A 144,179-nucleotide genomic window follows, 5' to 3' on the forward strand; every position below is an offset into this window, starting at 1 on the left:
CTTTATGGATACAGATCTCCCAGTAAATAAAATGTAGATAGAAGTACAGTTCTCTTGTAAAAACAAAAAAAGAAACCAGATTTACTACCATGGATTTCTATCAGGAGTCAGAAAATGGCACATGCAGCCTGACTAATGTGTTGGGTGTGGGTTTTGTGGTGGGTTTTTTTCTTTTTTTCCTTCAATATTAGACTAGGACCTAGCTGATCCAAGTATTTCAGGCCCATTCTCAGTTCTGATCCTTTGCTTCATCCGTAACTGTAAAATAACTTTCTTTAGACAAAACCAAAGCATCGTTTATTTTGCATCTGCTTCTTTATTCTACAACACAAGCAACATAAATAGTTTATAATTTTGTTTTAAAATATTTCCATTTCAGAATTCAGTCAGAATAAAATATACACAAAATACAATTTGCAAGCCAGCTGACAGTGACTGCCTGACCACTGGACACCCAAGGACCAAACAAAGCTAGCAGCACAACAGGACGCGGCGGACACAGGGAGGTGTTTTTCTAAAGAAGAGCAGAATAGTAGGGGGAGGAAACGTGTATGAGACCGGGGAATTGCAGCTAGGTATGAACTCAGTAGAAGCTAAACCCAATGTAAGCACTTGCTTGACAAGGCAATTTACAGTCTCTTTTAAAAAGTGTTAGTGGCTCCTCCTGAATATACAGCTAGAGAGATGAAGTCCTGGGAATAATGTTTTGTGGTAAAATGCTTCCTATGGCGGCCATCATAACGGAAATAAAATTTGATTTTTTAAAATTGTTGAACAGGAAAGTCTTAGATCTTTGGCAAAATGGAGTGTCCACTCCCTTTGGCTTGCTTTCAGTTTTAAGTTCTGGTTGAAGGGCCCATGGAAATATGTTTTCAGTCTCACAAATCATGATAAAAAGAGGGGCGGTGGGGAAGAAGAGAAAGAGGGGGGAACTGAAAGAAGGTGCTCACTGCTGTCATTGTATGTTTTTCAATCTCTTGCTCCCATCTGCTCCAGCGAACAGCACACTGTACATGGCTCCGTCAGCATCACGCTCTGCCCTTCCTGGCTGTTCTCCCTTGGGTATTGAATCCTGCTTTCCTCTGCAGAGCCCGGGCTCAAGAGCCATAGCCTGCTTGTGGAGGTGATATTTGTCCCTTGCTTGAACCTGTGTGCCTGTGCCTCTCCGCTAGCTCAGCTCTCTCATTTCAGCTTGCTTCTTGTGGAAGCATAGCACTTCACTGCAGCCCAGATGAACTGAATGCAATAGGAAATAGGGCCCTGGTGCTCCACAGAGTTTAGATGAACTTTATGGAAGTACATAACTACCTTTTCAAAAGTGGGATGTTGGGGTAAAAGGATTGAAATAGAACTTGTTGCCATGTTTCTTAGCAAAAACCGCCTTCCATAAACTCAGTTCCCTGATTCAATGTGGTAGTGGAGACTACGCAGATCTGAACTTGTGAATTCGCCAAAAACAATTTGAGGGATCTGGTCCCACAGGCAAGCTCGGTATTGCATTAATCTGTGATCATACAGTGTAGCTCCACTGATATCCACAGAATTAGGGCATTTCTTCTTCCCTCTGCTTTTAGTTTTTAGCTTGGAGACCTCTGAGCACTAACTGAAAAGACTGATGCATACTTGTGACGTGCTTTTTTAATTTTTTCTTCTTAAATAGCCAGCACTCCATGTTTGGCCAAAGCTGTTTGTTTAGTATGGTATCATACAGTTAAGTGTCACATAAAGTTTATGTTCCGAGGGGGATCAGTGGAAACAACAGAAAGAGGAGCTATGACTTCTTCCGTGCAGCCACACAACTTCCTGGAGTCCCAGGCACATTGCTGGTGAGGGCTGCCAAGAGACCCTTAGGTCGTGTCCCTATAGAAGCTCTACTCAAAATAGGGAGGTTCTGTGAAGCGGGATCTCTAGCTGCCAGATGCTGTTATCTACATTGCATAAAATCCAACATTTGTGCTTCTGTGCTATGCTAACTTGGTCCTTTTATACTAAAAAAGAAGATAAACTTTTTTTCTTTAATTGATGGTATTGTATTGTTTCTTCAAACGATTGTGGAATGATCCAAAATTGAAAAAACCTAACTGTATTTTGTGTCATATGCCACAATTAGCAGTGTACCTAGATCTTCCCAGAAATTACTGTAACTGGAGTAATGACTAAATAACTTGCTTAAGCATAATCTTAGCACAGCCCCACCAAAGCAAGGGCAAGGAAAGAAAGCACTTCACTGTTTGTTTGGGGGTTTTTTGTGAATTAAAAGCAATTTATCACTGAGAAATGGCATTTCTAGAATGGATTGCTCAAGGTGAAAATAGCCAAGCCACATACTCAATTTCTGAATAAGCTTCTATACGAATGAGCTAGGTAGAAATAGATTACTTTGGCTTGCTATGGTCAGACTCCTACATGTTAAAACTAGATCTGTGCAACGAGTTTTGGGGTACTGGGATGCATGGGAATCTGTGCTGGTTCTTGTGGATTTTTCAAGCAGGAGGTCTATACAAGACAGCAGCAGAGGGTGGCATCAGGAACTGTCCAGGACTTTCCCTTTCCTGAGAACTTGTGAACCTGTATATAGAGACTGAAGGATTCAAGGACCGAGTCCTGAGTGTTAAAGATTCCAAGTACAATACTTGCATTGATTTCAACAGCTTAGGCACTCAGAGGGTGGGCCTAAGCTGTGAAGAGAGGTACAAAGTGCAGGCAGCACGCAGAGCTGGACCTCTCTACTTGCTAACTTGTTTGCCACTCCATTTCATACGGGTGCTGCGCTGAGCTCTGCAGCGGAGATAACAACACTGAGATGGTGTTTGTATCTTTGGCAGGTGAGGATTTGTCAGTGAATTTTACAGTACGGTGTAGGTTTTAAACAAAACTTGAAGTTCAAATTGAAAGGTAAAGTACCTTACAAGTATGGGTGTAAACTCTGCTTGGCCTTGGCATGAGCCAGCGGTAGTCCAGAGGACATGAATTTTTTATTGGTGATGAGGCACAAGCTGTACTGCCTCTGCTTGGAGTTTTAGAAGGAATGTTTTGCCCAGCTCTATCTAAATCTTTCCCTAATGATTCTTTCTAAATGCTAAATTAAGTCAGTTATTCTCACATGAGTGTTTATCCCTAGGAGAGTATTATCTGTATATTAACATCTTAAGGACATGAAAGCATGTTAAATGAGTTAGCGGTGGTAATTCTATGGCTGCTGAACGGTCAGAAAAGACTGCTGTGGGGAAGTTAGCAGAGCAAGTGTGTTGAGCACTGATGTGACACAAATATTCAGAGAGCATGACAAACATACTACTAATGTGGACAGCGCTCTGTAAATATACAGAAGCTCAGAGTATGACAGTGACTGGAGCTACAGGTACCTATACATAAACACATCCATCAGCCCATATATCTGCATATACTCACACTACAGAATGAAGTGCAAACATGCAATGGCCTGAGACCATATCAGCTGGGGGTCAAGCCCTGCTCCAGCTATACGAGAAAAATGGCGCTCTCCTGGGGGAGTACACTGCTTTTTCCAGCTTTAAATATTTGCATGGTGATGAGCTATTCCATGTGATATAGGTAGCTGATGCTGGCTGACAGCAACTTTCTCCGTTAGTGGCTGCCTACAAGATTTTAGAATGTGATGTCATTGCCTATGATTGCTATGGTGGCCCTGAGGAGGGTGGTATGAGCTAGGCAAAGGCAGCAGAGGTGCAGCTCTGGTACCTGAGAAGAATGTCAAATCACCCCACTTTTTGTATTTATTTCTTTTCTTTTAAAGTAGTTCACTTAAATAAAAACTACTTACCAGTCATTTTTATAAATAACTGGCCAGTTCAATAAAAATCAAACCCAACTCCTACAGAAATATAGGTAACAAAAAAGTAAGTGCAAGAAAAAAGAATAATGTGGGCATTAGCTAGAACCAAGAGAAAGAGCAAGCTCAAGCTATAATACACAGACTCTGTTTTTTCAAGGCTCAAATGTTCTGATGCAACAGTAAAGCTGGTAACGTGCTGCTGTTAGCTCATGCATTACGTTATTGGGCTGTAAGTGAGGATTTGAATGGATTATGTGAGAAAGCCTTACACGTGTGGATACAACAGCTACTTTGTGCTACTGCTGAGGTGCTTCCTCACTCACAAGTGGAAAGCAGAAAAGCTGCTGTAGGATGGTACAGCTGGACATGACTGGGGTGTTCAGTGTTGGGGAGTCCTCTCCTGAAGCTTAGGACAGGCTGGTGCCAGTACCTTTTCCTGGGACTGTTCTGGCAGACACTTCCTTTAGGCTAGAACCTTGCTTTGTGAGGCCTGGAGGCAGCACGCTGGCAGCCTTAAGCCCAAAGTATGCATGAAGCAGGCTGCACAGGTCTACGAAATGGTGACTTTGTATGTTTCGTGTTGTATTTCTTTGGGGTTTGCTGCTGTCTGTGGCTAAACTAGCAACAAAATAGTTGAGAATCTGACGAACAACTCCTTTTTTTTAATTTATTTCTTTATGTTTTGGAGGGGCATCAGAAAGCTTCTGCATCTTAGATTAACGGTTCATGAAGTGGCCATGGGTTGCTCTCCTCAGCTGCTTACCGTTTCACATATAAAGAAAAGGAATAGCAGCCAATGCTAAACTTTGCTTATATAAAGCCTGCTGCTTCAAAGGTTCCTTAACCCTCACCCCCTATCCTTTTCAATTACATTTCTGGTATTATTCAAACTTAACTTGTGCCCTCTTATGGAGGCGTGTTAATGAGCAGAGGCACCGAGATTGACAATGGGCACTTAATTTGGAGGGCAAACGTTAAAACAGGGCAACAGCAATACAGCAAGTTTACTTCTCTCATTTCTAGTATGGCATTTGTACTGTAAAAAGTTTAAATGAAATTACATTTTGGGTCATGATGGTGGCTAATCAAATAACACTACGCAATGCTGTGTTCATGGGCTTGAGGGGTATTAGCGGTAGTATTGTCACTCCTAGAGCTTTTCTTTCTGTTTTACAGAAGGGTTTTTTATTGCAACCACAACATATAACCATGGTGTTCCCTAGATACTAGGTCCTCTTCTTGAGTCCCAAGTGGTTCCATTGGTACTGCTATCAATTTTAGTCCTCCAGTGCAATTTAGAGATTTGCTTTAGTTTTAGCTTAGTGCAGCAAGGATCTGCATCCATTCAGTGCATGTATAATGAAAAACAGCAGGGTTGGGTGTTTTGCATACAGTTTATTATTCTGATTTCTGTTGTTGCCTAATTAATGTACTCTTTAAAAGCAGTTCTGTACAGATGCCCGATAAAAACTTCAACAAAAAATATAACCACCCTTTTACTCTATCTAAAGAGGTGTAAGAAAGACATGGCAACAGCAATTAAACCGTGTCACTACCCTCAGAAATAGCAAAGGATAATCTCACCTGTCCTCAAGGAAATATGAAAACTGCTGGGGGAAAACTGAAAATTGTTAGTTGATAAAATTGTTAAATTACTCGTTTATAAAGTCAATGTAGGTGGTAAGAAAAAAAGAGTTGTTTTTACAGAATTTGTATGCCCTTGAAACAGTTTAGCAGAGGGAAGCTTTGAAAGAAAGGGAAATGGTGTCACTGACACTATAGAAAGTTAAGGGACAAATATTCCCTGCACAAATCTAGCAGGTGACAAATGGGAAGTGGGCAATAGAGGAAAAAGGCAGGAGCATAGTGGCAGACTGTCTGTAAACACATCGGCTCGGGTGACGGCTGTTCAGTAGAGCCTCTTGGCTCCCTCTGTTTTTCTGGGTTTAAGATGCTAAAAGCAGTTATTTGTACAAAATCCAGGCCTGATATGAAGAGAGGACATTTTAAGGATGCTTTGGAGCTGGGACTGAAGCTGTATATTTAGTTGGTGTGCATATGTAAAAAGCCTTGGGAGAACATCATTAAGGGGTCACCCAAGATTAAAATAATCCTATTTTCAACAAAGTATTTCAACTTCTAATCAACAAATTATGTAGTATGGGAGTACTGAGATGGAATGTCCCAGGGGCTGTGACATGACTTGTGCAGCAAGGTAACCCTTTGCTGTGTCTAGTGTGAAAAGCATCACATGTGTTTGACAATACAATAGTCAATCCTTCCCCTTCTCTGCCCCCTTAATATCAGCAAATTGGAGTAGTGCCTATAGGAGTGCTGCACAGAGGGGGATGTACCTCCACGGGGATCTGTCCCCTTCTATTTACCAGCAGCAGACAAGAAATGGGAGAGAAAGAGGAAAGATACCTTCCTTTCAGACTATTTTCCATCTTGATTCAGCTCAATGGGGAGCGATAGGCTAAGTTTAAGGTGACAAGGGAGTTCCTGGCTGTAGCAGCTCTATATAAGCAAACATAAATTTCCAGTAGAAGCATAAGCTAACTTAGCTGCAGTGTTGCTTAAAGTGTTCCAGTTTATCTCTACTCTGTTTAGTTAATGCTGGATATTGGCACATGCTGGTATTTGCTCTGTGGTGTGTCTTCTTCCCAGCTTCACAGGAAAGAGCAAAACAAACTTCCCTGTTGCCCTTTGAGGGAATTAAGACACACAGAAAAATGATCAGCTGTAGGCATAGGTGAGGAGGCAGTCAGGGTAGCGTTTTAGAGAGGGCAGCTCAACAGTGCCATTTCTCTTCAAGCAATGCTCCACAAGAGCAATGAAAGGATGAATAGTCTGTGCTTGGCTCACCAGTTCTACATCTGGGACACTTTAATAGTCACTTATTAGCTACCTCAAATGTGACCAAACTTCAAAGGCTCTTGCCAGAGCAAAATACATTCCCACTTTCTCTAGTGAGTGAGGCATATGGTTACTACAGTAATCTTTATGCGGCTCTCCTCTCTCATGCTCATTTCAGAAGGGAAAAAAGCTACCCTAAACAAGTGTCACCTTGTAACTTGTCCTATAGCCCATCTTTTTCCTGACTTTTTTTTTTTTAAAGTTACATAGGCTTACTGGCCTGGTTTGACGTCCAGATGACAACTGTGTTCACAGCTAATTGCGAGTGTGGAAGTTCTGCTGCAGTTCATTGTGGCTCCCACTGCTGCAAATGTGAATTAAAATGAAGGCTACTGAAATGTTCACCCCTTTAGGTACCCCCGATTTACTGGCAGTTTCTGGGTTCTGGGGCCACCCCAGACTCCCTGGACACACTCATGCTTTGCCTCCTTTGGTAGTGTGAGTGAGGGACACACAGTCTCAAGTGGATAGAGGATATACATCAACAAGCTCATTGTTTCTTAATTTATCACCAACAAACAGGCAATTAATGAACCCCAAATACTTCTTTGCTGTATACCTTGGATGTCTTCTGCCCTTTGCAGCAGAGCACAGCTAGGTCTAAATGATGATATCGTAAACTCGGCCCACTCTTCCCAGCCATTCCCGCACTGCCTGGCGGACACGGATATCTGTCACATGGCAGGTCAGCTGGCTGATACAGGGGAACACTGCTGGCTGCAGGGCTGTGAAAGTTTGGTCTGGCAGGGCCTGAATCTGGCTGAGAACTGTCAGCACCATGTTGGTCCATGCCTACAAACAAATTGGATACAAAAAACCTCTTTAGAAGACTTTTCTAAATAGATGAGCCCATAGGCTGAGGCAGAAAAGAAGATACCTATCTGGTGGTTGCAGCCTCACAGAGAGGACTGAGTAACGCCAGCGTATTCATTTAACATTCACTGTGTCTTTCTAATTCACATTTAGCACTGTAAATCATTGTTGGACTTTGTATTGCCGGTATCATGCTCACCCTTCATCACCTTTTATTTCATCCCACAGTGAACAAGGACTTTCAAGTTTGATGCTTTCACTGATTCATTCACTTCGACATGCAAGTAGCAGGTTTCTGTTTAGCAACAGAGCCCGCTATTTCTGCTGTGGAATTAAAAAAACCTTCCTAAGCACGGAAGCATTGTGACAAGCAGCATGGCGTTTTCAAAGGCCTTAAGTGAGCTCGAGCCCTTAGCCGTAAGCAATGAGCTCACTGTAGGCTGTTAGCTGTTAAGACTAAGCGCAGCTTTGGCCCCGGTCACAGAAGCACTCTTGAAAGCTGTACTCAGATGCCTGATAACACTTCCCTGAAGACTGATTTTCTTGTGATAGGGCAGAGTCAGGCTTTTATCAGTGCCAGCTGCAGAAATAGTCAGTCCTCATCATGATGACTTCTTTATGAAACAAAGACATTTAATGAAGATATTATAATCCCTGTAATAAAAGCAGTAAAAAAATATTTATCTTTTTAATTATTACTATTATTATTAGCACTCTGAAAGTATGTCCTACCTGTATCTGGGCCTCAGCATCCCTAACAGATATATTCAGGGAACTGACTGTGGATCCTGAGCGTGGTCTTTTCTCTTGTCTCAGGATCTCTGGACCAGCACTGAATGAATGCCTCATTTGACCTTGATCTATAAGATGTTGTGGCCGCTGGAGTACGGGCGAGTCTGGCCCTCTTGAACCCAGGAGCTCCCCTTTCTTTTCTGCTTTGACCTCTTTGGTGAAGGATGTCATGGCCTGTTGCTGCTTTCTTTTCTTGTATTCTGTCATGAGCTTGGAGATAGTTTTGTCAGTGGCTATGGTGTAGATCTTGTTGCCAGCACTCTCCCACCATTCTTTTTTCCTGGTTTGCTCTTTTTTCTCTGGTTTAGGACTTAGGGGTGGGGGTAGCAGCACCATTTCTCCACTCCCTCCTCGGGGTGTCAGGCTGTCTCCCAGTTGGTCCCTGATTTGACTCCGGTCATCTTCCGATGGCGTTTCCTTCCCAGATTGCCCTCCGGTCGATGGGGTGGAGGTTTCTGAGTGAAAGGATGGTAAAATGAAGAAGGGGTCACCTTTGAACACTGGAGGCTCCTCTACATTATTCTCCAGGTCCAGATGCATCTGGATATAGTTGTTGCACAGCTCCATACAGAGCTTATGAAGCCGCTTGATTAGCCACCCCCAGTCCGCGTTGCTGACAGGCTGTACACTCAGAGATGGTATTCGAGCCCTCCACTGTCTCTTCTCCTTCCCTCGGGGAGGACTGACCTGAGCAGTTTCTTCAAAAATGTCTTCATCTTCTGAAGAACACTGCTGTGATGAGTCTGTGCTTCTCTCATCATCTTCAAAGAGGATCTTTTTCACTTGCTCTGCTGTGACGTTCTCCTGGTTTGTCAGGATTGCACAAACCAAAGCATGGAAGTAGATGTTGAAGCTCATTGCGGATTGGCGATACAAGTTGGCAGCTCCACTAATGCCAGACACTTTTTTCAGCAAACATTTCAACCCAGGTCTGGTGTCAAACTCTCTGGCTGTTCTATAGGAGTCCAGCAGTAAGTCAAAAATGACAGCCAGGTTTTGCATGGAGATGTACCTGAGAAAACCAGCCAACTTGTTTTCTGGTACTTGTATTGTCATTTTCTCCTCCAAGTTAGAAGGGCCTTTCACAAATTCTTCCAGTAAGATGTCATATAAATTCTGTAACAGTACTTGGTGGGACAGCAAGCTCACCACTATCGTCCTGAAAGGAATACTTGGTAAACCAAGCATGGTAAGGAAAAAAATAAGATAAAATCAAAATGGTGCATTGTGCTTTTACTAGAAGTACAGGAAAACTTTGCATTTTAGAATCTAACATGAAAGATGCAAATGAAAGGCCGAATTTTCACAGCCTTATTATAAAACAGTGGAGGAAGATAAAGTTGTCTAGAATGGTCTTTCAGCAACTCTTTCAAATACTTGCCTAGAAATGAAGACACTTACATTGGTTAAGAAAAATAACTGTCCACAGCAAGCACCCTAATGGGACTTGTGCGGAGGTGGTATTAAAACAAAGCTCTTATATTTTTTGTTCTTTTCTCCTGAGGTGTCTAACACTGAAGGATTAAATATTCTGTTTTTCAATTTCACGACAGCTGCCAGTACTCTCAATATTTCAACCTGCTATAATTAAGGAATTAGTTAACACACAAGTTATTCCTCTAACAGCATTTCAGCCAACCTTAACTTTACCATGACAAATTGAGGCCAAAGCTAGTTTACTACTTGGCTTCCGTTTTCACTAATGCCAGGAATACTTCTTAAAAATAAACACAAAGAGCCAACCAGCCAATCAATAAAAAAACATCTATAGAAACGTCAGCAGTGCAATGGAGCATGCAAAGAAGCTTAAGTCTTGCTGAAGGCACATCATTGTTTGCTCTTAAGACTTCAACTTGAACACTGAGAGCCTAGCATGAAAATACCTATTCCTGACCCTGTTTCTCATGTACACTACTGGGCGATTCTTAGCTGTGCTCCTGTTAGAGAAATGCTGCAAGTTGTTCTAGATCTTACTGATACTTGATTTGCACAGGGACAGGAATGGCAAATTCGTCCCACCAAAGTTTTCAGGTCATTCACCAGTAACACTGAGAAGCTTACAGACAAGGGAGGCTAGGAAGAAAGGGGGGACAGGATTGTTGTTCGGTACCTCAAGGATTTAAAATTACAGACTATGAAACCTATCTTAAGGCATTTAAAAAAATATTTTTGCGTAAGATTACACTGGTTATGTTTTAAATGGAGTTGACGCTCTGTTATACGTACTAATACTTGTGTATTAAATACTTTGATTTAGGGAGCTATGATGGGTCACATTCTAATTAGCATTGCTATCAAGTGAGGAAGAGATTTTTCAGTTTGCTTACAATACTGAAGTCTTAGGTCTAAGTCAATCTTCATGTGACATGAGATGTTTAGTTGCAGACCTTTAATATTTTTGTTGCAAATAATATCCTACTTTCATCAAACAATTTTTGAAAGTGTTTTCAAAATACCAAACAAAAACTTTTTTTTTGAGAAATCACATCAAAACACAGTTTTTTGAATGCAACATTGAAAAAAAAAAAAAAAAAGGTCAGACAAAACTGCTTCTTGGATTAATTTAATTTATCTATGTCAGTTCGCTTACCATGACACAGCTGTCAGTGCTGATACACCAGTAAAATTTAGTAGCCTTATTATCTGACAGTGCTAAAATCTTGATGAATAATACATTGGAGCTCTTTATTGGGAAGCAGTTTACTGCTGTAAAAATAATTAGAGGCTCTGACTCAGGAAAGCTCTTAAGAGCGTGTATAAAGTTTAAATGAGTGCTTGCATTGATTTCAAGAGACTAATCCTGTTCCAAAAGCAGGATCAGACTGAGGGAGATCTGCTTTCCTTGTAATAGCCAAAAAGGCAATTTACAAGGAGAGCTTAAAGTACTGCTCCATTCCAAAAGAAACTAGTACAGAACTACAGGTGGAAACACACGGTGCCAAAGCTGGTTAAGGATAGTTTTTTCTTATTCTGCTCAAACTGAAATATATTACTACTTTTTAGGAAGAAGAAAAGCTCCCTTACCCCAGCTTCCTGCGAAACGATGCAGCATTAAGGAAACAAAAGCAAAAAGGGAGAAGAGAAACCCCACTAAGGTTAAAGTAAAATTTTTGAAAGGCCACAGTTACTAACATGCAAAATTGGCATATTACTGCATTGCTGTAGCAAATAATATGAAAAACAGTGGCACAGTCAACTTTTGAGCCCTGTTTTGGTGAAAAATGAGCATTGCTGGGGTAACATTTGCCTATCAGCATATACGCTTTTTGCAGTTGTTTAGACAAAGCGCAGTGTGAAAGCATTCAGAGTTTGTATTAATTGCAAGCTTTAATTATTTGTTTAAAGACAAGCAAAATCCATGCTACCTTTATGAACGCAGCCTGTTAGATTGCACGGCCTTAGGAGCCACAAGAGGGGAGTGAGTACTCCGGTCTTTTGCTTTGCATTCATTATAACAAGAAGAATGATCTGCAAACCTTTGAATAAAGCAGGTATTTTCCCACCACAAAGGAAGGGTTTAGACTGTGATCTCAACTTTTCTTCATCTCTGCACAGGGCCCTATTCTCTGAAGGCGAGGCAACAGAGCACCTGCTCTTGGGGGAAACTTCTGTACAGCTGTGTAAGAATAGAGACATCTGGCATGGTCTTCCTGTCCATCCAAAGAAGGACCATCACATTCTGGCTCCTTGTTGCAAGCAATAGTTTAGTTTTGTATAGGAATGCCTGAAGTGATACAGAAGCAGGTTTGGTATCTAGTAAAAGACAATTTCATGCCATCTATTAAATATCTTGCAATACAAACACAAACCCTGAATGCAGAATTCTAATTCTTGGCCCTATTGATGTTATGGCAGTTGTTTAAACAACCAAATGCAAGCAAAAAGAAATATTTTTTGACAGGATCAGATTGTCATGCAAAGGCATGAGTTTCTAAGTTGGTAACATATAGAAGGACTTCCACGAAAATAAAGTGCCAAGCAGAAACATTATTCCCTAGATCAGTATGTTGGCAGTTTTGCAGCTTTAGGTGTGGTCTCTTCACTTTAAACTGCTCCAGTTTATCTATTAGCTTTTTCTACCTTCTTAATCCAGTAATACTGATTTAAAAGACCATTAGCAAAGCAGACATTTCATTTGTTAGGTATCATTACAAACATAACAGTACTTCCAAAGCTTTCTTCAAACTGCTATTTTTAACTCTACTTTTTAAAGAAAAGAATCTCAATATTGGAAAGGTTTTCCTACTATTTCCTATGAGATTCTTTTCTTAATTTAATCTGAGTTTCCTCTACTTGAAGGCTTTGTGTGACCTTTTGTATCCTTCAGGTTTTTGTAACCTACCAATTTTTACTATTAGAAGAGTTTTCCTTATTTAGGTTGCTAAGGGCCATATTACAGACCCTGACACAGGCTTGTCTTTAACTGTAACAGCTGTTGCACATGCCTGCTCACCAGTGTATGATCATGGGATCATCTGGAGAGCAGACAGTACTAGCCTATAGTCTCCTGTGTCACAAAACCTGATTTTTATTTGATTGGTGTATATCGTTTTTTTATGAGACCTGGCACAGTTTGCCAGGCTTGGTTCTCATCTCTGCCAGCCTGACAATATTTTTATCTTGCTTTTAATGACAGGGTTTTCCTGAGAAGGTACTTTACCTTCTCTGGGTATGTCCATTTGGTTTCTTATCTGGTGGCAGGTCAATGATGAGCACGCATGACTGGGCATGTTCAAACCCTTCCTTGTTGCTAGGGGTCTTTGGGGAGCACTGTGTCTCCAGCATGAAGACCTAGAAAACAACAAGTTACATAAAACAATCAGTTTCACACTTGCACTGGGTCCTTGGGGGGGTCTGGAAATGGGACCTCCTGTATTGCAAAAGATCTCTTATGATGACTGCCTTTACAGTGATAGAGAGAATGCAAGGTATTCCCTCAGGAGCATGGTGCTTTGCTAAAACAGCCTCAGAGCCATGGGCTACCTCTACACACCCAGAAGAGCGCAGGGGCAAAGGACAGACATCTTTTTCTTTGAACTTGTGTAAGGCATAATACCAAGTGCCAAAACAAGCTTTCTGCTGTCTGTATACTACTATCAGAAAATATCAGGTATAGTGGAGACAAAGACCTGGGGACAAGGAGTTGCATAGTTGCCTGTTGTACCTAGAAGGGTTGGCTGTTGGAAAGATTATTTCCAGCCATGAAGATACAACAGACACCTAACTTGCAATTCTTTGGGTGGGAAATGGGGAAACAACTCTCAGTTGCTGTAGCTTTGTTTTGTAGCTTAGTAGTTGTGTCAAATCCCCACTGAGGAGGACGTAGGGCATGCTACTGACGGTGTCTACAAGAAAAGAAAGCAGGGAATGGGGCATTAATGCTTGAGTTCTTAATCTTTAAAACTTAATTTAAAACATTTTTTTCTATTCAAAGTCTGCCTCTGCCACTGCCACGTTATTAGTGATCACAAATCCTGGTCTGCGTGTCTCAGATTTTCAATTTTCACACGGCATCAGGGTATGATTAATCAAGTCAGAAATTGACACCAAACATCTATTGGCTCTTTTAATCCAGCTGCTTTCCGATGCTGAAACTGTCATACAGTATTTACAGTTTCATGGTACCCTGCAGGTCATTAAATTCAGTCTGCTGTATTTCAAGGAACCCATTTCATACAACCACTTCCATAAAGTGAACAATGTCCATTGTAGTCAAAAAGACCCTGAGAAGGTTGTCTCCAAGCTTGCCCTGCTGATTAGGATTTAGTGGTGAGTTTTAAATTATTTGTTAAATGTCAGCATTATCCTCTAGTTCTCAAGAACTGTTTTTCTTCTCTGCAATCTATACCCAAGTATTTCTAGAAAAAAAATTTGCATTCCTCTTCAAACTCTGTTTTGATAGGTTGAATAAATCTTGTTTTCCAGTTTCATATCACAGTCTCTGTTGCAGTGCATTTTTTGTCCTTTGAATGTATTGTTCTTTAACAGAGTCATCAGAAATATGTATGATATTCTAGATGAGGATTCATAGTGACACTACTAGTTCCCTTTCTCCATCAGAAACATTTCCACTGATGTAATGGCAACTAGGGTTGCCGTTTTCAAAGCTACATTACACAATAGGCTCATCGTCAGTCCTCCTCAGGTACCTATGCATCTTCCCCCCACCTTATGCATTCCCAAGTCCTGCTTACGGGGGGGACAGTTTTAAGGTGTGTGTGGGGGGTTTCCTATTTTTTATTACTTTGTCTCAATACTACTGTTAGACACATAAATGTTAGTCTGGTGACGAGGAAGTCTTTGCCCATATAATTTGTGAGGAAGGTGGTGGTAAAGATATACTTTTGTAAAGAAAAGCCCCAAGTTTAAAAAGTTCTCTGGCTTCCCCAGAAATGTCAGTCCGTACCTGTTGTGCCATGGCTCTGATTCTCCAGTATTCAGCTTCAGCGCTTGGTGAGAGGGAGGGGGCTGCCACCTTTACTTCACAGGCATCTCCACTAAAGCTTTCAGAACCACTGTGGAAATAGCCCAACAGGTTCTATAGAGAGACACAACATCAGACTTTCACTGTGCGTTACATGAAGCCAGTGACTAGTGCTGCACAGCCTGTTTGTGTGTGATACAAGATTCAGAGGGATCTGTCCCGTTACCATCAGCTGGGCACTTGCTGTTTAGCAGTAATTGTGTATTGTAATGCAAAGGCATTACAAATTTTTATGTACTCTGGCCTGTGAATGACTTAACAGGATTTTTTGTTACAAGAAAGACAGTGAGTTGAGAAATAATCTATATGGAGCATAGAGCTACAGCATCAAGTAAGCAGCTTTGTCTTCTGTCTAGTTTTAGCCAATCCAGAGGAAGAAATTGATCAAAAGGTAAGTTTTCACCTACTTAACTCTTCTGATTTCATACTGGCAAGGCAATTTAAAGCCTGGATGGTAAGCAACTAGTGTTGTTCATACATGTTTAGAAAAACTGATTTCAACCTCCATTGTTGTTCAACACCTTTCATGGTGAATTGACAAAATAACAAAAGCTGCCACATAACCTTTATGCTTCTCTTCTGGGCCCTTTACCCCAAAAGTTTTCTGAAAAATGAAAACCAACCTGTCAAAAGTGAGTCTATAACTAGTGTGATTACATTTTGACTGTCAGCAAAAAGGCAGTTTACCTTTACTGGCTCCAGAGTGGCAGAGAAGGCATCCTGCAAGGCACAACATGCAAGCCTCCACATCTCTTCAGTAAATACAGGCCCTGCTGTCACTAACACGTACCTGCAAGGACACAGGAGAGCGTTACCATGTTCAGAAGGAACTAGACAATTCTTACTTGTAACAGGAGAAGGTTGAAAATGGAACAAAAGGCCTACTCCGTAGCTAGCTAATGATATCCAATCTCCTCAGCTGTTACCCTGACCTATTTTTGTAATTACGCTGTAGCATTGACGGGTTTTTTGTCTCCTTTGCCTTTCCTCTTTCAAGTAGTCATCTTGCCATGACAAGAACCATATATTGTGTAACTATGTAATGCAGTGCTTATTTTGATTATGATTGTAATAACCTGAAGACTGGGAAAGGTACTAATTACCTCTAAAGACCTGTGAATTCCAACAGAAGGACCCTTGATTATTTTCCTAAGGATTAACTATTGACTGACTGCATATAAGTAATGTATGAGTGCTTTTTATGGGAATCATACACATAGTAATGCCTAAAATTACTGGTTCTGAAGCAGACTGAAAACAGCAGGAAAAGGTTGGTAAAGTCTAAAATTCATTATTTCAATAACAAGAGATAGATATATTGTAGACTTCTTTTGAGATATTGACCGACGTAAGCAGTCCACAAGTTCTTCAAAGATATAGACTTTTTTTTTTTTTTTAATATCCTAACAGAGTGAACAAACTGTGTTACCTGATACAAGAGCAGCCAACTCTGGAAATAATTTCTGTTGGTTCTGCTACACAGGCTACCAGCAACTTGAAAAGATCTTTCAGCATAGTATTGATCATATTTTCATAACCAATATCTATAAGGAAAAGACAGACTGGTTTTAACATAATTGCCTTTTCATTATAATTAAACAGTCTTATTAAACTTACTGTTATTCAGACTTTTGAAAACCAAATTCCTTTTATGCAGTTATCACTGGAGTTCAATTTTGAAACGTGTCATATCAAACTGGAATAAGAACAATCTTTTTGATGTTAACAATATAAAATGTCTGGACTAAAGTGGTACTGTAGAAATCCTGTTAGATCCTGTTTCTGCTAGTCTAGTTCTTTATGATCAAAGTCTCAGTATCTTCTTTTAGAAAGTATAATGTAGACTGTGATGACTTAATTTTGAAGACAGCCCTGCTCTGAGCAGGAGGCTGGACTCAGTAGCTTCCATAGGTACCTTACAATTTATTTTCTTTTTCCATAATTCTAAACCCTATAAAGAAAGAAAAAAAACCCTCAAATGGACAGAAATTTTCAGCCCTCCTATTATATTTGAGCAACCAAAAGCAATGAAACCATCTCCCCAAGTAACTGTTCAGTAACATGCCCCTGACGACTGTCAGTAGACATGTATGTACATACAGTACAATGACATACCTGAGTGTATGAAATTTTGAATGTGCTCCACTACAAGTTCACAGGAAAGGCCAATGGCATGCTTGAAATTAGCAGATGCCACATCCCAGTAAGAATGGTCACCATGGCTGCGATGGAGCCAAAGAGACATCGTGGGAAGAAGAAGATGTACAACTGCATAAATGCCAAATCCTGGTCCTTAAAATAAACACAATTATGGTTGTATATTTTTGCTTACAAAGCCTACATGCACAGCAAATTCGCTAAGCTGTTCCAAGCTTGAGGCCAGGGATGATGCTAAAGAAAGCAGGTTCTGAAACATTTTTTGTGGGATGAGAGAGGTAAGCAGTTTGGGATTTAGTTGTGAGGTAATATTACACGAACATTTAGCCAACTGTTTACCTGCTGTCTTTCCCAGCAGGTCTACAGGATTACATGATTTTCTTTTTCCATTTCCTGGACACCAGGCAAACGTTTTCTGTGGCTAGGACATCAATAGAGTACCGCACCTCTTTATTTGTGCAGTAAATCTAAGAGTATGTTCAACAATACTTTTACAAGACGCCTTTTGTCAACATAGAACAATTCACTAACTGGAACAACAAATCATACTCTAAGAAAATCCCTTTCTATTTGAGAATGTCTCTGTGTAGCTCTAGTGTCAGTAACACACTTTACAGAAGTGGTTTTGGATTCTAAGAGGTTCGGGTTAGGGCTCTGCTAGCTCATGTTTTATCAAGCCCTTTCATTACCAGGTGTCTTGGCAACATCCCTCAGCAATTCAAAGAGCAGATCCAAAGTAGGAGGCTGGTGCTGACGGGGACAGTTGGATATGGCAGTTGTTAATTCTTCCAGCAGAATAATCCAGACATTGATAAGGCCTACAAGTAGGGAAACAATGATTAAAAATCATGAGTGAGATACTGCACTGACCACAGGTGGAACTTGTCCTCAGAAAGTGACAGAGGCTAAGAAATTAACTAACTTAAAGATCATGGTTTCTTGCGTGTTCACTGTTGCTGCGTAATGGTTGTGGGCAACAGCAATTTTTTAAATTGCCTCCTTTTCCTTCTCTTTGTATTAAGTTTGTATTTTTTCCCATCCTTCCTCCTCCACATACACCTTGTTCTGGTCTTCTTTCTTAGTTCACTACTTCCACTAGTTCAGTCTTTTTATCTTCAGTTTTGTTTGTTGTTTTTTTTTCCATGGGACATTTTACATATCTCACTACCGTTGCACATGCTGCCCAGAATGGATTGTACTCATTTAGATTATGCTTTTAGGTAAGGAACCTAAGGTGATTAGCTAGGATTTAACTGGCTCTATTTGGTACCCAGAACTGAACAGCAATAATACCTCAGGCTGCCTCACAAGTCATCTTTAGATGTTAAGAGGTCACAGATAGAAGAATATTAAATGTGGATAGGGCAGAACTGGACAACTACAGAACAGCAGTTCGGATACAGGTAGTACTGTGAGTTCATATCTACATTACCAAACATGTATCTCCTAAAATATTATGGGATATAAATAGTTTTTAATAGAATTAAATACCATCTTAATAGAAGATGGTTAGGAACTGCTGCCCTTTAATTTTGCACAGATCACTTAAGTACTTGCTAGTTCCCCATGATATTCTGAAAGACTAGAAGCATCTTGTGTATTACACTCATAATGCTCCTGCAATATATAGTGTTATTCTTGAGCTAAGTCTCCTTAAAAGGCTGTGGGTTTATCAGGCTAAAATGGATTTTATTTTGGTCCGTTTTCTCTGCCACTGGTAGCCATGCTGCTGTAGTCTGTGTCTGCATGATGCTTGTTGGCTAATTATGTTCCAAAAGCAATAAAAAAGGCTGTAAGGGAACTTTGTTTAAGACGCGCTAAATTCACTGACTGCAAGAGTCTTCCTGAGAATCAAGGAAAAAACAGCGAAATCATTACTTAGTAACTGGGTCATCATTTATTTATTCACACCATTTCCACAGGCCAGTATGTATGGTGGCATTGTTTGAAGTCATACAGACTTTAATGATATTTCTAGATAAGGGAACAGCACCAATCACTCAGCATGAAATCTGGGTATCTTCAAATCTGGAAGAACTGAGTATCTTTTAGAAATACCCTCTTTAAGAGTATGGCATGGAATCAAACAAACTATGAAAATACACTGCACCACCATATGGCAAAGCGGGCTAAAACATTTTGCCCCATCTTGGTACTGACTTTCAGCGCTAGAATGCCAGGTGAAGCACTGTCTTCTGTCTTGATAAAGTCAGTTTGCCTAGCAATGTTCTAACACCATTACCAGCTAAATAAAGATAAGGTGAAAGTTTCAGTGCTTAGCTCTGACAAGAGCCAAATCAGAAGGTTTCTTTGCTGCAGGGTGGCATTTTTATTTAGAGCAAGCAAGACATTAATAGGCAGAGCCACTTCAGAACAGCAGGCAGCGGTGCTCACCTCAGATGGGGAGACCCTTGGTCAAGTCCCAAGCCTGACTCAAAGCAGAGACTTCAGTGACTTGGGTCTCCCACATCCCAGGTGACCATCCTAAAATTTCCAGACAGAAGAAAACCGAAAACAGAAAGAAGAAAGTAAGAGTTGGTTGTTTTTTTTAAAAAAGCCCAACACTAGGACTTGCGGTTTGCTTTTTTCAGAAAGCAGCTTTTCTCTCCTTTATCCAGGGTAGCAGTGGAACAGGACAACCCATGTGATGGAACAGCCTATATAAAATCAGGTACCACAAGTCATTCTGTTGAGGCATGTGAATGAAAGGCACTGGAGTCAGCCTGCTTTCTGCCTGGTTGGAGCTGGCTCTTCACAGAGGCGGCCAGGTCAGAACAGCTCAGTAGTTCAGATATTCAAAAGCATCTATACTGCTTTGAAGGGCCATCACTAGTCCAGAAGCAGTAAGGCTGCATTCCTGTACCGCTTGGCTCTGCACAGATCTAGTTCATCAAGCACCTGATTAATCCACAACCCACATAGCCACACAAATAATCAAGAGACAAATGCTGCTGGTTTTTCTGGAGGTCATAGTGCTTTCTATGGACTATAGAAATACACCATTTAGTTCAACAGACCACAGAACATAAGTTTGGAACCGTATTTAAACAATTATTCTTTATCTTTCTAAACTCCTACTCAACAGTGGTATTTTTTCTGTTAAAGGAAAACCTGCCAATATAAACCTTAAAAGGTTTTCACTACTTTACTTCAGCTGTAGTCCAGAAAGTATTTTTGTGTTAGCTTTCAGAGATACAAACTCGTTGTATTATGCATATCAGGATAATGAACATATTATCTATTAAAATAATATAATTTTGTCTCAAGAGAGGGGCAGTATTTTTCTTCTATCGAACTGTATCTTTTAACGTAAAGAAAGTGACATGACCTGAACTTTCAAGTTCTGTGTGCATGCGAGTGTGGGTAGACAGCAGGGATATGATAAACTATGAAGTTTTTACCTTCCTTTTTGCTTTCAGCAGTGACAATTTAATTTACAGTCACAAGTGGAAGAAGCAATTGATTGATTCCACATTTACTGTTTTTAATGCACTTACCAGTGTCGTCATCAAAATCAGAAAGGATGCACTCAATGCCATCCTCACTGCTGGCTGACTGCTCCTGCACTCTTCGGGGCAAGTTAACCAGCCGGCCACTGAGGAAGATGGGTTTCAAGGGCATTTTATAGATTTTGGCTAACAACTTGAGAAGGCAGGGGGAGGGGGGGTGGGGAGGAGGGCAGGGAGGGAAGAAAGAGAAGAAAAGATAAATATATATGGGAAAGTTTGTAAAAGCTATCACATACAACATAGGTAAGTAAAATAAAATAAAAGCTACAAAAGCAGCATAATCTCAGCAACTGTTCTGTTCATTCCGCAACAGTGTAAGTGAAGAACAACTAGAGGCATAAGTCTTCTGTTCATTTACAAGTAAGGGGTGTCAGGGGGAGAAAGAGAGGGAGAAAAGCAATTTAAATAACACAGTCTTGGGAAGTGAGTGTGGTCCCTCCTCATTTCTGAAGACAAATGTTACTACTTACTGATTGCACCTATGACCTAAAAAGCTCCACTGGCTGTACACAGAAAATTTTGGAGCTCTGAAGGAGTAAGTAAACACTGACAAAAGGACCTGTACAGGTTTACTTCAGAGCTTCATTGCCTGGGTTGTCCATTACATAACAAATGCAAGTTTTGCAGAATTGTGCTATAGCTGGGACGCTACCAGTATTTTACCAGACCTTTCTAAACCATGTATTTGCAATATACAGACAGGATTTATTTTTAACATCCTTCTTCTTCTACTGGCTAGTTAAAAGGTGTAACCAGATAAAAATGGCTGCTTCTTTAAAAGAGGAGAAAATATTTCTTCCTCACTGTGGACTGGGGTTTGTAAGAATGAGGAAGAGTGATGTGATACACATAGCACATACATAGAACATACATTAGATATACACACAGATATCCAACTATATTTTTTTAGGTGAACAAGATCACAAGTACAGTTTGATATGTCTGCTGTTTATTATTCTGAGCTGCCTTATTCTTTCCTTCTCCTCTCAGCCTGTGTACTGAATCCACCCATTACTCTGAATTTAGATATTAAGTCCTTTCAGCTACAGTGATATCTTTTGTTATACGTTTGTATTGTACCCAGAAAAAACATGGCCTGGGTCCAAAAAAAAGACCTCCAGGTACTACAGAAATACAAACATTATAAAATCAGACAAAAACTATCCTAATAACCCTGGATAATAATCCGTAATGTGTGCAAGGAGATTACAGGAAACATGCCAGCATTCCAGCATTCTAATTGTTAGAGATTTGCCCTGAGCTTCAGATAAGTTTTCATGGTACAGATAAGCTGCTGCTGCGTTTTAGAGGGTGTAACCTGTTGCTGTTCTTCAGATCTGAGAATTCTCGGGGGTTTTTGTTCTCCATTCCCAACACTGTTTATGGTAACTATTTAAATAAGAATGAATGTAGCTTTGAATATGTCACTACTAGGTTTTGAACATTCACACTTTCCACATGCTCCTTGGGTCTGAGTGTTTTTACCTCCTCAAGTTTTCCACCATTACCTGCCCTAGAAGGTGTAAGATTCCTTCAGATCACACTTTCCTTCTGGCAGTGCAGGTTATTACCATCAGGCTTACCACAAATCCTGTGGTATTCATGCAAACCAGCTAACCATTGATGCATAGCCCAGAGTTTGGAACAGTTTCCTAGGCCAGCTTAGTACCTGTGTAAGATTGTCCACTATACCTGAGAACATCTCCTGAGGTAATCAAGCGCGGGAAGGCACAAGTCTGTAGATGCAGATCCTAATCCTGGCACACAGTCACCCATCTCCTTACAATCTACTTCCCCTGCGGACAGGAAAGGCAGCATTGGGAAGGACAGAAGACAAACAAACATAGCATTAGTTTTCCTTTTTCATTCAGTTGTGCCCTAATGTCTGAACAGAACCCAGAAAACATCTTTTGTTTGATCTTATTAGATGACAACCAGATGACCCTCATACAAACAACAGAGTAATATTGGTCACAGTTTATACATGGACTTTTATATGAATAAATGCTTTAATAGATACATGCCTATTTAGTAACTCTTTAGTAGAGCCTTTGGGAGTTCTTATAATCATACCTTATAGTCATCTGTCATATTGACTCCCACTTTTTTCCACAAGTGTATGAATTACTTGCTCAAATTCACCCTTCACTCAATTAATGTACTCATTTTTTTCTATTCATTTGCACCCCAGTGCCCTGGCAAATGCTTCTACCACAAGTTTTTCCTTCTAGTTTATTTACTTCTTAAATACAACATTTTATGTTTTGTGCCACAATATTTCCTTCTACTAATTCAGATGTCAAGGTCTCATAGTTTCAGCTGTAAGATGTCCTCAGGCTCTAGTGTCTCAGTGTGACAGGTATTACTAACTCTGTGGCATGAGCAGTCTCCTACTTTTAGGTCAGCTTCACTAAGAGTATTAAATAAGCAGGTCAGTTCCAAGGCATCCTGTTGCAGAGCTCCTCCCTGGATAACTCCACTCACTCCACTATCTTCCCTGTCTGCACAGCCTGTTCTCCTCCCCTCTCAGGCAACGTTCTGCCCATTCTAGAATATCTGGCTCAAAACCATTTTTCCTTTTTAGCCAAATCTGAAGCTTTACTCAATACCTATATACATTAACATTTTATTGTCTTAAAAGCTATTCCTCTCATAAACCCCACAAGATTATATTAATACCTTTTATTAAATCCTACTTTATCTCCTTTGACTGCATTTATTTGCTTTTTCTATGCCCTTAACTGTTCCCTCCATAATGCACTTTAAAGTCTTGTCTACTATTGAGATCAGCTAAGTCAGACAGTGAAGTCTGAATCCTTTAGTTTTATGTTAAAATGCACATAAATGCACATAAATATTTGTTATTGCCTAGTACTGAAGTATCTATATGTATAGTAGACTATACAGAAGTCCTACTGCCTTTAATACAAAAAAAAAAGATCTTGCTTTTTGACATGTGACCATAAAGCAGATAAGTTTATCTCATGAAAGCAAGAAACCTAAAGAAATATGACAGGCTTTTAAGTTCTCCAGAAGGAACACGAGTTCCCTCTACTGGTACTGGCCATGCAAGTTTTTTTTCTCTTTTGTAGTAATAACTATAATTCTGGTCTGTCACCACAAGCTGAATTCTGCACCCATTGAAATCAATGGTGAAACAGCTTAATAAGATGAGCTAACGTTAAAGACTAGGTCTGCTGCAGTTAGGTGCTTCAATTAAACCCGTCACTTACAGACCTAGATACCTCTGTGCATTAATACACATATAAAACACAAAAGCCCCATTCTACCACTCATTAGAAGTTTTGCAATTTACGTAAGGGGAAAAAAAAAAGAAGTCATTGCTACAGTTCAGTGAAAAGGGTCAAATTCTAATGATCAAGGCAAGCCAGGGAACACATGGGGGCAGAATGACCCAACATCATTTACTTTTGTTCTGAAGTCTGGTGAAGCACCACAACTACTCTGCAGGGTTACCTTGACTTGACATGCCTAGTCTCCGCTGCCCTCAGTAACACAACAAAGAACACCTAACCACGGGAACAGAGTGTTGTTAGTTGCAAAGCTCATGATCTCACTGAAGGTTCAGCAGGTTTTCAGCACTGCATATGCCAAACTACTGCTGCTGCGGTGGGCAAGGCTAGAAAGGAGCCATATGGCTTTGACCACCGAATGCAAAACGTACCGTGTTCTGTTGCAGACAATCCATGCTGTCACTGCACAGTGCCAGCCCATTTCTGCAATATTCTGGGTTTTGGTGTTGGGTTTTTTATTATTATTTATTTCATTATTTAAATTAATATAAGCAAGTCCTGATGAAAATTAAGATCAAACGAAGCAGACATTTAATAGTGAGATGCATCTCTGCTGCTACAATAACTTGAAGAATTGATACCATTAAAAATGTTCCTGAAATAATCCCTTGGTCTTGATTTTATTTTGTTAAAGTATTCTGGACTCAATTTCTTGACTGCCTTTCTCTTCATTACCATACTATGTATTACATGACTGAATTCTCCTATTCTGCAGGGTCAAGTTTGACACACCGTGACTTAATAGCATAATAAGAAAATGAAAATATTTACCCAGTCCTTTGACAAACTTCATAAGGCACATAATATAACTGGTGGCAGCGTTGGCAAAGACCTGGATGCTGTCTGTGTTTAGAAATGCTTCAAAGACATCAAACACCGGAGCCTGGCGTTTCCCTGTGGAAATAACAAGATGAGAACTCTTCCCCATCCGCCATAAAGGTAATTTTCCAACAGTTTTTCAGCAATTTAACTGAATCTGTAGAATCTCGTCTGTTCTGGGCAGAGACAGAAATTAGCTTAGAAGTAAAACCTCCTCTTGCTCCAGAGGCAACTCTGGTAGCCCTTCACAGGAAGAAATACGGACTCCCTCCTCTGCCTTACATCTATGAAGAGTGTCAGCTGATGCCTGCCCAAATGGTAAGAGCAGGTTTGAGCTTTTCAGCTCAGGAGGTTTCTGGTTTAGTTTTTGATAACTGCCAAGATGACAGCAGTCACGTGGGAAAACTATTCAGACTGTACAGTAACAGAATAGCCTTGCTTTTCCTAAGCAGATTATCAGTCTTCAAAAGCTGTATACACTTGCATTTAGCCATTGACCATAACAGATCTGAAAGACAAAATTTAGGAGGAAACCATATCCCTTACATGTGACCTGTAACATTTCAAAATACCTTCTAGTGTGGCAAAAGCACAGCTTTAAGTGACTTTCTCATACTACTCAGTTTCCATACAAGCAAACACCTCTAGGAGGGATGCAGAATTATTCTTACAGCAAACGTGCCTTGTAAAAGTGCTAGAAATTTACTGCCTTCTGATTAAGTGCCTGGACAAGCACTTGCCTAGAGTATCACACTAAGTTACCCTGATCTATAAGAGTGATAGGTTTCACATAGTTAAGAAAGACAGTCCACATGAGATGCGGTGGTTGTACACAGTATGCTTTTCTTTCTCTAGCAGGACAGTAACAAGTGCCCAGCCAAGCTCAGCACTCCTGCACTCCTGTTTTGCTCAAAAGTATTTCAGTAGGTTTGAGGCATTTCTTTCTCATTCTACTCATCTGCCAGAATCTAGAGGATAAAAAGTCAGAACAATACCTCTGCTTTCCCTCCCACCCCAACTAATAAACCAGATACTTCAGTACAGTCCTGAAGTATCGCAGTGCCGCTGCTAAGTGCCACTGTTCAGGTAGGGCGTTTAAATGGAGTTATAGTTAGTTATTATGTCCCCAAGGAATAAGACAGGGAAACAAAAGCACACATGAGACAGTCAGTACATAAGTCCTTACCCACAGAGTATTCTCCTACAAGGTACTCTTTAACCTCTGACTTGCTGCTGCTGTGCACTGTTTCCAGAGCACTGAACAGGGGTCTCCATCCTGACTGGATCTGGGTAGAACACATTTCCACCAACTCTCCTATAGAGGTGACCACCTGCAGACAGTGTAGGAGAGGTTAAAAAATAAAACCAAACCCCAGAACTGGTATATAGATGGACCTTCAGAAGGAATGAAGATGGCTTTAAACACATTCTCATATGTCAATACGTCAGTCTAGACTAATTCAGGATTTTATCTTTTAGATAATAGAGAGGTTCTATTTAATTGTTCTAAAGCCAGTTGTACTGTCTTTGTGCTTTGCCACAATGCTGGCTTAGGTAGGCAGAGCCTTCCCGACTCCTTGAAGATGATTAAGAGGCACCATTTGAAGGGAACTTGGGAGACACTCTTGAGTGGACCAAGTGCACTCTGGAAAGCATCCACCTTTTGGGCATGGGAGGCCAGATACAGACACCGTGATCAGGGCCAACTTGCCTGGTCTTGGACATCCTCATCACACAGCTCTAGCTGCATGATACGCTCAAAGGGGCGGAAAAGCGCTTCATTAAAGTGAAAATGAGAAGGCTCATTCCAGTCTGTCAGCATTTCAGTAAGGATGTCATGGATGAAGGAGACAGCCTTCCGAGACACGTGCCTCTCCTTATGACAGGCAGCCTGCAGAGAAAGGAGGAGTATTAAAGTTTGTCCAAGCAAAAAGTTTGCTTTTAGTGAGACACTTTTAAAGGAGATAAGCACTTTATGTTGCTGAAGCCTAAAAACGGCTTCATGACTAATGTGACTAGGGACCCCACTAATGAAAATGGGAGAGTACTGCCATGGAAACGGATGACTGAGACTCTGAGTTGCTTGGAGTCCAAAGATGCATGAAGGTTTGCTGACAATTCAAAAACTGCAGAGCTAAAAACAAATAAATAATAAACCCCCCAGAGCAGAAATTGTGTGAAATGTTGTCTTTTGTTTCTACCATGTGACCGTTTTTCCCTTTAAAAAGGTAGTTTCTGCATATATTCACCATACCTATCTATGCATGACCAAATGTCAGTTTTTATTTGGCTATTTATGGAACTTAAAAGTGAGAAGGATCTCATCACTTTTGGAAGAGCTATTAAAAAAATTAAACCATCGGTGAATCTGGATATAAATTTACTGTTTTGAACAACCATGCAGGTTTTGCTAAATTCTGTCCTTTCCCTGATGCTGCTTCTTCCCAGTAATGCCTTCATCTGCACTGAAGTCAACCAAATAGACTGACCAGCCCCGCATTCTAAAAAAATGGAAGGTACTTGAGTTTAAACTGGCTTGGGATCTTAAGAGAGTTGGAAATTTTCAGTATGTGAAAAGCATTTGAAGCGGTCTCAGGCATCTAAAGGCAAGCGAGACACTAGTTTTCAAGATAAAGGGCTGTTAAAGCATACAATAAAATAATTCTCTGCTATTTCTACTTCACTTAGAGGGATTCCACTGAGACTCCAATGTCTAAACTCTGTTGTAATATAGTCCACCCATTTCTTGAGTCAGTGAAATTAAGTGCTATGGCAATTTACTGAACAGCTCATCTCAAAACTCCAAAGCAGCATGCTGCCAGTAGACTTGGGCAGATGACCTCACCAACAGAAAGAAAGCAAGTACTGCACGTTTATTCATACAAACGATACAAATCAAAACACTCCGAAAAGTTAAGACACCAGCATTTCAGCAGGTAAGACTGAATGTTTGGCTGAGGAAAGGTCATTTGTTAGGACTGAAATTCATTACGTGCTGCTACTGACATGCCACTGCCCAGGGGTAACAAGGAAGGAGAAGGAAAGGAAAAAATGTCACCATCCTCTCAGTTGAGCTGGCTTTATGTGGGAAAAGAGAGCCTGTATCCTTTTATAGGAAAACTTGCAAGGACACAGACCTTGACTGGGAAAATAGGTAGATGGAGAAGTTACTTGTACCCTCTTAGGATGGTTTCCATCACATCCATCACATCCACAGAAGAAATACATTGCAAAAATTCAACACGCTGTCACTGGACCTGCCCATTTCAGTTATTTAAAAGTGCACTCCTCAGTGGCAGTATCACAATAATTGAGACAGTGTATACAATAACCCAACAGGAGTGTAACCAGATTTGACAATGTTGAGGGTTGATACGCATTTTAGGAGCTCTCTTCTCCAGCTTTTGCAGCCTTGCTATCTCCTGCACATATTCCCATTTTCTCCCCAACTCCTACCTCTACAAGGTGCGGTGCCACCAGGCTCCAGCAGCGCATGAGATGGAGCAACGGGCGAGATTTACTCCTTACAATTCTGAGCATGGCATCACCAAGTCGGAACAAGTGAAGTGCGCTTCTCCTGTCCTGGGTAGATTTTACTTCACCTACAAGAAAGTATAAGAAAATAAATGCAAGCTAACAACAGCTGCTCCTCCATCTCTAGATGTCTAAATTGGAATATAAATCAGGTTAGAAATTATTAGTATTGTCTGGGCGAAGGCAAGGAGGGTGATGGAGAAAAAAAAAAGAAAAAAAATAAATCAAACTAAAATACAGCCTATGCCTCTACAGGTAGAAGACCAGGAGATGGACCCAAATTTTAAGAACGATGTGTTAAACACATTTTATTTTTCTTAAGCGATCTTATTTTGGCAAACTTTTTAAAGGGATGGGCTTGGAGAAGTAAAGCAAAAAAATTAAGCAAGGAGTTAAATAATTAAGACCCACAATAGCAGCTGCAAAACCCTTTGGTGACATCTACAGGAAAGAATATAAACTGCAAATTATTTAGTTTTGGTTTGTCCTTTTGTATTTCTTATCAAGCAAAGGATATGAAGCAGAGAATGTCAGAAAATACTTTATTGTTCCCCAGCCAGTAATACTTGTTATCTCCTATTGAAAGGGATTCATCTTCCATTGCTCTTACAACATCTGGAAAGACACTTCATTCTCTCATTTAAAATATGCTGGTGCCTTTATCTCTAATGAAAGACGCAATCAGGGGGTATACCACTTTTAATATATATTACAAAAATTCAATTAATTGCTGTACCCTAATTTTAATTTCGTTATAACTAACTACTGTTGATTGAACACTATGCACCTGATAAGAAGTTCACTATATATTAAAAATAAAGTATGAATGTTGAGGCCTGGAGACAAGCAAGAGCAAAAACTGAACAACTTGGAGTGTTACATGGAGAAAATGACAAGTAGTGCTTCAAGCAGAGGCGAAACTGATTGAACTGGAGACATACACCAGATAAAATCCATGTCTGCTACAGGACAGAACAAAACCCGTATGATTAATGTAACTTCTACAGCCACAGTCGAATATATTCCTCTGGGTCCAATCCTGCTCTATTTGAGACAGTGATGGAAACGACAATTTGGAGGCTCTGCACTGTAAGGTATATGCTCCACTTGGCTGGGGAAGAGCAAGACAAACCCCACTGCTTCATTTAATGTTCTTCACTTGTGTGCTTTGTTTGCTATCACCCATTTCCTGAACACTTCTGAGGTTATCCCACTGTCAAATGCCTAACCTAAATCCACCGTCTTACGTCTACATTCACCCGAGTTCCCTAACTGGATCAGGCTCTAAAATGGAGCTGTGAGTAAATACCTGTGGATAACTAACACACCCCAAAGTCAAGAACCAAATTAATGTCCTCTGAAGTGTTTCATAGCAGGTGTGGATGCAGTCCCTGTCCAAAAAAAGCACTCAACATTTTCTAAAGACTTTGAATCACTCCTACAGAAAAAGATCTTACTAGACTACGTGCTGTGTTTTATTTACCCCTTGAAATTTCAATTGGAAAAATTAAAATTGTAGGAATACAAAGCAATTTCTGTAAGCAATACAGTTGTATATGAAACACAGAATTCTGTAAGGGATCTTCAGGCAATTTACCTGGCATTGCTAGGGAGTAATCAACTGTATCTGTGACTGAATGGAAAAGCTGGGCCTGAGAAGCCTTCTTGAGCTGGTAAAGGAAGCCTGCCAATGCCATCAGGTTTAACTTGTCAGCAGCATCTTCAAAGAGCCTGTGAGTGAAAGAACAGGATCTAATTGAAAAATTCATGAGATGCAGACTTAAAAGCTTATGTAGGAGAAACCCCCTTATCTGTACATGGCTACTATGTGTTGCCTTTGGTGACACATTGAGCTAATGAGGACTTCTTCATTTATACATGCTACAGAAAGACTTTGATCCAGAAGCTTTATTAATTGGAGGGTAGAAAGCAGGGTGCTGTAGGACCAGCCAGAACCCTTCCAAGGTTCAACTGCAGTATTACAACCAAAAATTCACTTTTTCAAGGAAACTTCCTCATTTACTGTATCTTAATTGCTATAAGCAGTTCGTGAAACAGTAATCAAAAAACAGTGAGAATATGCCCAGTCCGCAACACTGATCATGATAGCTTCATTGACTTCAGAGTTACACCAGTTTGCGCCATCTGAAGTTACAGCCCCTTGCATAAAAAACAAATTACTTCAAGTCTTAGACCTAGAGTTACTGTACCTGAATTGCTATTTTGGAATATAAACAAGAGTTGTTATTTTCAGCTGCAATAAGCTCTTAATAGTTAAAATCTGCACCCTTAAACCAGTAAACATGCTTACACAGGAGGTGGCTTCCGCAGAGATTAGTGAAATTTCACATGGTGCAGCCATAAGTTGACACAAAGACGATTTTCTGACACTGTTTTCCATGAAAAACTTCCTATAGTCCTAGAAGACTGGGGATCAAGTCCTACTAATGCCTGCACTGAACTGAAAGTGCAGAAATCAGACCCGCATCATTAAAATTACGGTACTGCTATTCTCCAATCCTCAGAACCAAGTTGTATTGTGATGTTTCTGAATAAAAGGTACTTTCCACGCACAGTCAAATTCCTACAGGCAGTGTCAGTATGCGTTACTTTTTCCTCTGAACTTACCACCCTCTTATGAGCAGAGATTAAGAACGTAAAATGTCAGCTGGAGAAAAAAGGTTATTAGAAGCATGCAAACGCAGGAAATTTTCAATTCTAGCCTGGGCTGCCAAAAGAGTAACAGAAATAGTGAGAAAGTCTGCAACATAGTCTGCAGACTGGACTGTTATAGGGACATTTAACCTAGCCATTCTGTGATCATGCTTGGTAGCCCTTCCTCCTCCGGACATGCTGGGGCAGGCTGACAAGCTGTCCACACAGTCCTGACAGAAGCAGCTGCTTTCTAATTGACACTGTTCTTGTCACTCAGTACCTCACGAGAAGACACCCACTTATTTTGTCAACAGATTAATTTATATGCAAGCAACAAATCCACCCCTCTCAGGATACATTTGATTTACTTGGCATATTCACTGTTGTGCACAGACATACTCAGCCAGTACCAGCAGGACAAGTACTGCAGAGATGCAGAAACTCAGGTCTTTTAGGAACTGCTGGTTGTGATGCACACACAGCTCTTGTGAAACTCAACTGAAACAAGCAGCTGCAATGGACAAAGATCAGGTGACACTGTACCACAAAAGGTCCATTTTGGTCATGTTTTGGGAACAAGGATTCCGGTTCCTGACTACAATGCTTTTACCTGTCAGCTTGCGTGGAGAGCGTGAGAACAGCCTTGGCAGCACTGGTCCCACACAGCAGGCTGCCCCCACGGAAGTCAAAAGCTCTGCCCTTACTGCTCTCCTTGATGAGTTCCTGGATAGAAACCGGCTGAATGACAGGATTGCTGCTGAGGCTGGTCTCCTGCTCAGAGGTCAGCGCCTGGGGGGATTCCCCAGGCTCAGAGTCTGGGTGCAGCCCTCCAGATGCCTGCTGTGACTTGGTGATGGTAAGGGAGGGCTGGGGAGCACCATCACTGAAGTGGGTGTGCTCCAGCGTGCTGATGTACTCGCACACCCTGAGAACAGGAGAAGCAAAAGATTAATAAAACCCCCAAAACAACAACTCCTCCCCCCACTAATCACCAGAGTCACTGAAAAAATGCTTGGGTCTGCACTTCGGAAGCGAGTCAGAAGGATAGTGCAAGTACAGCTCTCAGCCGCCTCACAGCCCCATCACTGTGAGAAGCCAGCTTGCACGGAAACCCACTGCCAATTCACGGGCATCGATTTCTACGTCTGAACCAGATACAATGCATGTAGAGGGATTTTTAAAGGCCCGAGGTCATATGTTACCATTGTCTGGGTTGGACAACCCAGGCCTGTTAGTTGAAGTTGCAGAGCAGTTTTAAATAGTCCTGGGAACAAGCAGTGGGAGAAGGAAAACAAGCTATGCACAAACAAGAAGCCAGGTGCAGCGCAAGCCCTGGGAACCGCAAAATCAGCACACTCTGATCAGGCACCTGCAGCATGCCCACCAGTCAGCGACACGGACCCCCACGTGGCCCAGAGACTTTTATCCAATCACCCGTGTGTAAAGTCAGGTGAGCGGTCGGTTTAAGTTATAAATATGACCTGTTTGTTTAATAAAGTGAGCACGGCACGTAGCCATATTGGTGTGATTGTCGTGACTTGGCCGACTCTCCACAGGGAACCCTCTTTGAATGCACAGAACATTTTCCTCAAACTGTAAACAGACAATCTCTAAGCTCTCAGACTACCCATAGATAACCTGTCTTCTTACACCCTTTGGTCTCCCATGTGCCTAGATAGCAAATAGTTTAGTGGTGGTGCCTGAAAAACCCATTTTAGGTTCCTGGGTCTGACACAGTCTTCTGGTAACTTTGAAGTTTCTAAGCATTAATTTTGCCTCTGAATAGCAGTCGAAAACAGCACTGTCTCTTCTCCTACAGATACTGGCAGTGAACTCACCCTGACACTGTTTATACAGAACACTCCCAGAATAAGTAAGGTTCTTTTTCTCAGTCCCCGACTTCCAGACAACATGGCGTAAATTCTGTTTCTTTTGGGAAAGCTGGTGAGTACCTGAACACATGAGGCCAACAGTCCTGATTGTGGCTTCCCATCTCCAGGCCGACATTAAGAACTGCATCCATACACAGAACATGAGCAGTGTGCAGGCAGACTCCCTGCACCTTCCCCATCTGCTCCAGTTTCTGCTCCACTTTCTGTTTCACTGCAGCATGAAAAATAAATAAAAAACAGCATTAGCTTCTCCAGCTTTTTAAACAAACGTTGGTTTGTATATAGGGCAATGACAAACGTATAGTCTAAAAGTTATAAGCATGTGGATTTTAGACAAAAAACTAATCACACAAACCCATTTATTCCTAATAAACATAAGGCAGTTTTAAAACTAAAATCCCTTTTGATTGATCTGATATGCATGAAAAAAAATCAATGCCAGATTGACAGCCTCCACCCCCAAATTCAAATCTTGTTGCCCACAGAACAGATGCAGATTGCCAGTGATAGTACATCTCTCTCTTTGGAGCTGGCTGCTGGATATTTATTTATTTTTAGCAAAATCTCTTTCACTACAGAAAGAAAAAAAAAGAGTTTGTGGATTTCACATCTATGTCCATACAAGAGTTTCACCAAAGAGCTTTTGTTAATGGATACTCTTGTCAAAGCAAAACTAATCCTGATCTGAACTTCAAGCATTTGGACCTCATTCTTTTTCCTGAGAATCTCTGAAAAGCTTAGGTTTTAAGTGGAAACAAATGTTGAAGCTTTGCAAGCTTTCACAGAACAGATCTGTTGGCCTTTAGCCACCGCTACCACCTCCTCTTTGCTTCAGTGTGGCCTGGCCAACTAGCTTCAGTCTCATCTAGCAGAGCGGTCAAAAGCTAGTTTGTGCTCAGGCCTGTTCCGTTTTGTTTTGTCTACTGAGACACCAAATTTAAGTGCCAAGCAGGGTCATTTCTGCAACACGGTGTTTTATTATGGGCTTCTTGCCATTAGAAATCAGATGTCATCAGAGGAATTTTATGTGCTTCTCCAAACAGTCATTGGAGACAGCAGCTGACTTCACTGATTTCCACTGGGTTTGAAGTAGTGGTATAGAGATGCAAACTTTTTATGTTGTATCATTTTTTTTTATTCCAACTTCATCTAATGTGATTTAGAAATAGTTTTAAATATCTGATGATGAAAAAAGACAACCAAAGATGTACACAAAAGACAGGGAGAGGGACACAAACTCAGTTTATATTACCAACCAACACCACCCAAAAAAATGATTCCCTCATGCCATCTAGTTCTAGTATCACAAGACTTAAAAAAAGCATATTTCAAAAATGCTGTTGGCTTATTTGTTATTCCACTGATTATATTTGATATGGAACTGAAATTAGTATGACATAACGTTAAGAACCTAGGACAGCAGGACACGTACTGAAGTCTCTAGACATACATCCCATATGCCTAGAAGTGACCGGGGCACAGTAGTGGCATTCCTCTCCGTCCTTCTATGTGTAGCAAGGTACTTTCCAGTTGCATCTTTGCAGGCAACGTGAAATAAGGTAGGTAATATAATCACATAGTTACCTTGAGCTATAGTATCACTAGGCTCTTGGATTTCTTTTTCCTCTTTCTCTTCTTGGACACAGGAGGCAGCAGCCATTTGGGCAAGAGCTGATGCACAGTTAGCAGCAACTCCTGTAAAACACCACTACAATTACTGTTCAACCAGCATTCCCTCCCCAATCCCATGCAATCTCAGCAACAGGTTGTGTCAAGGAAAGTTGGCTGGATATGTCTGTGCTGTAGGGGAGGTGCATTCTATGGGGAGTCCTGCATTCCAGGTTCCTGTTCAAGACTGGAACAGGATACTGCTTTTCTCTCTCCCCAGTTCCTTCAAGGAAAGTTACCATCCTATTTGATAAGTCTGCCATGACATCCTACATAGCAGTACCTAGAGCACAGCTCAGTCTGGCTGCCCTCCTCAGTCCATCCAGGCTCACGCAGATGGAATCCTTCTCCTTTTGGTTCTGCTCCTTGGCTCCTTCTGCTCCCAAGATGAAGGCCAGTCCCTTGGAGCTGCCTGCCATGCGGCCAGTCAGTGGCGTGGACAAGGTATCAATCAAGTTCTTCCAACAGCCGATTAAAAGGTATCGGGCAAAAGCAACTCCTGGAGTGAGAAATGTATTACTACTACTACTACTGAAAAACGACACAACAACAGTTCTATCATCAGTGGTAAAAAACCAAGTCATATTTTGTCCTCTGCACGGCGAACTACCAACTCACATGTAGGATGTACTGATATACTTCCCTCAATGCTTAAACTGTTGTTCTAAACCACAACTTATCTGAATATGCTTACAGTATATAGCAACCCACTGCTGGTAGATACAGTTACGCTTGTAGTACAGTCGTAGTACCTGCAACAACAGAATCATCTGTCTTCCGGTTTTGGGAAAGAGGAGATTGAGCTGAAGCAGATGCCATCAATTGGCCACCAATTGCGCTGCTTCCCAAGCCATCGATATCTGCCAGAACATTAAAACCCAACAGATTACTTACTATTTGACACACGGATGATACAAGGAAAGCATCTTCCACAGGCTTGTTGTTCAAGTAAGTAGTAGCACTCCTGACTTCTCAGGTATGCTTTTCAGCTGCTCTTTTCTGGCAGCCTTCTGAAACCTTGGCATAAACATGAGCTGTGGCATCTTATGCTTTGCCCAGTATAACCAATGTTTTCTTGAAGAGGGGGAATATCCCACTCTCAAAAGTCCCCCACCCCTCCCTGCCCCAAAGCTGTATGGTCAACAGAACTCTCAGCAAAGATTTCATGGTATTTCTTAAGAGTTCAGAACTTCCCACACCCTTAAACTTCCATATTTCTTAGTATAACCTTTCAAATCTTGCTAAATCCTGTATCTAGATGTTTCCAGACCTCAGTCTTAGTCCTCAAGATGCACTGGGATCCTATGTCCTAGAGGTGGTATTTAGTAGACCTATATAGGTTCAATCTCAAGAAAAGAAATACAAGCCTTTCTCCAACACAACAAATGACCAGCTTCTCATAGAGTTTAATGTTAGGGACATCAGGTTGATTTCCCTTCTAGCAGCCCCTGTCTGCCTGCCTCTTCTCCGCCTACTTTATGGCTACTATTTTCCCAAAGTGTTTCTTTCAGCTTCCCAGCTCAATAGCTAAAAGCAACACCGAGCTCAATATAATTAGCAAAAAACTTTCAGAGCAGTGCCTTTTGATTACCAGTTAATAGCTCAGCTGAAGCCAGTGTTCTCCCCGCATGCACTTTTTTAATTACCTCTTTGTAGTCATACAGTATACACGTTCAAGCAGATAGTGCGTTTTATATCAATACAATATCAAGACCTCCTGCTGCCTTTCAGCTGATACAGTTTGATTTTTTTCCCCTCAAATGAAGCCAAGGATTGTTTTTAAGCATTTGTTAGAGGTGCCTCAGTGTTCAGCTTCTCTCTGGTGCCATTTGGCATATACCTGGCACAGCACAAATCTGAGCTAAGGGGAGCCCCATCTGTGGAATGCTTCCAGGATCAGACACCACTACTTATATTTGTATAGCACCACAGGCACACTGAAATAGCTTTGCTGTGACATCAAGGAAACAGCAGCCTTACTGCTTATCATAAACAGGTACCAAGTCTACCAGAACTGAAGCTAACAGTGAACAAACTTATTCTCCCTGTATTCCAGGGACAGTCTGTTGTTAAACCCACGCTTCTAAAGCTTTCTGCCTGACCCAAAACAAACACTTAAGTACCTGCCAACTACATTTCATTAAGTCCTCCTCTACTGGTAATTTCGTGAAACACCGTGTGTTGCATAATGCACTGAAGCAGTGTATTATTGTAGCTTGGTTTAGACACCTTTGGAAGTTAGCCTAGCCTGTACTGACCTGTCAGCATGGTGATAAGTGGAAGGCTGTGCTCTTCAGGGCTCCCCCAGTATCCAGATTCCCCCAGCATGTTCCTTTCTAGTACCTGGTGGTACAGTTCTTCAACCCAGGCCTGGGAAAATACCATCAACACTCCACTGGACTGCACCTGCTTCATGAACTCCTTCTGCAGAGAACCATCAAAGCCAGATGTAAGACAAAAGTAAGCCCCATAGCATGAGTTTCAGCCCCTAGATCTACTCCTGAGCGTACGGGGCTGCAGGAGTAGAAATGAAGTTATGCAAAAATAAGAATTAACTAAGGATCACAATGTGTATCTATAGTAGAGAATGACACGAATAAGGAGCTTTCCCTTCTCTTACTGCAGCTCATGCAAGATGCAAATCATGACAGTTCTTGTACAGTGACAAAGGTACATGCTGATCTCTCACTATTTCCTCAAGGTAGGGGTGGGATTCTCAATTCACAGTATCACAGAATGGTCAGGCCTGGAAGGCACCCCTGGAGATCATCTAGTCCAACCCCCTGCCAAAGCAGGTTCACCTAGAGAGGTTGCACAGAGTCGCATCCAGGTGGGTTTTGAATGTCTCCAGAGAAGGAGACTCCACAGCCTCTCTGCGCAGCCTGTTCCAGTGCTCTGTCACCCTCAAGGAAAAGTTCTTCCTCATATTCAGGTGGAACTTCTTGTGTTTCAGTTTGTGCCTGCTGCCCCTTGTCCTGTCACCGGACAGCACTGAAAAGAGTCTGGTCCCATCCTCATGATGCTCGGCGTTAAGATACTTCTGTGCATTGATAAGGTCCCCTCTCAGTCTTCTCCAGGCTCAACAGGCCCAGCTCCCTCAGCCTTTCCTCAAAAGGGAGATGCTCCAGTCCCCTCATCATCTGTGCAGCTCTCCGCTGGACCCTCTCCAGTAGTTCCCTGTTTCTTTTGGACTGGGGAGCCCAGAACTGGACACAGCACTCCAGATGTGGCCTCACCAGGGCAGAGTAGAGGGGGAGGCCAACCTCCCTCGACTTGCTGGCCATGCTTCTCCTAATGCACCCCAGGATCCCAGTGGCTTTCTTGGCCACCAGGACACACTGATGGCTCATGGGCAACTTGCTGTGTCCACCAGGACTCCCAGGTCCTTCTCCACAGAGCTGCCTTCCAGCAGGTCAGCCCCCAGCCAGTACTGGTGTAGGGGGTTGTTCCTCCCCAGGTGCAGGACCCTCCACTTGCCTTCACTGAACTTCATTGGGTTCCTCTCCACCCAACTCTCCAGCCTGCCCAGGTCTCGCTGGATGGCAGCACAGCCTGCTGGTGTATCAGCCACTCCTGCCAGTTCTGTATCACCAGCAAACCTGCTGAGGGTACCCTGTGTCCCTTCATCCAGGGCTCTGATGAGTAAGTTGGACATGACTGGACCCAGCACTGACCCCTGGGGAACACCACTGGCTACAGGCCTCCAGCCTGACTCTGTGCCATGGATCACAACCCTCTGAGCTCTGCCATTCAGCCAGTTCTCAGTCCACATCACTGTCCACCCATCTAACCCACACTGCCTGAGCTTAACTATGAGGACACTGGGAGACAGTGTCAAAAGCCTTGCTGAGGTCAAGGTAGAGAACGTCCACTACTGTCAATCCATCACAGAAGGCTATCAGGTCGGTCAGGCATGACTTCCCCTTGGCGAACCCATGCTTACTGCTCCTGATAACCGCCTTTTCCTCCACATGCTTTGAGATGACCTCCAGGATGAGCTGTTCCATCGAGGTGAGGCTGACCAGCCTGGAGTTTCCTGGGTCCTCCTTCTTGCCCTTCTTGAAGACTGGAGTGATGTTGGCTTTCCTCCAGTCCTCGGGCACCTCTCCTGTCCTCCATGACCTTTCAGAGATGACGGAGAGTGGCTTGGCAATAGCATCTGCCAGCTCCCTCAGCACTCGGGGGTACGTGCTGTCGGGGCCCGTGGATTTGTGGGTGTGAAGTTTAAGTGATTTCTAACATGATCCTCCTCAACCAAGGGAAAGTCTTCCTTTCTCCAGTCTTCGTCTCTTGCTTCCAGGGTCTGGGACGCTTTGAGGACTGGCCTTGGCAATAAAGACTGAAGCAAAGGCAGCATCCAGTAACTCCCCCTTCTCTGTATCCTTCATTTGTGCGCAATAAAAAGAAGTTGTGGCACCTAATGCTGGCTGTCCAGCAATCGTGCCTTTCTGCAACGAGCAGTCACCACAGATGAACTGGCGTGCAGTTAGATATCTGAACTATTTTCAACAATACTTAGGTCATGCTCAGCACTGCTGCACACAGTGCTGCCCCTAGAGAAGTTTCTGAGTCACAGATTTGCTCTTGCAGCTGCTGAAGAACATACCAGAACTGCCGATGATGTTAAAAGCCACTTGTTTTGAGGTCTTCTAGAATATATGTTCTCTTACATGGGAAACTCAGCAATAATGGTACATCTTGACAAACTTGTTTTTCATTTTTTTGTTCTGTATATCATTGAGGGATTTTATTTTTAGGAAAACTCTGAAGCAACTTCTCTTGGACAACTTAGTTGAAAAACATAGATCTATGTTTCGTAACTCCTACAGCCTTCAAAACAATTTTTTAAAAGCCCAAGAAGCTGAGAAATCCCAGGTGCTACAGAAATCATCAGTTCATATTACTAAAACCTAATTATTTTTCACTCTAACATCTCATGTCTTCATCTGCGTAAATACAAATCAAGTATTAAGCAAGAAATTTGTCACTATGCTCAAAAGTAGTTGCAAGATGAAGGTATGTCCCTTGATAACATGCACAAACAATACTTGCTATATCACATCATGCTAATGAAGATCTGTTCTGAAGATAGAGTATCCATCTAAAGACCGCTACTTCAGTGATAATCAGCAAGCAGCATTCATCCCCCTCCAAAATTACAGAGAAGCTGTGTAATTCAGATGCATGACATTCAGCATGCAAGATTCAGAAGCAGCTTGGAGAACGCTTCATTTGCAATTATTATTTCACTACTTAGCAAGCAGCCTGAAGGCTTTATGTGTGGACCGGTTTATGTGAAAGGAAGTAAAATTTCTTTTCTAAATAGTTTTCCCATATTCCCCAACTCACCAGCAACACAGGAGCTTGGGCAGGCTTCTTCCTGTAGTAATCCGAGTTGGCCAATTTTAGGTTGAGCAGCAGAGTATAATGTGAGACCATGTAGAGACTGTCTGCATTCATCAGAGTCTGGAAGCTGAAATTTAGGTTTCCCTCAAATCCTGGTGAGTACATCATACCTAACAAAAACACCATGTGAGCTCTCACATTTTACACAGATTTTGCCTGGAAAAAAAAACATATCAGAAACTAACCCTAGCATTTCAGCAGGAACAGATTGCTAGAATAGTTAATGAGTCATCAGTAAAAATTACTCTACTAAATGCGCTAGAATAGGAAACAGAAAAATAAGTAGTCCATCTAGAATGCAGTGCTGCAAGGCAAACTGAACACTCCAGTCACAGTCCAGCAAAGCAACATGCTCAATGTGAAATACACAAGGAGCACCAGCACTCGTTGGGACGACTGCCAGTACAAAGCACAGGGCAGGATACACGTGCAATGCTAACTGGAAAGGTGAGGTGGGAAGCAGCGGAGGCAAAGCCTGTGTACTTAACTGAGCATATATTGCACCAAATGGTGCTAATGAGGGTGACAGCTCTTTTAACCCCCAGTAAATCTGTCCTGTCTGAGTTGTTGGATGGGGACTGGAGTGCTCAGCACCTTGTTGGATCAGGCTGTAATCATCATTCTCTCCATGGCCTAGAGGTATGTGGACAAATATTTGGGGCCAAGCTGGCTGGAATTCGTTACAACTCCAAGCCCCACTTAATTCATACAAGACCTGCTTTCTGAATAGCTGAGCACCTGCAGCTCTATCAGCCCCACAAGCCACCTGTAAGTGCTCAGTACTCCTGAAAACACTATTTGTATGAAATGACAGCCTGCAACCATGCCCAGTGGCACAATCCCTTCTTCCCAGGTAGGATGGATGGCACATACATTTTCCTTTGAGTTAGCTGACCTACTGGTAGAAAAACATAAATCAAGCATGAGCAATACCTAATTGAATCCCCATGACCTGTAGTTTGAGCCATGAAAAAACCGGAAATATTAGATACCCCCCCACATGACCCACAATATTTCATGGTTTTCACATCAACTGTGAAATCCATTCATGTAACGTCAATTAGAGAAGATTAAGGAGTAAGCTTTATCCTAGAGGAACATTTGAAATGAAACAAAAAACAGCTTCCAAGGTTAGTTACATGATGAAGCAAAGCTGTGTAATTCGTTAACCGCTGCAGTGGTTTACTGTGAATACATTCCTCCCACCATAAAGCTCATACCTCTTCTTAGACAAAATACAACAAACCATTAACATTAAAAAAAAAAAAAATAATCCACACACAGAAAAGAAGCAAATGTTTTTCTTGCCTCGTGAGAGTTTGAAAGCTCTGTGCTGCTGCCTTCTCGGACTTTCCACTGTCGTCACTTTGGGGGCGTGGATAAGGTGAGTAACTGTTTGAGGGCGGATTTAGAAAGACAGTAACTGTTCCAGGGTGGGTCTAAAAAATGAATAGCTGTTCAAGGGAGCAACCTTTGTGGAAGAGGGGTGATAGGGCTGGCCACAAACCATACCCACATGGGTTGGCATGTGCTTGGGGTAGAGAATCTCTACCTAGTACCAAAACTGCAACCCTGTGCTTGGAAGTAGCCTGTGAGTAGCTCCAGTGACTCCGTCATCACTGAAGGCAAAGATGCATCTTAACACTTTGCTGGATGGAGGATCATGATATTGATGTAGCTAGAATATATTGATTTGATGTCTTATCTCTCTTAAATATGTACCTCAGGGACTAGAATCTTCTGGAGTAACAAAAACCTCAGGGAAGAGAGGTAGTAAAAGAAAAAAAAAAGCCCACTTTATTTTGCATTAGAATATTTTAAAAATTGTGCAACCTCCTACACAAGACTGCAATTAAAAAGGAAGGTGTCTAACTGCACATAAAGTGGCTACTACATAGTGGGTATGTATCTGAGCACCAGAAAGTGTTTGGGAAAAATGGTCCCTAATTTCCTCTAAAATACAGGAAAATAAACAAGTGCATTTAAGAGATGCAGAGTTCTCAAAAGCAGCCGATTAGCTTATGAGTAAACTTGCAATGATGCTTCCCAACATAAAAACCTTGCCAATAAAAGCTACGGAATCAAAACTGAAAAGAGCTGCTAAAAATGTTTCCTACAATTATTCACACAATGGCACACCATTTTTAGAACTAATGCCTTGACACTGAAGTTGACCAGAATAAGTTATGTCTGAATTAAGAGAATACTGATCATCAATTTTAATTACAAAGACCTGCCAGCTATAATAAACAATGAGGTCAGAAGACTCTTAACAGAGACTGCAGTACATTCAAATCGCCCAGGTAAAAGTTGGTTCTGAAAAAATGCAGACAATGTTTTCTGCAAGCCAAGATAATGTGGAGAATTTTTAGATAATCCAGTATTTTTTAAGATAGACACCACACTTCAGTGTCCCTAAGGAATTTTTTGGCATTGCTTTTATTTAGCAACAAGGAGGAACCTTCTGTGGAAAGATGAAAACTGTAGATTATGAAGGCTTTTAACCAATTGACTTCCAAATCTTAATTTCACGACTTCATTTTTTCTATGCTTATACTCCCCTACCAGTGCCTCAGATTCCTACCTCCTTTCATTGCTTTTCAATCCTATGAGAACATAATAATAGTACAGTATTATTTAGCCTGTAGGAAAGACTACTAAACTGTAGCAAATGTATTTTTCCCCCAAAATGTAAGAAAAATTGAAAAATGAAACAAATCAGTTAAATAGGGTCTCTCAAACACAAAAATACTGTTTTGTACTGGCTGGTCTCAGAACTGCACCTGTCTCTTTCCTCAACATCTTAACTAATACTCAAATTTCCTAATGTATTCTTCAGGAATTATAAATGACTAGCTGTTGTACATACAACGAATAGGACCGGTTCCTCTAACTTCATCACCTAATTTGAGCCCTGAATTGCTGCTGTTAGCGAAGGAGTCCTGAAGTAAGAACTCAAACACTGACGATAGAGGCAGACCAGACTGGAGTGTCAGCAGCTCCTCAGGGGGAGTGCCTACTCACAGACATGTGGTTCAACTTTAGTAAATCTCCCTCTACAGGTCTTCAGACTCACCCATCTCTCACAGTAACACAAGCCCTCACCTCAGGACTGATGGACTTTTGCTTAAGATCCAAGGTACAAGTTAAGGGACTGTTTCAGCTGGACTGAGTCTCATTCCAGGTGCCCAAATGAAACGTGAACTGCACAGATCTTGTGAGAGCGTAAAATTACAACTCTGTAACAGCCACAGCTCTATGAAAACACCAGGATACCTCTTCTGAGCAAATTTAATACAGTAACCTGCTACTATATTTTCCCATGATTCCTGAGTGGCATCTTCTAAGAATACTTCACCAAATCAGACTGGAAACATGGTGCACATTTTCATGCACAGGTTTAACCATGGAGGTGGCTTCCTTAGCAAAATGAAGGGTCTGTCTCAACAGCCTAAGTCCAAGACTAGGTATCTGTTTAAGAGGGAAGTACAAACCATAAATTATGGACTTAATGCAGAAATGGAGTGTATTATTCCATCTTTCTCACTGCATTAGTCATACTGAAAGACAACAAAAGCTGCTTTTATCCTTAAAATCTAGAGGCCTGCTAAGTCTACCCTTTCCAATGCTTTAAAATGTTTTAAAGGGATTTGACAGAAAAAAGAGAAAACAAGTGGTATACCCATTCATGCACAACGGAACAGGTGCACAGAAGTTTGAGCTAGAGTTCCAGTCTTGGTCTTTTAGCATAACCTCAAGATCACTCTGTTTCAGGAAAAATAAATCCTTGTGACAGAAAGGATGCTTTTGAGCACCTCAATTAGGAATGAAATTAATGTTAATGTCCCCTTTAAGTACACCCTTCCTGTGATATAACATGGACAACGTATCTTAAGAATGTCATCTACCATGAATTAGGGCTTATTTGGACAGCATTTAAACGAGGGTATCACAAAGATCAGCTAAGTTACCCAGCTTTATATCTAAATTATGCTCTGTGATGATGGGAGGCATCCCTTCTGACTCTGTATGAGTTTAATGTGTGTGTGACAGCACAAATGAATGAAGCAATGATTAGGAGAGGAGCAACAGGAAAGGCAATTATGGTGAATTAAGTTAAAGACACAAAGAAATATATTTTAACAAACATTTCCACTTCGGCCACTGTCAGAAAAAAAGACACGCTTCTAATATATATATATATATATATAAACATTTAAAATATACTGTCAACAGGACAAACTAGCCTTTGCACAGTGTTTTCTTGTTTGATTGACCAAGTCAGGATCCCAAAGGTTCTAAGCCTGAAAGAACTGCAGGTATTTAATCTCTTAAAAGGTAAGATCTTTATTTTTCACTTGGCCTGGGCTTTGAGCTTGGCATTTCCTGTCATGATAGATGGCAGTATTAAGAGAAACAGAAGAGTGAAGAAGGGAGATGCTCCTCTTTTCTTAATCCTTCCAAGAGCTTTCTGCCATGGAATTTTTACCATTTTCCTTGTGAGGCTGGCATTACTAATAGTAATGCAGTATTGTACTAAGCTACTACTTAAATCTCTTTCAAAACAGGTGATGGTCCGCCCCACACCCCTTTCATGCTAAGGGGCAACCCAGCCTCCCTTTAAGGACAGCACGTGCAAATCTTTTCAACGGATCTTCACAAACCTGTGAAGAGGTATCGTACTACAGAAAATTTAGTTTTCTCTATTGACTGAGGATGTAATCCAGAGCCTGTTAAGAGTCAATGGATTGACCTTCCTTTGAATCAGTGCCTGCATACTCAATTTGCTTTGCACTGGATGAAGTGTGCTGCTGTGGAGGAATGTGCTTTGTAAAGCACAAACCTCCTTATTCTGGGTATGTTCTCTGAAGATGAAATCCTACAAGACAAATCACATGCAGTGCTGTCACAGTATGCATGCTGGTTCGACAGTAAATATTTGCTTGCAAACCTGAGCAGAATGTTGAAGAGAAGCTCTGCAGTGCTCCATCCACCTCCTCTACGCTGGAAAGAGCTATAAGCCGAGGAAGAAGAGCTTCAAGTGACTGGATAAACAGCCGTGCACTGTGCTGGTCTGCTTCTTGGTTTTTCAGCAATTTTAGAGAGAGCGCAGCAGTACGTAAGGACCTGTGACCTGGACAATCCCGTGGTGTCTGCTCCTCATCAGCCAAGGAGCAGTTGTCAGACCCTATGTCTGAGACATCTGACCTGCCCGAGTCCTTCTCTGCTGCCATGGAATACTGATCGCAAGAATCAAACTCAGTCCTAGAAAGGTCCTGGTCATCTACGCTGAAGTTACTTTCACTATATCTGGATCCATAGGACCGGGTCTTGCAATCAACTGATAAGAAGTTAGTTATATCTGGATAGACTATGGTGTGGCTTCTCTGAACAACATCTGGCTGGTCAATGGTTTCTGATTCTGGTTCTCTATAACGAATTCCTTTGCTTTCGTGACCAGCTGGAGATGGCAGTGAGTTTTTTTGACTTTCTGGGTTATCCTCTGGAGTTGTCTGTCCCATGTCCCCTTCCAAAGTGGTCTGACCAGTGTCTGTGGTAACGCTAATGCTAATATCAGGACTCTTCTCATTTCCTGATTCCCAGGCAGGATTTTCTGAGGACAGGATGCGCCTCTGCCACCTAAAGTCAGCATCATTGATCTCCATGGAGTCCCTGCTCGTCTCAGTTCCATCCTTCAATTCTTCTAAGCGTCGCAGCAGTAGCTGGACCTGCTCTTCACTAAGACCCCTCCCTTGGCTCAGCTCATCTAATGCTCCAAGCAGGGCAAAGACGCAGGACACTGAAGCATAACATGCTTCAATACCACCTTTGATGCATGCTTCCGTCATCCCGTCCATGATACTACAATTAAAACAGAGTTTATTTAAGTGATGCAGCACATATAGGGAGCATGTCACTATCATCCAACACCATCCCCCCATAAACAACAAAAAAAAGAAGTTAAATTATCCTGTAAGACTACTGCTGAGAAAGACAACTAGTATTGTGAGAACAAATTATTAAGTCTCCCACATGGACACAGCCATGCCGTAAAGGAAATGTCAAGCAGGGAAACAGTTACCATGCATTTGTACCAGCATGCACAGCATGTTTTTCCTTACAGACAAACATTTACACTAGAAAAAACCCTCAACACTCAACTGAAGCTAAATTTAAAGCCATTTGCGTCCTGAAAATTATCTTATCTACAAGATGTGATCTTTATAGGAACTGAGAATCCTTCTTGCTCAATCCGACAATGTTTAAATTTTCCGATTACCTCCTTTGATTTCATCTTGGAAATGTACATCTAAATAAGCACAGTTATTTCATTGCAAGGTTAGGGACCCAAACCCAAGAATTTCCAGCTGTAAACCAACACATCTGAGTATTTTGGCAAATTCCACAAGGTAGTTATCTATGCTCTTACAAACAGGCCCAGACTGATGACAAACCAGTAAGAGCTTTTACCCGTCTTCCATTTTCACAGCTTATTTAACCAGGGAGATACCCTGGCTCATATTTGGGTATGTTTCTGAAGGTACAGCTATTTAAGTGTCCTGTGTACGCAGGTTTAAGAGACAAGAGGCTAAAGGAGGAAACAGAGCATACAGCTTGAGAAGATCCAGATGGGACTTCCTTTTAGAAATAGACCTCTTCCTGGATTCTGACTCAGAAGAGCAGGGCCCTGCCAAATCACAAAGCTGCTGAGGACTGCCAAGTATCTGAAAGGAAAGGAAACAGAAGTTACTAGAGGGTTATCTAAGCATTATTTAAATACAATAAATGAGTCATAGTTCTATCAAGCCTGGAACTTGAAGTAGCAGTACTGTAATTTCTCACAGCAAAAGAAAACAGCACCCTGATGTTCTACTTATTAAAGCTACTTTCCTCTTTTTAAAAGGCAGAAAAACAGATAGAGAAGAGCAGAATATTCAACAAGAATGACATATAGAATGTTGTCCAGTGCTTTACATTTTTGACTGAATATGTTTTAATAGATACTGCACGCAAGACAATCTCTATGCTTATAGGTAGAATAAGTATCTTACATTGTATTATATACCAAAGGGAGCCTTTCTCTTCAGTCATCCAGTTACAAAATGATAGTCATGCAAAGACAGACAAAGTGATTCCTTCTGGCTCAACCTGCTGGGTGGCGTCCTGTTAATACCCACCAAGAAATACAAGAAGGCAGCTTTACAAACAAGCCGATATTAATAAGCAGAAAGAGGCAACAGACATGTCCTGCAGGAAACATTAGACTGAGCTTTTCCTAAAGGTTCAGTTGTCATCTTGCTATTCTTTAAAATTAGAGGAAGACAAGTGTCACGGTGACTGCCAGTTCAGACAACAACCCAGCAGGTGTCTGTGTGGTGTTAGAAGAGATCTTCAAGACACAGAACAGCCCAGGTATACAACAAGCTAGAACAAAAATCCTCTAAGACAAGACCACTGTTCCTACAAATTACTAAGTTGCCTTGTGTTCCACAACATAAGAGAGCTGCACACGTGAAATGGAAGAGCCCATCTAGACAGGGCCACTTAAGGTATTGGCAGCTTACTTGTGGCTATTCTAATATAGTTCCAGGAAACCAGGTTTAAAAAACCTGGCATGTAATCAAAACATATTCACCTCAGTGCCTGGAATACTATGCTGTGAGGATGAATGTCTCCTTCAAGCAAGAGCAGAGAGTGGGGCAAGATGCCAAAGAAGTTGAAAACCGGATCACTACACTGCATCTCACTCAAAAGAGCAGTCATGACTCAGCTTAAGATCTCCATGCAGTACCACAGCATGAACGCTGATGAAAGTGCCACAGCAGCTTGTGTTATGGAGACAAATAAAGCCATTACAACTTTCTAAAACTAAAAATATTTGTCAGATTTACTTTGATGTAACAGCTATGCTCAGAAAGGGCAATTTCAGCATCCCTACTGCTAACATATGGAATGGACTGTCATGCACGTATCACCGATTTTTACTGTTAAATAAACATTTTGCTTTACATGCCTGGATGTGCACATGTGATTATCTCACCTCTTTCATAATTTTGATGGCTTCTACTCGGTGCTGAGGTGGTGGGTAAAGCAATATCCGGTGATAGAGAGACTGCAGCACAGGCTTCATGGATTCCACTGACCCCACCAACCGAACCAGTTCTGCTGCAATATAATAAATGGTCCGTGCAACGGGCCCACTGAGGGCAGGTGCTGTGGATGAACAACCTGAACCCCGGCCATGATCAGAGATTCCTGAGGAAGGTGAATCAGCTTCAAGGCAGATGCTGCTGTGGGCAGAGGTGATAGTTTTGTCATGGATTGGATTTCCCAGGATTACTACCAGGGCTGGACACAGTTGCTTCCTGAGAAAGAGAAAAGCAGCAGATGGTAACTGGAAAAAAATAATCTCACAGGAACAGATTGAAAATAGCCCACAGTTTAATGAGATACACACGCTAGTTTTAATGATCAGTCAACAGCAGATAGAATGGTTAGACAGAATAAAAAATTACAACAGGCTTTTTTCACCTCCCAAGTATCAGCATGCTAGGACATATGGAAATACTTTTGGGTGCTTTATAAATGGTACTGATTCTGCAAGTTCATGTTGCTGCCCAGAGCTGTCCTTTACAAGACAGCACGCCTGCCTCTATCGTCAGCTGTAACCTATTGCAAGGTAGAAATTCTAGGTTTCTACTGCTCTGTTTCTTCTTCAGTCCAACCTGGGAGCTTTAAAAAAACCTGACCAAACAAAAACTAATCTATGTTAACTAGAAGGCCTGACGTTCTACCACTGAACTGCACATGCACCCTCAGTTGTGAGTCTCTGTTTTGCTGGCTTTTGACAATATAATTAAAGCCCTCTACAGTAACTCAAAGTGTGCATTGTAACATCTCATATGCCACTATACACTAAAAACAACATCCTTCCTTCAAGTGATTCCACAGCAGCAGATCACTCTTCTGTGCAGCCAGAGCCAAAACTAACTCAGCACTTTGCTCAGTTAGCTGATATTTCAGCTTTGCACTCACGCACTTAACATTTCACTGCAGTCTGCATGACCCTGATTTAAAAAAACAAGTGAATGCAGTCCCAAACCTGATTTTCACCCACATGCCTCACAGGTTCAAGCTGCCGCCTGGAGCAAGCACCCAATGACAAGTAATGTTTCAGCATAAAATGTAACACATCCTCATAAATCTCTTATTTTCTCAAGATTTTTATGCAGTCCAGAAATGTCATTGCTTCTCTTAATATGCTTGCTAAAACAGTTCTGCTTACTGAAGTCACAGAAAGAAAAAAAAAGCTTTTAACCAGGCATCAGATAATGACTTTGAGTCTGCTTATTCCACTTCTTTCTCCAATCAGGTACACTTAAAAAATGTATCAGTTCACTCCTTAAGAAACACACCTGCCTCAAAGCAGATGTAATCACAGGTTTCAACAGCAACAGCTACTGCATCAGATCAGTAAGAAGCTATTCAGCACCCTCTAACAGTAAGCAGAATATTTTGTGTGCTCAATGCCACACATGATTCTGCTGAGCTATTACAGAAAGTGTAAGAGTTTTTCTGTTCTAGCTAAATATGTTAGACTTCATTACAGTGATAATCCACTACAGGGATTTAATGTGTTAGCTGAGCATGAAATCCTAACCAACCTTATATGAAGCACAGAATGAACTGACAGCAGGTTAACAGCAAGCTCTGCTCACATCTGGAGATTTATTGCAGGTTTGTTTGCATGGCTGGGGGGGAGAAGGTCCTTTTATACTTATAAACTGAATATTTGCATCAGATGTACTCACCATATTAAATCAGTGAATCCTTTGTGCTGGTGCATGCAGGGAGAGGAGCTGTTTAACATGGAGAGGATGCACTCCAAGTAAAGAAGCTGAAGATGCCGATTGTCACTGGCAAAGAGAAAAGATACCATTCATGTTACATTTAAACAAAGATTATTTAATTTTCTAAAAGAATTACATTAGTTCACTTGAAAATTATACCGCAATTTACAGCAGTGACTTCTTTTTGCTTCTTCCTATGGATTTACAATGGTGTGATCACCTTTACCATCCTATTTATTTTATGCTGACTACATGCAGTGATCTGCTACTGAAAAAAGAACCACAAACAGCTATGTGAAAAAAAAGTAAGAAAAAACCAGAAATAATTATTACAATTCAATCTAAAAACCTGAGGAGGAGGGAACTCTCAAAACAGAGGAAAAGGAGACACCCAGATATCCCAGATTGGATGGTTTCTTCAGGCATTCTGAAGGGCATTGAGGCTGCTCTCTTCTGGTTACTTTTTCTCTTTTCTTGGTGACAGCCACAGTGGTCAAAAGTCAATGTCTACAGGCAGTAAGTCACATGACAACACGGCTACCTTCCAGGGCCTTACCAGTTACTCTGTCAAAACCATAAACACCAAGTGAGCTTCATGAGAAAGAACGTGAAAGATCCTGTGGACATCTGGGATTGATACACTTGTAACGTACAATGTGCTTGTACCTACTCTCAGAATTAGCTCTGGGATTCAGGAGCAGCTGAATAGCTGATAGCAGGTGAATGAGAGCTGGAGGAATGTATTTTCTGATATATGATGGTGGGTAAAGAAAGCTGTAAAGAATGGACTTAACTGAAATTAAAGAATGAGAAATGCCTGCTCTTCTGTCACTGCCTGAATTCCTTTTGTTCCCATAGATGAATTTTCATTTGAGTAGAACAGTACCTGTTTCACATGCCATGCAGAAAATAGTGAATCCTGAGGCTTGAAGCTAGATTTCTAACCCTGTGCTACAGAGGGTTTAAAACTGCTGGCTGGTTATACATTTTAGAGGCGATAGCATTTTCCTCACAACAGTCGACACCTATCTGGAGAGATGCACACAATCCAGGTACAATTGCCTGCCTTCCTGACAGCTTATCTTACAACGTATCTTAAAGTAGATCATCAACAACTTACAGCCAACACTTGCATGGGCAGGCACAGGGCATCCCTGCACTTGCGATTGCTCTAATGCTTCTTACTACCATATTCTTTTCCTGCTGTTTAAGAAAATAATATTGCACTCCTGCATGCCTCAGCATAGGCAGTGTGTTCATTTCACTGCTGCCACAAATTCCAGTACCACCAAAGTCACCAATGGTCCCAAGAAAAAAATTCACCTCCCTGAACTCTTCCTCGTTGCTCATAGGTGCCTCCCTCAAAACCAAATTCTAATAAACTTGAAATTTAGAAGGAGGAATTCCTTTGGACTATGAAATTAGAACAGGCAGTATATCATACTAAAATCTCACTTCACTGACCAGGAGGTTAGAAAGTTAAGTTGCTGCCAATTAAGTGATTTGAAGGAGATACTAAAATTTGCCTTGAAAGAAGAAATAAAGGCTTTTCATTCATGGAGCTCTTTAATAAGCCATTCTAACTGTATTATTTTTCCTCAGAAAATAAACAGATCTCATAAATAGAGATCCTAACAGTCTAGGTACATAATTACAAGCATGAATTAAGCCCTTTAAATTTCTTATTGTACTTTATCTAAAGCATGCCTCAATCTGTTCTGATTCAGGACAGTTTTATGGAAAGCTGGGATTGCAGGTAATTTTTTTAAAGACTTTCAGTGATTCTGAGCGATCCGGTCAGGTGGTTTAATTTTGATGTTTCATAACCAGTAATAAAAGTGATTACTTGGAGGACAATACCTAAAAGGTGATAGCTGTTTATAGCTTCATATATGGGCAAAAATTGATACAAAGAATTAACCTTTCAGCTGGTTTTGCCACTTGATATTGTTAGATACACACTTTTGAAGATCTCTCCTTATCCTGTAACTAGACACACAACTGGGAAAAAAGGTTCCTTTAGAAGATTCAGAAACAGGCTTTTATTTTCCCAAATTGTGACACTGATTATATAATGCTAAGTAAGGTAATCTTCCCTTCCAAATCTTGCTGTAATTAGAAACAGTCATCAGAGAAAAGTCTATAGAATTGCACACAAAGATGTCTGCGCTGTCTTCGGCTCTGGCAGTTCCTAAGCCATAGGTTTCCTGAAAATGGTACAGCACATGAAAGGAAGGACCGATGCATGCTTGTTTTGTGTATCTCCCATTTCCCCCAAGTTCATCACAGGCTACTTTCACGGACATACAGGCCAACCAAAGAGACCATGTTATGCTACATTTTCAATACGTTCAAGATTGGCTTTTTTTGCTACCACTCAGAGGACTTGCAACTCGGAGTAGTAGCAAGTTAAATCTTACCTTACTAATACAGAAACAGTGTTACCAAGTGAAAACTTGTTTTTCCCCTTAAAAATTTTGAACTATTTCCAGCTTGCTATACTTCTGTTTTTCAAATAACTGCTGTATAATGTTTGCATTGCTTTTGGTTGCTTTGTCATCTCTTTAAGACTTCAGGCTTTTTTTGGCTCATTTCTCAATAGCCCATTAGTCCAGCTATGCTAGAATGGCACAGGAAGTAATTTTTAACTCATGAGTAATTATTACTCTTACCATACTGGCCAACAAGAGACTCTTAATGCAGTGTAACATGCTATTACTGCCCATAATAACTGCATTTTAAAAGTCAGGCTAGTGCATTTCCAAGTGTACAATATTCCTAAATTTAAGGAATGCTTTGGTACTGTAAATTATTTTAGTTGGATAAATGCCACCTTTCTAAGGACATATTAATTCCTTCTGCATATTGTCTCTGTTACATTTTTCCATGTCTCTTGTAATTGTTCTCTCTACAATGATTACTTTCAAGCCAGAAAAGACAACTCCTTTGACAAGTATTTTGCTGCTGTATGGAAGTTACTTACAGATTAGATTTACTGGAAGCTCTTTAAAGCTGAACACTGCACAAAGAAGGCAAATTAGCTTCTTATTTCAAGTGAGGATTAAATTAATGCATCATGAACAACTCTAATAAACACTTCATTTAGGCACAATTTTGTTCCATAATTCCAGGACTACAATAGTAAAATCACATGTATCAGTGAAACTCTCAATCTCTAGGTAGTAAATTCAAATTATAAACTGAAATAACTCACTTTATGACAGCCTGGAGCTTCTCACAGAGCACAGTGAGGACAGATACAACATCATCACAAAGAGACTCAGTTGAAGTACCTCCAAAAAGAACAAAGATCAGAGGCATTACATACGTGCAGCTGGATTACAACCTCAATTCATTGCATGTACTTTCAGAGCTGGTCCAAGCTTCTAAACAACAAGCAGTGCTGCCAAAATTTACAGAGAAGATGCAGTAGGAAAAGTCCAAGATCGGAAAGTGATCTCCATACAATGAAAAAGCAGTAGTATTAGATCCGGAGAGAGCATTGATTGCTTACGTGCAATCACAGAAGGTTAGCTGAAGTCTAATCCAGATAATAAAATAAGTATACTAATAAATAATAAAAAAGGACTGGCTCCAGTACTTCTACATGGCAGCTAGAATGTCTGTATCTCTCCCCGCAGTTAGTCTCTGCTACACAGCTTCTGATGTCTGATCAGGTCCTGATCTTAAAAGAGGATGCTTGTGCACTCCAAAGATTTTAGCCTCCATCCATACAAGTTCTCCTGCAGAAATCCAGTGAGAACGTCAAAAGCAGGGATTACTTTTACCTATCAGGGAAGATGTTGGAAGCTAAGCCAGAATGGGAACAGAAAAAAATCCTCTTGTAAATTAATCATTTGGCAAGCCTGAACAGACCTTTGCTAGTGGTGCACTTTCAAAAGCTGCCATTATAGACTGCGTCTCTAGCCTGAAAGACAACACAATCATTTCCAGATTCCATGTCCTACCCCATGAATCTGTTTCAATTTAGGAAGTAAAGCCACTTACTAAAACATTTTCCAGAGCACTGAAACTCACCTTGAAACAATCCTTTTATTACTATGTTGAGTGCAATGATGTTACCATGGTCCAAATGAACACACGACTGAAAATATCAGGAGCTAACAGGGCTGTCTCAGTTATTACCACAGGTAACACAGCATCAAGCTATGGAGAAGGGAAGAAACCCTGAAGATGCAATTCCTGTGACATTAAACAGCACTGTGCTGATGAAAGGAAAGTGAAAAATAAAAAAGCTGGATTGGAAGAAGTCACTAAAAAAGTGTTACAAATACCTTGACTCTTGAATTTCTGCAAGGCATCATGGTTTTCAATTGTCTGTTAAGGAAAGACAAAGGTGGTGTAACTGGTACAAGGGGCAGAAAAACACTGCGGAAGCAACATTTAACAGCAGAGCTTTCTTAACAAACCCATGTCACCTATGTGTTCTGGGGTGGGGTGGGTTTTTTTGTTAGTTTTGTTTTTAAGCAAGCTTTTGCAAAACATTTTCAAAAATTCCTTAAGATCTGTTTTAACAGTCATTTACATTTAAGGAACTCACATCTCATTGAGTAGAACTAGGATTTATAAGTTCTTTAGGGATTTATTTCCTACACCTAAAACAACTTAATAATAACTAGGCACGTAAGTTGCATTAACTGAGAGGAAAGCATAGTCTAGATTTCACAAAGTACCAAAATCAATTGAGTATAAAAGAGTTTATCACATTGTCACTGTTAATGTTACAGTGCCAACAGCATTAATGGCAGTCAGGAAATGGAAACAATCTCTTACATCATTTGGTTCAGCAGCAGTATAGGATTTTTTCCTATCAGTGCAGAAAGGGGTCAAGCCAAATTCCTCTCTCAAGCATTAACAACAAACTGCCAGGAAATAAATGCAGCTCTCACATGCTTTCACCCACTCCTCAGCTAAGAACAGATCTAACGAAATTCAGCTTTCAGACCCAAACTAAATCTCAAAACTACTGGGGTTTTTTTGTTTCTTTTTTGGTTTGGTTTGGTTTTTGGTTTGGTTTTGGGGTTTTTTTTGGTAAATGTTTTGGCTGTTAGAATGAACCTACCTAGCACAGACAGAAGCTAAGTCTACTTAAACTGATTAATTCTGTTCTGCAGTTGTTCATTAGGATAAAAGCAATCTAGTCTACTAATCCAAAATCGAAGTGATCATCTTAACCCAAAACACATATAAGGAAAATAAACTGTGCAATTACAGTACTTAAAATTTCCTAATAAATAGAAACTGACTTTTATAAACAGTAATTTTTTTGATAATATACACAGCAGCACGAATGACTATAAGAAGCCAATGTACTTTTGCATGTACCCAGAACATCTACAGTTTTGCTGACAATATGCTGGGATTTCATTTAAACAACTCTCATGGATTTTAGTAATGCAATAAATAGAATTAATTTTTTTGCTAGCCAAGCAAAGAATGTCATGACCCTAAATTATCTTCTATAAAAAAGTAGAAGAAAAACCTCAATTACACTTTCCTTAGTTGAGAATTATATAGGTAAATATCTGTCATGCAAAAACTTTTGGCAAAATTATTTCAATGAACCTTAAGAAAACAAGCAAACAAAATAAAAAGAATGGAAAAGGAAAAAGCCAAGGCAGCCTGACAGCAGAGCAAAGACTCTTTTGTTTAATGGAAGGAGAGAAAAAATAAATAAATAAATTAGCCAAGTAGATCTGACAATATGAGAGCTGCGTTTCTGACGGACTGCTGTAAGGCAAGCACACAGTCAGAGCCCCAAAACGCTTTTAAACAGGATTAACTGTGGAAGTGTCAAATAAAAGCCGTAAGGCACAACAAGCCAGTACAATACACTGCATTCAGAGAAACAAAAAGGTACGCAGCCATGGACGTGGAACCACTTGTTGATGCCAGAAGGCTCACCATGTTTTCTTGCTTTTGTCGTAACTGTAAAGTCAAGTCACTCAACATTTGGCTGAGGGTTGCCCGCACAGCGGTGTTAATGCTCCGCTGGTGACAGCTAGATACATATGTCTCAATGCAAACCTGATGAGGAAACAAGATAGCAGTACACAGATATGAACTGTAACTTACCAGTAACACATTTTAGGAGGAGGATACCAACATCTCTTGCACGCAGATAGCCAGCCTTCCTTACTATTTCAGATTGCTTTATGAGCACATTAAAAGTTTTCAGCAATATGGAAAACTGAGTAAATAGCATCTAGAAGCAATTCATCAGTCTCACAGCTGCAGGAACGGTAGGGCAAAAATGGTGAAATCTCCTGTCAAACCCAAGTGCTTTTGGCACTTGCCTTGCTCCATAGATAATTCACTAAATGCTACTTGAATTGTTCATTTCTAGATACTTATTTGTAACTATCACTCTGCAAGTCTGTATCTGCAATGTAAATACCCTCCAATTCTTTAAGATTGTTGCTTCTGTTCTATAGGTATTTGCCACTTTTTCTATAATTAATTATTACATACTGCAGCATATCTGAAAGCCTTTAAAGGCCTTTCCTAATAAGGAAAACACAACAGCGCTTCACCACAAATAACAGAAATTATTGCCTTTTAATAATCGGCAATCAAGCCAAGGGCTCCTCAGCTCAGAGATCCCATGGGAGCTAAGGCAGCAATGGAAGATCACTGACAGACCATTCAGTTCCCAGATCCATACCCAGTTGCTGGCAGTTTTTTGACACTGCTGTGACCAGAGCTGTCCTTGACTTTTGCCCCAGATGATGTTATACAAATAGTTGCCAAAGCATACTGCAGCTAGGATCCTGGGGACAGCACACTGCAAAATGCAATTTCTGTCCTTCATCAGATTTTCTGCAGGAGATACTAGTCTCCGTAATAGCTGCTGTAACTGTAATAACCACTGTAACTACTGTACAGCAGCTACCAAGTGGATAACAGTCTTGATGGAGCTAAGTGGGACTGCAGCAGAACTGTACAATACACTCTCCTCAGACTGTGATCCAAAGAAGCAGTTTTGGTCCTTTGGCCTACACTGAGCTTTGTCATGAACAATGACCATTAAAAATTTTTTTTTCAAAAAATAAATGACTGTTCACATGCTTTTTCAGTCCCTGTGTTTTGATTCTGCCATCATTTAAATATATAACTAGTGAGAAGAACCATGAATATAGATTAAACTATCTGTGAAAAAGTATTTTAGAAAAATATAGTATAAATTATATGCATAAGCAGTACACAGAAATGCATCTGGTGCACATTTTTGAATGAGAAGGATATTATATGATGGAAAGCCATTTTTATAGTTCCCTAATGAGGATGAGTTTTTATGAGGGAAAAATCAAAGTGATCTGATTACAAAGGCTAACCAGTATTGACATAAGCACACGGACAAGATTCTTGATTGTTTCTAACTCCTATAGAAATGAAATGAAGCTATTTCAGCAGCTAAAAAAAGCAGGCTGTGGACTCAAGGCTATGCAGTTTAAGATGTTGCTGGCCCACTTCTGCATTTGTTAGAGTGGAAAAAAAAAATATAGGTATGTTCCTAAAACCCTTCTGACTTCCTCACTTTGGGCAACCTCACATCTCAGCATTTCGGTAAAGCCACAAGCACAAGACATTACTGAGTTTCTTGGATACAAACAGTATCTTTAGTGAGTGATCTAAGACATCACACACAGAAGCTACTTAATTATGGCTCTTGCCTTATCTTCCCTTATTTCCCAACTACACTGACAGACAGGACTTCAGAGTTTTTCAAGTGTATGTGTATCACTCTACCTCATGCTAGAAACACTATGCAAATGACAAACTCAGACCGACTATCTCCTTTGACCATATACTAGAACAGGTTACAGTTACATGTATTTGCAGGATATAAGGGACTGAACCGACAGCCTCTCATTCTTGTTGCCCTTTTTCAAGATTCCAAGAGCTGCCAAACAAAGAAGGGATTTTATTTAGCTAGAGATCAATGTCAGTGATGAAGACGGTCTTGTAAGTTAAAAGAGGGCTTGGACCAACTCTGCCCATCATCTCATTCAGCTATGACCTGAACTCCAGTGGACAAAAACCCCTAAATTCTGTTAATCATATACAGCCCTTTGTAGAGGCCAAACCATTCCAGTGCTGCTGAGATCATTCTCCTCTTGAGCTGTAAGCCTTTTTCTAGAGTACCTGAATCAATTGATGAAATACCATTCTTAGGATGTAGGCTGACTTTCTGGAAAGAGCATGACTGGTATCTCCTTCTCTCCCCTCCCCATGCCAGCTAATGAGCAACAGTCCTTTCCACTTGAGCTCCGATCTTATGGAAGGCCTGTGTTCTAAAATGGCTGGGCAAGGTACCTTTTGAAAAGCCATTGATGAAGAACCACCAGTAAAAATGCGAGAGCTCAGGGCCCCAAGGAGGTGTGCAATGGACATTTTGATCATTTCATGCATTCGGGGACTTCCAGCTCTATGGCATGCAAAACACAACTAAGAGCAAAACACAGAAGGGTTAGCCAATGAAAACCAACAATGTTAAACAAATCAAACCTCCATAAAGTAGACGAGAGTAACAAATACACACATGAAAACAAGCAACAGCATAAACTACATTTTCTTGCAGGGGTCTAGGCAAGCATGGGAAGGCGCACAGAGCAAGATTCAGTCTGTTTTCAATACTGCTAATACTTACACCACAAAATATAGTACTCTTCATGTTGGATGCTTCCTTAATTTGAAGCTGATAATGTTCAGAAAGATTTGAGGTGCCACTATTTTGTACACATGAATTGAGAATGATCTGGCAGGGCAAAATGGCCAGACTCCAGCCTTGTTTGTCAGGCAGTCCCCAGAGATTTCTACCGGTAATGCAGGCAGCACCTTTCTGATTCTGCAGTGGCTCCACTTTGCTGCAGAGGGCAGGCTAGGAAAGCTAAGGGACTGACTTGGAAAGAAATGTCAAATAGCAGGGGCACTGGAGCAGAAAGCTCCTCTCTGCCACCTTTCCCTTACAGCAGGTCAGAAAAATAAACGCTAAGCAAATGCTGAACTCAGAAATAATTTTCTGTTTCCTACTGCTTATAAATTGCAGAATTCAGATACCAAGGCGTATTGATTCCAGCTGCTAAAGTCTTTGCCTTACCTAAAACCTGGCCAGGAGGAGCCCGAGGAAGTACGTATGTGCCTGGTGGGACTTGCTAATTAGAAAGACACAGGCATTGAATGAGGCAGTATTTTCTCAGGGTGTGGGGACAATAGCTGTACCTCCAAACACTTCAAATAGAAACACGCATGCTCTGTATTACAGCTTGTTCCAATTCCCTAAAGGAAACTGAAGTTTTGTTTGCTTTGCGGGCACATCTCATCAGCCTGCATCAGAGCTCCTCCTCTTCGCTTCAACAGAAAAAGGAGAAGCTATCATTGTGCTAATTTGTGCCACTCTACTAGTAAAGGTTTTTAAGAGCCAGGCTAGCCTTTTGGGAATGAAAGTGAAGTGCAACTACCAAGAACAGCAGGGTTTAACTCCAGTCTATGCAAGAAAACTGCCATTTTTCAGGATGCTTTAAATGAACAACATCTGTTATCCAAATTTACAGAGAGAACAGAAAATATGATTTCTGATACAGCTTATAGCACACAGAGCATGACTGATGGGCCATTTCCCCCCTAGTCTTAGGCAGTGCTCTTAAAGATTGAAATCTGAAGGGTTTAGAGCCATTAAATACTTTTCCCACCAAGTATTTTGTCTAAGCTAGAGCTCTTTACCTACAGCAAAGAGATACACTAAGCTTTTGCTTTGCATGTTAGAAAGTCTGCTGAGAAAAACTACAGCAGGGGAAACTATCTGTATTTTCTTCAGTTTGGAACATTGATGTAAAGAGCGTTTAGTAAAACTTAAAAAGTTGTGGCTTGCTCTAAATAACAATTCAGTTCATCCTTGCTGCAGGTGGGACTTACAAAGACCTCCAAATATAGCCAAACCTTATGGTCTCACATAGCACAAGAAAACCCAAAGTTTAAGCGGTGCAGGACATCTGGAATAATTACTACTTTTTTTTTTATCCTATGTATGTTATATACACAAACTGTTTATGTTGTATCTCTGCCTTTTAAAGTCCATTTGTTACAAACTGGCAGATGTTTTCTTTGGCTCCCTGTTATCCCTACATCCCCATTTTCAGCTTCCAATACGACAATGCAAGGTCAATTTTATTCCTAAACTTAGAAAATACTGTATACTGTAACTTCCAGGTAAAGTGAGCTATTTTCACATGGGATTTTTCTTTTTTATGGAAAACCACACCCAAAATACTAAAACCTGAGAAGGAACACTACAAATGTCTACATATACTTGGAGTGTATGACATGTCTATAACCATTCCGTTGTTCCACAAACATTAGCTTTCCCCATACCGTGTTAACAATATAATTTTATATGTTCTGCACACAATAGCAAGTGCTTCATGGGAGGCTTAAGTGTTCCTGTGCATCTTCTCTAACCTGAACAAACAGCCTCATGGCTTGCTACACACTATGCTAAAAATACCCATCTACAAAGGCTCACTTAACAAACACACAGGTATATTTTTTCTACAGCCAAAGCTCCTTTACAATGTAATTCAGACTAAAATCTAATGGAATAAAGGGAGAAGAGTGGCTAATAGCACCAGGACAACACCACATATCTAGAGGTGTAATAAACCTTTTACTTGGATGTATTAGGAAAAAGATACACACAAAGCTAACAAGGCACGTTGGTGGCACTTATATGGGCCAATACAGTACGTTACAGCCTACATGCCTCTCTGAGAAAACTTCACTAGTTTTAGACTTGCAGCAGGTAAGGAATCAGCACAGTGTTGTTTTATAAAGAACTCAAGGAATTTTTTTCTATTGCAAAAGGCAAAGTAAAGTGAATATGAGGATTAGTAAACGTGCAACACTGTAATGCACAACTGTCAGTCAGTTCCCTAGTGCCTTCCCATGCAAGCCCATCAACCCCACCTAACTTGGAACTATTTTTTCACACTAGACAAGAAGTAATACCAGCCTTTAGGATGGTAATTATGATTTGGACTAGTTTAGTTTCAGGGTATGTATGGAAGACACAGTCTAGGTAGCGGGGGAATGTTAAGTGACACAATCATGGTATGACAGAGGCACTTACCTCCGCAATCTTCAACACTGAACTCCCATTCAGCTCAAATGTGGAAGTATATGTTATACAGAGCAAGACCTTGAATCAAGAGAGAAGGGGGAAGAAAAAAAAGTGTGAGTTTCATCCATTATTGCCTCCCTTCCCCACCCATGTGCTTTCAGCCACAGCTCCTTCCATTTTTAGAGCAGACATCAGAAGTTTCTTAGGACCACATGTTACCAGGATAAAGGAGATGGCACGATCAAGTTGCTTCCTCCTGAGAAGCTGCAACTGCTGGCCCCAAAGGTACAGCCCAATGCATGATTTATTGCAGTCTCCTATGTCTGACCATGGATGGAAAGACAGCCCTGTGATCAACTTTGGCCTCGAACTCGATAGCCAGAATCCATTCATACTTTGACTGCAAGCTTTGCATGATTTATAATCAGTCCTTCCATTCATTTCTATCAGGATAACAAAGGAGGAATGAAAAAATGCATGTAATACAAGTTATTACTTAGGCGACACAGATAAATATGTATTATGTGAAACAAGCCATTAATTGCTGCTTGACATGAGGATTTCCCAGCCTAGCATATTTCCAGTAAGTGATTACAGTCATTTGATAATGAGCAGCTAAAAAACAATTCACAAGCCCCTGTTCATCAGGGAAGGCTTGTCCTGTCTCAAACTCAGCAGGAAGACTAAGAACTAAAAGCCTCATCCAAAACCTTACTTTGATGAGAAGTGGAGCGGGAATGTGGTGTGATCTACTGGGGGCAGTGTGGTGGGTGAGTGGGGCAACGTGGTGAGAGGTGCCGTGGTGTGATGCCTTTGGTGTCTAGAGGTGTCCTCCCTCCTTGTCTTCCTTTCCAATCCCTCCTGCCCACAGAAGACTGAGAGTCTGAACTACTGTCCTCTCTCCTTCAAAGCATAAAATTCCCCCAGTGCCAGAATTTATGCTTTGCTTGGTCTGAAATAACATGAATTTCTTGGGATAAGCGTACCAGCAAATATCAATGACTTTAACACTAATGTATTGGTCCCTACAACTTCTCAGCTCCTAAGAACTGCTGTTTTCTGCTGCACAAGGAAATTCAAAGCATCAGATAAGTTAGCATTACTGGCTGTTAACCATTTCTCTTATTACCACATACATTTCATTGGTACTAGGTTTTTATTTTATGAGTAGGTTCTGTGACAGCTACTAATGCACAACACCCTGGGGTAATCTCCTCGTCTTAGAATACAAAACAATTGCCACAGTGTGTCTGATCAGAACTTGCAAGTTAAAAAAAGGAGGCAAAGGGATGCATGTTTAAAAAGATTATTGCCCTTTGGTTCCTTGTGTTGCACAGTTTCCACATTACGGTGGAACAGCAAAAAATCATAATGTAACACTTGAAGCAGAAAACCAGATCACCTCTCAGGTGCAAGCTGTACCTTCTCTCTAGGTAGTGATAATCTCTAGAATCATTTCAGAGCCTTCGTAAAGAACAAAAAGAAAATGCTGATCTGCGGGTTAAAGAGAAGCAGACAATTCTAATATAGCATCGCTTAGCAATGCTGGAGCCACTGAACACCCATCATTACTACCGAATCTCTGCTTGGGAGATTATTCCTCTCTGCACTTATTTTGCACAAGGGAGGGGAAAAAAAACCATTACTGGAAAGCAGGCATTTAATAACTGTAGGAGAATTCGAATTCTCTGTACAAGAGCAGCTTTGAGCACCAGCTATTTCCTCTTACAGATACAGACAGAAGATCCTGTCCATGAATGAGTGTGCCATTTTTCTGGAGAAGGACATAAATAACCTTCTTTGCATTCTGGGAGCCTGACAAGTTTCTCTGCACTGCACCTTTACAAGTATTTTTCTCAGCAGAAAAACTGTATTTCATGGCAGGATGTCACACCTCACTCCAAAGGTTGTGGGGTTTTTTTGATTGCTTCTTTGTTTTGTAAATAAAATAGCAGGCAGGAGCTCGATCCTATTTTTGCAGAAGATGGTTTAACTACAAAAAGCGTTCCAAGAAAACCACTATGTAATGATGATTTTACATTTGTTTATACCTGTTATCTTGCCTTGACTCTCACTCAGTCCTTCATAAATAGAAGCTGAGTAATGTGGATAAACACTAGAGGCAATGAGAACAGAAAAAGACATGCTACTCTTCCGAAGTACAACAGTCCTGGACTATATAATCTTTATAAAATATTTAACATTTACACTTAGAGCAAAGTTTCTGAGCCAAGTTTATTCTTCATAGTTTCCCTTTTTTGTGAAATGGGCAAAATGGATTTTCTCATCTTAAAAGCACGACGCAGCCTACCTCAGTATTAAGAAACAAACTATAGAGCACTTGAACTTGCTGGAGAAGGAAATCTAATCCTAATTACAAACGATTAAGAATGCCGTGCTTTGTATTTGTTGACATGAACTCTGCAAAGTTCTCTGCAATTCGCTGCACTCGCTGGTACACAGACAAGTGCCAGTGACAAGGAACAGTGATAACTTTTTCCCTGTCCACAGAGCAAATCCTACAGAATAGCTGAAAAGGAAACTGTCAGTTATAAAACCCCTCAATAATCTCATTTGGTTAATAAGTACAGAAGTTACAAGGGCTGTTATTTCCATCTGCTGCTCAGCCCATACCTGCAAAATTTAGAACTTCAAAACCAAAATTTTGTTTGGCACTAAGTGAATTCTAAACTACTGGCCAGCCTCACAGACAGCGGTGGGGTCTCATTTTTTCAGCTGTTAGCTACCCTGAAATTTTATTGACATTTCTAATAGCTGTGAGAGTTTGGCAGCTGGCTTAAAAATATATTCAGTATTTAAGGAAAAAATGGGATTTGTACTCCCCATACACTGCTGTGTAAAACCCAGGTGTAGTGCATAGCTCATAAACCCAGAGAGAAACAACTGTCACCTCCCACTGAGAAATCTCTTACCGTGCTAAGAGCCAAGACAGACAGCCAGACCTATGACTAATCTTATTCAGCAGTTCACATGTCCTGATTTTCCCTGCTTGTAAAACCTTGTTTGCTTGATGTGATTTTCTGCTCTTTTGTACCACCTTGACTTTGTACAGTTTGTTAATATCTAATGCATAGATCAAAACCTGGAACCCACACACTAGAATACAGAGAAATGCACACCAGTTTAGGCAGTCTTATAAGCCCTTGCTCTTCACAATCTCTTCTCCCCCTCCCTCTTTTTTTATTATTTTTAAGTTTCCTACCTTTATGGAGCTGAACTGTGAAAAGTTAGCACATATATGCCTAATCTTTTCTGTCACAAGTGTCAATTACCTGCTTATAACAGATGAATGATAGAAAAGTCAGGTATATCAAGCACAGTAAAGAAGTAATGATCAAAACCTTGCTATGAAGCAATAGGGAATTTCAGCAAAGACTGCTAAGTCTTGACTGCTACTCTTTATATAAAATGAGATCTGGGAACCTACTAGTTAGAGAAAGGGCATATGATCTGATGTGATCAAATGACAGAAGCATAACAAGTTATCAGACAGCATATTCTTGGCTTACTCCACTTGCTACCATCTTCCTTCACAAGCCATTTGTGAGATCTGAAAGATGGTCTCTGATCAATGCACGAGACTGCTCTCAGCTATGACTTCCATCAACATTGCTGCAGGGCTCATTTACAGTCTTGGCAATGCTCCAGACACTCAACTTGTGTGTCTCCTCATTTATGTGGAACAAACAGGAAGACAGCAGGCTTCTCTTAGATTACTAGGTGAAAAATGGGATTAAAAACAAACAAAACCAAATTTAATCATCCAGATCCACTAAAAACACTTAAGTCTCCAGATAGTATATCCTATGGGCTGTTTAACTACTCATGACACTAACTCGAGCAGTCTCTGTTTTAAAAAATGAAAGAAAAAAAAGATACGTTTTCTTGGGCAATGACATTTTGGTTTTGCAACCACTGGTAGTGGAAGCAGAAACAAACCTAGAAAGCAATTCCTCATAACACCTTCAGTACAAAACATAATTGAAAAATCAGCTTTTGATGAGATCTTAATCGGTATGGACTCCAAAACATGCTTTTTTCCCCATCTATGCTTTTTTAAAGAAGGAACTTACATGACTGTCTGCATAATTTCAAAGTCACACAACCTCCAAGATTTTCTAATTGGCTTGCATTACCTTGTAAATGCCTGGATGAAATCACATTTCCATAAATGGCTTATCCATAATGAAAGTATTTATTTTAATTACTGCTGAAGCTCTGACTGTCATGGAACAAGGAATACAATTCCTACTCCCCAGAGCCCCAGGGTACCAACTGTAGTATAAGAGTGCACACGTGGACAGTTTTCACATTAAGCAGAAACAAACAAAGTAAAAAAGAGGTGCTTCTGATGATATAACAAAGGTCAATTGACACAAAACGTACAGGATTCGAACTGCAGTATAATTAAACTGACATTACAATGTCTATCCCCTATTTTAAGAGGGGTCTCTTGAAGAGGTAAAAAGAGGGAACATTTTTAGGTTTTAAGACTGCTAAGTGTTGCTAGCCAAGTTCCCCAAGTGTTTAGGACGCATTTGTAGTAAAAGACGATTCTCACATCAAATAGATTATGGTGGAGTCACATCAAATAAACAAGGTGTGTAAGAAAGCAAGTAGTATCTCCAAGATGGAGAAAGAGGGAAAAGGTACGCAACTTGAAAGCAATTATAATCTGTCATCACCTAAGATTCACACTTCAATGTATTTAAGTGTGAAATCCAACATCCATATACTACTGCTATTCTTTTTCTATTCCAGCACACAAAGTCCCATTGACAAAATCCTCTGCACATTCATGTTTTTCCTAGTTGGGATGCACGTAGACATTTTAGTCCTTACGAGTGCTGAATTTTGCAGCCGTCTCTAATCCCTTTGTGGGTTTCATAAAGGAAATCTTTCCTGGCTGACTTGACATGCAGGCTTGTAAACTTAGTTGTAATATATGCTCAGATGATTCTCAAATCCTCCCCCCCCCCCCCCCCCCCCCCCCCCCGAAGGAAAAACCCAGCCAGGAAAAACCCAGCCAAGGCAGGACAATGCTTTCTCTTGTTCAGTAATCTGACATTTAAAGCAGTCATCTAGTATCTCTGCAAAATAGTCTGGACAGGAGGTGTCCTCCTATTTGGCAGTATAACTAGTTACCTGTTCATGTTGCATTCTTTGGCCTTGAAGGTAAACAAGGGCAAGAGAAACAAAGTGTATTAATGAACCCATGTACATTGTGTCACCATGTAACACTGTACAAAACAACAGATTTTAATTATGGAGGGAAAGGAGACAGTGCCTTCCATGAACCAGTAAACCCGTAAAACACCTTGCTATCACAGCAGCAACGGGTGCTCAGCATTATGAATGCACCAGGGCTTCAAATGAAAGGACTGTACCTGGTATAGAACCTCACACATTATCAGTGGTGACATGCTCAACGCTCCCAGAAGACAATCCCCATTAGTTCACTAGAGTAAAACAGAACTACTGCCGAACATTATTTATGGTAGCATGAAACCAAGTGAAACTTCTGCTTGTATAGTACAGTTGTAGAAGGGAAAGAAATTATTTAAAGCAATTGCTTAACAGACATTTAACAGGTTTTCTTAGAGGCTCTGACAGGGGCTTTTATCTTTAGAATTACAACACTTAAAGACAGGGAAGATTAAAAAAAAGGCTGACTAGCTCTGCTAGGATGGCATTTCCCCTTCATAGGTTACAGCCTATTTAGGTTTACTGCATGACTTTATGAAGCAGAAGATAAGATAATCCGAGTAAAACAAAACTGAAAAAGAACAAATACCAAACTGAAAAATACCAACAAAAAGTTTCAAGAGTTCCCAAATAAAAATGAAATTACATGCATCCACTACCAAAACAATCAGAAAGGATGTCAACACAGGTATAAGTAAACACAGAGCTGTCAAGGAAAAAAAACGTATATCCCCTGGATGGAAAATTCTGACATTCATTCTTGGTAACAAGGGAATTTTTTGGGCAGGGGAGAGGGAAGAAAATTGCCTTACTCTTATATACATGCAAGGTTCCACCAAAACTACATCAGGGGAATTTCCTGTGTGGCAATGCACTTTACAACAGCCAATTTAAAATTACTGTTCCAAGTCACTAGATTAATTGACAAGAAGTTAGCCTGAAGACAACCTAAGAAGTGACATCCCACAGGCTGTCTGTCCTGCCAGAGGATTTCACCCTATCCCTGATCATCTCCTGACCTGCATCTAGGAAAGAGATACTAAAAAAACAGATAAGCTGGTTTTGCAGATGCAACATCAACCACTATGCCACGTGAAGTTTCAATTATCTTTTTCCCCCTTCCCAAGAGATACAGGTGAGGAGCATTAGGGAAGAGGATCCCCAGGAGCTGGCTGACAGTATCAGAACAGCTTATTGGGACACAAGCTCTCTCCTCAGCTGCCCCCAGGACCAAATGGTGTTAACAGCTATGGTGGCAGCAGGCCTTACCAGGGGAATCTCAGAAGCAGAGAAAGTCTAAGCTGGGTGCATGTTACCCGTGGCACATCTGGAGTACATGTATAATTGCACGTAAATGCTATGGCAAATGGCCCTTCCCTGCCACTGTTATGTGGCCAACTTGGCTGGCAGAACTTGGCACTGTCACCTTCCGTAAGCATTAATGTCTGGCAGCAAGGAAAAGATTAAATGGCAATAGATGAAAGCTGAAGGGTTTCTGTATCTGGTTTTGTGATCACACAATGTCTTTCCTATTCACTTTCTTAATGGTAAAACAAGCTCCAGGTTCTTGGTATGTGTCTAAGACAAAAGAAAGTCTGTAAGAATTTGTACTTCCACACTGGACAGGTCTTAAATGACACTTTCCAGAGCTAGGTACTTGCTACTTTCCATACTGGCACTGGAAAACCTGCAGGTATGACCCAATGACTCACTGCTTGCATATGCTGCACAGCACAGAATAGCTCTGATGAAGAAACACAGGCACCGTTGGACTTTATTTCTGCAAAATCTGCACTGCTACAAAAAAGACACCTGTCACAATCACTCCAAAAACACACACAAAAAACTCTACATAAACAACAAAATCTGTGCACTATTAACTCTACTCTTGTGCATATATACTGCAATACAGTATTTGATCACACCATATCACAGGTTTGGGTTTTTTTTTCTCTTCACAAGACTAGTCATTTATCAGAAAACCCAGAAAGAAACCTACTGCTGAGTTAACCTGGAGTAAGAAACCCTTCTGCCATCCACCCATGCATCCACGATTGCAGAAGGAATGACCACAGAGGACAGAAGACAGGAATCCCACCCCCTTACCCTTCCTGTGATTGTTTCAGCCCCATGGTAGAGTATTGCTCCAATTACTGCTTTTTGGGCCCAACCCCAATGATTTTGATTACGTCAGATCAAGCAGGACAGTTCCAACATGACAGAATGAGTGCATTCTCTGTCCAAAACCACCTATATAACCTCAAAGCTGAGGGAACACTCAGAAGGTTAAAATTTTTGTGTCAGAATTACTCCAGGCAAGAAATTGCACCAATTTGTCTATGCTGCAAACATTTTAAGAGACAGGACGACCCTATGCTTAGATTTTTAGTCACACAGCTGCCCAGACCCCCAGAGGTTGCTCAGGCCTATGAATTCAAGCACAGAAAGGTACCGAGAAAGAGCCACAGATCCTGGAAAGAGGCTGGATTTTTGAGATGCTGCATTTACTACTGACTGGTTTAGGCTGCACCTACCCAGTATCCATTTGGCCATATTCAGGCCATTATCATCCTCATTCTTTTGTAGCCATTAAGGAGAAAGCTCAGGTATTTAATTCAAAACTGCAATTTCTGCTACAGTGGCCAGACGCCTAAGAACCAGGGGAGTTTTTTAACCACAATCTTAATTGTAAGTACTAGGCATTTACTGTAGTTCTAATTAACTTGGGAAAGGATGAGCTTATCTTGAAACATGCAAGGTAGATTACTCAATCCATTAGAATTAGCCTGGTTACTCATAACTAAGCACGTGAATACAATGATTTTAAAAACTAACCAAAAGGGAAAAAAAAACCACCAAAAGAACCCAAACCAAAACCAGAAAAGTAAACCCAAGAGTGTCTGGATTTGTAGTTGGCCTACATTACAATAATTTAACTTACGAAAAGGCTAAGCACAGAAAGCACTAAGAACTCTAGCTAGCATTCCCAGGCAGGGCTGATCTTAGAAAAGAATCTTATTTGCATGAGACCGTGCAAGTCTTTAAAGAGTACAGTCTTTTGCAGTGCAGACTGCTAACACATCTCTAGATTATGGACTGGACAAAACTCAGTTACTGCTTATGACAACTCATATCAGTCACCACTGTTACAAGAACTAACACTCAGGTGAAACTTTCTTCCACAGATTTTCAGCATTTTATACATTTTTTCTTATTAATATAAATTTTAAACCTGTTCTGAATTAAAGCATGCAAGTAAGTTGAATAATGGTCTTTATTTTTTACTTTATTTGAAACATAGTCCTTCTCTGCTCAGAAAGAGACTGAACTGCAATTTATATTGCAAGTGATGTTGATAAATGTTTGCAATAATGCAGTGCAAAACACATACTGAGGGGAAAAAATGATCTCTTATTCCAAAATGATATATTAATTAAAGTATGTAGATTAACAGCATGTATCAGCAATTGGGTTTCTGATTCTCACCCTGATAATGAGTCTCTCTTCTCCATCTACCAGTTAAATTTTTACTGTTGCACCAATGAACTATTATTTTTAACAGGCAGCGAAATCACTCTTTTTATTCCTATATAAAACTATTAAACATGTCTTGCCACAAAGAGGCAGCACAGGCAATAACATAGTTTACATACACCTTTAAATCCAAGTTGTTCCAGTCCAGCTTCCTCCTCCATTTAATATTACAGTTCAAGACAAAGAACAGTTGCAAATGACACTCTGTTAAGCATAACCAAGTTGTATGTGGAAAGATACACTCCATAAACATTAACCTTAAAACAATTCAAAGATATAGATATTTGTGCAATATCTTTTATTTTTACAATGATTTATTTAAATCACTATATTTAAATATACAGATATTTATTACAGTAATCAGCTCATTTACCAGTATTCATGAAAAAGTGCAGAACAATCATCCACAGAGACTAGGATTTTACAGTTGTGTTCTGTCAACATTTTCGATCTAACAATTTAGAACTACTCTTCAAATACATAATACGGTATGTTCTCTGTCATGGAGGGCCAAAGAAAAAAGGTTAACTAATAACTAGCTCCCCATCAAACCCTCCACGTCTTGGAAAAAGAAAAAAGTTAGGCTTCCTGTTCAACGGCAAAGTTCCTGCCAAGTTTTCTGAAAAATTTAACAGGAAGTTTTGCTCAGTTGCTCAAGCACAATCCAACTTAATCCAATATTTGCATTAGATCAGAATCATCTCCATGAGCAACATGGTTGTGCAGAACCTAACACAGGTCAACTATGACTGTTAAAAACTAACCGCCAACAAAAATTTGACCCCAAACTTTCTACTACACCTTGTATCTCTTCAACAGTGACCTTCTTAAATTACTAATATGACACCGTAACTGGGGTCCAGTCCATAAAATTATTTATTACAGAAAAAAATAAATAAAAGACTAGAAGATGGCTTAGTACTCGAAGAATTACTTTGCATCTTTAAAGCATTCTGGTAGTGATCTTGGAAAGAACAATTAAAAATACCCAACCTAAAACTAGCACTTCAGAGGCAGAACCATTTGCTCCATTCTGCCTATCCTTACACAAGCTAAGTTTTTCCACAGAACTCTAGTTCAGATTTCAGTTCTGAATATATCCAAAATGAAAACTGAAATCACAAGAAGAGCTGGCTAGTATTATTACTGGACAGTTGCCAAATGCTGTATTAATGGATCAGTGAAGAGACAAAGAGAAAAGATTGCCTTCACACAGCAGATTTAGCAAGGGTTCATTAAACCTCGTTCACAGATTAAAGACTTCTGGCTGACTCCTCACTGAATGCCTACAAAAGAAAACCATAAAAATTTTGCCCATCAGCAAGCAGTACATCTAATCCACTAACAAACACGAGCTGGAGTCGCTGGGAATAAACTAACCTTTCCTAAATGAAATTGCTGTTCACCATGGATAACAGGTTGCCAGAACATGCAGGGATACAATGAAGAAAGCTAAGGTCTATTTGGAATTAAATCTGGCGAGGGACATCAAGGACAACAAGAAGGGCTACTCCAAGCAGAATGTTAGGAAAACGGAGACTAGGGAAAAAGTGCTGAATCTGGTGGGTGTCCTGGTGACAAAGGATACAGAGAAGGGGGAGTTACTGGATGCCGCCTTTGCTTCAGTCTTTATTGCCAAGGCCAGTCCTCAAAGCGTCCCAGACCCTGGAAGCAAGAGACGAAGACTGGAGAAAGGAAGACTTTCCCTTGGTTGAGGAGGATCATGTTAGAAATCACTTAAACTTCACACCCACAAATCCACGGGCCCCGACAGCACGTACCCCCGAGTGCTGAGGGAGCTGGCAGATGCTATTGCCAAGCCACTCTCCGTCATCTCTGAAAGGTCATGGAGGACAGGAGAGGTGCCCGAGGACTGGAGGAAAGCCAACATCACTCCAGTCTTCAAGAAGGGCAAGAAGGAGGACCCAGGAAACTCCAGGCTGGTCAGCCTCACCTCGATGGAACAGCTCATCCTGGAGGTCATCTCAAAGCATGTGGAGGAAAAGGCGGTTATCAGGAGCAGTAAGCATGGGTTCGCCAAGGGGAAGTCATGCCTGACTGACCTGATAGCCTTCTGTGATGGATTGACAGTAGTGGACGTTGTCTACCTTGACCTCAGCAAGGCTTTTGACATGGTCTCCCATAACATCCTCATACATGCTGGCCTGCTGGAAGGCAGCTCTGCGGAGAAGGACCTGGGAGTCCTTCCTGGTGGATACAGCAGGTTGACCATAAGTCAACAGTGTCCTGGTGGCCAAGAAAGCCACTGGGATCCTGGGGTGCATTAGGAGAAGCATGGCCAGCAAGTCGAGGGAGGTTGTCCTCCCCCTCTACTCTGCCCTGGTGAGGCCCCATCTGGAGTGCTGTGTCCAGTTCTGGGCTCCCCAGTCCAAAAGAAACGGAACTACTGGAGAGGGTCCAGCGGAGAGCTGCACAGATGATGAGGGGACTGGAGCATCTCCCTTTTGAGGAAAGGCTGAGGGAGCTGGGCCTGTTGAGCCTGGAGAAGACTGAGAGGGGACCTTATCAATGCACAGAAGTATCTTAACGCCGAGCATCATGAGGATGGGACCAGACTCTTTTCAGTGCTGTCCGGTGACAGGACAAGGGGCAGCAGGCACAAACTGAAACACAAGAAGTTCCACCTGAATATGAGGAAGAACTTTCCCTTGAGGGTGACAGAGCACTGGAACAGGCTGCGCAGAGAGGCTGTGGAGTCTCCTTCTCTGGAGACATTCAAAACCCACCTGGATGCGACTCTGTGCAGCCTGCTGTAGGTGAACCTGCCTTGGCAGGGGGTTGGACTAGATGATCTCCAGGGGTGCCTTCCAGCCCTGACCATCCTGTGATACTGTTGATGTATTACAAGGAGATCAACAAATGGGCACTGTATGATTGTGTGATTTTTCATTCCCTTGATACTGCCAGTTGAGCATAGCAAACCCACAAACTGGTAATACATATATTAGAGGGCATTTCAGTGTAATAGCAAAGTATCATGGTAATGTCAAAGGTGAACGCTCAAGTGGCCCTGCGTCACATACACTGCTTGCTCCCTCTGGAGCCTTCTGGATTACCTGGTTTGTCAGTATCTTTTAATATGATTTAAAGCACCTAAATAAGCTCAGTTTAGTCCACAGTGTGAAAATGCTAATAAATCTCTGTCATAAAATGTATCAGAGGTACAGAGAACACACTGACAGCAGTCTTTGAGATATTCTAAAGAAATATTAGGCTCAACAGGTCAATACCTGAAAGAAAAATCTATAAATCCCAGACAGCTTGCTTTCACTATCTGGGAAATCAAATGCAGTCAGTACACCTGTGTTTGTTACAGGTGCTCATTCACATCACAGAGAAAGCATAGTGTTTCCCCCTTCCTCACTGAAAAGACCACTGCCTTCTTTTGGGCACAAAACTGCTGTTGATATAAGAATTACCCATTGCTTAGTAATAATAAGGGTGTCCTGCAGAAAGATAAACAAGGACTTTATCACTTGTGGTCTGGAAATTCAAGGGGGGGAATTTCCCCGCATAATCACTCTGTATGAAACATCTAAGAGAAAGGTGCAACCCACAACTGGTATTCAGAAGAACTAGAGATAGCCGCAGCAGTCCCCAACCTGGAGTTCAGTTTAATATTTACTTATTACAAAAAGTAAAATTCCACTTCAAATCAAAGTTTATAAAAAGGATAAGAGACGCCTCACCTAGCACAGAGGAGAGATGTATTGTGAGAGAGGAAAGCTTTCAGTTCATCTTGACAGCTGCATTTGGCAGGATGAATCTTCCCTGGCTGCCCAGGAGCACCATTCCCAGCCCTGGCTCTTAAGCTTAAACACTGTCAGCACGCTTTTTGTGATCCTCCAACCTGGGACTCTGTAGAGCACGCCATGACACTCACCCTTGAAAATAAGGAGGATTTGGTACCTAGCCATAAATTAGCGAGTGCTGTTCCACTTTTACAACTGGCCCCAAATGCTTTGGGTTTTTAGTGCCAAAACTGGTCCAGCTAGTACTCCCCTCCATTTATTTACAGCAACCATTATCGTTACTCTATTCCATTTCTGTTTAATGCTGGCCCTTTACAATAATATTTGACAGGTTCCAAAAGCAGATCAAGCAAGGCAACCAGCTGCACTTATGCCTCTCTCCTGTGTTCTTCCTTTCACTGCCAATTCCAACTTGCAGTCATCTGAATGTAAAAAGTTTACAGACTCTTCTCCTCAGCTAATCAAATCTCTTCATGCTTGCATCTGCAATACAGGTGGATGACAATAAACCATCAAAACAAACATGTTTTTTTTTAAAAAAAAAAGTCCTATGCAAAATATCTCCTGTTGTTCCCAGTAAATGTACGTCAGAAATTCACACTTCACGTATTATTGAAAACAAATGTTTTAAATATTTAAGTGATTTTAGGAGCTTACATGCCAGCAACTTACAGTGAAGTCTGTACTCCTGCACCTCTGTTTCTTAATACCTGTGAGACTGGTGCAACCATGCAGCAAGCCACAAAGAACCAGGCCAGTATCACTGCTGACCCAGTTTCACACAAACCGCTCACACTCAGGAGTGTCTAACATCTGCAATGGATAAAGATATATTCAATCTCCTCCAGATGGAATAACACAGTCTAATGTACAATCATATGCTGCCTCGAGGACACATTTTAGCAGATCCAGGGATATAAATGCATTGCTACAACCAGCTGCTTGAAAACACCCCAGAGGCTTTAGCCATTCAGTAAAGCTGGGGTTAGCTACAACATTTTCAAGTATTGCAATGTCATCTGTAACCTTCATGTTAACAATGGGAAAAGATCTCTACTTGATTTGACTTTAGGCAAGGCTCAGATTTAATGCCTCTGAGTTTTAACTGCCCTGATTGCAATATGTTTTGGCCCTCTGGTCTCTTGAAATATCTTTGTAACCGTAGTAAAATACAGTGCTCACATTCTGCTCAGTGTGGGGGCAATGTGTCACAGATGCACATCACTGCTTTCAAAGAAAGAGTGCGCATGCAGATTCTGACTCTGCCACACTCAAGGAGCTAAAAAAGCGACTTGCAAAAAATTACTGTATACCAAGGAAGACTTGCCGGTTCAGTAGTGCTACTTCTTAACTCTTCCCCTTTCCCACTGTAGAGACAAAAGGGGCAGGAAAGAGGTGAGCTGGGTTAGGAATGCAGATGTGGGTGCCACCAGTTAAGCCTGTACGTGGGCAGAAGCCTGCTCCTATAAAACAGGTAACAGTCCACACAAATCCTCCTCCCTTTTTTCTACTGCTAGGCTCACCCTTCTGCATGCTCTGACACTGAGCACATAGCACTCAGCTACTCATCTTCAGTGGCAAAGAGTACAGCTAATACAGAGCAGTTTCAGGGTAGGCAACATATATTCATAAGAACAAGGATGTCACATATAAGGAAGAAATAAAATACCTAATCTGTGCACTCAGAAGTAAGGGACAGTAAAGTATTAGATCCAAATATATCAGTGGGTACTAGGTATAGTGAACATGCAAAAAGGACCTCCAGGTTTGTTCCAGAATGGTTTTGACCAATTACAGCACAACAAAGCCTGTAGTACCAAGTTTACACCCAAACATCTGAGAACTAGCCAACACCATATTGCTTCACACAAATAATACAGTATTGGAAGTCACATTTTTATGGCAGTACTGGCAAGTCATACAACCAACCCAATGACAGGGCATGGAAATTTAACAGCATCTCTCCTCCAAAACAGTACCTCCTGGCAGCTGAGCTTCCTATGGCACACAGAAGAATGCTAAAGCATTTGCAGAAATTGAAGTTTTCACTGAGTATACAAAAGAATAATTTCCCTTATGCACTAGTCCAGGGACATTTTGGTGCTTGAAAATCATGCTCTATCATAAGCATTTTACAAAGAGAACACAGACCTAACAAACTAAAAAGCAACTACGCACGCACAAAAAATTACAAACCTGCACAGCCCACCCTCATGAGCACTAAAGCTCAATACCAAACACAAACTTCCCGATCTACAAGTCATTTATCTGTGAACTCCCATGGAGTGAACCGATTGTCCTGTTTCAGTTTGCTAAAACTGGGACCACCAGTGCGCCGACTTCTCAATATCAGCTGTCTTCTATTTAACCCAGGGGAACACAAACCAAGTAGAAATGAAAACAACTGACATCTGCCAGCAGTAAGGAGGGAATCAAATGCTGTCCCAAGGTGAAGATTTCCAAGGCAACAGCTAATTTATTTGCTAATCCCAGCTTTCAGTCACCCAGCCTCTGTTGCAAGTACTGACGTGCATGAAACACTAACCTTCATCACTTCAACCTGCAGGTCTTCGTTGAGTGAAGGAGTCACTTTGACGGCATTCAGCATCTGATTAAGCAACTGTTTCTCATCTGAGTCTGTTTCCACGGATACAAACCTCTCATCAGACAGCAGCTTCTGCAGAGAGAAAATGGCAATGTACAGGTTGAGACAAAACTGCCTCTGCCCAATTCTGCTGTAAAATACTACATTCAAGCCTCTTGGTGTTTAGTACTATGGTGGCTAAGTTTTCTATGTACAAATTTCAAATTGATCCAATAGTATAAAATACAAAAGTACAGCAAAACTGGGAGATCTGTGCCACAATGAGGGGATGGTTAACATCCTTCTAATCAGCTGCCATTTTGGTATCATCTTTCCCCATCCTACTTCTCCAGCATCCAGAAGAAAACAGACACCAGTAATTGATGTGAGAGATCATAAACCATTCCAAGTAATGCCCTCAACAAAAAGTCTCAACGTTTTAGAAGCAGGAAGAGGGTGGAACCCTCGCACCCTCCCCAACCCCCAAAACCAACACCACACACGCACTCGCCCTGGCCAGTATTCTGCCCTCAAACCAGCGCTATAGTGCTGGGCAGATACCCTGCCTAGCAGAAGACGGTCAGCTATCATCCCACTCACTCTGACAGGGCACAGAGCACAAGCACTGTGGAGGTGAAACTTCTGATCACTGACAAGATGCATTCTGTGTCATTCAGAAGTTCGACTAATAATAGACGTAATCAAGTCCTCAGGAGGAAGAGTACTGTTAGCAAGTGAAAGGCATGAGGACCACAAACATACATAGAAATGTGTTCAGTACAGATTCACTGAACTTCAGACTGAATATTTCAGACAGATCAGATTTCATTTGCCTAGAAAAGGTCAGTATCTGAGCCAGTATCTCCCAACATAGCCAGTGGCACTATTTCCTCAGAGTTCTACTACAGATGCCTTTTCCATTTAGTAACTACCTTCATGGGTGCCTCTTATTAGTAGCAGGCCTCCTGCAATAGATGTACCCACTCAAGTTTTTTTCCCAGCTCCAATCTTCTCAGAAGCTCCTGTGACAAAGCAAAACTACCCTGTCTCAGTTCCCAGGAACACAATCTTGCTCTGCCCCAGTGCAGATTTCGAGCAGCCCACTTCACCCTGTAAATCCTGCATCACTTTTGTACTGATGCTCCATCCCAGCTTCAGCTCTGTAGCACATCTCACTGGTTCATTCTTACTTCTTATTTTCTGTGCCTGTACTGGTTTTGGCTGGAGTAGAGCTAATTTTCTCCACAGGAGCTTACAGGGTGTTGTGTTTTGGATTTGCAACCAAAGCAGTGTTAACAATATACCCATGATTTGGCTATTGCTGAGCAGAGCTCACACAGCGTCAAGGCTTTCTGTTTCTCAGACTGGTCCCCAGGCAAGTAGGCTGGGGGTGCACAAGAACTTGGCCTGGAACACAGCCGGGACAGCTGACTCCAACTGACCAAAGCGATACCGCATACCATATGACACCTTGCTCAGCAACAAAAGCCAGGGAAAGGAGGAGGAAAGGGAGGGGAGACAGGGGAGTTCAGGCATTTGTCTTCCAAAGTAACAGTTAAACATGATGGAGTCCTACTTTCCTGGAGATGGCTAAACACCTGCCTGCCAATGGAAAACAGTGAATGAAATCCTTACATTCATTTGCTTGCACATGCTGCTTTGCTTTTCCTATTAAACTTGCCTCAGTCCATGAGTTTTCTCATATTTACCCTTCTGATTCTCCAGTTCCACTGAGAGAGAGTGAGGTTGTGGAGTCTCCATCTTGGAGATACTCAAAAGCCATTTGGACATGGTCTGGGACAACTTGCTCTAGGTGACCCTACTTGAGCATGGGGGTTGGACCAGACAACTTCCAGAGGTCCCTGGCTAACCTCCACTGTCCTGTGATCCCGTGGCCTACTTTTGGTAAATTCAAGTGTTACTTCATCTCATTTTTATCCTATTTTTTAACTTATATCCATAGCAGCAGTTGTGAGGTTTGCTTTTTTTCCTTCATAAAACTTCACATATCACAAATGCCAATGAAAGACCGTACTGTTGCCTGGATTAATTTTTTAGGCTTCTAGATAGGAGGTGACACTCTTATTTAAGGTACCATGCTGCAAATCTGTAACTCTGCAGTTCCGGTTCTTACAGAACTCAAGTATATGTGCAGCAAGTTAGAAGAGTAAAAAGATAAATTTTATCTTCACTGAGTGTTCCCAAGAAAGTTATACTGCAGTGGGTTATTCATAATTCCTTCACTTGGCGATACTGGCACAAGAGCAGACATGTTCCAAGTCCCACTCGCCTACTGTTGCTCTCACTTTGATAGCAACTCCTGCCCCCCACCTCTCATATCTGAAACACAGGGCACAGGATCTCAGCACGGTACCAGAGTACTAAGCTGCAAGAAGGTGCTATGCGTCTTCTGGCAGAGCACAGTATTTATAGGAATCCTTCAGAAAGTACCTTTTTTCCTTAACCAGAGCCTCCTACAACCATGTTGTGCCCCAATATGGGGCATTCTAACCAAACATCTGACACCTCATATGCTGAATTAAATAAATGTGAATGATCCAGCTACATCCTTATACTCCCAAAACAACTTCATGCTTGCCCTTTGAAGGAGGAATTTCTTTTTGGAAAATGGTGACATGCATTTTGTTCTTCAGCAGTGTACCAGCCTCTTCCACAACTATCATCCCCCTAGTGATAAGTATTTACTAATATGTACTCATTTGTCCAATTAGAAGAAAGGTAAACTGCTTTAGTTTTTATACTGTCAAGCCCAAGAGAGTCTTTTTGTTGCTTGTGCTGCACTGCTGTTTTCTTTTGCAATTTCATAAACTCCCAAATCAGATGCTACTCCTACTGTTTTCTGTACAAAATGCCCTGAAAAGTGCCCACACCTAGAGAATGCAGCTCCCAGATCCTTTATTAAACTCTCAATCTTTCAAGCACTGCACTCCTCTCTTCCAATCAAAGAAAACAGCAAGACTTGACTCAGTTTAGTTTCCAAGATGTTTACCAGCAGCAAGGCTTACTGAGAGTAGCACAAGGCCACACAAGGAAGGGTACATCTCCATTTCAACACTGAAAGCCAGGAACTCCCACCTACCTGCAGAACATTTTTAGCTCCCACAGAATCACTAGCCTTTACTTGCATCCTAGCTTCTGAACAGTTACAGAATCATGAACATTATTGTTACGTCCACCCATGGACAGACATTTTTTCTGTAGTATTTTTCAAAAGAAAAGCCTAGGTTTCCTTGATATCCACTGCCTGCTAACACACCCCTACTCTAAAGCCATACCTGCATCCCTGCTAGAGCCTGTTGGGCCAGCTTCATGCTCTTCGATTCCAGAGCCAGTTGGAGAGGAAGGAGACACTTCTCCCTGAGGAAAATTGGGGGGGGGGGGGGGGGGAGAAGAAAAAAAAGAATGAGTGGGAACAATGGAACTAAAATTGATATTCAAAGAAGTAACATTCCAGAAGGTCTGTATATCACTTTCAGTAAAATAACACTTGCATACAGTAATCGAGAAGAATTTCACAACTCTGCGAAGCACATTTACCCTCTAAAGAAAGCTGGCATATTTCTTCACATACTGTTAAGAATGGCCTTTTAATTGAAATTTCACAAAATAGTTCCCAACTGTTAGCCCTCTGTGTGCATGCATGAATGTGCAAAGCATAAAGAAGAGATTCACAGATCACTAGTGGTCCTTCAACTCCAGCACGTTAAGCATTACACTTCAGTTACTTACCTTCTGTTGAATGTTCAAGTTGCCAGAAAAGTGATTTCATAATCTACTTTCTATTAGTCAAGTTTTGGTCTATGGCCTCCTCTACAGAACAGCGTGCCCTGCCATGTTAGCTTCCTCCAACTATAAATGGTGTAGAAAAAAGCAAATGTACACTAACAGGTTTGGCTTACATCTGAATTAGCATGTGCTAGAACTATGACTAAGCTGTACTTTGATTACAGAGTAACAACATTTCTAAAATATTAAAATAAATCTCTAATTAGGATAGTATTTTAGATGTTTTTGACTCAGTGCTCAGATGCTGACTTTTCTTTTTTATTTTGTGACCAAATCAAACAGTGCCTGGAGCTGTGACTTCACTACTCCTTGCTCCTTATGAAAGAAGGACTGTAGCATCTGAGGAACACCTAATAACTATGAGCCTTTTAACTAAATCCTACTAGTTGGCAGGAAACTTATTCCTGATCAGAGGTACTCAGCTCATGTCCAACTGCAGGCTCCCAGATGATTTGCAACAGTTCATTAGGTCACATATCCTAAGAGGCACTTATCTGTATCTACAGAGTCTATTTTTGCATTTGTATAGGCATACTTGCTTATGGCAAACCATTCTGTGCCAGCCTCTCGAGTTTTAGTTCTCCAACTGTCCGCACTGCACCCCAAAGAGCCTTCCTGGAACTGCATTAATCTCCTCTCTCCATGGGGACAAACGTGTACAAAGTAAGAAGGAACAGAAAACAACTAGCTGAGTCTTTTCTTACCCAACTGGAAACCAAAAAGTCCTGACTTGTTCCATTTGGAGCACTCTAGTTTGTCAGTCTCAATGCATTCAAACACACACCCAAACCCCCTGTCTTTTCAAAGCAGAGCCAAAGCTGTTTAATCTCTAAAAAAAACCGAAATTAAGTCTTCTCTCTTGCTCCTGTGAGCTGCCTTTGACCTAAATTCACTTAGCTTCAGTTGACCCAATGACAGTTTACTTGCCCAACAGTATATAGAAATAAAAGTATTGACTAACTCTCCTAAACCTCCAAAGGTTCAAGCTCTGACACAAATGAAACACATGCAGTATACTAGCTTGTATATTCTGCTCCTCTCACAAACCCTCCCTTCATAACTAGCTAAGGAGAAGCCCTTAGTTTGGTTAGAGAATAGTGATTACTGGAGTTTCAGACATATTATCAAAGCTACCTAAAGTCATGCTTTGCCACGGTCTGCCCATAACCTACAAATTTCCCTCCAAAACTGGCAGTCTACAACCTGAACTTGCTTTTTAAAGAACTTAAATGGAGATTGCCAAACATTGGCTGTCTCAACTTTAGGGACATAGCTTGTAACGTCTTCAGTGGATCCTGTTTGCAGAGGGGACCGAATGTCCACTCTGAAAAGTCAACTCTGTTTTGGGTGTGTTCATTGGTATTCCTGTCTCTCCACCCTCCTCAAAAAATCACAGATCACTAGCTACCCCAAGGGGCACGAATCTGCTATTTGCTCTTTGAAACGCAACCCCTTCCTTTAATGATAAATTAAAGATTTGAGAGTCACAAGCATAGCTCAGTTACGCAATCCAGCAAGCTTCTGTACTTGGCAAAGCTCTTGAGTATCTGCAGGTCTTTTCATATTTGTACCTTCTTTCCAGGTTATGGGAATTTGTAAAAGGCCATTTGGCCTAACAACACAAGAAGCTTTATAAAAGAAACATGAATTACACAAATTTCTAAAAAACTTGAAGCTGACTACATGTGTATCTTAAAATAGGTTTCTAACTAAAAGCTAACCATTTGCTTCATTTAGGATATTCCGAGAAACAGGCAGGCACAAAGCCCAATTTTCTCAGAAGCTCCTTTCTTGAATGTTTTTTGAATCAATTTAACTGGAAGGACTCTTAAAACCTGTGAGTTTAGCATCCAAAACAGCTTGTACTACAGAACATCTAGGAAATCTTTCCTCATAGAGCATCATATCATCCAGATCTACAGAAACTGCCAAAACATCTACTCCAGTGTTCAGACAGCAGTAATCCTCTACCCAGTAGAGAGCTGGCTACCGCCTATGTATCTACTGCCAGCTTTGCCTGGACCTGGGAACACATGTAGCGTGCAGGTAAATTGTGATAGGACTTTCTAGTTTAGAGAGGTGCCAAAGCAATACACTTCTAACCCACAGAGCACCTGTAAGTGCTAATTTTTACATTGTGACTTTGAGATACACTTGTCTTTTAAAAGAAGTTGTCACTATCACCCTCTGGGGGAAGACTAATTCACATTTGAAATTAGTAGATCAAGAGATGCCAAAACAAGGTACCAGTGCATTAACTGGTACTCAGATCAGCCAGACATACACAGGAAAAAAAGAAGGAATAATTAAAAAAAAAAAAAAAAAAAATCACAACAGTGTATAGTACTAACTGCAGGAATGCTAAAAACTGATGATTATTTAGACCTGCACCTCTTCAGGGCAGAATGCCACATCTCTTTTAGGCTTTCTACTGTTCACTGCAACAGCATATAAATGTCTGGGGCATTACACAACAAATTTATTCTCACATTAAAGTGGACGAAGACTGGGAGAAGAGGGGAAAGAGAAGGCAGTCATAAGTCACTGGAGTGGATCCAGTTCAGTTTCATTATAATGAAGACAGGTGGGAGCTCCTATGGCTTGTGTGTACCTACCCTGCACATCGGCATGTTGCCTACCATCTGTCATCACATACTGCAATCAGCAGAGAACAACAAGAGCTGGTTCTTGAGAAACCTCCCAAAATGAAGAGGAAAAAACGGCAAACAGGAGGATGGAAATTAGAACAGATTCAATTAGCTCAACTTCCCAAGCTTGCTAAAAATGTTTTAACTGAAAATCTAATTAAGGTTGCTGCAGTCTGTGTTCCACTGTATTCTTGGAGAAAATGAATTGCCATTGTGTCATTTCCTGTTCTTGTTACACACTCAGTCAATTAAATCTTTAGCATTTCCATGCTACAGCTATAAAACACCTGCAGAGACACCTCACAATGTTTGATTAGCTTGAGCATCTTCCACACTTCAGTTCAACCTGCCATTTAAATGCATCATCTGCTAGTATGAGAATGCAGAAAGACATGGCAGAATGGAAGAGGATGATGTAAATTAACACAGTCAGTTCCTGCTAAGGTCTACCACTTGAGAACTGGGTTCAGTAAGGCTGCACAAGAGATAATGCAGACCAGAATTTGGTCTCAGAGTGCCATGAAGAAAGGGATCGAGGATTTCTCTTATATGTTACAGCCCTTTTATAATTTCCACCGTGTTTTGAGTGGTGCCACACCACGGGATCTCATTGCTTACTCCACTGTCTGCAGCTCTATACTTTCAAGTGATAATTCATTCAGGTTTTTTAGTCCTACACATGTACCATATTTTACATATGTGAAGTTCTCAGAATAAGCTGATGCATGTCAATATACTTCAAAACACATTTAAGAATGTTTTCTATTTATATTACTGTACAGAAACTTGCTTCACACTAGAACTCCTAAGTTTCCATATTGATGCATGCAGTTGTGGACATACAAACACATACAGTTTCAGGCACAAATACCAACTTAACCCTGAATTAGATGAGTCAAGTACAACACAGAGGAAGCATGAAACAAAGGGAGCACCTTTGATTTGGAGGAGGGGAAGCTACTGAAAGCTTCAGGATAAGGTATCCTGGGCAATGACAGATGAAACAAAGCCATGAAAATAGAAGCTAGAGGGAAGAAAGAAGTTTAGATGGTATAAAGAAGGAATGACCATAAAGAAAAAAGGATGTGCTCAGATGTAAGTGGTATACTATGCTGAAATCCACACTAATTGCATTGTTTGCATATGTCCATGTAGAAGTGCTTTCAAATGACAGTTCAGTTTAAAAAAAAACAAAACAAACACCAACACCCCCAAAAAAAGGGGGAGAGGAGGAAAAAAAACCAAGAGAGAGAGAGGCAGCAATAACAGATCCTGGCTGTAGTGCTCTTTCCCTGAAAGCAGAAGAGAAGATAGGGATCACTCTTTACCTGCTGCTGTTGTCTGAAGTCACCTGTGCAAAGAATATGGTGAAAGTCACTGCAGAACAAGGGTCTAGAAGAATGAATTTACAGCACAGAATGTAATTGCAGAGACATGAAACAGTTTTCCTAATCATGATGCTTCTATTCAAATCTGGTAGATACTGAACAAATGAGTGTAACATGATAGCAACCCACTCCCTTCAAAACAAAGAATGCCAACCACCTCCCTGTCCTGACTCAAAAGACCAAATAAAAATCCAAAAAAACCCCAAAACAGCTATACAAAAATATATATTCTACAGTCACTACAAACCAGTAGGCATTTTCACTAATGCACATGCCATTAGAGAAAACAGCATTTGGTAAGTGTGGGTCTTCTTATGTGCAAAACAGAATAACCAGAAAGCACCAAAGACAAGGACTCAGTCCTGTTCCTATTCAGGCTACCTCGAGTTTTGCCACTAGACCTCCATGGTACCTGGAATGAATCCCAAGTGCTGGCTAGGGTCAAGCAGAAAAGTTAGAGACTGAATCAAGTGTGTAAGCCAGGACCAGTATCTCCAGGAGCACAGGTTGTCCTTCCTGAGCTACCCCACTCTACACTTGTCAGCTTCGTAAACTGCAGAATGAGTCACGAGAACATAAATAGCCTTTATATTCAGCACGCTGGGTTACAATGACCTTTCTAGTCATCCGAGTTTGCCATGGCTTATCAACCTAACTCCTTCCCTGCAGGTCTGTCACAAGGGACGCTATGACAGGTCAGTCAAAACAGACTGCCAAAAAGGTCAGAGCAAGACAAATTACTATTGTAGGTAGAGAGATCATAAAAATCTTTCTATCCACATTGTAGTAGAAAAAGCCTTTAGAGAGAAGAGAGTAATGTCTCATTAATTCACTCTCATTATGAAAACTGTAATAAAGATAGGAAATGGCCCAATCTTAACTCCTCCTTGTTAGTGCCTAGAACAGAGTCTCATGGCAAACCTTCACCTCCACTATACTGGCTTAGGGAAGGGGACACTATAAACAAAGTATTTGTCATCACTGTGAGAGTTATTTCCCTTCATGCAAATGGTGATAACCGTATTAATTTCAGAAATGGGATTAAAAACAAAGCTTAAAATTAAGATGTCTCTCTGCATTATCTGCCCCTTGAAAATTACATAGGAGAAGCAAAATCCAGAACCTCAGGACCTTATCAAAATGTAATTTGCATTCCATAACATAATTCACAGCCCAGTCAAGAACAGGTAAGAATGTGATTCACGTCTGTTGCCATTTTCTGATAGGCTGTTCGTTAGGCAGGGTAACAGTTCTAGCCAGTTTGACATTTTGCAGTCAAGTAACAGTGACAGTTGAGAAGATCTTCTCAGTCTTGGCTGCTTAAAATGAACAAAGCATCACAGCATGTAACTCCATTAGACTCACTCACTTAAGCAGAAATTTGGCCCACCATGAGAAAATAAATGGTAAAGATGAATTTTCAAAATTCTGGAGATAATTCCAGCTGCTACCCTTAAATAAACCAAACAGGAGCAAATACTGTCCCTACAGAAAAGGGGATGATTTAAATGGTGTAAAACAAATTCCAGCAGTGTATACATGAACACGTGAACATATAAAAGTAGAAATATTCATAACTCTTCCTTTCCTGTGCTAGCTTAGAGAACATTGATAAAGGACTCCATCAACAACTTCACGGTTCATAATGGAAGTACTTAAAACCTGGAGGAGTAACAGGGAATAAATACATCCTTTTTCAAGCAACAGATCTTCAAGAAGAAAGGAGATTTTAAGGTCTTGCTCACATTCTAGAGAAACAATTAATACTATCCACAGCAGAAAAATTACCATCCCACTTATTAAAAGTATTACAGTAGAGCTCAGACAGAAGTTTAGAGTTTGCAGCATATAAATATAGGGCAAGTTCTCATGCCTCTACAATGCAGGAAGTCAGACCAGATGACTACAACAGACCCCTCCAGCATTAAGGCATCTATTTGTATCTCCATGCAAATACAAGTTTGTTGATAGTACTTAGAGACTCCATAAAGCAACAGGATGAAAGACAAAATCTGAAGCCTTCCGTTTAGAACCCTCCTTTTCCAGAAAAAAGAAAACAACAATAAATTATCTTTATGATGCTGCACCACAAGATGATCATGCACTGTTAGACAACTTCAGTGTTACAGTGCTGCATAATGATGAACAAGCAGTCAGTGTTGCAGTTTACAGGTCCTGAAAAAAAGAACTGTTGAGAGACTGCTGTCATGCTATCTTGATATAAATTCTGACTTGTTTCAGCAGGGCCAGGATTTTACTCCAGTTACAAGCATAAAGGCACTTGTGTGCATGTTTCTGATGTCAAGAGATTTGCCTCTCACATAACCAGGTGAGGTTCCACCTTTATAACTTTATAACTTCTGGCTGAAAGCATTTTCACTTTCCTTCCTCACTACTTCCAGCTTACTTTTTTAAAAAGGTCTCACTCTTTTTCTCCACACATAGTACAAAGCTCTTCACTTTTATCCAGTTACAATGGAAAGGCTTCTTTTAATCTCACTTGAGGTTTAACTCTCCTGTTCTTTCCACATCCAATTCCCCCTCATCTCTGCTGCTGACATAGCTCTCTCTTGGAGTTCCCTCTGGGTCCCTCCACCAGCTCGGTATTTCATTTTTCCTTTCTCTTTGCTTCATGTATTCCCTCTTCCCTTCAATCCTTCTGCTTTTCAAATCAAGATACAAAGTAAACACTTCTCCCAACACTTAAATGAACCTGCCTCTGGAAGGGAAGCATACAAGTTGCTTATCAGAGGATACTTAATGACATAGGGAAAAGGAAATGAGGAATAATGCCTTAATGTAACTTCATACAGTTTGTTAGTTAGAACTTTAACCACTTTTCAGCCTGGACTGTTGCATAAGATTGTAATTTCATAGTGTTTGGTATTAAAAGAGTGACACAGTGGCACTTCCAGCGTTTGTTATTTACATACTTTCCAAGAGAAATGGATTTGCCAATAACAGCAGAAGTATAGCTTTAGTCATAGGAAAGGCAAACATGAACTATTTAATCTTTCATCCAGCCTAATGCAGCCAAGACCAAGAATTCATACAATCGTAATTAAAGAGCTCAGCACAGTCACTCAGCTGGAGAGCGCTTCTAAGGTCATTTTCTTCCTTGCTATACTCACTAGTAACATCTTGATTTCTACACAAAGTTCCTAGATAGGAGCCTGACACTGTTGTCAAGATGAAATCAAAACAAAACAAAAACTGTAAGTACACTATGTACCTTTGCTTGAGAGGAGAGAAAAACCAAAAGATTCTACACAATATTAAAGTGGACAAGGCCAACATAATAATCAGGATGCTTCCAGTCTCCAAAGCTGTAGTGTAATCTCTCTGCGATACGTTATCATCACTCTCACTAGAACATCCACCCCAGTAGATTTTTGTCCTTTGTGCACAAGGTCTGACAGTCACTTACTAACTCTACTCCAGGAATTTAATGACACATGTAAACTTCACAAGGTCTTCATTATAAAGCAATCTGTATCCTTTAGGTGATTTTATTGATTATCATTTGAAATACAGCATGAAGATGAGTTGAGAGGCAGAGCACCCATCCTTAGCGTACACCTCCTGGCCTTAGGTAGAGCACACACTGGACCTGCTCAGTCTACAGTTTTGAAAGCTTATCAAGCTATCTCACAAAACCTCTCCTCCCTGTATTTGGTAAGCCTGAAAGGGAAGCTAAGGATTTTTCCAGTGAAAAGATTTTTCTTTCAAAATTTCAGTACACTGGAAACAACAAATAAAGCACCTTACAAGAATTATATTTCCATCAGAAGAAGTTTTACAATGCTGGGTAGATCCTACAGACTGGGTAGGACTGAGGGGACAGGAAAGAGACACAAAGGTACTATAGCACATCTTACAAATGACCTTATTTTCTCCATTACAGCTGGATGGCATAGAGTTAGTTACAAAGGTTTGACGAGGAAATGGGAGGATGAGGTGTATTGCTGGTCATTACTAGCTACATTTTGAAGGTTAATATTGCAATCTGCAACAACCACTCAACTTTCACAAGAGTGCAATGCTGAATTTTGACAGACCTAAGGGATGGTTGTTAAAAACTATCCGCACATTTGCAATGCATTATGTAATTTTACACTCACTGCACCTTAGCATATTCTATTTCTTAAGCAAACAAACATTCAAGGAAACCAAAGGTAGTGTATTTCCTGCAGCTTTGAGTAAAAATACTTTTCAATGTAAATAAAAAAAACTGTGAGAAAACTTTCCTTATTCCCACTCACCCCTTCATTTTCAAAACAAAGAAAAGTCACCACTTGCATAGCATCACACAAAGACCACAGCAGAGTCAAGCCTCATTAAGTAAAAAACCAGTCCTCTCCATTTCAGTGCCACTTCTCTTCTTCCATTCCCTGGTTCCTACCCTCCCTCAACCATATTTCATTCTCTAAGGCAATTATCAACAGCCTTCCAATGTTCTCACTTTCTTCTTTGCAAGCACTAGAAAGTGATCAAATGTTTAAAACAAACACACACTGCTATCCTATTATCATCCTTTGACCCTTAGGGCAATATTTTAGTTGCATTTGTCATTAGAAGTCAGACAAACACTCAAAATTATGGCTGCTTTCTTCTTTTACTGGTGCTATTCTTGTACTGAAGGAATTATAAACATCCCACAATAACTGAATGTTGGGGGTTAACCCCAACAGGCAACTCAGCCCCGCTCAGCTGCTCTGCACCTCCACCCTACCAGCTCCCATGAAGAAAACCAACTTTAGCACAGCCAAACCCAGTAGACTGTGGGCTTCTGTCACCAATCTAGAATGAACTTTCAGAAGAATCCATAAAAGGAACAAAGACCCAAAGCAGTGGTGAATATTAATTAAGGCTCACCGCTACAAAGAATGTCAAGAAGGGCAGAAATTTAGTTTCAGAAACAGCAAGCACTTCACTTTAACAATAAAAAAAAAAAACAACCCACAAATTAGAGCAACAGAAATAATGTTTCAAAAACTATGCTTGTTTTCCCAAGACAATACCACACCTTCTTTGATACCTTCAAGAGCCATAACCCTGGCTGACAGGTTTTTATGGATTCTTAGATCTAGAGGCCTTCCAACACTTCTGGAATCTTGTCTTGACAGCAAGAGTTCAAAAACGCATGATGAAAACTGACTATATACACACTTTTCCTCTGCAACACTGCTGTCTTTTGGGGTCCCAGAACAGATGCAAGGTTCTACTGAGATAAAAATACCTGCCCATCAGAAAAGAAACAGGACCAATTACATACCCCAGATTAAACATACAGATTGATCCAAATACTGCATCAGACAGTGCCACACTGACTTCCTAAACACTAATCTCCTCTCCTCACTCAGCCTCCAAAATTAGACCTAGGAATGCAACATTTCAAACCAAGACCAGAGTATATACACCATTCCAAATACCAGAAGAGCTACATAAATGCCCCAAAAGTCTGGATCCAGCCTATAAACTGCCAACACAGGACATGCAGCTCAGCAATCTACACCGCCACTAGAATCTCTTCTTGGTCACATGCCTGCCAGGGAACTCATCGTCCACTTGCTGAATGCCAGACAGAGACCATGTAATGGTTGAGCAGCATGAGTCACACACCCAGCAATCATGTTCAGGAGGAAAGCACAGGAGCACTTAATGCTGGGTTGTGGCAGCAAGTACAGGAAGTATTTTAAAAATGAAAAAGAATAAAATAGAGATATGCTAAAAACAACTCCAACAAAACCCATCACAGACAGTTATTCCTACCTCCCTGCTCCTTTCTTCTGGTCAGGGGATCTGTTATATGTATCAGCTTCCCTATCTACACACTTCAAATAGAAAGAAACTAACAGAAATCATGAACAAAATAAAGTAGATGGGAGAAGAATGAAATAGTAAAATCACAAATATTTCTTCACAATGGAGAAGCCAAAATGCATCCCAAGCCTCAAGATTAAGTGGATGAATTATCTGCAAAGCTAAGTAGATTGAAAGTCTCTGTGGTATTGGATGTTTGGTGACGATCACACCATGGTTACTGCTTTTATTATTTGTTGAGCACATGTAAATTAAATGAGTATGTTTTATTTAAGAGTTTGTAAGCTGCAGCTGCTTCTCAAGAAGTATGTCAAATGCAAAGCTAGAGACATAAAAAATAAATGGTAGAGTAGAACTACCATTTTCATCCCCAAATTCCCATGACTATAGGAAAACATAAAAATGCAAGGAGGATAGTATTTCAGAGTTCAGCTAAGTTTAAGGCTTACTTGTTTCTGACTGCTCTTCATTGCACCGGCTTCCCGAAGTTCACAAACTGCCCTCAGAAACCAGCACCAAGATGAACAGGACTGGGAGACAAACAGGACAGACAGAACTAGACATAAACTAGTTATTACAGAGGACCCTGCTCACCACTGACTTCTGACTTTCCAGCTGTAACTCCAGAAATATTGGCTATTTTTGAAAGGCCAATGTGAAATACCAGAGGGATTCAAGCTTTTGCAGTAATGAACACAGGAACTCCTACCAGCACAAACAGGACTTGGAAATGCTCAGCACCTCTGAAAGCCAAGACCCATCTTTTTCCAACTAGGCACCCAGAGTCAGTGTTCTGAAGGCTTGAGCCTGTACCTCCATTCGATTTCAATTACTTTCTGCAACTTTTAGGTACACAGAGGTGCAGTATGCAGTTATGCTGAAGAGATAAGTAAGCATTTGGAAAGCCCTTCTGGTTCTTGTTTGAAGGAATGCAAATTATATCAGTTACTATGCCAGAATGGCTCAGTCATCAACATGTCTCATGGCCATTACTTTAAAGTCCAAAAGGCAAACTTTAAACTAGCATGAACCGCAGTTTATACTATTGAGAGTCTTGCCTATGCATCATCTTCTGCACTCAGCCACACTATTGTGGGAATAAAGAGACAACAGCCACACTAGCTCCACAAAACAGCTCGAACTCAAGTCGGCAATGATGCTTCTGCTACACTGACAAAAGGGCAAAACAGTGTAACTTCCCATTGTTCTGATCAGAACAAAAGAAAAGTAATTACAGGATAGTAGTAACACCTGGAAATTTTTGGAAATGTCTTAGAACTATGAGAAAATCTCTTTAGCATAATAATAATAATAAATAATGATAATAAATTCCTAACGAAGCATGGCAGGGACATGGTAAGAAATTCTATATATAAGATTCCAGATTCCAGTGAAGGTGAGGACAGCAATACTAAAACACAACAACCAAACTACCCACCAAGTCACAGCCTCCCTCAGAAGGCCCAGACAACCTCCTCTTTGCAGCACCAAGTCTATGCTGACAGCAAGCCACGAAGCTTTACGTAGCCTATAAGGCATGATTTAATTACATAAGCCACTCTTAAGAAATTCTGGTAAACACAAGTTTTTTCAAAGCAGCATGTGACTGGCAAGCACTGTATAGACTTTTATTTCATTCACTGATATGCAGATAATCCTCATGAGTATTAAACTGCTCTGATCAAACATTCTTTTTCAAGGCTCATTTTCTTGTGTCTGTTCAGTTACCTTTCATGGATCATATTTCAGACTCTAAAATCACAAAGGAGAAACTAGTCAGGAATTAGCCAAGACAGATTTATTCAGTGTAGACTGTTTGCTTTAGGGCAGAATTTGTTGTCTTGAAAATACTGAAGTGAATAAACTCCAACTTAGAGCAAACAATGGTTTGCTAGCAGACAACATTAAGGTCTCTTAAGCCATTTTCCATGTGACCAATCCACCAATTAAAACACCAGCACATCAATTCCTTTTATCCAAATCATTATTTATAAGTCATCCACCCAGCCTCCTCAAGCACTTCGTATGCATCAAACCTTCACAACACCTGCTCAGAGACAAACGCCACTGTAGTAGGCAGGCAACAACAGACCAGTTACCAATGGGTTATGTGACTCTCCCTTCTCAAGAATTCTCAGGACAGCTATGGCAAAGCCTTGAACTGACTTAAGGTCATTTCCATCCTGGTCCACTTTAACCTGTGATCAGAGTATTAAGCAAGGGTATGAAAGAGTAAAGAAGATTAAAGTACTCAAAAAGCACACACATATTCCTGCCTCAGGGCAGAGCTGACCGTTTCTGTGGGAAACTCCACTATTTGTTGGAGATTTGTATTTCTTTAGGAAGTGAGACATTGCATATTAATTCTAGTGAGGGGCATTATTTAAAAGTCATTAACTGGGATTTGGATTCTTAAGTCCAATTAACATCAAAGGAAGCTGAACAGCAAAATAGTCTCATTTAGCTCCCTAGAGATATACCCAACAGATCTCTATCAAACTAATTAAAGAATGACATTCCAGGCTGAATGTCCAGTCATTGCACTCCCTTGCAGCAAAAGTACCCCAGGTGCTCCCAAACATAGCAGGCACATGCTATCTAAACTGCTACCAGACAAGTGCTGGAAACAGCTCCCATACAAATGCTAGAGGTGAACCCCCTAATTAATTGCACAGACTTCAGGGAACTATAAGGTGGCCTGCCTGCTGTTAAGTAATAGAGGCCCAACACAAAAGAGAAGCTACGGACAGGGCAGGAGCAAGCCAGAATATAGAAGTAACCTACCCCAACAGTATCATGGAGGTAAGTATGTAGCTGATGTAATACACGTAAAAAAAAACTTGAACTCAACTAGTCATAGTCTTAAGAAATGCAAAGGGATATCTTGTCTCCCAACTCTCACACTAGGATCATGGTCTTAAAAGATAACACTATGAAGAACCTCTATTCAATCTAGAACTATGGTATTAAAACCAGTAAATGGGCTTTTTTTAAGTAAAAAAAAAAAAGGGGGGGGGGGGGAGTATGCAGTTTACACATTCTCATTCTCATCAGCAGACTTCATTCTTCAGTTCCAGAGGGAGAACTCCTCAAATAAGGACATGGCCAACCTGTTAAATGGCAATAATACCAAGCATAACTCGCTACTAGAAACCAGACACTGCTCTGTGGAGAAACAGAAACAATACTGATTGGGATACTTAACTAGATTTGCTATTTCTGAAACTGAGTTAGTATCTGTCTCAACTGGACATGACAGCTCATGAATCTGTCCCCCATTCTTATGCAGTACAGATGTGCCCGAGATTATTAATTTCCCCAAACACACTGTAGAGAAGTGCTGACGCCCTTTCCTTGTATCCAGTATATTCTCAGGATGCAGCAAACTTCCCTACTAAACAAGCTGGAATGTCCTCACTGCATTGACAGTAGTCAAAATACTCATTCAGCTGCTGCTCCTGGAAGAGACCTCACAAATACCTATTTTTCTCCTGAACTATCTGCCGCACAGCATGCCTTTAACACACTTTCAGTATGTTGCTGCTATGGATCTCAGATCTGAGTTGTAGACTAGGGTTACTTGGTGGAAAGATTATAGGTATGTTCACTCTAACTCTAGTATCATGGAGTGTTCCAGAACACATCCCCAGGCTCTGCTACTACAATCAAAAATATTATAGCAGAAAGGGTGAATGGCAGATTCAAAGCAGATAAGCAGTCAGGCACAGATCTGCGTTAGTGTAGATGATACTATCTGCACCCGATAAATATGAAAGCAGGAAAGCTGCACCGTCAGGATGCCGCCATCCTGCACCCATCTTGGCTGCATTTCTGGTCATTGCCATCGCTCCATTTTCAAGGCTAGTCTTTTACAGTGTTAAGAACCAAGCAGTGACAGAGCTGTTCTTTAACAAGCACCATGCAAAGATGAACCTTTATCTAATTTTCACATCATGCTGGCAAATTCCAGCCCAAGACGTGGCCCAGTGCACTGATGTGGAATCTGACAGTAGCTTGTTAAACAGAGAAAGAAGAGTAAGCTCAGGGTAATGGTGACAGCAACATCTCCCACACTGTCTGAGGTTCTGTAGCAGAACAATACCAAGCACCCCACAACCAAAGCTTTTATTTGAATTCTTTAGTGCATCCTTCATTTTGTAAAACATCCAGTAATATTGAGCGCATTGTCACTAACAAGTCTAACGTTAAGAGCTTCCTTTATCATAGTTACACCTGTGGAGGTATTAGCTTTATTTAAAAAGATTAGGATTTACAGTGAAAAAAACCCAAACAACTAAACAAACACAACATTAAGAACATTGGAAAAAGAAGAGGAAAAGGTATGCATATCTGTAAAGAGGCAGTAAGCAAATGAAAAAGGAAGAAATGTGATAACAGCTAACTGATTCATAGGGAACGAGAATAGTACTTAAAAACAGAGAGACCATACACTGTATTAAAGATGAAGCATGATAAATGGGAAGATAAAGAGCAACGTTTTGTCCAACCATAGTGCCAAATAAACATAATCTATTCTAATGGAGCTACTGGGAATTACTCATTCAGCTGTTCTCTGCTGCCCAGCCTGTGTTGGATGCATGTGTCTGGCACTGGTCAGGTCAGACTTGTGCAACATCCATTCCCTGCTGACTTGAGGCCCTTTGTGAACTGCAGCTGACAGGATTTTAGAGCAGCAAAAGAACTGCTCTTATTTCTTCCCTGTTTGGTAACTGCTCTGGAATATCTAGATCTTCAATCCTTAATTTCCCTTGCACAAAGCTGCACCAAGCATATCTGAAAGCAGCAGTGGGGACTAACAAGGTGATAAAAATTCTCCCAAGAGAGTAATATTGTGGTAAAAATATTGTGGTAAAAAAGTGTCACCTCTGTCCACAGATAATAGCAGATATCTAGGAGGACTACAGGACAGGCCAAATTTCTAGCAACACTCCTACATACTCTCTTATAAATTCAATCATCTCTGACTAAAGTACTTCTGCATCTCATACGACTGCAATCAATTTCTTCCATGGATTTGTTGAGGTGCTTTCTGAATCCATGCAAACTTTTAGCATCTATTACATTCCCTAATAAGGCAAGCCTAAATTATTTCTCATTTTAACCATAAGCTGTATGAAATAGTGTCTTCCTGATTTGAAAAGTGCACTTGCTAGTTTCTTTTGCTGCTTCCTAATGGTTCTGTCAGAAGTGACAGAGAATAATTTTGCCTGTTTACTTTCTCCATAGCAATCAGAATTTCAAAAATGAGATCTTCTATAGCTCTACGAATGAGTGCAGTGCCACCTCTCCCATTGATAGGTGTACAAAGGGAGGCAGGAAGAAGGGAGAAGGCTTACTCAAGATAATGTAGCAGGCTGAAGGAAGAAGCAGGCATAGAAACTGTATTGTTTTAGTTCCTACCCAGTGTCCTAGCTATATGATGATATAACCTTTCCGTTTCTAGAATATCTATTTTCAGCAAACAAAAACTGATCTAGATTTAAAAAAAAAAAAAAGAGCATACTAAGAAGACTGAGAAGCATCAGCACTTATACTGAAGGCTGCCATTCAGAAGGCAAACTCTTTAGACCATAACACTGCCCTTCTCTGTAACCAAGTGTCACCATTATACACACTCATGCCCTTTTTAACACATTTCCTTACATTTCATTGCTAGAGGCCAAGAGCTCATCAGCAAATTATCCACTACTACCAGCCTAGACATGTACATCTACAAACTAAAGAAACTGCATAGCTTCAGCCCCCTCCTCTGTCTACCTCACTTTGAATTCAAATTTTTACTTCAATTTCACAAATATAGTTCCACAGGAGTCAACATTAAATGTTCTTACCTTAGCTGATATGGAGGTATCTTGACAGCAGCATCAGGAGAATCCAAGGTTTCTGTATAACCAAAGGAAATGATAGGGCTTTTAAAAGAAACTTTTGAGTTCAACCATAGTAATGCACCTGCCTATAGTCTCTGAACCAACAATCCTAAAGTTTATACCTACATCAGAATAACAATCACTGCTGCTCCAAGTTGCCAAAGCTTTGCATGAATCTGTCAGGACAATGAGTGCCCTGCGAGAAGGCACCAAGTACCATCTTTTCCTCAGTGAACTCCCTTTCACCTATCAACAACTTCAGCAGCACACATACTAAAACTGGCACAGTATAGAGGATATTACCATGGCTGCTGTGCAAGGATAACACCCAATTAACGAAGCAACTCGTGGAACATCACGATGAAAGGCCAGTATTAAGACAGCAACAGGTACGAACTACCGCAGATTGCTCTAACTATGTATGGATGAAAAATAAAAATGTAAAGCAATTTTAAGTATTGCAGTTATGCTGATGTAAGTCAAGGGTCTTGCTGACTAGTGCTCCAGGTAGTTAGCATCAAAAGCACTTCAAGTCACAGCCAATCTCTGAAAATGGGTGGATGCTGAAAGGTACCTAAGCGCCTATTCCTTTAAAAGAACAACTCCTTTTATTGATCATTATTTCCATTATATGGCAAGGATAAAAGGGCTCATGGAATCCAGTCAAAAAAATCCAGATTTTGAAACAGCTGCCCAAACATAAACCAGCAGTGAAAACTGTACTGGAGAGGTTTTTGACGATGATTTAGGAAGAGGGGAGGGGGCTTTTATAGAAAAGACACCCCCCCTTCCCCAACATACACAGAAACTATCATGACAGCTACTGAGAGCCGCACCTGCCTCGCAAGACCGCGCAGCAGGCCCGGCAGGCTGGGGCGGCGAGGGGCGCTGGGGCGGCGAGGGGCGCCGGGGCGGCGAGGGGCGCTGGGGCGCCTCAGCCCCTTCCAGCAGCGCGGGGCTCCCGGGCGCGTTGAACCGCCTGAAGCGCCCCGGTGCCGGCCCAGCCGCAGAAGGCCCGGCGGGCAGCGCGGAGCAAGTTTGTTGAGGTGTCCCTGCCCCCGCCGTTACAAAACCTGTCCCTCGGCGGCTCCCGCACCGCACCGCTACGGGCAGGGCCGGGCCGGGCCGTGCCCCGCTCCGCTCCCCCGCGGGCAGCCCGGCCGCGGCGGGGGCAGCCCGGCGCCGCTGCCCGCGCCCCCTGCACCTTACCTATGGCCCAGGTGCAGCTCTCCTTGATGGCCCTGTGCTTGCTCCCCGACGCCTCCTTCTGCAGCTTTCGCAGGATTTCTTCCATCTTGCCTCCCCCGGGATCCTCGCGTATCCGCGGGGGCAGCGGAGCGGGCGGCGAGGAGGAGGAGGAGGAGGGCGGCTGAGCGGTGTGGGGCTGCCCCCGCCGCAGCCGTGCCTACGCGGGGACAGTGTGCGGCACCCCGCTGCCGCCCCGCCGCCCCTGATGAATCACGCCGAGCTCCATGGCGGGGACACGTCAGTTGTTGCCGCTGCGGAGTCCCTCCTCCTCCTCCTCCTCCTCCTCTCCCACCCCGGGCAGGCCCCGGTGGCGCAGCTGGGCTGGGGCCGGGCCTGGCCCTGGCCGCCGCGGGCAGAGCCCGGCGGCTGCAGCCTTCCCCCGCCAGGGGAGCGCGGGCAGTCCCTTGCCGGCGCCGGGAGGAGAGGCGGCGGCGGCTACCGGCGGCCGGGGAGCGGAGCGAGGGACGGCGCCGCCGGACGCGGACCCTGCGGCGGCGGCCGCCCCCGCGGGAGGAACACGGCGCGGGCAGGCGGCGGGCGGGCTGCGGCCTGGCCGGTTGCCATGGCGACCGGCGGCCGGGGGTTGCCGGCAGAGCCCGCCTGCCTGCCCCGGGCAGCGGGAGCGGTGCGCTCGGTCTCCGCCTGCGGTTTAGGCTCCGCCGTTCCAGCCGGTGGATGCGCAGGGTCGGGCGGCGGGCCCGCGTCCGGGGCTGGGAGACGCTCTCTGGGCTTTGCGGGGCTGCGGTGGGATCCTGCTCCCGGGCCCGGCCGGCCTCCCCGCCGCCCCGCAGCTGACTCCCGTCCCCAGCCGCGCCAGCCCGGTCCCCCTCACCCTGCAGCCCCGCCGCAGGGCAGCCCCTCTCTCCCGCAGTCCTGCGGAGCCGCTCAGGGAGGGACGCAGGGAGCCAGGCCCACACACCAGCATGGGTGCAGCTGCTGGCCATCCTCTGAAATCAGCGGGGTCAAAAACATGGCTATGAGCCCTGCAGGATCTGTGCCTCCCTCCGCAGCTGGCAGGTGCAGAAGGTCACGACTCGGCCTACTTGAGTGTGCACAGCCCTGAGCCCCCCCAACAAGGCAGCCCCCAGGACAGAGAACAGCCACTCTGCTAGCTCAGGCCTTCCTCCTCACGCCCCAAATGCTTTCTGCCCAGCAAAACTCCTGCCTTCGCAGTTCATCGTTTCCCTGCCTTATATCTGGGATATGCTACTTGTCCTTTCTGTGACTGCATCATTGTTTTAATGCTGTTGTCTTGTAGCAGAATCTCTCTCAAAAGATCCAAGAGGTCAAACAGGCTAGGAAAAGAAAAAGAGGACAGATAAGAAAGGCAGTCCAGGTAGCAGCTGGCAGTATTAGTGGTTATGTCTCCCGCTGCTAATTGGAAGAGTACCAATTGTGAATTACCAGACAGAATATTGGCACCTGGTGAATCAGTCGTAGCATTTCCCATAGGATATTGGGCTTTCAAAGGCTGTCCTTTATCCAAATACTTACAAGGGTATTGTAAGTGTTACGATCCTGCTTGTGTTCAGATGTATAATGAACGCATAATCCATAGCTGCATTTTAAGGCCAGAGTGTAAAACTCGTATCTGAAGAAAAGGATTTAGAATGATGCCAGAAAGGTCTGGAAATGGATAGAGAATTCCTAGAGCTAAAATACTAAGGATTAGAAAAAAAACCAAAACCTCTAACAGAAGGACCATTAAGCATCGGATTCCAGGGTGTAAACCAACCCCTCAGAAACTGGAAGTAGGTTCCCGAAGTTTCTTATCTCTGACCATGTGTCTGCCACCTTCCTTGGAATAAAAACTGGTAATAGCTAGTGGCCAGGGTAGTCAGTGAACCATGATGCTGTAAGTCAAGACTTAAGTTGAAGTCATTATGAATTGCTCCCCAGCTATGTGTTTCCTCTTTATTCTGCGATGTGCTTAGTGGAAATGAGCATTGGGATCAGTTTCTGTCTTTTCAAGTCTTCAATTTTTTTTTCCTGAGCAGAAAACAACAAAAAGGACTGTGATGATGTTTGAGGTATTTTTAATGTAGAAGCAACGTACCAGAGATAATGTGGACCTGTGGAACACTAAAAAATAAAACTGCATCTATTCATAGTAAATAATAATTTTTAATTATTTAATTTAATTGCTTATTTTCAGGAAGCCGCTGATGAAACAGAATTATTTTTTAATTTTATATTATTTTCTAGCTATATGCATCATCAACTCACTAGTTAATTTCTCCATAGTCTCTACAGGGAGCCCTTTGCAGCGTAAATCTTCACCAGAGCTACAGTGTTTTCATAGATGCTGATGTCACTGCATCAAGATTTGCATTTATTTGTCTTTCACTCGTTGTCCAATGTCTTTGAGCAAAATGGTTTCTGTGCTGCTAAACACTTTTTCCCAGTAGTTATGTTAGCAGAGTAAGAGAAACAAAGGTCGTGTTCAGGCTTTGTAGAGCATCTTAAGATCTGCCTATAAGATTACACAGATGGAAAAACAGCCATGATGAATCTTCCTGAGCAACAGTATGTCAGAGCACCATAAGTCAGCTTGCTGACCCTTTTCATGCGAGGCCCTCCATCTCCAAATGAACAGAAGTCCATCAATCCTTGTCTCTGTTATCTATAGTAAGCACATACATACACAGCAACCATGTCCTTCCTGAAGTCAGTCACTGAATGTGATTTGCGTAGGGAGAAGATTGTATTTAATCATGTGCTTTGGGCTTCCCTTCAAGACTTGTGACTTGAATGTCACAAGTTCTGGAAGTCCTGCTACGGTGTAGGCATGATGACAAGGAAATGTCCTATCTTCTGCGATAAAGAGACAACTAAGCTTTCTATGGTCAAGCTTACAGGTCATAAGTCCTCCTTGCCACGTCCTGGCTGTTGAAAGCCAGCAGCCTTCTACAGTGGTAGTGGCTACTTAGGACTCGGCTCTGACGATCCCCTGTACTGCTCAAGCCTTGTCCAACTGGAAGTCAGAAGGACCCTTTGCAGATGTGGTATCTACAGGATGCAGTGGTTATATATCGCTAAGATGCAGTGGCAGATATGCAGTGTGCTTTTGTGACTCTCACCTGGCAGTGCCACTGATCTTCTGCATTACGTGAATGCAGATTATGTCCCAAGATATATCCATAGCTCTGAACACAGCCAAGAAGCGTGTAAGCAAAGCCAAGCTACTCAGGATACCCAGAGTAATGGAGTTGTGTACGAGTGTCTTGTCTAGGCTGGTAAGCAGAGTTAAGGAACAGCATATGCTTGCCTTCAGACATCTCCATGCTACTATGGCTCTGCTCCTTCCAGTTGCCAAGGAAGGCAGCGTGGCGCTAGTTTAAATCTCTTCCCATAGCAAATAGCCATATTGCCCATACACACACCTGCCCTGTCACTCTTTTTTGAGATCCGAAAAAAGAACCAAAGGTAGAGTGGAAAAGTATGAGAAAAAGGCATGTTAGACTGTGACATAACCACATATATTTGCGATTAGTCATTATCACTCGTGTTACCTGTGCTTTGGCCATTTTAACAATATGCTTGGTCATGATCTCATTGTACGCTGCAGACACTAGACAGTGCGAACCGAAGAGATGCGCTGTGTCCCTGACAATGTCAAAATTTATTACAAAATATTAAGAGTTACCTTCTAATGACAGGAAAAACACCTGATTCCATGATTTAAAATGGTGCTTAGCCAGATTTTTCAAAATTTCCCAGGAACACCCTCATGACTGAACTGACCAGACTTGCAGAAGAATCTTGGGCTCAGTTTTGCTCAGGAAGCTCTATATGTGTGACTCCTCTTATGTAGGACAAATTGGTCACAGAACGTGAAATGAAGGGGGCTGTAACTGGAGCATGGGTTCACCAGCACCTTCATGACACCTGATACCAAAGGAAGGTACCCTTCCTTCCCTCTCCCAGAGGGCAGCAAGACTCAGACAAACAAGACCCTTATCAGGGTTTATTTTCAGTTTTGGTTGTCTAGACTGTAACCACATCATACATGATAGGGTGGCATCTGTCGTTCTTTGCCTGATTACACACTGAGTTACCAGAGGCTAGCTGAGCTGAATGCTCAGTGAAGTTGTTCCTGTGCAGGTGCTGCTTTCTGCATCCTCCACAGCATGACCTTGCTGAACAAGGCAAAGCACTGCAAAGCACAATGACGATGGGTGCTGCTGACATTACAGAGTTAGAGAGAAAAAACCCTCTGGAGTGGGAGCTGTGCATAAAGCTAGCATATATCCTGCACTGTCTGCTCAACATAACCTTGCATCATTTATTCTGTAAAGAACAGTTAAAGCAAAAGTAAAGTCTTGAGATCCATGCCAGGATAGAAATAAGAGACAAGACTTTGGTTGGCCTTGCCGAGACATACTTTCTGCAAAGACAGATGAAAAGCAAAAATCCCCTAAACTGCTTTCAGTCTACCATTATCTTGTCATCTCCCTGCAGAATTGCAAAGGCAATTGAAGAGGGTATCAGGACCACAGAACAGCTATTCAGGGTCAGATCAAGGTCCTTTTTACCCAGTAGCTTATTTCTAAGAGAAGTTAGTTGGGGATTCTTAAAGGAAGGGAAGAAAGTATATAGTGCCCCTTCCTCTGGTAAACTCTCCTGCTTTCTCTTAATTTGCAGACTAGGTACTTCCTGAGACAGTGGTTTTGTCTTTAAGTGTTCAGTAATACCTGACAGGTTTTTCTTCTGTGAATGTATCTAGTTCTTTTTGAACCTTTCTATGCTTTTGACCTTCACAACCATCTTGTGACAGCAAGTTCCACACCCGAGTTGCACACAAACAAAATAGAATACCTACCTTTTGTACTGTGAGAAACACTGTATAAGCATTCCCTGTTTTCTCCCCACCATTCATAATTCCTTATGCATTGAGCATGTCCTCCCTCAGCTGTTTTTATTCCAGTCTACAGTGGACTATTCTATTTAAAATTTCTCCCTATATGATCTTTAGTCATACTGATTGCCCTTCTCTGTATATATTCCATTTCTGCTCTATCCTGAAATACAAGAGTTTGGGAAGAAGAGTGAATATATGGGAAAAGGCAGCATGAAGATTTGAACTCTAAAAGGTCTCTTTCTTCTACCAGACTCTACTGAAAAGGCTTCAAGGGGAAAGGAAATTACAACAGTGGAGTTAAGCTTAATGTCACAAGAGTTCCAAGCTGGCCAGAAAGCTAAATATCAGAGGACTCCTTGTGTCTCACTTTTCTCCCTGTAATCCAGAGGATTCCCGTAGTCTTAATCTATGGAAAGAGAGCTTGAAAGTCTAACATTCAAGGGCTGAATACAGAAGTCAGAATTGTACCATCTGGCCATCGTATATTTGGAATATGCAAAATGGGTAAAACCAAACTCTGAAGCTGTGTTTAGAAAGAGAGTGAACTGATAAGTTGCCATATTGCTGTATGAAATGTAGGTCACTCAAAGTTACAAATGCATTATACGTATTTGGGTCCATAAACTGCTTTGAAATCTGTTGTGGCCTTTGACTGAGAAAAAGATGTCTCTCATTATAAGGAAACAAGGACATCATGGCATCTACAGCTGTCAGATGCTTGTGATGCAAAGTCAAGAAAGGTCATCAAGACCTAACTAAATACATCTCTGCTGGCCAGGAAATAGATTGTGATTTGCATACCCTATTTGGTGTTAAGCATGTAAATAAATGGGTTGAAGTACTAGAAATACTCCTAGAAAAGCTGAAATTGCTTAAGTTTTTAAACTGATATGCTCTTTTTAAAATGGATAGATTTTCATGGCACTATTTAGAATTTTAATGTATGGCTCCTCTGTGACAGATCCCTAAATTTATTAAGTATAGTGCAAAGTAAAGGGAAACACAAAGGGACAGGTTAAGTAAAAGTTTATTTAATAATGTTGATTTGCAGATTCTGTTCTGCCATAGATAGGACAGTCTGAAATGGATTTCCTGGTTTCGAGGGAATGTCATCAGTTTTACAATGCAATAGTGGCAAAATTCAAGTCAGAGCCTTCATGCATTCATATAATATTCACATATAAAAACTAAACATGAGAAAAATTCTTCCTTTTCTTATCCATGCTGCCCCCAAACTTAAACACAAATGTGTCTCCATGCTGCCCCCAAACCAGGTGTGGTTTGACTCAATGGTGCTTATTTTGCCAACTTTAAAGACCAATTTAGAAGATTTAAAAGTTAAAGTGTTCTGAAATAAGAGAGCAGGTTAGCTTCAGGACATAGTTTGGTTCCTGGTTAGTATGCTTTTTTCTTTACAATAATAAGTGGGCCTTTATTTCAAGGAAGGTAAGCTCTGGACTCCAAAAGCTCTTCCAAAGGGTGTAAGGATCTGTTACTCCTTACATGCTCTTTTCCCTGAAGACACTACTTCTCAAAGGCAGAGCATGTTCAGTACTTCCAATGTGAATTAGGAGATTATTAATTACTTATACATCTCTCTCCACCATCTGACTGGGCACAGGACCAATTAACAGTAAAGCTGACATATAAGTAGACCTGTGGGTATAGTCACATGATTGGAGGCTTTCTTGGAATGCTCTCCAAGAGAGCAGTGCTATAAACTGACCAATGAACTTGCACATTGAGTGATACCCTTTTATATTTCACTACTAGTATTAATCAATGTGACATCAATACTCAGCTTGTTATTGGCATATACCTTCTGGAGATACAATCAGAGGGAATATAGGATTCAGCTTCCAGCTTGCTGAAAGCAGACAGTAATTGTCTCTAAGTCATGATCTGAAAATCCAATGCTAAGTGGGTATTGAACCACACAAAAGCTCTCATTACAGCAATAGTCAAACAAGCACACAGCATTGTAGGCTTGAGGGAGAGCATCGTTATTCAAATGTATCTTTTTTAAGGCTTTTGGAAATTGCTCTTACATTACATGGAAAACCTAGCAGAAAGCCACAGTGTTTCCCAACATGGATTTTGAAAAAGGATTTCAAAGAATGGCATGGCAGAGTTCTGTGTTTGGATTTCATTAGCTTCCAGATCAAATATACTCAGTCTATAAATAAAAAAGCTTAGGGGGAAAGGGATCTAATAGCCAAGGCTACAGATTCATCTGGGTTTTAATAGCCCAACCAGACTTGCTATATACAGTATACTATAGGATAAGCAGAAAGAAAAAACAAGATGAAAGTGTTTAGGACATTATTAAAATTATGGTCCTGTAAAGAACAATGATGATTTATAGTGATACAGTGTGAAAGTATTTCATTAGCTTGATCTTAAACATACCTAGCAGCAGTCTTGCTTTCTGTACTGCTGTAATCCTCACTGATTTCAGAGGTGCATGACTGGACCTATGCAACTCTTTTCCCTCATGTTTTATTGCCACAATCACAACCACCAGAACTGTCTGATTTCAGGTCTCACTGATATTAAAAGAGAGGAGTTTTTCTACTACAGCCCTTTACTTTTACAACGTGCGCTCTATCTCCTTTGATCTGTAAAGAGCTTAGGTTGCTGTACAGTAGCTGCACTGGTTTGCCTATTTTATTTTTTTCCTGGACCTGTAAGGAACAGGGAGATAGAAATAAGAAGCTAGACCACTGGTCTGAAGAGTATTGTTCTTTATTTTTATATATTTATATATTTATTAATATGTTATTGGAGGATAAGGTATCTTTTTGCCTTTTCAGGTAATTAATTTCTCAAAATAATTTTGGTATATGACATATTTTACAAAAAGACGTTTGATATTAACACAGAAGTTCTTCTGTGTAAAATTTAAACATCAATGAATATTCAGATGTGTACAATAACATTTGATGTTTAGCTTGAATTAAAGATGCTCTGAATTAATATTGCTATGATTTCCTGACAGCTGTTTTACAAGAGGTGGTGACTCTGTCCTCTTTTCTTTTCATCTGTCTTTGCTATTCTGTCTCATACATTCTCGTGTTTAGTTAGAATGTACACACAAAAGCACAGCTATTGAAAGAACACAGAGGTGCAGCCTGTGCATTGTGGTAAAGTCTAGACGCTCATCCAGCTTCATGCCTCCTCACAGTCCCAGCCTCCTTGTTCACTCTGCCCAGTTCTGCCCTAGCTCCTCTGCTCTTCATCACATCTCTCTTTCTGCAGGTGCTTTCAGCTGTTCCCACTCCCTTCCTGTCCCATGCTTCTTGCCAGGCCAGTTCATCTCGTACGAGCATCAGCCTGCCTTGCCCCTTGCCAATGTCTAACCTCAGTCAGTCCTTCTGTCTATGGCTTTTTTCTTTAAAAAATTAAATCTGTTTTGTAGATCTTTAAAGTAGGATGAATTATTCTTGTACGTGAGACAGTTCTAGACTGAATTGTTAGAGTAACTTGGATTGAGCCATGTGTTACTGCAGTACTCTCTGTTTAAGACATGAGTAACCAATCTATGTCTAGGTTGGGCACTGCTAAGTTACACAAACACCATTACGATACAAATGAGTCTGCTTGCTCTCAGCTCCTGCATCACACACTAATGACATGCGTGTTTACAAATAAAGGAAAACTTGTGGTTAGTCCCTTACAGTACAGAGTATTAGCATATAACTGTAAAAACACTTTTCAGAGATATTAGCTGATAAAGGCTAGTGATCTTACTGGACACACGTAGAGTGCTTTTCTGAAATTGGGACAGATTTGGACAAGTTTTCAACAAGGCAGCAGAAAACATAACCCTGATACATAAGCCACTCATACATTTTGATTAATTCTTCATGACAACAAACAGGGACGGTACATCTTCTCAAAGAAAGGTTATCAGATTCCATTAACATTGGAAAAGCATTAACTTCTCTCTTTTGTCTAGAAATAGTGAAACAAATCTGATCAAAATGCGAAGCAATCAGCCCTGCTTCCATCCAGATGGAAGATTTCAGCCCCAGTTAGTATTTGGTGAAGTGAGTGAAAATGAGATCGTACTGTGGCAGTTGCCAGGTAACCTTAAGGTAGTCCGATATATAATGCCAGCTAACTTTATAAATTACATATATATTACAGATACAATATTTATTTCATGCAGTCACATGTCATTAGTAATGAGAACATTGTTCATTTAATTTATTGTGCCTTTTCTGATCTGAGTGGAAAACATTGTTGTTGTGGTTTAACCCCAACCGGCTACTAAGTACCACGCAGCCACTCACTCACACCCCCCTCACCCCACTGAGTGTGATGGGGAGGAGAACCAAAAGAAGGTCAAATCCATGGGTTGATATAAGAACAGTTCAATAACTGAAATAAAATAAAATACAATAATAGTAATGAAAAGGGAGACAACAAAAAGAGAGAGGAATAAAACCCAAGAAAGACAAGTGATGCACAATACAATTGCTCATCACCTGCTGACTGATGCCCAGCCAGTCCGTCCGCAAGCAGTGATTGGTGGTCCCTGACAAACTCCCTCCAGTTTATATATGGAAGATGACGTTCTATGGTATGGAATATTCCTTTGGCTAGTTTGGGTCAGCTGTACCAGATATGCTCCTTCCCGGCTTCTTGTGCACCTCCTCACTGGCAGAGTGTGGGAATCTGGAAAGTCCTTGGTTTAGAGTAAGCACTACTTAGCAGCAACTAAAATATCAGTGTGTTATCAACCTTACTCTCATACTAAATCCAAAACCACACCACTGTACCAGCTACTTGAAAGAAAATTAAGTCTATCCCAGATGAAACCAAGACAATTATCTTATTCAATACCAAAAGTCTAACTTGAATAATTTTGTCATTTGGGAACAAATTAGTCCAATAGTTGCTCATGTCAGAAGTAAGCTGATCTTTATGGTGCAGAAGAACAGAGCATCACTGACTCATTAATGAATAGCAATACAGGTATCAGAATAAGAGGATTTAGTCATATTGCCTAAGGATCTCTAAATAAAAAGTGCATGAAATATAATTTTTTTTTAATTAAGCTTTAAAGTTCCATTTGTTTCTGCTCAGCCTTGTGCAAAATGCTGTATTGGCCACTGAATGAAGACACACCTTCCTGCAGCAAAGGTCGATCATTGTTACCGGATATCCCTTCCGAAGTGGAAGCTAGTCCTGTAGCTACCACAGTCCTTCCCAATAACACAGGTTAACATACCTCATGTATTTCATGCAGTTGCTGGATGCTTCAGTATGTATGCATGCACTCTACCCTCTGAGGAGGGCAGCAGCAATTCCTGTATTCTCTGACTTCATTCTTAAAGGCTGTTGCTGTAAATAGAAGATGGCCATGGTAGGTATGTGCAAGACTGTGAGCTGACACAGGTCCTTCAATGTCACTGGAGATGTTCCAGTAGAGTTACACCAGCAGAAGAGGTAGGCCTGTATTTTTTCATGTTGAAGCATATATATATATATATATATATATATATATATATATATATACACACACCACAATTTAGAGTCTCTGGTTTCATAACCCAAAGAGAAAATACAATGTCTGGATGCTAATTAAATTTTATTAACTTAATTAACTTAAAGAGAAATTAAAGGAATAGATATACTGCTTATTAATCTTTTCATTAATGATCTTTTCCCATTATGCTCACAATGAATCCAGTTCTACAGGAATTTGCATTCCACAGATGAATACAACACATTAGATTATAATTTCATTTCTTAAGGGAAAACCCTTAAATGGGTATTACAGTGATTTATGGCATGGATGTATGGATGGATGTGATGTATGGATGGCTCATGTCTTTTGTCTTCATGCTTAACAGCACAGCAAGAATACCATATAACAAGCTGCATGTTGATACGAGGTTTCATCACTAAGTGCGAAATGTAAGCTTCCCACGGATGATGCATCTTTATTGATGCTTGCATGTGCTGAATCTCATCATTTTCTTCCCCCCTCCTAATTATTTGCCCCATTTATCTATTCACCTCAATGCTTTCTGATGGTTATTCTCCAGCAAACTAGCTGCATAGATTTCTCAAATTCTCACATGGCCAGAAAACCACAATCTTCCCATTTGTGTTTGTTTAACAATTTCCTTGTTGAACATGTCACTGGGAAATACTTTCAGTGAATGCCTTCTGTGCTTCTCAGATATCTCACAGTCTTGCCGTGGTGTTCAGTTACCTACAAAAGCCATTTACCGCCTCATAACAGGGAAGAGTTTGACCAGCTTTTGGGATGATCACCTGTTGCTTCTTCTGCCCCCTCCCCGGGATTTGCAAGAGCCTTGGAAACGTTTGTGGATTTGTGCAGTGCAGATATAATGGGATGAAGCGTGGTGGCCTCGCAGGGCGTAGCTACCTTTGATTTTTGAAGCAGGCACCGTGTGCTGAGCAAGAGCAGGTTCCTACCTGCTCAGATCTGGCCCTTGCAGCTCACATCAACACTGAGAGGGGAAAAAAATAATAAAACACCCAAAACTTCTTTCAGAGCCCTTTGTAACAGCTTGGGGCTAATTGCTAAAATAATACTGTCAGCCCACATACCCTCCCAGCGTAAGTATTTGTGCAAACCCAGCCAGCGTGCCCCGGTGTGGTGCACACTGCTGCACCCACAGTGCCTGCATCATACAGCCTGCACCCTCGCCAGTCCCCGCAGACTGACACCTCACCCGCAACGGGCACCAGCGCCAGGCTAAGGAGACCCCTCCCTATTTGCCTGTGATGCTCCTTGTAATATTCGGTACTGCTCTGCCCTCCTGGGCTTTTTTACATCAGTGACCTCAGAGGACAGGGGGGAAAATGGATGAAAGCCAAGGACCTTCTTTCCAGTGAGGAGCTGTGTCCAGCTGATTCCTTTGGCTTTGTCTGCCACCATAGGCCATATCGCTTACATAATTCACACTCCATTGTGCCTTACTGCCTAAGTTGCAAACAATATAAAAAATATTTAAGGACAGTCTTTACATAAAGCTCACATAATTTCATATAAATACAGTGGAACCCTCTTGGAGTCAGGTTTGCTTCAAGAAAACTCCAGCTCAGCAGGAAATTTACCCGTTGTGTGTGAACTGTTTTCCTTGTGATTTGTGTCTGAATCATGAGAAAGAACATCTTCAGTGCAAGCTGCATTGTTGGCGGAGCATATACAAGCAGTTAAATCACTTTTATCTCCTTGATGCTCTTGTGATTTGTTCTTTGTGTTTGGTTGGGTTTTTTTTTTTCCATTTACAATCGGGGGCAGAGCAGATGGCAAAGGCTTAGCTTGATGTAAGATGTCCATAAAATAAGCAAAGCTGTCAGTGAGCCTTCTCTCCAGCAGGCTTATTTCACTTTCAGGAGGATTTTTCTTCCACTGGAATGAACCTCACAAAAGTATGTCTTTAAAAAGAAGCAAGTAGCTCTATGAGCAGCAAAAGTTAAAAGTTGTGAGGTTCCCTCTGAGCTCACTGTAGAGCTTCTCCTTTAGGGGAAGGAGGTGATACTTTGAGATTCTTTCCTCCACAAGGTAATGTGTTTTGATGAAACTTGTCAGAATTCCTCAGTTTTGCTGTTACTGCTCTTCTGTCATTAAAAGGTGTTTTGGGGAAGTAGGGAGTGGCAGGAAGCTGGCAAAGTCATCAGCACTGCATGCGTTCATGGCTTGATAAAGCCAATCACATCAGTCAGTGCAGTCTCATTAAGTTTTTCTCTTAAAGTTCCAAAAGAAAAAAAAAACAACTTAGATTTTTTCTGCCATAGGATTTGAGTTAATTCCTAAATATCTTCTAAAGCTGTAACTTCAGAAGCTATTTCTGCTGTTACTTCTGCTGCCAAGAGTGCCCAACGTGTGCTATTTACAGATAGACAGTAAAGACAGGCTTTACCCCAAAATAATATCTAAGCAGAAAAAACAGGTAAAACAAACTTCAATTTTGCTTATTTCTTAGCTAAAGAAATGATGGCATAGACTGCTTCAACAATTGTCCTGGTTTCAGCTGGGATAGAGTTAATTTTCTTCTTAGTAGCTGGTGCAGCGCTGTGATTCGGATTTGGTGCGAGAACAATGTTAATAAGGCACTGATGTTTTTGGTTGTTGGTAAGTACTGTTTATACCAGTTTCAGTTTCTCAGGCCCTGCCAGCGAGAGGGCTGGAGGGGCACGGGAAACTGGGAGGGGACACAGCCAGGACAGCTGACCCCAGCTAGCCAAACGGATATTCCTTACTGTTGGATGTCATGCTCAGTATGTGAGCTGGGGGAAGAAGAAGGAAGTGCGGGATGTTCGTAGTTATGGTGTTTGTCTTCCTAAATAACTGTTACTCGGGATGGAGCCCTGCTGTACTGGGGATGACTGAACACCTGCCTGCCCAGGGGAAGCAGTGAATGAATTCCTTATTTTACTTTGCTTGCATGCATGACTTTTGCTTTACCTGTTAAACTGTCTTTATCTCACCCCATGAGTTTTCTCACTTTTACTCTTACAATTCTCTCCCCCATCCTACTGTGAGGGGAGCGAGTGAGCAATCGGCTAAGTGAGGCTAAGACACTGGCAGGGGTTAAACCATGACAACAATTTGCCCAAGGCTACACAGAAGGTCTGGGAAAGCTGTGTCTGAGGCAGAGCTGTGAACAGAAGACTTCTCCTGAGCCACAGTTCAGTGCATTCACCACAGTCCACCCTTCCTTTTCAGAGTACTACCATAGAGTAACACATTTTTCAAAGTTGCTGATAAGTCTGAATAGATCTTTTTCTCACAAATGAAGGAGTGGCAGTTGGCAAAAGGTAGTAATAAAGTAGCAGCAAAGATTATAACTGCCTGTGCCATGCATTGTGTTGCACATTTTTTAGGTCTTGAAATGCTCCCTTAGAGAAGAACAGACAAGAATACAAAGGAAGCTGAAATCTGACACCTACCTATAATTTATAATACTCATTTTATTTTTGGGACAGCCATCTCGTGGCAAGGTAAGTTCTTTTATTTATAGGCAGGGGCTGCTCACAATTTGCATGCTAATGCATTCACATCTGCAAAGCCTATAAATTAGCCTCCAGCTCATTACAGCAATGCCATTGTCCTACTTGCCAGTATGTAATCTGGCACCCAAATGTAATCTACACGCAAATGTTTCGGATGTCCACAAAATAAAACCAGCCCAGGGTAAGAGCTTCACTGTTGCAGTATTAGCATGCCAAAAAACCTTTCCCCCTCTCCCCACTGAAAAAAACAAAACAAAACCCAAACCAAAAAATCCCAAACATTAAATGACTGTAGGAAAGGAAACTGCTAAATGTTTAGGAAGATGAGCCCAAAAGCCTAACACTCAAGAAACTGGAAAGCTGTTGCTGTATTTTGAGGTACTTATGCCAGTTCAGCCAAAAATGATGTATAGCAGCTTTTTAATGGGATCCTAACAAAAGTATCTTCACAGAAGACTAAGTCACTTTGCTGTGCATCCTGATTGTATCCTAGTATGTCATAGATGAACACTTATGTTATTATTACTGTTTAAATTCTGGTTGTGCCTAGCTATCTGAGACAGACACGGAGGTTCTTTTTTTCTTGGTGAGCCTTATAAAGGCAGTCCCTACTTTCAGGTAGTCAGAAGTTTACAATTATGTCAGATTTTGCCACTTCATTAAGCTGGCAAAAAGAAGAAATGCAGTGTAGACAGAGCATATATCCTCTCCTATGCAGATGTGCAGATGCTTCCTATGTTAATTCACTTTGTCAAAGTTAACTGGATGGTGCGAGATTGCTGGGCCCACAAGTTCACCTTCTGAAATCCCTAGAGGCTCAGCTTTGCTTATTGTGAGTAGGGTGAAGAGGACTCACCACTAACCTCAGAAAAACACTGGCGCACTCTTGTAACTTCCATCTGCTTAGCTTTAACTGTGCTGAGACACACAGACATACCCATCCTTAAAAAAGAGAAAAGCAAAACCCTTACAAACCCCAAACCCTATCTGTGTTGTTGGAAAGATCTTAAACAGGGTGACAGAGCGCTGTCAGCAAGCTCTCACCCACTGCCCAGACTTGCTTCTGCATTTCCCTCCTGCTTGCATCCTCTTGCCTTTTCATCTCTTCTTCCCAACCTCTCCACCTACTCTTCTCTGGCTGTAGAGTCCTCAGAAACCTCCCTTCTTCACTGGCCTACTGCTATAGGTACATGACCATAAATGAGAAGGAGGCCTGAAACAGGAGAGCTTCAAATGAGACTTCGGAGCAGGAGAGGGAAAGGCACAGGTCATTGCACAAGTATGATATTGGATTCATGATCCAGATGTACCTGCATGCAGGAGGCACGGTATATAAAATTTCTTTATTGAATTCTGGTTGATAATAACAGATGGTTTTTTATTTATGTACCTGTAACTCTCTTGTTTGTCAGAGTAGGTGGGAGAGGAACAAAAAACCAGGGCTTTGCATGAGTCATAACCCAGAAAAAGCTCAGCTGAGAATACAGCTCACACTGCTCTGCAGAGCCCAGGTGATAAGCATCAGTGTTTCTGTTGTTCCCATGTTTTTGGTCTCATATTACCATGAATGGCAAGATTCACCATGAGGTATTCAAATGGGGCTGTAGGCAGGGATAGGTAGGGGCTTTTTCATTTTGTTTTCTGACATTTGTCTTTTTCATACTACCATAAGAAAGAGGAAATGCAGCATAAAGAAAAATAACTACTTGTTTAGAACAAACATAGAAATATAGAAAAAAAAGATGTTACTTCTGAATCCAGGTTTCAACTTCAATTCCATTCAACTGTATATTTGATCTTGCAAAGAATTGCACAAGACTAGATCCAGCTATGGGGCGTAGGGAGGGTTTATACATCTCTGCTGCTTATCTCACTACACAAATGGACAGTGCCCATGCATGAGCCACAGCCCTGTCACCCTCTGTCACCCCTGGAAATGGCAGATAGCTGACAGGTCTTTCTTTTAAATGTGGGACAGTCACAGTGAATTCTGTGGGACCTTCCTAGGTAAGAGCTGGGCACACAATGAGGGAACAACAGGGCCCGGTGTTCTCACTGGAATCTGCAGTTCCAGCACATGTTTAAAGGCAGCCTTCCTGCACGTGTTAGAGCCAGGCGGCTCAGTGCGTTGTCTGCCATGAACTTCTCACAGACGGGCCCTGCTGGATGATGACCACTGGCTGCATCCAGACTGCTCTGAACACACCGAGCTGGGGATGGCAGCAAGCACTGATCTGGGTACTTCTCCTCACATCTGTGTCACCCAGAAGCCGAAGACCATTTGTGGCCACTGAGGTGCCGGAGATACGAGGTCCCACGTGCCCCACAGATAGCAAGCAAGCTCTGGCTGTGCCTGGAGCTGCCCTTGTAGGCTGAATCTCTGCACAGGCACTGCATATGACCCACTGGGCTCCTGCAGCCCTGCAGCAGACAGTCTGTCTAGTTGCAAAGGATTCCAGCATTTGAGTGGTTTATCAATGCTTCCCGTGTTTGTTGTGTTTCTTCTTTTCCCAGCAGGATAGAGTATGGAATACAATGGATGTTGCTGTTTAGATACTGCACTGAAAAGTATAGTGCCAGTGCCTAGACAGAGCTGATTCCTATCCCATTGCTAATTGCATTCACTTTCTAAGCATGGCATAATCTCTTTTGCAATAATATGCGTGGGAAAAAACATCTCAGTAGCATTTTTGTTCTGATGACCTGTGATAAAGCCTCATTTTCTCTTTCCTCTGCCTATTATGCTTTTCTTTAAACTTTTGATGAACCTATATTTTGTATCCAGTTCCTTCATGCTTTGTACTATAGAGATCCACGGAATTATTTCTTCACAAATTGTAGCCAAAAAAACCCCAAACATGCAAAGGCTAAAAGCAGGCATGCTGTAAAGATGGTTTAAAAACGTACATCTTCTTCTGTGTGTATTTAACAGTTTCCATCTTTGCCATATGTTCTTTCCCTCATCAATTTGCCTTTTAGATTGTTCTTTAACATTTGCCTGTTTTCTTGCTTCTGCAACAGAAGGGAAGTTGATCTTTCATTTGTTCCGCAAATATTCCTTATTGTCCCAGGTTTTATTACCCCATCTGTTATTGTGTGATCAATTGAAGTCTCTTGTGGTCTCACTTTTCCAACTGATCACACTGTACCACAGGCTATTTTTCAATGTAATGTTATCTACTGTATGATGTGTAAACTAGAGAGAAAGGAGCAAAAGGATGAGGATATTTTTCCCCTGCCTACCATTCCTCTCTTTCTGTGTAAGCACATATCTTCAGTGCTTACTTGTTATCAGTGAGAGCATTTAAATTAAATCCCTCATCTCCGCTCTTTTCTACATGAATCCAGTGCTCCCATCTCAGTGTTCGCTACCTTGAAGCAAAAAGGTATATACAGAATAAGCTCACCAACACTTGAGGGAAACAGGTAAATACTGTCAGACTTCATAAACTGAAGCCACACTTTGCTGCAGCACCCTTGCCAAAATGGAAACTTCTCCTCCCAAGCACAGTGTTTTTCTGTTCTCCCACCTCCACCTCCTAGCCCTTTCCTACTGCTGTCAACACTTACTCTTGGTCATGCATGGTTGTGTTAACTCTGCCTCTGTGAGTAGTTTTAAAAGCACTTTTTCTCACACTTTTTTAGGCATTTACAGACACTCTCTTCTGCAAAGTCCTCTTTCATCTTCCTGCACTCAGCTCGCTCTATCATAGCAAGGGCTTAAAAAAAGACATGCTTTTAAAATTAGAGGTACAGTACCATTTCTGCAAAGGGAGGCTAACCCTGTAAGTGTGATCAAGCTGATTTGAAGAAGGTGAGTCTTTCGCAGCAGGACTAATAGATGGAAATTTCTTCTATCTGTCCAGCACTATAAGAGAGAAGACTCAGCATTTTATAACTATTTATAACTATGGCTTTTCATAATAATAGAGCAAAGTGGGTCATTGCCAGGGAGGAACACGGAGGCAGCTCTTGCTGTAACAAGGCTTGGGAGAGATTGCGTAAGAAGCAGCACCCCCAATTTGCCCCTGAAAATAATGACTTAGAGTATTGACGTTCATGCATACTGCGTGAATCTGGTGTCATGTCCACACGCGCTACTAATTTGGTGTTGTGATCCCTCATTCAAGCATGTGCGTAAAGACCAGACTGTTTCTTAGAAATTGGGCCTTGGTGGACTGAGCTATTGGGTGAGTCACTTTTTGTTTTGTTTGTTAAACAGGGTCTTTAATGTGGAGCTGTGCAATGGAATGTACCGTCTGCTTCTGGACATGCAGGTGGAGGTTAAATTTATCTCAAAAGCTCCTGATGCCACTGCTGGGAACCCAGCCATCACTTTGGAAGAGCTGCCTGTGCTGAGGCTGGGAAGAACAGAAAAGGTGACAGCCTTCTACAGCGCTGTGTGGGCCTGTTTGAGATGCGTGTGGCCTTCCAGAGGGGAACGAGGAACTGAAGCAGGAAATACGGATTGATGCAAACAAATATAAATATTGGTGGGAAGGAAAGCTTCTGTGTGTCTATCAAGCCAGCTTTTCCTCAAAATATTTGAATGAAAAACTCCTTCTAGATTTGGGTCTTTCCTCAAAAGTATTGAGTAAAATACACACACACACATATGTAAGCTCAGTGCTAAGAATGGACAGCAGCCTCCAGCTTCCTAAATGAACTCCAAACGCCCACTGGAAGGGGCTCTGCCTTGCCCGCCGCTGTGGTGCGGGTGTCTGCTCCGCAGCTAACCCCATGGTGACTCCCCACTGCTGGCGGGGCGACAGCCAGACGTTCCTCCTCACTTCAGCCTAAAACAGCCGAGTGAGAGGAATTCCACCTCGGTCTCCTGGCCGGCGGTTTCCGGGGAGACAAGCGCCTAAATACCTCGTGGATACAGCAGCGGCAACAAGGCCAGCTGCCTCGGCGCCCGTGAGAGGGTCCCGCCGAGCCCGGCCAAGGCGCCCGGCAGGCGGCGGGGTGCCCGGCGGGGGCCCCGCGCACGGCCCCTCCCCTCGCCTTGGCGGAGAGGTTTTGGCGGGAGGGGTTTTGGCGGGAGGCGCGCGCTGCCGTGCCGCGGTGTGCCCTGCCCCCTGCTGGCGCCGGCCCCCGCAGCACCGGCCGCACCGGCTGCCCGCCGGTAGCTGCACCGCATGCTCTTCTCAAAGCAGCGTCGCCATAGGAGAATTCTCAGGTCTCAAGCAGAGCTGCAAATCTGACGGCCGTGCTCAGAACGGCGTGAAAAAACTAACGGCACCCCTGCGGACTGGGGTTACAATAATTGCACTTCCAGCTTTGCATCTGGTGTTGCACAAAGACATTTTGCAAAACACATCTTCACCCAACTTACTTGATGTGAATGCATAATTCAGAATAAATGCAAGCATGCTGCTCTGCAAGAATTTAGTAAGTCTTCCCCGTACTCCCGAGTAAATACAAGTTTATGTCAAAAGAAAAAAAACCCAAATCCCAGTGAAAACCTCCAGACCCTCATGCATAAGTATACGCTGTACCTTGGGTTTTGTTGGAGGGGTGATTCAAAAAGAAATATTAGCAACTCTAGGAAATAATGTTCATGTACTGCACCAACTCTCACTCCTGCTGGAAGAGTTTTAGTGATAGTGAGGCAATCGCTAGCGCTTTGTTACCACTCTTAAACTTCATGCCTGAAGATGGTCAGTTTGCAGCCTTGGAAAAGGACTTATGGGCAAACCCAAGATTAATATGGACATCAAGGATGACACAGTTCTTTATCTGATGCTTTTGGTTTTTACATTTTCAAAATGAAAATAAATGAGATGATGAGGTAAAGGAGAGGTTGCAGCAACAACTCCGTAGACCTTAATTGGCTGAAGACCCTGTATATTGTGTGGGCATGAGCTAAGTGAGCCTGAGGCCTCCAGAGAGCTCTGGGGTAAAATCCCAGCCACCAGGGGTTCTGCCATTTCCTTTAATAGAGATTAAATTTCATCCAGCGCAACTCCAGGACAATAGAGAGGCCTCTACACAACCTAAGTGTAGAAAACTGGAGTTCATGAGTTTACCTGCACCTTTATGACTGTCTGTATGGCAACCGTAGGCACAGTGTGCACAGAAGGAGGAGGGCTCCTTACCTTCTTTTTATTTCCAACATTTTAGGTCATCTCAGGCAGATGGAGTCACATAAGGTGTCTCTTGCTGGAATGAGAAGGGGTTAGTCACACCTCTGCAGGCCATGCTGTTGTCCTAGTATTTTCACAAGGCTTTTGAAGCAGGCTCAACAGCACATCAATTCCACAGAGCAGCTTGTTTCAGCTGTGCCAGCCCCAGATGAGTCTCTAATGTAAGATGAGTTTAACCGAGGGCTACTGAAAAGAGCTGGTCGGAAAAACGCCTTTCTTTTAAATTCAGTTGATGGCAGCTTTTCAACACACATGAGGAAATTTAAATTTGACTTGGAAATACTGCTGGAGCAGTTGTTGTGGGTTATACCAAATTCCTCCCATCCCTATCCTGTTTTATGGGTTGAATGACTACCTTGTTTTGGTGATGATAATTAGGCATTATGGCTGTGATGCCTGAAGAGAGATTAAGTAGAATTAGGGCACTCGCACATGGAGGAAAGTGAGCATAAGACGCTGCTGAAGGACAACACCCATGAATTATAAAATAATTGGATTTACAACAGGTATTCCGTCTGCAGACATTGCTTTTTTCCTAATGATTTTAGCTGAGGGGTAAACAGGCTAGGAAAGCATATTCAGGTAAAATGGAAAAAGGAAAGGTACCCCAGCCCTGATGGGGCAACCCACCCCACCCCACCCCTGCCCCCGGCTGCCCACTGCAGGGCAGAGGGGTGACCTTGGCACTGTGCTACCCACATTGTCCCCCATGAAAATGCACTCTTGGGAACCAGCCTGCAGATCCCCACTGGCACATTTCAAAGCCATCCCTGTGAGAGCCCAGCCATGCCCATCTAAGCTGGAGCTTAGATCCCATCTAAGCTGATCCCCGACCTTCACACAGCGCTGCTTGGTTTTCTCTGATAGCTGTGTGAATGATTGCCAGCAGTGGTAAATTATTTACTCCACGTAAAGCACCATCTACTATAAGGGCATATCCCTCATTACACTGTAGAGCAAAAATATTGCTATAGAGCCCCAAAGATTATGAAATTATCTGATTATTTACATAATATATAATTAAAGGTAAGGATAGTGGCAGTGAAAGAAGCTTATGATTCCTTTTTTCGATGGGGAAAAAAAAAGTTTGGGGAAAGGGTCTAGATTTTCATAATAATTACAGAACACATAGCTGTGTTCATAGCTGAAGATAACATATTTTTGATAGAGCAGCTTGATTCAGAACACCCAGGTAGATTCAGGTGGTTTTGGTGTTTAGTAAAGCAAACCTCTGGTTTATTTTGTTACGTATTAGGGCATCTTTCCCTCATGATCATCACACTACATGTTTTTCATGTTCATATCGTTGCAGCCCCACAGAGCTGACTCCTACCATCTGGTCTCTGTGAAGATGCAGGCTACACAGCCTGGAGGTGAGAAAAACTACATATGCTGCTGGAGATGCCTATGTTGCTACAGGAGGCACTGGTTTATTGGCTTGCTAGATTTCCTCACTACTAAATCCCAGCAGTGCTGGCACTGAAGGCAAATACTTCACTGACTGTGATGCAGGCCCTCAGTCACACTGAATGAAATGTTTGGTATATTATCTTCTAACTTCATTTAGATTTCCCAGTTGTTTAAAATCCAGATGTTTAATAAGAAAGGAGAAGATGGCATTTTCCTCTTCATGGGGTCGCTGGGAGCAGCAGGGTCGGCCGTGAGAGCCATGAATGCCAGAGGTGGGCTTGAAGGCTGCCCTTTGCCCTTGGTGCTTCTCGTCATGCCCACCCAGCTACTGCAGCATCTGGGCATGGAGGCTCTCCAGGTGCAGGCACAGCCTTGGGAAAACAATTAATGGCAACTGCAAAAAATGGCAGCCAGCCCTAGGCACCCATCTGAACTGGGGGAGCTCTCTAACTTCTGACCTCGTAATGAAGTGAGCGCTTTCCTGAGCAGTGCATTCCAACTCCATTTCTCGCTAAAAGGATGAAACTTAACCTCTCTTCTCTTCCAACAGCTCTCACTTTTTGTGCTGAAGAAAATACCTTCCGCATCTCTTTCTGGGGTAACTTGAGTGCTGGCAGTCAAACTGATGGAAAATCAGCTCTTGGCACTGCACAAATGAAGTTTTGCTGTAGTGACAAGAAGAGATGGTCATGGTGCCCACCCAGTTCTGCCCTGACTTCTTCTCTATGCAAAACCTGTGTGCTGATGAATTACGTTTGCAAGTAGTTCAGGTAAAATGTATTTACAGCTCTATTTCATTATGAATAAAATCTGAACAGTGGGAATGAGCACCAGGAGTAAAGGAGAAAGAATATTTTGGTACTGATTTGATTGTATTTGAAAAGAACAAAGTGGTAGTAATCCAGGCTTCAGGAATAATACAAACGTAGATATGATTTAAATTGATATTGTAAGGAAACAGGGGCAAGAACTGAAGAGTGGAAGACGAGTTATGAATAAAAAGTGTGTGTAAAACTATGTATATGTGTGTGTGTATAATTAAACAATAAAGTGATACCTTGTCACAATACAACTTACTATGCAGGAATATGCAGGCCATTAATTTTTCCAGATAGATGATTTAAAGCTAGATTAGATCTTAAAACCAGCCCTTCATTATTTTGCCAGTCCACATGTGCTTGCCAGTGAAAGCCCTTGAGACAGTTAAATGACAAATAGTCCCTTAACAGTATTCAAAAATGGAAATTCTTAAAAGCATCAACTTAATACCCTTCTCTCAGTTTCTAGGAAATGTTACAGTAATTCCGAGCTACAGCTTTTCGTTTTCACTCTTTGAAAAACCACATGCTATGTAACTAATCTAACCGAAGCAATAAATACGCAAATGAAATTTAAAGCTACTTTTTCCATAGGAATTTATACTTTAGCTATTATTGACAGAATTAGTACTTCTCACAGTCCCATTTTTTGCTCATATTGTATTAACACGTACATATAAGTACATACTTTCTAGATACATATAGCACCTTTCTAGAATTTTCTGGTGGGAACTTTAAGGAGGATGTTGAGAGGACTGGTGAAACTCTAGTGGTTTGAGGTAACCTGCCTGAGATTTTTGCAACTTGCCTATGGTGATATAATCTTATTGTTCTGATTTTAGCATCACAATCCATTCGCTAGCATTTGCCAGCAATTGGTACTCAAATGAGATTGACCATCCCTCCTTACAAGATGCCCCCCCCCCCCCGAGTATCTTTTGAGGAGTTGACATCGGATACAGTTTGATCACGTTTGACACAGCTGTGACAAAATCCCATCTGATGGTCCAATAAGAACTGATATGCCCCCATCTTCCGTGAAACACATGTGATCCCCCCTACCCACTATTCTTTTTCCATCTTTCAGACCTCCAGGATTTGTCCTCCTACTGACCTGTTTGCTAAGGCCTTGAAGCTGCTGCAAGACTCTACCAGATGTGTGTGAGTTACGTGCCCCAAACACACGCACCCCTAGTCCTGTGATAGGCATGTGTCTGCTCATTTGAGGAGAGTTTGCATTGGTACCGGGCAGTGGGATGTGTTGGGTTCTGTGTAGGTCTTACTGTGGAGAAGTGCTTCTCCCACGACCAAAATTTTGGGTGTTCACTCATGCCGTATGATGGGGAAGCCTTTATTTTGGTCATTTTGGGGATGCATTTCCAGACATGGGATGGGAGAAGATCAGGGCGTATGGGACCTGAGTACCACTGCTGGACTGTGCCTGGCACAGCCTGGTTGGAAGCCGGGGCCAAACTACAGTCAAACCCTCGTTAGATGGCTATTAGGAAACACGCATTTGTTTAATGCTGGGCTTGATGCCCGACAAGTGATGGCTTTCTTGTTAATAATGTGACATTCCCATCCTCCCGTAACACCTTTATTGTTCTCGTTTGCATTCTGACTGCCCAAAAACTGGGCAAGGAGTCGCCCATTTCAACTGCGAAAGAAGCGACGGGGAGCTGTCGGTACCTGAAGTGGCTAACATCAGTAGCATGGCAGTGTTGGGTGATGCTGGTCTGGCTGTCCGACGAGCAGTGAGGAGAAAGATGCGCTCCAACAGCCGGGGGAAGGGCAGGGCTTGCGAAACCTGGGGCACCGGCAGTGTTTGCCGTGGTTATGGTCTGCGGTGGCGGGGCCACGACTGAGGAGCGGGCCGGGGGGCGGCGGCCAGCAAGGGGTTAAGAGCAAGGCTGGGGCCGGGTAGGACGAGCGAAGGGCCGGGGGTCCGCGGGGCTGGCAGGGGAGCGGGGCAGCCCAGGAGCCGGGCCCAGCCCCGCGCTCCCTGCGGCGGCCCCACCGGTCGGGGCCGCCGCCAGGCTTAGTCAGAGGAATGTGGGTGGGACTGCCTCCGCCCGGCGCCTTAAAAGCCCGCTCGGGCCGGCACAGCCTCCCGTCCCGGCGGAGCGTCGCTGCCGTACCCCACCCGCGAAGCCCGGGCTCGCTGGGAGCCCCCGCCGGCCGGGCAGGATGGTGGTGTGCGGCCTCGCCTGCTGGAGGTGCAGGTGGCTCCTGCCCCTGCTGCTGGGCCTGGCCATCATCATGGGCATCATCGCCCTGGCCGGCCGGGGCTGGCTGGAGTCCGAGTCGGCGCCCTACGTGCAGCAAGCGTCGCTGTGGGAGAGCTGCACGCGGGGCGAGGAGGACCTCAACTGGAGCTGCGAGTCCCTCATGGACTACGGTGAGTGGGGGGCACCCACGCGGAGCGGCCGGCGCCGGGGGGGGTTCTCCCCGCCGCTGCTGTGCGCAGCTGGGATAGAGCCTCCCGTGCGGAACCGGTACTGATGCCGCTTCAGGGCTTAAACCGGCAGAGACGTACAGGTCTGGATGCTCCAGGGCAGTGTTTTCCATTGGCACAACGCTGAGGAGCCGGGTGTTAGCAGCCGGGGTAGGAGAGCCAACTGGCCCCAAGTCCCGCTTTGGGTTTGCCGCCTGGCACCCCCAGCAGCCCCGCCTGGCACCGCCGGCGCTCCGCCACCGCCGACCGGACGGGGCCGTGCAGGGTGGCTGGGCAGAGCCGCACCTGGGCAGCAGCGAAGGGTCGTTCCCCCGGCCCTCCGGGGGGAGAGGGCACCTGGATTTAACCCTGCCTGGCTAAGGGAGTGCTGCTGTTCAGATGCCTCCTGACCCGCAGCTTGAAATGGCCCGGTGTGGGTTTGCAGGCAGAAAAAAAAAATGCTGTTTCCTCTGTATCCCTCTATTGCACTGGGGCCTAAATCGGGGATAATTGTGCCTCTGTTTTAACTTGCTGAGCTGCTTCTGTATCTGGCATCACCAGTGTAGTAGTCTTACTGCACGCTCCCAGTTTCTGTTTTTTTGGGGGGGAGACTTTTTGTTTTTTGCTAGAACACATGGGTCTGATTATATCTGCTTTTCCCTCACAAAATATTTCTGGACAAATAAGTAGACCCGCCTTAAGATCCTGGATGAGGGTGCTTTGGGGACTGGGAAGCTGGAAGGGTGTGTTTCAGCTGGGAGAGCTGGCACTGCTTCCCCTTGCGGATCCATTGCTGCCTGAGCATGGCGGACTAACGTCCAGAAGCTTTTCATTGCAACACATGCATAGGCTAAATCCTGAATGTTTTGCAAGAGCAGTGGCTTCATTTCTCAGCCAGGTGATGACTGCAGCTTTTACTGTAGGTGGAAGAAATATGGCTAGTGTGACAAAGATACGCCCACCCCTGATTAGACAGAGAAGAAAAGCTAGTGCAGAACTGCTGAAATTTGCATTGTGCAGGGAAGAAATGCTAATACAGTAGAGCTGCTGAAACTTGCCTTCCTCTGTAGTGACACCATGGCTCATGTCCCCAAGTACTGATGGGTGTGTACTTCGCATCAGTCTGGAGCCTTGTGGGGCAAAAGCAACTTTGCAGTTTTTTCTAGTTAACAAGCTCTCAGAGAAGACGTATTGTCTTCAACTTTGCTTATTTCATCAAAACTTATTTAAATCCTTGGCTTATTTGTACCAACCTGACTTTTCCTCTTTTCTAATTTTCATGACATCAATGCCACTGTCTACTGAAATATTATTTACATCTAGAGACAGGATATAATGTATGAGTTCAGGTTTGATTTGTTTCCTTTTTTCTATGCTAATGCAATTAGGCTCAAAATAGGTGAGGGCATTTACAAAGGAAAAAATGCCTAGTAGGCATTTACAACAGTGCTGCAGGAAAAGAAAAGTTAATTAATTGAGATGCATAACTTGTGTTTTGCATACAATAACTACTATGCACTAACCATCCGGCACCCCTCCTGGTGAAACAAAAACTCCAGAGTGGATCCCCATTAACAGAAAGCTCCATTAAACAGTTTCTTAATTGAGCTGTGGCATGTGTACTAAGAGAAGGAAGAGAAAAAGCATCTGAGTCACTTACTTTAAACGGGGAAAAAGGGCCAGGAACAGACAAACAAATTTGCAAATAGGAGTGTCTCCTAAACTGCATTGCTTCTTAATGCACATTTGCAAATGCCACATGAGAGGGAAGAAGTGGAAAGGGTAAAAGAAGAGCAGGGTATCATTTGGTGGGGAGGCGGTGAAGGGATTTTTAGAGCTCTGTGCTGGTTTGTGTCTGGGAAGTACCTGGCTGGCAGCGTCTGTCTATTATCAAAATGTTGCAACACACAGCTGCCGCACTGCACTGTGAAATGACTCCATGACTTGAGTCTAGATCATTGCAGTATGAAACTGTTGACTGTGTGTTTAAAATATATCAGTAAGTCATCAGATATGACAAGGATTGTTTGCAATGTGGTTAACTGGAGAGGGTGGCCGTCTTTATAGTGATGAGGCTGTAAGTTCAGGAGCAGTATTTGTGGGTGGCTGTGTCCTCCAGGTTCTGAACGGCTGCTCCCAGCGACTTTGCTTTGAATTACCACTGTAAAAGATGGGCGTGTATGTGTGCAGTAAAGGTGATCCCATGGAGGTTAACTCTTTCTTGTATTTCTCACAGCCAGTTGGTACTCATTAAGTACACAACAGCCAACCTAGAAAAAGAGAAGCATTCATCTGGATCTTTAGTATGTGCCAAAAAAAAAAAAAAAGCCAATGAAGAAAAAGGTGGAACCTGGAAGCAGGAGCCCAGCTCATGTTTCATTGTGACTGTGCCACTGTACCTGTGTCCCTAGAGGCACGGACTTTGATACCACAGGCTATTTATTGGTGAAGCTGAGTGCATGTGTTGACTTCACTGAGGGGCCAGGAATGTTACATGTATGCTTTTCAGTATGCCTCTTTTCAGGCATGCTGCTGTCTGGTTTACAGTGCAGGATGTATTTGAGAAAATACTAACTTGGCTTATAGTGTCCGCTGAGCGCAGGCACTCGATGAAAAATGCTAATGGAAGAGGTGTGGTACTTCTGTCTAGTAGTGTCCCTGTCTACACCCAGAAAACATTGACTGCAACTCCCCAGTAAAAGATCCCAGTAGGCAGGTGAGGCTGGCATCCCTGCCGGTGGGCTTTGCTGGCCCCTGGGCAGGTGCACTTCCACTGCTAGTAACCCAAAGATGTTAAATGTTGGAAACTTGTAGGATTGTGCTTCTCCTGAGCTCCTGGCAGAGACAAGTGGCTGAAGCAAAGTTCATACTAGTGGGCTTGTATTTAACAGTTTGGTAGTATAGCAGTTGCTTTTCCTGCACTTCTAAACCCAAAGCAGAGCTGTGATCCCCGGTATTAATTCCCAACCAGCCTTCCCAGAAAACCTTTGATTCTGGGCTGTCCTGGGCTCATGGTGGGTATGCATGTACCTTCCCTTCACCAGTCATGCTACATGGAAGTTTGCACATTATGTGAGCAAGAAAATATTACTGATACTGCTCTCGCTTGCAATGAAATTCTTTTTTGTCAACAAAACCAGATATTTTGGGCCGTTCTGTGTAGTGGGCTCTCAAGGCTGAAAAAGAATTGCTACTGCCATTTATATAAAGAAAAATATTGTACTACTGTGTAAAATCATGCCTCATGTATGCATATCACAGTAAAAATGTCCACCCTAAGATTACAGTTATTCACAAGCCAACAAACTGGCTTCTGCTTTTGTGAGTGAACCAAGATGAGAAAGGCTTGTTACTTAAATCCTGTAGCAGCTCACCTTCCTGCTAGACTGTTTCCTCAGTTGTCTTATTTCTAAAGGAAAATTTAGATTTAAATATCCTTACCCTGTAGAGCCTCCATATCCTCCCAGGTGAGACTGAGGCATGGCCAAATAAAATCAGGAAATACTCCTAACACTAAGGCTCTGTTTCTTTCTTTTCTTAAATTTCGTCATGTTACTGATGCTCATCATTAAATAATCCAAACTCCTCCTAGTTATTTGCATGATAACATTTGCAGCTTAGTTTCTTTCCCTAGTCATCATTAATCAAGCTATGTAATAAAACTCTTAATCCTTCCTAATAATTACAGACCTTCAGCCTCTGAACAGTTGGGGTTTTAAAATGTTCTTTCAACACCACCTAATTGATAAATACTTTTCTGTTGATTAGATGCAAAGAACTTGACTCTGAAGCAAAGCTGACCTGGGGAATGCTGATACCTCCAACTGTTCTGCTTTTCTGCTCCCCCGTTGTTCTGCTCTCCTACTTATGCAGCCCCAAATTATCATAGCATTATTGCTTGATTTCATAAACGGACAGCATATCTATGCCTATTTTAGAGTAAGAGACACTCCCTCTGCCAGATGAAGGGATCAGCAAATTTTCTGGGTTTATGGAAAGTTTAAATTCTAAATGGGGCAGATTTGTCTCTCTTGAGTGTGAGCAGGTCTCTCCAGCTCTTACGGACCTCTCCCCTCCTGGCAGCTGGGAGCTGCAGGTGAAGGGTCTTGCAGATTGAGACAGGAGATCTGGGTGCCTGTGAGTGGCTCAGTCAGCTCTCAGGAGCCTCTGGGTGGAAAAGGAGCTGGGAAATCCTGACTTGATAGGCGTGGGAATGAGGGGGATCCTGCATGGAGAAACAGCAGTTTCAGTCAGAGCCCTGCAGCACCCTTTTGCTGCAAAGCAATGGTTTGTGTGGGAAAGGAGCGTGCCAGGGCTGCACCCTGTGCTTGGTAAGGGTGCAGCTTCCCACCCCGACCTCTGCAGTCAGTCACTTAAACAATTAAGTGGAAGTCTTTTGATGACATTTCTCTTGCGTTGTGTGTGCGTATATATGTATATATACACACACACACAGAGCAAAGTCCAGAGCTTTTTGCTGTTCTTCTATGACTTGCGCTGGTGCTCATGTGGCAGGCTGGCTGTTTGATGGGCTGAACTAGACTCCAGCCGTTGTAGACCCATCCAGCTCCATGGCCAGCACCAGAAACTCAGTCTTACCAGATCTTGTCAGTGTCAACCTGCTGGTAACTGCTGCTGGAGAAGATAATCCAGTTGGAGAAGGAGAGAAAGGTATGGCATCACCAGCACTCAGCTCTGTCATGCATGAGAACAAAACCCACTGAATTTCATAATGGTGATGCCTACTACTGCCTATTTCTGAAGACCTGAAACAAAGCTGGGCTTGTGTTGTGGCTTAACCCCAGCTGGTAATCTAGTGCCATGCAGCCAGTCACTCATTCCCCCTGCCCTCACCCAGAGGGATAGGGAGGGGAATCAGAAAGGAATGTAACACTTGAGGGTTAAGGACAATTTAATATTGAAAGAACAACAATAATAATAATAGCAGTTATAATTAAAAAGTAGGGGGGAGGGGGAGGAAGGAAGTCTAAAGGGAAGGGGGGAAAAAACAAGTGATGCACAACGTGACTGCCTTGCCACCTGCTTACTGATGCCCAGCCAGTGTCTGAGCAAGGATTGGCAGGCCCTGGCCAACCCCCCCCCACCCACCCACCCCCCAGTTTGCATACAGAGCATGATGTCCCATGGTATGGAATATCCCTTTGGCCAGCTGTCCTGGCTGTGTCCCCTCACAATTCCTTGTGCCCCTCCAGCCCTCTCACTGGCAGGGCCTGAGAAGCTGAAAACTCTTTGACTTAGTATAAACAGTACCTAGTGACAACTAAAACCATCAGTGTGCTATCAACATACTTCTCACACCAAATCCAAAATACAGTGCTACACCAGCTACTAAGGAAAATTAACTATCCCAGCTGAAACCAGGACAGCTTGGTATCGATTGTCCTGACAAGACATCTCCTACAACTGTGTGTGGTGTTGTTTCTGTACTGCCAGAGATGAGAAAATAAATCCCTTTATATTGGTTATCCCTAAATAAATTCTATTGTGGAGATAATATCCAGTACTTGTGTTAGGTATGTTAGAGAATATTTTGTCTGAAAAAGTTTTTATCAGACCACTGATACAGCTTGTGTCCTCCCTCCCTCCTTAAACCTGCAGCCCTTTCATAGCGAAGGGGTATGAAACATGCAGGACTGACTGAAGGAGAAGTAATTTGAAGAGTTTTTGCTGTCTTGAGTAGCTCCAAGAAGGGAGGGGGTAAAGAAAACCCTTTCCCTTACCCTTTCTATGCCAACATGACTGTCTTCAGGTGGTAGTTGGGGCCAAGATCTGGCTGACGGATGGCTGCTGTGTTTTACTCTTCCTGTTGGAACAGAGGGGAAAGAAACCAATTCAGACTTGATGAAAATAACTGTAAAACAATGCTTTGCTTTCCGAGAGTAAATTGATGTATGTAGTAGAGGTGTCTGAGATAACTTGAGTCAGAGAATGCAGTAAAACTACTAGCTATCCCTCATTTATGCAGCTAGTAGAGTACATGAGTTAAGGTGGAGGACTTTAACTCTTTAGAAAAATGTTCTCTGTCTCAACATCTTTCCTCTGCGCTTTCGCACAGGAAAGAGCGGAGGCTATGTTGAAAGCAGGGTGTCTCCAGAGTCACTTTAGCTGCGTTGAAACAGGCAGCTCTGATGAAAGATACTTGGTTTTTTAATATTTTGACCTAGATATCGCTGCTGTCTTTATTCCTACATTAGAGGGAGCTCAGGATCTGGCCCTACCTCTGTCTAAATGTATGGAAGTAGAAATCAATGTTATGCAGATGTGGGAATTGAGCTGTGATGACAGCTGACTGGAAAACAAAGCACCAGCCCTATGGTTTAGCCCTGTGGGCAGTTATCCTGCCTCCAGGGCAGGAACAACTTTGCTTGTTGCTGTTTGCATTGGGCTCAACTGAACTCCTGCTTGGTTTCTAAAGAGGACAGGGTCTGGCTATAATGAGGGCCTTCTCACAAACCTGTGTTACTGCAAAAGGGGAATTGCTGGAATTTTTCTGGGATGTTTTCTTACCTTTGCTGCCCTGGCCTGTGGTGGATGAGTTCTGGGCACTGGTGCTGCTCTGCTGGGATAAGGCAACTTGCTTTGTGCCTGAGCTTCTTCAGCCTGCAGCTGCTTGATCCTAAGAATCTGCACTACCCTTTTCCAGCAAATGTCAAAGTAATGATTCAAAGAGGAATTTCCACTTTACCTCAGATTCTGCTATTTCTCTTCCACCTGCTGCATTTTAGCTGGTTCTATTTTTTTTTCAGCTGTGAGTAGATAATTATCGTCAAGAGCTTTCTCTTTGTCATCTCTCACTTCAGCTATTCCAATCTATTTCTTTTTAGTAATGCTAACTTTGCTCCACATGCATTATTCTTGTCATAAACAAACAGGCAAGAAGCTGTATGCTGACAGCACTGTTATTTCCCAGCAGTTATCTCCTGTGAGGTACCCTCTTGTTGGCTTTCATACTCCCCTGTGCATGGAAGTAGCTTTGTAAACTTTCACGTCAAACAGGAAAGGTGACAAAAAAGTACATTCTCAGCAGTTGTGTGCCCTATCTGCTCAGCTGTCTGCGGGTCCTGACAGATAGGGAGTTTGGAGGTATTACTTCTACTACCATGCTGCGCTATATCCCTCCTTTCCAGCAGAACAGGTTAGCAGGCAGGGAGTTCTGTGCTGCTCCACTAGTGATGCTGCCTCTTTGCTCTGCAGCTGTGCACTTTGGAGGCATCCAGTATTGCTTTGACATAGAGCACACTTCTTACAGTAAAGGGTTTCAACAAAAAAAAGATTAAAGGAAACCAAAGACCTGCAATGACCTACGGTTCAACGCACCGCTGTGTGTAACATCTTTCTTGTTTTCTCATAAAGGATGGGGGAGAGCAGCAGCTGCCACCTATCTTGTTGGCTTTGTGATCCTTGTCATCTGTTTCGCCCTCGCAGTCATCGCATTCTCAATTGAGATACTCCGTTTCAACTTTGTGCGAGGAATCGGAGGCTTGCTCTTTGTTGTTGGTAAGGCTGGGCATAAAGACAAGGTATTTTAGATGTAAAACAAGCATCAGCAGAAAAACATGCTAGATGGAGCCTCCCTACCGAATAACTGTCTTTGTCTGGTTTGTGACTCATTTTCATGGGGAACAAGAGAAGACTGATTTATGCTCTGAGAGGATGATGGTTGTGGGAGCTCCAGTAGCCGCTGTCCGTTAGCACTTCCCTGAAAGTGGTGTACAGGGGCAGCCAACACCTTTGACCCTGCATGTCACATGCTATGACTGGGGGACCAAGAGCCCCGGGTGCTTCCCACCTTGCAGTGGGAAGGAGTGGTGGGGCTGTGGTACGGGTGGGAGGTCACTGGCTCTGCAGGGATCACAGTGCCTGGCTGTAGGACAGCCACCGCACGCAGGTATGTGCCTTAGCAACCTGGCAATGTCAGCCGTAGCTGCTGCAGTTGGATAGACGTGGGGATCTGCCTTGGCCAGAAATCGTATACCTCCGTGAGAATGCACATTTGATTGTAGGACTGAAACTAATCCTTACACATCTTAAAAGGATATGCAGTTATCTCTGGGTACCTTTTTTGTAGTGGGAAATGCAATACATTCATTGCCATTTACTCCTGCTTTTCTTTCTTTCTCTCTAGCTGCGTTCCAGATCATAGGCTTGGTCATCTACCCAGTGAAATTCACAGAAGAAATTCCACTGACAGGAGATAATATGTTCAGCTGGGCCTATGGCTTTGGTTGGGCCAGCACTGTTGTTGCAATAGGTTGTGCTTTCTTCTTCTGCTGTCTCCCCAACTGGGAAGATGAAGTCCTGGGAAACATCAAGCCTACCTATTACTACTCTTCCCCAGAGAGAGCACCATACTTAAATTGAAAGATTAAATCCAAGTACAATCCACTGTCAAAGCAACAGAGGAGCACCTCTGATGTAAATTTGGTGCAATTGTAAGACACTGAAAAACCACCTTTTTCTCCAGATCATTCCTTATTAGCCCTGGCAATAAATTAGCAAAAATACTGGTATCTTTAAGCAACTAGCTTTTACCTAAAGTATTATTTACATATGCTCATGTCGATATCTATTTGGGTGGTTTACTTCTACTTCTCCTCCCAGTTTGAGTCATCCTTATTTTATTCAAACATTTGCATATGAATATAGTGTTTCAAGGGCAGAAAGGAAGAGATTTTAAACAACCCATTAGAGGAACCTGTAAGTTATTTTGTTTTCACCTCTGACAAAATTGTTTTAAATGGAACTAGAAAAAAACCCAACCTTCCAAAGAGTGCCTTTTCTTCCACCAGAGTTAGTCCAAAGGAAGGAACCTCCCTGAGACTATTGTAGTCACCTGCTGCCTGAGTCTCTTCTGATTCCTGTTACTGGACTATTGTTGACTATTAGCTATTTGAATTAAGTGAGAAGTAAAAATAAAATTTATTTTCCATCAGTTGGTGATGTTGGATGAAGATCTCCTCTGAAACATGGAGCTGGTGTGTGTAACAGTGGCTAATGTAACGCTTACTGGTGTTTTTGTGGCCACTGCAGGACTTGTGATGGAGCCACATATAATTTAATATACATTGTCACAGAGAGAATCAATAAGCTTTCAGATGTTAAACTACATATATTTTTATATGGTATTTGAGGGATGCTGATTTAGAAAATGTCTTTGCGTAGAAGCATACACTGTTCTTTGTCTGTCTTAACTTCACTGTTTTATCAGCTGTGCTTTGGAGGAAAATCTTAGCAGGTGTTGAAAACCTCCAAAAGTTTATAAAGCACATTCTAGGTACTCCAGAGTTTAGTAAACTCAGGGATGCTTTGTGAGTCACTAGGGATAACAGGTCAAAATAGAAAAGCAGTTCTGTGAGCAATCTACATATGCAAACTTCATAGAGACACCCATCTCAGAGTAATCTGGCTGGATCCTGGCTTGTGTTTCTGGAGCCAGTAATTCCAATCAAGTATTCCAGCGAGGCAGAGCCATGTCTGTGTTGGTCATGGACCTGCAGCAGCTTACAGCAGGTTTAATTATGGTCTGTATTCTTTGTCAAAGCTTTCCTCAGCTGGGAAAGAAGGAAGAGGCTCATTTGTGGAGCTTGCCTTCCAGCTATAGCTTGTAGCTGAGACAAATTTCTGAGGGGGGTACAGGTAGGGTGGAAAGCAAATGCTGCATGTCACTCTGCGTAATGAGCAGCTAGGGACTTACTTCTTACTATCATGAACGCAGTACTTAGGGGAAGTGTATGAGTGTATGTATTCATGCACATGTACAAGATAGAACTTAAAAAGCATTAACCAGCATACTGTAAAACTGAAGTAATTTAGAACTAAGCTTTTTCAATGCCCAATATTTCTTGTATTATATATTGTATAGCTATCTGTTTTGTAACACCTTTATAATTTAGTAATTATATATATTGCATGTGATCCGGTTTTGAAAAGGCCAGGTGACCACTGAAGGTCTTTTCCAGGCCATTTTCAACTTCACAAAATCTGCAGACTTCAGAACTGTGTTACAAGCTCAGTCACAGCATATACAATCAACTGTATTTATGATTCATGCTGAAGAAGAGAATCCTGTGGCAAATGTGTCTTTTTTTCTTTTTTTTTTTTTTTTCCTTTTCTGTACAGTATGGGCTGGTGGGGACTACTGTGTAGACTTACTTGTATCATGAGCAATAATAGTACCTATTTTCTAGTGATTTCAAAACGCAGCAGAGAATCCCAAGCCCAGAAAATCCTTGCACAGCTAAAGCTGAGAAGGAGAAAAGATGTAAGAAAATGGACACCCTTCCTAATGAGAGGGAGGATGGTATGGCAATAGGGTTTAGCAGAACTTAAGTCTTTTGTATGTGTTTTTTAATAAACATTGTCATAACTTGTCAAAAAAGCACAAATGAAAAATAAACTTGGCTCTGAATGTACTGGGAGGGGTAGAAGCATAACCAGAATGTTACACAATTAAGATGTTTGGGAGAAAGCTATTGCAAATAGTCATTAATTACTCTCAAGTGATACTAATGTATGTGGCACTCCTTTCAAATGTGGTGGTTTAATTAAAACTGTTTTAACTGATGGTTGTAGAAACTTGGTGTTTGTGGTTCATGGATTTGTTTCATAAACTCAAGCAAACAGCCATTCTTTCCTTCTCTTAACGTGGTGTTGGGTTAATAAATTGAAGTTGAAGACCTTATGTCCAGGAGGCAACAACTTCATTTTCCAGTCAAATTAGCTTGAGTATACACTGCAAGACACGTCTGTGCACTTTCGTCAGAAGTGCCAGGCATAGAAAGATCTATGCTAAGCCAAAACCTCTTAAATGCTTCACAGCTTGAGGGGGAACTCAAAACATTTTAAGTATGTAACAGAATACAGGAGGTCTCAGACATGGGAAGCCTGTTCTTTTTTTGATCAAAACTATGCCAAGTACCTTTCCTATACTGATCAAGAACTTTAAATAGCGAGGAAAAGTTGGAGTACTTGCCTGATATTTTCAGTGGGAGACTGTACTTCTCCTACAATTAGAAACCTTGCAATTTCTAACCTCAGATTACGCATGGCTTCCATATAGCCTGGTGCTAGTGGCATTCTGTATGCTGAACAACTCTCTCCCTCTGTGTTTTGACAGAGAGCAGATCTCCTGTCAGCCACCACTGTCTTAAACCAGCCTGCAGCTTCTGATTTCTGGAAAGACCGGTTCACCATTCTGCTCATTTTTTCAGCTGTCTCTTCTTTCTATGTCTTAGTTTTCAAACATACTCACCACCCTGGATTCTGGCAGCTTGCATGGGTTTGTTTTGCATTTGGGTTCCTCCCCCACTTTAATTACTCTTAATTTTAGATATACAATTAGGGAAAATAGTTTTGTTCCTTTAAAATTTTCCTAAATGCTTTGAAGATAATTGGAGGGTTTGTATAATGCCCAGTTTTTTGACATGAAGAACACTTGTACTCTTGTTTACCTACCAGCGTGTATTCAGCTGCAGTCTAAATCTGTGCTCACTGAAATCCCCTGAACAGCTCCAGCAACCTTCAGGCTGCAGGGTAGCTTCTTCGAACCCAACCCTGGAGAAGAAAGAACAGTTCAGGAGAACCCAAGCACACTTCCTTCTCGTCTCAGGGGGAGTTCTGAGCAACCTAAAACATGTGTGACTGGGTGCTAGGGAAGGTTAATGGACTTGGATAGGATGATTAATGTGTAAATCTCATAGATACGGGGAACAGCTGCCACACCCCACTGGAAATTCATATTTTTCATTGGATGGAACAAGTGACTGATTTTTTAGACAATTGCTTGGCAAGGTAGAATTCTTCAGAAGTATTCACCTGACCTTTACATCCTGCATCTAAGGACTTTTGGATGTAGAATACATACATAAAACAAGATGGTGTGTGTAGTAACAAATCATTTGAGGTAATTTTTGGGAGGAGAGGGTTGTTATGGTGATAAATACTATAGAAACAAAAACACCTACATGCTAAAAGGGAGGGTTGCACACACAACAAAAGGAGTTGCTGAAATCACTGAGCGCTTGTGAATTAATGATGAACCAAGAACATATATCAATGGAAACGAAAATGCTTTAGGAGATGTACAACAGCCCAAGAGAGCTGAGGTACTGGTCCCTCAGTGCAGAGCAGTGGAGGCAGTGGAGGTTACTAGCGATAGGGAAGAGCACCGTGAAAAAAATGGGCTTCAGTGCCAGTAGGTGAAGCTACACGGAATTTAAAATGAACTTGGGAGATGATTCTTACAATCAGAATAAAGTATAATCGAATCTGGAGGGTATGTTTGCAAAAATAGGGATGCTGAGTTTCTGAATATGATTCCTCTAACGGATGTCTGTACAGGAGCAGTGAAATCCGTGTGCAATGAATTCACAGCACCTGGGATATGTCAGTGTTACTACAGGGGTGCAGCTTTATGTGTGTAGATCCCATTGACCAAGAATGTGTTAATTTTGGTGTGCATGTTCAGCTTATTTAGAAGACAGGTTCGATGTGTCCCTGGCACAGGTCTGCGCTGGCACAGTGAGCAGCCTTTAGTCTGGAATTTCCTGGTGTCCAAAGGTGTGGGCTAACATGCTCCAGCTATGGAGCTCGATACCTGAAATTCTAGGTAAAAAGCCAATGCTCTCAAATTTTGCCTCTACAAAATTATATTTAAATTACTTGGGAATTGTCAGAATAATCCAAAGGGGTTTTTTTATTATGATTTTTGAATACCTAGATTTAATAAGAGTGAATTTATAATAAAACTGTAATGGAAAACATGCAGGCATACTGAGACCTTTATCATATAAATATTCTAAGTACAAACAATGTGAATAAATAATAATGTATGATAAGCAACATGCATTGTATAATATAATTAATAAATATAAACATTTCCATGAATTATATTCTTCATGGGTTCATCTTTGCAGGATTGGGTAATATTTACTAGAAGGATTGGTATGACTGCTGCTTTTTACTTATCTATGGGAATGTGGACAACACATACTATTTTGCACAGAGATATTTGTGAATACGGAATATTTTATAAGTATTAAAAATTGCTAAGTGTCAAGGGGGCGCATCGGAATTCAGTGTTAGTCTGAAAGGGCCCAGAGAGGTTTGGAGTGAGCACTCACATGAGACTGAGGCTAAAAGCCATCTGACTCTTGTCCTCCAGTGTGCTGCCCAGGGAAGTGATCATGGACTAAAGTACTTTAGGTGACTGTCATGATCTTGAATACGCATTGAGGCATGTAATTGGGGCAGGAGCTGACTTTACAATCCCTTTTCAGTAAGCAGCCTATTTTAAAGTTGTCTTTGTGTTAGCAACCTCATAGAACAAAAAATCAGCAGCATTTAGATGAATTGTGATACTTGAAAATTGATTTCTGTTCTGATTCGCAACAGAAAGACAAAAAAAAACTTGCAAAAGCTATAGAAAATCGTAAGTGGTGTTTTGTATCAAGACAACAGAAAAAGTTGAAAATGTAGGTAGGAGACCACCATTTCCATTTCAGCCCGCTTACCAAACCGGCTCCATATCAAACATTTAAAACTGAAGAGGTCATTTGCAGATAACATTTTGGTTTCAGTGAAACCCTGCTTTTGGCTGGAGAATCTCATAGTGAAAATTCATGGCCAAAGCTCTTGAAGATATACTTGGTATGCATGTCTTATCTGTAAATCTCGAAGTGCTTAAAGAAGTAGCTGGTGCTGTTCCCAACTGACCCATAAGGCACAGTAAATGAAAACCGTTTCTTTGACAGAGAAATGTGAGTAGCAAAGGTGTGGCATCTGGAAATTACCAACGTTAAGGCTGATTTTATTCCTCTCCCAAGGCAGCTGAGCTGTATATTTTACAAGGAGTTACTGTTATTGATCCACTACGATAGAACATCTATTTAGTTAACCTAGCTAGCTGTGCCACAGAGAAGCTGTGGGGCTCAAAGCAAATAGATTAAGTAAAATTATCCCATATGCAGAACAGGGCTGTGCCGTACCACTCCAGCTGGTTACACACAATTTCATAAAACCCCTGTAGGCAACTTGCTATGATTCTATGCTTCATGTGTGCCAACCAGAGAGCTTGTGCTCCTGACAGCCACCTGAGGAAGATACAAACCCACCCACCCACCCCATGGTTACAAATGTCCAGAAGCCATCTCAGGTGGTAACTGTGCAGTGGGTTTACAGGTCACCCTTGATATCAGCTGTTAGCCTGTGGGGTCAGCTGAACTTATGAAACTTCTACTGAGCATCTGCAAGAAATAACTGAGGATTAAACCTTGTTCCAGTATAGAGTCTGCCCTGAAAAAAAGCATTAGCAAAAACTAGCTGAAAATGAAGCCCACACTCAGGCGCATGGAAAATTTTGTGTTTTCCTAATTCTGTGTTTTCCTAATTTGTGTTTTCCTAATGCAGGCTTGAATTGCTCACATAAATAACAGTCCTGGATTCAGCTTCATGTTTTCGACTCAGCTGTTAAAACTTGCCCTTGTGATAATCTTCTGGTTTTTCACATGTAGCCTCACTAAAGGAAGAAAGTGCCTTTGAAGCCTGAGCGCTTGCCTCACAGAGGCAGGGCTGCTTTACTGGCAAGAGTCAGGGAGTGCTGCACATGGGGCGGGCTTTGGAGGTCCGACAACAAGCCAGTCCTGGACAGTACTTGCTAAAGGTCTTAACAAAACCCTTTGTTAAGGAAATTTTCCTCCAAGCTCAGCAGCCACTGAACAGAGGAGGTCTCAGACCTCTGCAGAGCTTCTCTGCACTGCATCAGACAGCTAGAGGAGGGCTTTCCCAGGCACATGGCAGCAGGACCAAGCACTGGCCACTTCCAGGTCACCACAAGCATCATGGACAAGCCTCAGTGTCCAGCCACCGTGGCAAGGTCCCTCAGAAAGGCCCAGTGTGTGGGAAACTACAAGATCGCAACTGGGTTCATTTTTTTAGGAGGGTGTCCTTATTTTACAATGAAGTGAAGTCAGGTATTGCTCAAAATGCATCCAGTATCCTTCTAATTAATATAAGGGAATCGCAGCTTGGACTACCCTGTGAACACTTTTGGTGTCTAAAGGTATTTTTCTACACGTGCTTACTATGGATGAAATATTAGTCACACTGAGAACACTATTGCCTTAGTGCCCAGATGATGCAGGGTACCAGGAGTGACCACAAGGTACAATTTAGCCTGAGTAGGATTTGGCTGACTGAGTTGCATCACTGTATAGGCTGTGGTTATAACAATAATTGCAGTGCAATATTCCACTTGTAAGGCAAGGTGCAGCCCTCTCCAAAGGGAAATGGCAAATTGGCATTACCAGAAAAAAAGGATCTATGGTTGTAAATGGATTAATAATGATAATAGTAATAGTAATAAGTTTTATGCTCGTGCAGAAAAGGTTTCTCAGTTGCTTAGCTTGAGTTGTTAGATGTAAGATAGCAAACAAGAGGACTGACCATAAAATAATCAGCAGAGCTTTTAAACACCAGACTCTGGGGACTTCTTGTTTATAAGCGGTATGAACATCAGAGAATGAAAGTGTGCTTGCTGCAAAAGTCATAAACATGCACCACAGCTGATCAGCCCATGTCAATCCAGTCATTTATGTAGCTCAGCTGACCACATCAGCTGACCAAAGGTGGATGAAAATGTGCTGCCAATCATTTGTTAGCTTCTACTTCCACTAAGAAAACCATTTGTGTCTTGGCTGAAAAGGCCATATTTTTAATTTTAGCTCTAATGCCGTAGAATTGTTCGCTTTATCAATATCCCATTGATTATTTGATTGCTTCAAGTAGCAATGAAGTTTTGTTAGGAGTATTTCAGATGCAGAAAATGTACTACAGTCTAACAATTTTGACATTATTAATTTATCTTCAACAGTTGATGCTGGCATTAACCAGAAGGGACTATGCACAGATAATGGAAAAGGACAATATGCATTTGCTTTCACATCAACACCCAGCTTGTACACTGCAAAAACCAAAGCACACGGAGGTTAAGCCATGACTTCAAATCACAGACTCCTTAACTAAAGTTTCTGATCATTTCCCCCTGTTTCCAACAGGAGCATTAGAATTGCATTTTGTTGCTTTTGAATGCATCTTCCACTCTACTGGTCCAGATGTCACAAATTACCCTTGTACTGAACGTGAAGATTGCTTGTAGTTCTAAGTCACTTGAGGATGACCAAGATGGGCAAGACACAGAAACACCCACGGTGACTGAACACTACTCATCTTTCTTTCACAGCATGATAACATGTTCTGTGGTATCGTCTCACAAGTGTAACATTTGTGACAACATGCATTGGTCCACAGGTGAGTTATAAGAAAAACTGATGACAAATCCTTCAGTCATAAATGCCTACCAGAAACATGGCTCAGCGTTCAAAAAGCAGGGAAGAGGATTTTAGTCCTCAACAGGCATTGGCTCTGAAATACCTGACAGTGCCTGACTTCATACTGGATTTCAGCTACAAAACTGCTCTAACTTGATTTTTCTCTGAGAAAAGACAAAAAGGCTGAATTTTTTAAAAACTGTAACTTTGTAAAGGATTTAAACTTGGCAAGAGACTGAGTACAGACAGCTGAGTGAGGGCTCAGCTACAGTCTACAGCCACATGCATGAGTGTTTCTGAAGCCATCTTTCAAAAAACATTTAATATCCAAATCTGTGTTCTGTCAATCTTTTGGAGTTTGTTGTGCAGATTTCTACTTCAGCTGTGGCAACAGAAATAACATGTGTAAACAGACTTGGACAGCTTGCAGGTACCAGCACTTAGTGCAGTACATTGCACTAAGAGTGAGCTTCAAACCATACTTGTTTTAATGTAAATATTTTTTTTAAATCATGCATTAAAAATATATATTGCTGTGTTATAGAACTGGTAAATGACATTTTAAACATTATATTTATGTTAATTTAAACTGAATTTGTGGGTAGCACAAATGTGGAAGATACATAATATTCTAAGAAAATGGTGGTTCCCTAAAGTGTACTTTACAAAAAATACTTGAGAAAGCCCCTTATTTCCAAGCCAAAACAGCAGCTGAGGTGTCTTCATAGTTGGCTTTTGCTTTCAGCAACATTCAGATTCAATGGCCAAATCTGTAAAAATGTCTCCTGTTCTCACGGAGACTTGTTGCACGCCCCTGATGGACCTCTCACACCACAGGGGTATTGGGCTGTGTCCGTACTACAGAGCAGCTGCTGGCAGGATACTTCAGCTAGCCAGAATTGCCCTGGCTAGAGAATGAGAGGCAAAGCAGCCCCACCACTGCTAATTTACCACCATGCTAATAAGCTGTCTCAGGTTAGAGATAAGGCACGGTATCACATTAACCCGTTCGAATTGCTTTCGTGACAGAGCTACTACATCTTCACAGTGCTGCAGCTCATTGCTGTGGATATTCCAGTTTGGGTCTGCGCAAGCTCAACACATCTTCAACCATTCCCCTGTACAGTGTATCAAATCAGTGTAAATTATTAATTTATTTTATTTAGGCCATTTTTTAATTTATAAATATTAATTCAGCAAAATGCTGTGGAGTTTGCAGCTCGGTACAGATGTCACATTTCACCGTGAAAACTGCAATAGAGTAGCAAATCACTGTGAGTAAATGGGTTCAGTTTTTGGATACATCCCCGCCTAACAAATTCCATCAGGGGAGCAAGGGAACTTTGCATCCTCTATGCTTAACCACATTTCACAGAAACCAGCTTTGATCTGCAAAGGGTGCAGCCACTTCTGGATGTAAAAGCATCTGTTCCTTACCAAAATACCAGGTTGTAGCATGTGTTAGTTCAAAAGGAGAGTGCTACGAACATGGTTATATCACTTCTGAGCTGACAGACAGAAAACTCTGCCCTGCACTCATCTGGATGGCCTCCCGGGGCATGGCAAGGTGATGGCTCATCGCTGCATTGCTCTCACAGCACATTGCAGACAGGCTCTGACGGGCCCCAGGCAGTGCACGTACAGCCAGGGCCATGCACAGGGAGTGTTCGTAAGGCACGGTCAAATCAAAGCTCATTTTTTGTTCTCCCACTAAGGCTATATCCAAACTATACTATATTTTTAATGATAAATGTTGTTGGTATTTTCCCCCCTGCAGTTATGTCCCAAAAGGGGCAGGGAGGACAGTCACATGTTCTTTATTGTCTTAGCTTTATAGCAGCTAGGGGAATTTTTCTAACTGTAAAAATTAAAGTATCATTTTATTTTTAAATGGAGTCCAAGAAAAGTAGTTCTCAGCCTCCAGGTGGCAAGTTTCAGAAGCAACCACCCTTCAATACAAATAGTTCCCTGGCTTGTCTCCTGTTTTCACCTGCCATAATGCAAATCCCTTAGGAGACAGAAAGGTGTAAACACAGCTGTGAGATGCTCCTGCTGATGGGGAGTGGCAGGAAGGAAAGCGTTAAATGCCGAGGGTAAACAAACCCGGTTTGTTAGAGTCAGCAGGGCAGAGAGGATCCCACAGATAAACCCAGCCTCGAAGCTTCTCCCCAGCTCAACTGGTTATTGCTCAGCGGCTCTTACTCATCTGAATCTAGGTGGAGCTCCCTCCCTCCCTCCCTCCCTCCCTCCCTCCCTCCCTGCATTGTCTCTCCCGATCAAAAAGCTTTTCTCAAACATCTGCACACACGTTCTCGTAGGTACCATCACTCACTTTCCAGGAGCTTTGCAGAAGCACCCATTGCTTTGCTTCACTGAGCCGGTGGCAGAGACATCCATCCTCGTCCCACCAGCCTCCCCCCGCCCTGAAAGATGGTGAAGTACGGCCTCGACTACACGCGGTGCAGATGGATCCTACCCCTGCTCCTGGGCATAGGTGTCATCTTTGGTATCATTGCGCTGGCAGGCAGGGGCTGGCTGGAGTCGCAGACCTTGCCCTACGTGCAGCAAGCGTCGTTATGGGAGAGCTGCAGGAGGCCTGGGCCGGGTGGGGAATGGACCTGCGAGTCCCTCATGGGTTACGGTAAGCACCTGCAAGGGTGGTGGGGAGCAGTTTCTGAAGCAGTGGGTCACATCTCTGAGCTCATCTTCCCTCAGCTCTCCTAACCATATTGCATAATATTTGGCATTTATATATGAAGTCATGGGCAACAGGCACTGTCACTGAAATACACCAAGGCTTTTGACTAACAGGGTGAAGAAGAAAAATGCCCTCACCCCTGTGCAGAAGGAAATCTGGTTGCTTTAGCTGGTGGGTTGCATAGTACAAAAAACTACATGTGGCAATGTACAGTAATAACAGAAAATATTACAGCATTTAAGATTTTCTTCCTCTCTCAGAAGAAGCTAGTAACCTCTTCTTGATATCACTGCTTTCCGAAACATAACAGCTACTGCTGAACTAATTGTGTTGGTAGGCCTGGTATTAGTGTGATAAGCCAGTCCTGAGTGCTAGCAAGAAATGGGGAGGTAGAAATGTAAGATGATAGGAAGATATCTGGGGAGTGTCAGGCTGCCCTGACGTGCTGCCCTGAAACTGCTCCGGTAGGTGGGTCACGTGAAAGACTCTCCTTGTGATTATGAAAGAAAGCTTTAAAAGATGAAAGGATTTCTTGTTTGTACTGAATTTTGGTTAAGTACACTATTAAACATGTTGACCCAAGTGCAATCTTCAGCTTGAAAAGACGTAAACCACTGAGACTGGGAGAATAGGCCAAGGGAAGGATCACTCTAGATGTGCCCTATTCCTTCTTTTTTCTTTTTCCCCCTATATATCTGTTATTGGCCATGGTCTGAAACAAGTTATTTTGAGTGATGGGCTGTTAGCCTGAGCCAGGAGGAAAGTTCAAGCATTCTTACAATTTATGCTAATTCAAATTAAAAGGAATATAATTTTCTCTAAGGCTCAGAATCTCAGCTGCTCTTTTTGAAAATGAGTGTAAAAACACTTGCAGAAGCAATCTCAGGGATCATTTATTACAGCTTTTCAAAATTCTGACTCAATGTTTATCGTATATGGTGAAGCTCTACCAGCTATGCACAAATTTGAGCTGTAGCAAGTTAATTGCAGCAGGCCCCTGTGAGCACAGGGCTCCAGGGCAAGACTGGCTCCATTAAGTGCCATGCCCAGTCCTGCTCCCAGAGCTCCTGCATCAGCTGTGTGGCTAGGCATAGCTCAGGCCAGCAAATTGGCCTCTGGTACATGGCACTGAAGAGCAGGAGAGAGACACCCTGATGCTTAGCAAAGGGCTTCTCAGTCCTGAGTTTCCATGAAAAGTGATCCCTCCTCCTGATCGCCATGTTGGGCCCTGTGTCATGAATGCCAGCTTTAACCGGACAGAAAATGCTAAGAAGTTTCACCTTGATTGTCTTGATAATATAAGAGAAATTTCACCTTGCTTCCAGGTCCTACACGGTTGTTTGGCATTTCACTTCCTTCCTTATCCTGCCTCAATCTGACATGCTTACATTCTGCAGTTGTATGCACATTTTTGCACTGGACAGCATCTTCACACAAACCAGGGAGGGTATCCTCTATGTGGACTACCCTGCAATGTCTGGGGTTTCCATGAATCACATCCAAAATAAGTCCAGCACTTCTAATGCAGAAATGTTGGGCTTAGTACACACGTGCAGATCATTCTCCAACATGTATATTGGAGAGTCAGCTGATGCTTCTGAAAACATCAGAAATGCTGTTCATGTGCTGTGTGACTGCATTAAGCTCTCAATGGGCTTGCATCTATTATTTCACCTCTTTAGGCTTACTAAATATCCAGAAAACCTAAGCAAATCCTCAAAATCCTGCTGGACAACATTTCCAGGTGGAAAAGGGTGATATGTCTGGGACAACGGACATAAAGGCTGCATGTAAAAATGTGTGTATAAGCCAAGTGACAGTGGATTGCACTGTCAGGCTTCTGCCTCTGCTAGATGATGCCATTACAACGTGGATCTTGGCCATAGCAGGGGTGGGTTACCCCTGACCCACAAGAGGGCTGTAGACCTGACCATTAAGGATGCAAACTCATGTCACTGCCCTGATCCTTTCCAGTCCCTTCCTTCAGACACCATCTCTCCAGAGGTGGGATGTGTTCAGATCCAATCCTGTCCTCCATTTTTCCTATTGTTCTGTTCTTGCTCAGGTGATGTGGGGTTGGCATCTTTCTTCTAGGGCTCCTGCCTTTCCTCACACAGGGTGAAGGTACCTGATGCCAGTCTTGTATTCCACTCAAAAGACCAGGCCACAGGCCAGCATCTCACTTGTGAGCATCCAGTTCTTGTGTTGAGCCTGGTTCTATCTGCCTCAGTGTGGAAACAGAGGGTTTTAATAATTCTGGTTTACATTTATCCACAGTGCTTCAGAAAGGTCATAGAAAACAAGCATTCAGCATCATGTTCTGTGGGGTGTTTAACTTCGTTTTATGCCAAGCTAAACACAGTGCTGGATAAACAAAGTGTAGTTATATGCCTTCCTGAGCACAGAGACAAAAGATGTGATGTAAACAGAAAGGACAGAAGTGTTTTACATCTTTCCTGAGATGAACTGTCTCTTCCCCGCCCCCCCCTCTATTCCACATGTTCCACAGTTCCCATCTCATTTTCTCTGGGCTTTACTCTCAGCCTTCCTGCCTGATCTGCCACAGGCTGCGTAGGTTCTGAGATTCAGTCTTCCTGTGGGGATGGTTTCACTGACATAGGTGATACACGTGTACCCCAGCAGCTGCCAGCAAATATTCTCAACATGACTTGGACAGTGTAGCTATCTTAATCCACTACAGACATCTTTACCCTATCATGATTAGATATAATCGTAACTTTCCTGCAAGTTGTTCAATATAATGTGCAAATTCAAACCAAATTCTCCATGTGTGATGTTTGCAATTCCCCTTAAATCTCTGCTGTTTGGCTTAACATATACATACACAGACAGAAGGCAAAATCCCAGCATCATTGAGGTGGGTCAGACTGGAAGGGAAGAAGGTTGAATGTTTCATTGGTTGCACCAGTGGAGTTTGGAGTCTCTGAAGAGCTGCTTAAACTGGTGGAATTAACACCTCACAGAGAAGACAAGAAGCTTGTACACTTTTTTTTTCTTTCCTTTTTGAAATCCAGTAGAATAACTCCACTGGTGTAGCTGTTTTCTGTGAAAGCACCTGCACACTTGTTTTTTTGCAAAGTTCATGAATTCTGTGGAAGTGAGAATATGAAGAGTTTATAGATTTTGTTTTCTTCTCCAAGAGTTCAGATCTTTTGATTTAACCATATAACACCCATCTAGACTTTATCAGAAGTCTTTGGCTTTTCAAACATATTTAGCTGAAATAAATAGAACTTTCTAGGAAAAAATATTTAGTGCATTAGGACACTTACTTGAAATGCATGGAGTTTAGGATGAGGGGCTGAGGGATGCAAACTGTAGCTCTGCAACGTTCTGGCACTTGGAACAAATAAAGGTCTAAAGCTTATAACATGTTTGAACCCTTACAAAGACAGAGACAGAGACTTTTTGGATAGATAATGAGCACAATATAGGATGTATCTGTCTGGGACATGATTGAGCTTGCAAAGAAAACACGGAGGTTAAATCCCTTCATGAAGCTGGCACAGCACTCCTTTGTTTTTCTTGATTTTTGGCTATATAACCTCTCTTGAACAAGGTGTGTCTCACAGACTTGAGACATCTTTTCAGTGTACAATTTATTCCACTGCAGGCTTTGAAGGTGTTTAAACATGTGTGGATTTAGTTGGGGGAAAAGAACTGATTTTATTTTATTAGTCTCAATGTGTTGCACAATAGGATGAAAAACTACCCTTGTTCCTTCTTATGTTCCACTCACGCCTGCAGCTCCTTCACATGCAGATG

At 42.0% G+C, this 144,179-nt stretch overlaps 3 protein-coding genes across 6 annotated transcripts in view; 2 read left to right on the forward strand and 1 right to left on the reverse strand.

The window, feature by feature from the left end:
* Positions 1–296: 296 nt before the first annotated feature.
* On the reverse strand, positions 297–96,953 carry ARFGEF3 (ARFGEF family member 3). 4 transcript variants are annotated; one of them, XM_055714103.1, is made up of 35 exons: positions 96,642–96,953; positions 95,397–95,448; positions 79,175–79,256; positions 75,840–75,971; positions 60,771–60,839; positions 57,962–58,093; positions 55,550–55,672; positions 53,920–53,962; positions 52,839–52,917; positions 49,586–49,690; positions 47,815–48,139; positions 46,386–46,498; positions 44,725–45,635; positions 39,717–39,883; positions 36,626–36,791; positions 35,120–35,227; positions 34,651–34,866; positions 34,284–34,394; positions 32,760–32,910; positions 31,418–31,732; positions 29,750–29,883; positions 28,075–28,220; positions 26,330–26,509; positions 25,805–25,949; positions 24,571–24,693; positions 22,178–22,281; positions 20,474–20,618; positions 17,666–17,794; positions 16,935–17,111; positions 16,249–16,363; positions 15,507–15,609; positions 14,742–14,873; positions 12,996–13,126; positions 8,276–9,506; positions 297–7,522 (listed from the first exon to the last, which is right to left on the reverse strand). In XM_055714103.1, exons 1-35 carry the CDS (start codon positions 96,724–96,726, stop codon positions 7,331–7,333), a joined length of 6,672 nt encoding a protein of 2,223 aa, XP_055570078.1. In that variant the 5' UTR covers positions 96,727–96,953; the 3' UTR covers positions 297–7,330. The 4 variants fall into 4 exon arrangements, with proteins under 4 accessions (XP_055570078.1, XP_055570081.1, XP_055570079.1 ...); XM_055714106.1 differs by lacking the exon at positions 57,962–58,093; XM_055714104.1 differs by lacking the exon at positions 55,550–55,672.
* Positions 96,954–120,982: 24,029 nt separating this feature from the next.
* Positions 120,983–131,933, forward strand: PERP (p53 apoptosis effector related to PMP22). Its single transcript, XM_055714770.1, has 3 exons — positions 120,983–121,313; positions 128,724–128,867; positions 129,496–131,933. The coding sequence occupies exons 1-3, from the start codon at positions 121,103–121,105 to the stop codon at positions 129,729–129,731; spliced, it is 591 nt and encodes a 196-aa protein (XP_055570745.1). The 5' UTR covers positions 120,983–121,102; the 3' UTR covers positions 129,732–131,933.
* An 8,069-nt stretch (positions 131,934–140,002) lies between these two features.
* LOC102046643 (p53 apoptosis effector related to PMP-22-like) overlaps positions 140,003–144,179 on the forward strand; it is a 16,449-nt gene continuing 12,272 nt past the window's right edge. The window contains exon 1 of the mRNA XM_005435791.3: positions 140,003–140,336. Coding sequence (XP_005435848.1) covers positions 140,126–140,336 — 211 coding nt within the window. The 5' untranslated portion in view covers positions 140,003–140,125. The remainder of the gene's footprint in view (positions 140,337–144,179) is intronic.

This window comes from Falco cherrug, chromosome 6 (genome assembly GCF_023634085.1).
Source record: "Falco cherrug isolate bFalChe1 chromosome 6, bFalChe1.pri, whole genome shotgun sequence".
In the NCBI taxonomy this organism is placed as follows: Eukaryota; Metazoa; Chordata; class Aves; order Falconiformes; family Falconidae; genus Falco; species Falco cherrug.

Excerpts from the sequence above, each read along its gene's own strand:
- ARFGEF3 (XM_055714103.1), bottom strand. The coding sequence starts at position 96,726 with ATGGAAGAAATCCTGCGAAAGCTGCAGAAGGAGGCGTCGGGGAGCAAG. Across the intron at positions 31,733-32,759 it reads TGTTGGCCTCATGTGTTCAG|GGTGTGCGAGTACATCAGCA; the intron begins GTACTCACCAGC and ends TCCTGTTCTCAG. Across the intron at positions 14,874-15,506 it reads CCACTCTGGAGCCAGTAAAG|AACCTGTTGGGCTATTTCCA; the intron begins GTAAACTGCCTT and ends GTCTCTCTATAG.
- PERP (XM_055714770.1), top strand. The coding sequence starts at position 121,103 with ATGGTGGTGTGCGGCCTCGCCTGCTGGAGGTGCAGGTGGCTCCTGCCC. Across the intron at positions 121,314-128,723 it reads CGAGTCCCTCATGGACTACG|GATGGGGGAGAGCAGCAGCT; the intron begins GTGAGTGGGGGG and ends TTTCTCATAAAG. Across the intron at positions 128,868-129,495 it reads AGGCTTGCTCTTTGTTGTTG|CTGCGTTCCAGATCATAGGC; the intron begins GTAAGGCTGGGC and ends CTTTCTCTCTAG.